Below are 144,179 nucleotides of genomic sequence, written 5' to 3' on the forward strand. Positions count from 1 at the left end.
TTCAAGAATAAACATAATAAACTAAAAAACATAATAAAATTCATATTGCTGGGTATCCACTCAAAAACTACCAGTCATACAAAGAAGCAGAAATAGCTGAACCATAGTGAGGAGAAAAAAAAAATCAATCAGAACTAATACAGAAATAGCACAGATGATAGACTTCTGATAGCACAGATGATAGACAAGGGTATTTAATAGTTATAATTATATTCCATATGTCCAAGAAGCTAGAAGAAAGACTGAACATATGAAATATATTTAAAAAGATGTACAACGTATGAAATGAAGAAAAATACACTGGATGAGATAACCAACAATTAGACATCAAAGAAGAATAAAATTGTGAACTTGAAGACAATACAAATAGCAACTATTAAAAATGAAACAGAATCATCTAAAAGATTGGGGACAAAAGTGAACATGAGTTTGGGGATAAATTCAAATGGTTTACATGTGATTAGATAAGGAAGGAACAATAAAGGTCTTGGAGGAAGCAAGAGTTCCAAATTTCCTAAATGTGGTGACAATTTGAAAACAACAGATCCAAGAATCTCAGGAAATTCCCAAGCAAAAGATCCTTGAAGAAGATTACACCAAAGTATGCCATAATCAAATTGCTCAAAACCAGTGATAAACATTCTAAAAAGAGGTCAGAGTAAAAAGACACACTGTGTACAGGGCAGCAAATTTAAGAAAGCGTATTCTTAATCAGGAACAGGGCAGACAGAAGATAGAAGAGAGCAGGTGTCAAAGTAGTGAAAGCAAAAGAAAAATCTGTCAAGCTAGCAAAATAGCTTTCAGAAGCAAAGATGAAATTAGAACTTTTTAGATGCAAAATACTAAAACATTTCATCAGTAGCATAACAAGAAATGTTAAAGAACATCTTACAGGCAGAAAGAAAGTGATACTAGAAGGAGGTCTGGATCTATGCAAAGGAACAAAGATGCTCAAAATTGGTAGCTATGTGGGCAAATATAACAGATTGTCTTTTTCTTATTATAGAAATGTTTTTTTAAAGAGAACTGTTTAAAAAAATAGAGGACTGTTTAAATGAAAAATAAAAATATATTGTGGGGTTTATAACATATGTGGAAGTGTAATGTATAATAACACTAGGATAAATGGAGACATGGAATTGTTTTGTTGTAAAGTTCTTATACTATTAGCAGAGCAGAAGGATGGGAAAAGGTATACCATGCTAGCACTAGTTGAACAAAAAAGGAGTGGCTATAGTAATATCAGACAAAGTAGATTTCAGGGCAAAAAAAAAAAAATATTATCAGAGCTAAAGGGCCATTTCATACTGACAAAACAGTTAATTCCCCCAAAGAACATTTCTAAATATGTACCTAACAGCAGAGTTTCCAAGCATATGAAGAACAAACCATTGGAGAACTGCTTCCATGGGCCACAGACAGAATTGACCCTGAAATGCACTCTGGCGTAACACACCTGTGCTAAGAAAAACAATTCCTTGAACCTCCCTGGCTGATTCCTGTAATGTTGAGAACTTTGTGCATTATCCAACATACTTTTGGAGGGGACCTGAGATAAACACCATTGTTCTTCTCATATGATAGATGGGGTATTTCTATTCTCCTCCTTGACATTGATTCTTCCGTGTTCTGATACTCGATCATTTCAAATGCATAATATTTCACTACCTGTATTTTGCAGACTATACTCATCCTTTGACCATTGTTTCTTATTTTCCCTTCATTGTTTTTATTAATTACACATTATTTTTATCTAACTATACTACATGCATCATCAGAAGCTTTCTTAAATTCTTTCAAAACACTGAGACAGTATATAAATCAATACATAATAAACAATGCTTTATTAGTCTGCTAAAAGAAGACATCAGCTGAGAGACGAATTTTTTCTTTTGCGGGTGATTTATATATTTACTAATGACTGGTGTTTGCAGTAACAGTTTGAAAGGTATATTTCTGACCTGACACCTATGCCCTTGATCAATACTGAGGGCATAAAGCTAAAGTGGGCTTTGGGAAAGTGTGTCTGTCCACTTGGAGGAGCCTGACATCTCATAGAAGGTCCAGCCAGCTGGGGCCCGAGGAGCAGGGCACATCCACTGGAGGACCACTCAGACTACCTGGATGGTAGCTTCATTCATAATCTGAGTAGTGCAGGTAGATCATTAAATCATCACTGCTGAGATGACTCAAGGTCAATGTGAGAGGATCCGGGGTTTAAGTAAGCTGCAGGGAGAGGGTGTGAGCCCTGAGATGTAGCAAGTGGTGGGATTCGGGGAAGCCAATGTCAGGCACAAGTCAGGAAAAATAACTTGAGGTGGGACAGGGGAATAAGAATATAGGCATGTATTATTGGCCAAGGCAAAGTGCTGGTAGCTTGATTTCCATGTTGGGTAGAGCTGCATGTTGGGAGGCAGTGTAAGGTTGGGAGTGGTGGTGGAATATGGGATGGTTTATGTCTTTAATGTGCACAGCTAGGCACAGAACAGGGCAACCTAGACACACAGCTTCCTGAGTCCCAAGGCTGCCTTGAATTACAGATGAGAGAGTCAGAAGAATGCGCACGAGCTCCAGGCAGGGTCTCCTCCTGGAGAGGTCTTTCCTCCTGTTGAAGGGGAATGAGGATGCCAGCTCTCTTTCCCTAATATCCCATTAGGAGAGACTAATTAGATAATTAGATAATGCTCAAATGAGAGAATGCTTCTGAAATACTCTAAATACCGAAGAGGCTTTGTTGGCAGCTAGCTTGTTTTGGGAGTGGGTAGGGGAAGATGTGGAATTCTCAGGTGGAGAGAGACTAGGTCAGTTTCAACAACTTTATTTCTGCTAAAATTTATTTATTTGCTAAAATCAGACATCCTAGATAGAGGCACCTGGAAAGCCACTGATTATGGATGAGAAAGCCATATGGCTTATGCAACACAGCTGTGGATGGAGGCGTCTCAGGAGCAAATCTTATGGGGGTTGGGGGGTGAGGCTCTCAGAGCCTCCTGGGGCCTGCCTGGTTGGCAATAGAAGAATGGAGAATGGGGAAGAAGAGGTGGAGAATGTGTGTTGATTACAGCTTCTGGTACTTCTTCCTGCAGAGCACTGTAGCTTGCTTCTCTTTTACATATTGAGTTCCATTTAAATATTTCACTTAAAAAAAAAATCTCTGAAAGCAGTACCAAGAGAGAAGGAGTGGTCCTAAGACATGACAAGGCGGAGAGCATGTCCTCTGTTCATTCAGCAGCCAATTGGGTACCCAGGTAAAAATTGTGGAAAAACCTGTAGATTTTGGATAAACTGTGAATGCCATTTGTATAGAGTACTAAGGGTATTGCTATGACAGTCAACCAAAGTGTAGGTACCAAGTGCTTTCTATATCATTTACCTTTCAGTTAATGTAAGATCAGTTAAGCAATATGAATGATATTCCATACTCAGTGTGGTTCTGGCCTCAGCTCCCAATCCCTCTTCCCTGAGGTCTGACCCAAGGCACATGTCCCTTTGTGTCACTGTCTGGATTCTATTGTCTCACAGTTTATTTTAATTTTATTTTTATTTTAGAGATTTTATTTATTTATTTATTCATGAGAGACAGAGAGAGAGAGAGAGAGACATAGGCAGGGGGAGAAGCAGACTTCCCTCAGTGAGCCTGATGTGGAACTCCATCCCGGGACCCTGGGATCATGACCTGAGCCAAAGGCAGATGCTCAATCATTGAGCCACTCAGGTGCCCCTTGCCTCACCATTTAGGCGTCCCACCACCTTCACTCCCTTTATCAGGCTGTAGATTACCATTTGCAGATTGTTCAACTTCTCAGTCATTAGTTTCTCAGGGTTTAGGTTCTACCTAGAGCATCCTCATTAACCACTTCCTCTACTTGTCTGTGCCCTTCCCTGTAGAGGATCCAGAAAGTGGCTGCTGCCTCCCACGCACTAAGAAAAAAATGTGGCTAGTGCTTGTTATTTATCACTGGGGATGGGCATTGGGTTCTCTCTGTCCAAGTGCTGTACTTTTAGCCCAGCCTCTTGCCCTCCAGCAGCTTGCCTCCGAAGCCCACCATGACACTGGTGAATCTTTGTTGTCCCTTGCAGTGTTGGCAGGAAGAGTAGCTTCAAGAATGTTTCAGAACTGAAAAGGAAGTGATATCCATTGCACTAGTTATTTATTCACCAATTCAACCTGTGTTTATTGAGTCTCTACTTGATACCAGACATTGTGTTGGGGATAAAGGGATGAACTGAACAGCAAGGTCACTCCTTTGGCAAAGAGAGGCTAATGGAAGGTTTGGCAGGGGAATCAGAAGCTTCTTGTGGATATCTCATGGTAATTTCTCCTGAGGAGTTCTCTATTTACTTATCCCCATTTCCCTATAAGTTACAAATAACTTTACAAAAATTCCACACCAGTAGGAAGTATTCTTTATTACATTAAAACTTAGAGCAGAGTGATGATCTACATGTTTAGGTGGCTAATACTGCCTGTGGATTAGATTTACTGGAGAACGTTTTGTTTGGCTGACAGGGTAATTATTTTCTCATTAGACTACTTTTACATTGGCCATAAGTTCTGTGTTTTGCCATAGGCCTCACTATTCCCTATTGTCTGTACCCCACCGTGTTTATTTATTTGCTTCCCCTAATTGCATCCTGTAGATATTTGCATTTGCAACTTCTGGACTATACCACCTGGAAGATGAGGCTAAGACAAGCAAAAGCTATTGAAAGGCTGTAAAAATCTAAATGAAGGACTTAATGTTTCAATAAAAATCTATTGATTATCTACCATGTATCAGGGTTGGGATTTAAGTATCATAGGGATTTAGAGAGAATAATTTAGTGTGGGAAGTGAAATAAGCTACAAAAGTGTCATAGAAGGGGACCATTAATTCCTCAATGAATACCTAGGGGATGTTTCATGGAGGGTGCTAATGAGTTTGGGACTTGTTTTGTAGATATGGCATGCTAGAATGTATATTCTACAGCTCATCACAGGATTTTAAGCAGAAAAATGTTATCAACAGGGTAAAATGGTAAGAGCGATGTCAATTGATGGGACCATTAGAAGAGGTCAAGATTAGAGACAAATTAATTCACTAGGAATCCTGTCCTTGAATGATGTAGGATGAAAATGAAAACAGGGCTTTCAGGGGTGTGTATGGGGGTAGACATGAGCAAAAGCCTCAGGATTATAATGAACAGAGCAAGTTCTCAGGGGTGTGGAAAGAGCAGCCTATGGAGTGGTTATGTCTAGAGAATTGGTAGATAACTTTAGGTGGGGCTTAGGGTCTTGGGAGCCACACAGAGAAGTTTGAGCCATTTTCTGTTTTTCTTTCCACTGTCTAATCTCCAATAGCTCTGGCTCTCTCTTACAGGCTTAAACTCCCAGGATCCCCTTTGATTCCTCTATATCATCGTCTCTTGTGTTCACCATATTCAAGCCAATTCAAAGCTGATTGACTTCGCTTTCAATATATATCCAGAATCTGGCTTCTCTTCCTCATTTCCACCCCTGTCACCATCATCAAGACCCATTGTCCATTATCCAAGACAAATTTTCTTAGGGGTGGATCTGTGTTCCTTAAACTCCCTGGGCTTTGCACACAGGATGTTGTATGTGCACAGTGTATGCTCATTCAAGGCTTGCATCTGATAGCTCGTGATGCACTAAAGACCTTGCAAATGCATGTTTAATAGAAAAAGTGATAACTACATTTAAGCTAGTTAGGTTCCCAGTCTAAGAGCTCTAAGACTTGAGAGGAAGTTAGCTGAGGTGTGAAAAAGCAAGGAAAACTAGCTGGAGTTAGAGAATTGCATAGGAGCATCATACAAACTCTAGAACTGTGTTTTCCTATTTTGTAGTCACTAGCTACATAGGACTGTTTAAATTAAATAAAATTAAATACAATTAGAAGTTCAATTCCTTAGTCATACCAGTAACAAATTTTAAAAGAGTTTTATTTATTTATACATGAGAGACACAGAGAGAAAGGCAGAGACATAGGCAGAGGGAGAAGCAGGCTTCCTTCAGGAAGCCAGATGCAGAACTTGATCACCTGAGTGGAAGGCAGACACTCAACCACTGAGCTACCCAGGTGCCCCACACCAGTCACAGTTTAAGTCCTCAATGTGGCTAGTGTCTACCATATTGGATAGCAGAGATATATAACATTTTCATCATAGAAAGATCTCTTGGACATCATGGATCTTGAAGCAAGAGATAAGGTTAAAACTGTTCCCTAGCAAGGGCTTGATCTGCGGCATGGAACATGCTGACATACGGGGATATCTAGGCAATGGTCACCCAGGTTACTGGGAATAAGGTGGAGGAGGGTATGAGCTGACTAACATGTCAATAGCTGGCAAATATCAGGATCAGGTCTGCCCTTAATAAGAGCATGTTACTGCTCTACTCACCCAGGCTGGGCCCTTGAAATGGGAGCCAGAAACCAGAGGAGCTAATTGGTTACCTGTGGGACCCCAGTTTCACTGAGGCTCCCAGGCAAACAGATACCAGCTTTAGCAGTAGGAGAAGTAGGGAAGGCAGCATTACTGGTTCAGACCCACTGGTGACCGGTCATCTTTATGGGACTGGAGCAGGTAGGCTCCAACACAGTATTTCCCAAGCTGTGAAGGTACTTCCTTCCTAATCTCTATGGAGCCTCTCCTTATTGGGTGCTAGATACTTGCTGTTACCTCAGATGTTATTTCCCCATAGATCCAACATTTTTCTGGAATTTTGCCAACACACACAGGAAGATGCCTCATGGTTCATTGGTACCCTGTTGAGTTCTTCTTCCAGCTTCTCCTCATGCATTAACAGTATCCTGGCTGCAGTGATGTTGTGTGGAAGGCATCTTCACTTCACAGGAGGCAATGGGAAATTCAGAGAGATGAGTAACTGACTTGAGTCCACAGAGCAGGTCCATGGTTGGAGCTGGAATTCACATTGTGATTGTGATTCCAAGTCTGGTCTTGGTCCCATTATGGAACCACCAAGATGGTGGTTTCCCTCTGCTATAGACTGAATGTTTGTATCATCCTTCCCTCACCCCCACCAAAATTCCTATGTTGAAACCTAATCCTCAATGCATTGGTATTTGGAGGTGGTGCCTTTTGGTGAGACTTTATACAAGAGACCCTTGAGAGCTCCATTCAGCCACATGAGGACACACAAAAGGACAGCTGTCTATGAACCAGGGAGTGGTCCCTCATCAGACACTGAATCTGTTGCTACTTTGATCTTAAACTTCCAGCCTCTAGAGCTGTAAAAAATAAATGTCTGTCATTTATGAGTCACTCAGTCTATGGTATTCTTTTTTTTTTTTAATTTATTTATGATAGTCACAGAGAGGGAGAGAGAGAGGCAGAGACATAGGCAGAGGGAGAAGCAGGCTTCACGCACCGGGAGCCCGACGTGGGATTCAATCCCGGGTCTCCAGGATCGCGCCCCGGGCCAAAGGCAGGCGCTAAACCACTGCGCCACCCAGGGATCCCTATGGTATTCTTTTTTAAAAAGTTTTCTTTATTTATTTTTAGAGAGAGTGTGTGTGCACATGAGTGGGTGGAGGGGCAGAAGGAGAGAGAGAGAATCTCAAGCAGGCTCTCAGCTGAGCGAGGAGTCCAATGAGGGGCTCGATCCCATGACCCTGAGAATATGATCTGAGCTGAAACCAAGAGTCGGACAGCTTAACCGAGCCACCCATGTGCCCCCGGCCTATGGTGTTCTATCAGAGCAGTCCAAACAGACTAAGAAACCGTCTGTGACAAGTGTGAGAATTTCAGAGCTGATCAAGGAGAAGACAGGCAGGGAAGGCAGTAACAGACAACACACTTTATTAGGTAGTGCTTGGACAGGGTTGTGTGAGAGGGGAATTTCTCCCAGGAGGAGAACTTCCAGTGTCTGGTATGAAGTCATCACTGGGAGGTGAATAGGACAAGGGGCCTCCCAGGGGATCAGGGGAGATAAGAGAGAAGCTTTATGTGTCTAGGTGAGGTTGCTAGGTGGGGAGTCTGTGTGTCAGAGAGCTTTGAAAGGCAGCAGTGGTTTGGGGTCTTACACAGCTGCAGAGCTTGTCTTATCTATAGTTATAAGGTGCAGTTTTGTGGGGTATGCAGAATAGGTAGGCTTTAAATGGCTAAAGTATGTTTATTTGGACTCTGTTTAAAGCAGTTGGATCTGCAGACTTTGAATTTGATGCCTGCAGGCTTAAGGCTAAGAGTTCCTGGCCTGGTTCAAAGAAGTAAAGAGCATGGGGACAATTTTAGGACAATACGCAGAGGCTATCTCTGGCCCATTTATATAACACCCTCCAAGATAGTAAGATAACTACCTGTGGTTCAAACTTCTGTATCTGCCATTTTTAAAACATGAGAGATTTCATTTTAGTCACTATTCTTTCTTTCTTTGAGTTATTGTCCTACTGGGATAGGCTTCCATTTACTTCTTTGATAACCTTCCAATACAATAAAGGTTAGGATTGCACTAAAATATCTTCCTGGAACCTTGTTGGCAACTCCTGTAGAACATTTCTCACCTTCTATTTTGAATTGGGGATAATTTTCCTACAGCTCTTATTTCTGCTTCTGGACTTAAGGACAGATAGCATGTCTTCATCATTTCTGAATTCCCGCAGGGGCGAGCATCACTGTTATTTGAAGAAGCATAAAGAGGGAAGCTGCTACCTGCCTGCTGGTATCCAAAGCCTCCCTTCCACACCTGTGTGGTGGGTGGTTAAGGCTGCCCCTAAAGCCCTCCTGTACTCACAGATTTAGATGAAAAAGAACAACCCACTTCATTCTTGTTCAGAGGGATTTGTCGGAGGGCTTTCTAAGTGGAACACTTCCGAGCATGTCTGTTGTTTCTGACTATCCCAGTGGTTGAAGACTAATTGTTAGATTCAGCCAAATGATGCAATGTGGTAATTGACGTGGTCTCAACAACCTGCCCATGAGCAAGTGGTAGGTGATGTATTTTGACGATCTCGCACTGGGTAAAGCGGTCCCACATTACTCATTTTAACTCTGAGAGGTACATTATTAGACCTAATTTTTAAAAAGGAGAAACTGAAGTCGGGAGCTAATGAATGCCAGAACATGGGCCCAGACCAAGGTTCTCGACTATTGTTGATTATATAATATTCTAATTTTGGCTATATAGTTTTTTGGGGGCAGGGAGGGTTAGCAACCTTTCTTTCTTTCTTTCTTTCTTTCTTTCTTTCTTTCTTTCTTTCTTTCTTTCTTTCCTTCTTTCTTTCTTTCTTTCCTTTTCTTTCTCTCTTTTTCTTATTTATTTGTATAATCGACACACAATCTTATGTTAGTTTCTGGCATACCACATAGTGACAAGATAGGTCTGTAAGTTCTGCTGTGTTGGTTATTTATCTTTTATTTTTATTTATTTATTTATTTTAGAGACAGAGAGAGCTTGTGTGCATGGGTGGGGGTGGAGGGGCAGAGAGAGAGGAAGAGAAAGAATCTTAGGTAGGCTCCATGCCCAGCATGGAGCCTGATGGGCTTGATCTCACAACTCTTGAGATCATGACCTGAGCTAAAGCCAAGAGTCAGAAGCTCAATCAACTGAGCCAGACGCCCTGGCACACACAGAAAGCACACCATGTACAAGGAATGAAGTCTGCTTGCATTTATCCCAGTAGAGGTTACAGTATTATTGCCTCTGTTCTGCAGGTGAGCATCCTGAGGCTGAGCCAGGAAGGCTCAGTGACAGTCCCAAGGGCAAGAACTTAAATGTAGCACATCCAGGATTAGAACATCATCCTTCTGACCAGAATTCCTATTTTTGCTCCACTTGCTCTAAGGGTAAATAAGCCCCTCTTTAAAAAAAAATACTTTTTTGAGAAAGAGATAGAGACTGCTAGAGTGCAGGGGAATGGCAGAGGAAGGGGGAGAAGAGTCCCAAGCCGACTCCACACTGAGTGGGGAGCCTGATGCCAGGGCTGGATCTCAAGACTCTGAGACCATGACCCAAGCTGAAACCGAGGATCGGCTGCTTAATCAACTGCACCACCCAGGTGCTCGAGGTGAATAAGCCCTTTGATAAAAGATGGACATTTAAAGAAAGCATTTGAAGAAATCAGGGCCTCTTGAAAGTGAAGACTGTTCACTGGTGACTTTTGGTTTTACCTGCTGCTCCTTAGTATATTCCTGTCCTGGCCTAAGCCTTTTGTGACTTCCTCAGAGATGCCTCATTTGTGCTTCATCAGTGGCCCCAGAGACACTGCTCTGGCTCTCAAATGTCACCCCTGGGGCTTTGGGACAGGGGCCCACAGGACATAGGCCAGTTGGTGCTCAGGGGTTCTCTTTCTGTTTCTGCCTCCAGTGAGCAAGAGACAAAGAACTTCTCTTATGTGGTTGCTGTGATTTTTCTCACCTGGAAATCCAGGGGCTTAGGCCAGATGATCTTTAAGGCTTTCTCCTGCTCGGAGATGATTTGTAGTAGGATTTCCCAGTGCCTTCCACCAGTATAGTATAACCACTCTCTGTGAATCAAATTGTCATTTTTCTTTGCTATCTGACTTGTTGTGATCTCAATATTGGCTGTTCCGTTAAGAGCAGCAGTAAAATCTCTGTGCATGGCAGTATTTTAATGAGCCCCAATGATAAGAGATTTATATTTTAAACCAATCGTCCATCCCATTAAAAAAAAGGTGTCGGGTATCCCCACATAAAATACTGATGAGTTGGATTAACTGTCCAAAAGTGCTTCACAAACTCACTTCCATGTAATCATGAAGCAGAGAGTGGAAATGCTGCAGCATTTACAAAGCAAGAGCTGACACCAGGCATATTTGAACACCATGAGATATGGTATCACTGGGGACAGAGAGTGAGTTTAGTTAATAATGAATGGCATATCCCATAAAATACCATTACACAGTGTTCAGGCCCCAAGAATGATGACATAATTATTAGGAGACTGGGAGATTAAGATATAATTTAAAAAAACATGACAGGGGAGGGTGTAATTGGGGAGACAAAATACACAGGAAGTTTGTAATTTACATGTCAAAATACCTTTTTCATGTTTTGATTGGATTAGACGCTGCCTTTCCACTCCATTTATCCTGGCTTCAATTAGAGGCAGCCGAAATGACATCTCACGTTCATATTCTTGACACACGCTGCTCATAGGCACTTTCTAATTCTAACCGACAGGAAGGGGGAAAGGGAAACTCGGTTTTGCCTTCGTCATGCACTTTTTACTTAACCCCTAATTTGTTTCTAAATGAGCTTGTCACTGTGGTTCACATGGCTTTGTGCATGGGCCCCTGCTGCCTGGTTCTGGTCAAAGCTCTTGTCATAACTTGATGTGCTCTGACCCCCGCGAGCTTGTGGGGAGACTCTAGCTGAGCAGGGGTGGAAGGAGAAGGAGAACTATGGATGCCTTTTTGAACAGGGCAGGGCGAAGATATGTTGCGGAGCCATATGATGTTAGCAAAATCATTTTTCTCATGATGTCAAGCACAGTCTCTCCAAACTAGAGGACATGGGGTGGCAAACGCTCCTCTTATTTTCCTTTATTCCCATCTTATGAGTTTGACCTGGAAGCATGCTCCATGTATTTGGTGGGGGAGAATCATAAGATTTTCATTTGCCTTGGATCGTTGGTACCTCCTCTTTTACACCGGACAGCCCAAGGCCCACCTGAAAACCATCAGTAAAATACTTAGTTAACTCTCACTTCTGAGAGTGGCACATCTAGCGATCTGATCTGAAGGCATTAGTTACCCTGGTGGCAATTGTAATTATCTACGAGATGAGAGCTTTTATTATTTCTCATCTATTTGATGGAAGATCCTATGCTTTGCTTGTATCATCTTGACATTCTCTCTACATTGGATGCAAGGATGCTACTCTATCTACATTTCAATACATATTAGCAAAAAGTAACCTATTAAGACCTTATACATCATGGGTGACTGGGAGACAAAGCCCTCTGGTACTACCCATCAAGTGTTTGGCTATAGCTTTGGAGAGTAAGCTTGGCTAATATAAACCCCTGGCTAAACAAATGCCATTTGGTACAAGTGGGTAGTTTTTCTCCACCAGCTGCTCCACTAAATTACCTTTTTTGCTTACTGATCCTTGATCAACAATTTTAGATTGGGGGGTGCCTGGCTGGCTCTGTCAGTAGAGTATATGACTCTTGATCTTGGAGTCATGGGTTTGAGCCTGATGTTGGGTAGAGAGATTACTTTAAAAAAAATAAATAACACACCTTGCCTAAACAATTTTAGGTTGGGTGTGATTCATTTGGGTCATTGAGTGGGTGATTTGAGAAAACTCATAAGGTGGTCAAAATAAATGGGCCTTTTATTAGGGAGGTTGTTAATATCCTGGGGAAGTATCAGACCATTGAGGTTCAGGCAGCCTGGCTTTGGAATCCTTTTCTGCCACTTGTGCAACCTTGGAGTAGGCACATCCACTTTCAGCCTCAGTTTTCTTATCTAAAATTGGGGATAACAGGAGTACCTACTTTACACTATTTAAGTGAGGATTAAATGATAGAAAGCATTTAAATGCTTGTCAGGGAATTTGGTATAGTGAAGTACTTGGCAGAGCTTAGCCATATCTTATTATTGGCTTTTCAGCTATGTTTTCTGACTGTTCCTATTCAGCCATTTGCACACTGAACCCCCTGTACTGGGCACTGGGTTCAATTCTGGTCTAATGGATAGCCTCTAACAGATGGTTTCTGTTTCTTTAAAAAGAACCTTCCTTACATCCATGGTTTCAGCCTTTTTATGGCTTCTGGTCTTTCTAGGAAAGCAAGTTAGTACCTATGTCACTGTGATAAAATAAGTAGATTCCAGGGTGGCTGGGTAGCTCAGTCAGTTAAGCATCCAACTCTTGGTTTCGGCTCAGGTCCTAATCTCATGGGGCATGAGATCGAGCCCTCATTGGGCTCCACACTCACTGGGAGTCTGCTTGGATGTTCTCTCTCTCTGCCCCTTCCTTTGCCTGAGTGCTCTCTCTCTCTCTCTCTCTCTCTCTCAAAAATAAATAAATAAATATTTAAAAAAATAAGCATATTCTAGGGAAAGTGGTATCAATGGAAGAACATAGTAATATTACATTAAACTGGGCTTTGGAAAGTTATAAAATATTTGTGCCTGGTTGAGGAGAAGCAGGGGTTTGCAATACTTGGTATGCATAGATACCCATGTGTTCACAGAGAGTTCATGCACTTCCAACGGCCAGTGGGAGTTTTCTCCCTAAAGAGTGGTAACCCTAAAACTTGGTTCTGGAAGCTAACCTTCTGCCTCTCAGACTATGAGTCAGTCCTAAGCCCCACTACCATCCAGGCACACCACCCTTGACCATATGGGAAAAGGCCCAGTCCTTCAGCTTGATGAGGTCACTGGGACTATATAATATTCTTTGTGATCTCCTGGGTACAAAGATGCAAGAGCCAGTCTGAATCACCAAGTAGGTCACAACCGGAAGGGAGCTTCCCTTTTTGGAAGTTTGCATGTGTGTGATTAATAAGGAGCAAGGAATCTCTTTCTGGAATTTTTGCTAAAACTAAACCACTAATCCTTCTGTACCAAGTCATCATATGAGGAAAGTGCAATATAAAGTACTTGAACACACTTATCCCACTTGATTATCACAACAGAACTTCCAGGAAGGTCACACAAAGACTGTTTTCCCATTTTAGAGATTGAGAAATGGACGTTCAGTGGAACGTAATTGCCTTTTTTGAAGCCATGTAACTACAGGGTGGAAGAGGCAGTCTAGAGTTGTTGACTCCAAATTCCATGGACTTTCTATTAAATCATATGCCTTCCCACCTAAGTCATCGGACCTCTTCCATTTCCCCAATGTGCCTGAAATTTCTTCACAACGGACCATCTAGCTCCAAATTTGGCCCAAAGTAAAATTCTATTGAAGCTCGAGCACATGTTTTGAATGGAATGTAATGTGATTCTCTTTGAAAGTGAAACCAGAGGTTTAAGATGGCATTGGCTATCTAATTATTGGGTGTGTGTGTGTGTGTGTATTTACTTTTTTCTTTAACCAAAATAGGTTATGAATCTGTTGTTTATTCTGATAGAGTTCAAAATCCTCAACCGAAAAAAATAAAAATAAAAAAATAAAGAAAAGATCCTCAACTGAGTTGGAAGGGCATATTTATTTTATGTAAAATATTTGAATATTGTGGGCACTGAGAGCCTTTTGGTTTCTTGTATCGGAAACTGACAGAAGAAACTCAGTCAAGGAAATCCAGTGCCAGCATTGAGAGGTCATGCTCTCATTCTCTTAGAGATGTTTCCTTAGTATAATTTCCTAAAATCTATTTACTTTACTAATACAGATAATACTAGAAACAAAGCTCTTGGATTCTTGGAAAAGAATTCTCATACTGATTTGACAACTACTTCAGGCTTAGAAGTGGCACACAGGTGCAACTCATCCTTACCCTCCTCTGGAGGCTTGGGATTTATGTCACTTGTTCACATGATTCTGAAGTTTACTATTAGTCATAATTCCTCAGAGAAACAGAACCAATAGGATATCTATCATCCATCAATCTATCAATCATCTGTCTATCTATCTATCTATCTATCTATCTATCTATCTATCTATCTATCTATCATCTATCTCTATTTCTCTATCCACCTATCTGGAATACTTGATGTTGCATTTTTGAATTTGAAGCTCACAGACTGGAAACTCAGGTGGGGTTTCCGTGTTGTAGCCTTGAGGCAGAATTGCTTCTTTGATTTTGGGAAACCAATCTTTGCTCCTAAGGCTTTCAGCTGATTGGACGAGCACCCTCCCCCCTATTATGGAGGGTAATCTGCTTTACTCAAAGTCTACTTAGTTAAATGTTAGTCACATAAAAAAAATACCTTCACAGCAACGTCTAGACTGATGTTTGCCCAAACATTTGGTCTATAGCCTAGCCAAGTGAATAGATGAAGTGAACTATTACAGGGCAATCCCAGGATTGGTCTAGGAAGAACTTCAGCAGTGCCTCTTGCACCCATCTAATTTTCTCCCCTTTTGGCAGAGGACAAAACAAAAAGGAAAGACAAGCTAAGCGGAAGGGGACATTAAACTGGATTAGAGTTGTCCACAGAAGGGCTAGAGCCCTTTCTTCTCTTCCTTCAGTTTCAAGCCCAATCACTAGAGAAATACATACATCATTAACTTCTGGCAGCTACCTACTCACACGCTGCCCAGATTTCAATTCATACTTTTCAAATGGTCTTTATTTTCACCAGAGAAATTAAATTAGAACAGATAATACACATGAGCAGTGTTCTTTTTTTTTTTTAATTTCTTTCTTAAAAAAAATAAAAATAAATTTCCTTCTTTATTTATGATAGTCACAGAGAGAGACACACAGAGAGAGAGAGAGAGAGAGGCAGAGACACAGGAAGAGGGAGAAGCAGGCTCCCTTCACCGGGAGCCCGATGTGGGATTCGATCCCGGGTCTCCAGGATCGCGCCCTGGGCCAAAGGCAGGCGCCAAACCGATGCGCCATCCAGGGATCCCCCGAGCAGCGTTCTTAATGGCCCTATCTCCCTGTCAATGATTTCTTGTATGTTCAATGTTAAGTTTGGCTTAAAATTTTGGAAGCAGAAAATATCACACAATTCAGTGACTTAGGGGCTCATCAGGCATGGTGGAGGTGCATATCAAAGCGTGGAGGAAAAGGGGAGACTCATTTTCTGGAATCCAGGAGGCTGACTGAGGGCTGCTACGCTGGTAGCACACACTTCAGAGATATTTGCTTAGATTCATTTGTTTCAAAATTATTAACAAATCATCTTTCAGAGAGAAAAGAATCAAATGAACATTGTCACTTCTATTACTTTAAATTCTCTTTTTGACTTTATTCAATTCTCTAAAGACTGGAGCAGGGATCCCTGGGTGGCGCAGCGGTTTGGCTCCTGCCTTTGGCCCAGGGCGTGATCCTGGAGACCCAAGATCGAATCCCACGTCAGGCTCCTGGTGCATGGAGCCTGCTTCTCCCTCTGTCTATGTCTCTGCCTCTCTCTCTCTCTCTCCCTGTGTGACTATCATAAATAAATATACATAAATAAATAAAGTGGAAAAGTGTGATTGCATTTAAAAAAAAAAAAAAAGACTGGAGCACCTACCTCTTGGTTCTTCAATTCTGTCTCCTTCTTTATCTACCTTCTCTTCCTACAGGATCTTATTTAATCCAATTGTTTAATTATCATCTCTGTGCTGGTGACTCCTACATTTAAATCTCCCAGTCTATCTTCTCCTGGGAGCTGCAAACTCTTATTAAACTGTCTACCTGATATCTCCATGGGGTCTACAATGATAGCCATCTGAGACAAAATGGCCAAGGCAGATTTTTTAAAATTAGGCTTTATTAAGGTATAATTGATAAATAAAATTATTTACAATGTGTACAATGTGTACAATGTGATGATTTAGTATGTGTATACACTGTGAAAGCATTCCTCGCATTTAGGTAATGAACACATCCATCCCTTCACATATTTACCCCACCCCCACACCCCTTCTTTTGGTGAGAACATTCTCTACCCCTTCTTTTGGTGAGAAGTTCTACTCTCTCAGCAAATTTTGGTTCTACTACACAGTATTATCAACTATCGACTATCCTCACCATATTATACATTAGATCCTCAGACCTTATTCATCTTACAACTGTGAGATTGTATCCTTTTATGGCTATGTATGTTTCCTCATTCTCCCACCCCCAGCCCTGGCAGCCATATTTTGTATTATGCTCCTTTGTGAGACTTTTTTGTTTTTTAAGATCCCACATATAAATGACACCAAGTGGTATTTCACTTACCATAATGCCCTTCAGATTCATCCACATGGTCGCAAATGTCAGAATTTACTCCTTTTTAAAAGCTGTGTAATATTCCATCGTGTGTGTATATCATCTTTTCTGGGTTCATTCCCCTGCTGATGGACACTGAGGTTGTTTCCATACCTTGGTTATCACACAGAACTCTTCTCCTCCCCTCCTCCTATTTCTCCTCAAGCATTCTAGCCCAGTAAATGGCTCTTCCGTCCATCTATATTCACTTAAAAACCCAAGTATTATCATTTTATTTCTCTAATTACCTCCCTCACTTGCTACACCAAAGCAGTCCTCCAGAAGGTTCTGTCTTCTTCACCTCCAAAGCGTGTGATTTGTCTTCCTTCTCTTCCTGCCACCATGCTGGTCCAACTGGTCTCCTCTCCCTGGGCTCTCTGCAGCTGCCTCTGAGGTGGGCTTTCTCATTCCAAGCTTGCTCATCTTCTCCTTCCATGGCTTCCACTCCATGCAGCACACTGGGGGAGCTCTGTGGTACAGAAACCCGATCGTGCCACCCTCTCCTTGAAATCCTTGAAAGGCTCCCACCAACTCATAATATCTAGATGCTTCCCTCTGACTTACTCATTAGGCCCCCATAAGTGTTCCTTGCCTTCATTCCTGCGTCATTTGTATTGTGCTGTAGCCACAAGGCCTGCTCTGTCTTCCATAGCTCCTTACCTCCACCCTAGATACTTCCAGCTCAGGACCTTTGCATTTGTAGTTCCCTCTATCTAGAATGTTCAACCTCCAAGTCTTTTGAAAGATTAGCTCCTTGTCAGTCAGATGTCAGCTCAAATGTCACCTCCTGAGAAAGGTTCTCCCTGAACACCTTATCTAAAAAGACCTTTTCTGGGCAGCCTAGGTGGCTCAGCAGTTTAGCGCCGCCTTTAGTCTGGGACCTGATCCTGGAGACCTGGGATCGAGTCCCACGTTGGGCTCCCTGCATGGAGCCTGCTTCTCCCTCTGCCTGTGTCTCTGCCTCTCTCTCTGTGTCTCTCATGAAAAAACAAACAAATAAATAAATAAAATCTATTTTTTTTTAAAAAGACCTTTTCCTAGTCACTTGTACTATACGACACTTGTTGTTTCTATGGCATTTAACACAATCTAAAGTCATTTTATTTATTTTGCTTTTTTTTTTAAATTGTATATCTCCCAAAGAGAAAGCTTCAAACATCTTAAGGCTGTTCAGTGACCTACATGTTGAGGAATTGTCCTGGCATGGCCAAGACCCTTTATGTTGGCTTGAAGGTTGTTTTTTTGATAATATTTTCACCTTCAGATACAGAACTAGAATCCTAGGCAGAATGCCAGTGTGCTGTGTCACTGTAGCCTTCAGTAATTTTGAAGAGCTTTCTCTTTTTAGGTTAAAGTTATTGGCCCAATTTTATCACATAATTATGTGGTTAATGAAGTAAGACTGTGTACAAATGGATACTTTGGTTTAAACTTATCTTCTTGGCTTTGTTCATAAATTTTATACACATACACACAATTATCTCAGAATACAAACTTTAGTGTGCAGCGTATCTACCCAATCTCTGAGAAGTCATGTGATTTTCCTTTACCTTTCTCCCAGAATTATGCTCACTCCTTGCATTTCTTTAAATATTAAGAAGTTCAAACTTTTTTATTTTCACTTGTTCATTGGCCATATGTATTTTTCCTTTTGTGAAGCATGTGCGTATTCTTTGTGTTTTTATATTAGGGTTGTTCTTTTTCTCATTTGTAGGTAAGGACTTTAAAAAAATGTATTTATTTATTTGAGAGAGACAGTGCGTGAGTGAGGGGTTGAGGGGCAGAGGGAGAAGGAGAAGCAAACTCCTTGTGGAGCAGGGATCCCGATGCAGGGCTCTATACCAGGACCTGGAGATGATGACCTGAGCCAAAGGCAGAGGTTTAACTTACTGAGCCACCAAGGAGCCCCAGGTAAGAATTATTTTTGTGTTAACATCAGAACCCCTTTGCTTATCATATACCACACATATAATTTCTCATTTTATTTGAGGTGAAATTATAACAATTTGTCTTATAAAAATATTTAAAAAATAGAGAAGTAAAGAGAATAACACTTGTAGATAGGTAGCCATTCTGCTCCATCTTGTAGCCATGTCCCACTTCCACCGCCCTGATTATTTTAAGGCACGTCCTGGACAGCAACTCATTCACCTGTAGTATTTGAGCAGATATTTCTAAAAGGTGATGTTTCTTTTTGTCTACATAAGTAGCACACCATGATCTTACCTACAACTGAACAATATTATTAAATATCTAGTCAGTGCTCAGATGTTCCAGATGGCCTCATAAATTTTTTACACTGTCTTTGTTTGAATTAGGGTTGAATTATAGCCTCATTGCAGTTGCCCCCACTCCCCACTTCCTTACAGTTATTTAATGAAGAAACTGTGTTGTTTGTCCTATATAATTTTTCAATCTGGATTTTTCTGATTATGTCTCTAACTACTCTTTATATGTTGTTCTGGCTGTATTTCCTGTAAACTCATAGTTTGATCTAAAGAACTGATAAGAGTAGGATTTTATTTATTTTTATTTTTTGCAAGATGAATTCATAGGTCATTACAGTGCTTCTGTCTGGAGACCCCTTGTGCCTGGCAGCTCTTCCTGTACTGTTGGCAGCCCTGGGGCCAATCACTGCTTAAATCTTTTATCACTTTTGGTCATAAAATGCTGATATTTTTATTTTGTCATTCTTCCTCATTTATTACCTAGGATACACCTGAAAGGAAAAATTTCCCCTTATTAGTCACTCATTTACCCAGTGGTACAATTTTGTGGGAAGGCAGGATAACTGTTTCTTTCTCTTTATTTGCCTGTTTTCAAAATAATGAGTTAGCTCTCTGCCATTCTCAAGAGGTGACAATGAGTGTTTTTTAAACTTGGTATCATTATAAACTCATGAATTTAAACATATTTGAATTCATTGTAATGATTATTCCTGCTGGTACACAAACATGATAATTCATCTGAGGGTAGGCATCCAGTCTGCAAACTGGGGCCATTTATAGCATTTATAACATGGGCCTACCATATGGTTTGTTGTTGTTGTTGTCGTTTTAAGATTTATTTATTTATTTGAGGGAGAGTGAGAGAGCCCATGAGCAGGTGGAGGGGCAGAGGCACAGGGCCCTAAGACAACTCCCCACTGAGCACGGAGCCCAAGGCAGGGCTCGATCCCATGACCCTGAGATCATGAGCTGAGCCTAAACCAAGAGTCAGCTGCTTAACTGATTGAGCCACCCAGGTGCACTACCATATTGGTTTTTGAAAAGTAACTAGAGTAACAGCATCTCCTGTTCTGTCATTTAAATCAAAATTCAAAAATAAGCAGGGAATTTTTAAAAAATACAATGAAAATGAATTCTATATGGCAGGCTATAAAAGCAGTGTTTTTTTTTTGTTTGTTTTGTTTTGTTTTAAAGATTTTATTTTTTAACTAATCTCTACGCCTAACGTGGAACTTGAATTCACAACCCTGATAGCAAGAGTCACATGCTCCACCCACTGAGCCAGCCAGGTACTCCAGTAGGGTGTTTTTTTTTTTTTTTTTTCCTAAAAGAAAGACTATTTTGATGCTGAGACATAAATTTAATTGCTGGTGTTTGTTTGGTTCCCAAACCAAGCCATATAGACTTTGACATTTAAAAAAATTTTCTGTGTTGACAAATCATGTTTTAAAAGTGCATCCCCACACCCTCCCCTGTTTCCCAGGATGTTTTTCAATGAGTCTTTTATCCTATTTTTCATTTTGTAATAATGCCATAAGGATTTAAAAAATATTATGAAATGTATATAGAGAAGTGCAGAAACTTATACATCTGGTTGAAAGAGTAATATATCAATGTAGATGGTTGGAAGAATAGTAATAAAGTCAACACCTATGGGTCCACCATGAAGATAAAGAACTTACAAGGGTCCAGGATATCTTCCTGTCTCCTTTCCCACACCAATTCCTCAACTTCCCCATCCCCAACTTTTGTGTCCATCATTCCTTTATATTTCTTTATATTTTAGCCATCCAGGTACTATCCGAAAGCAATCTACTATTTGGGTTTGAGCACCTATGTAGCCAGCACAAACCAAGTTATGTGAGGACAAGATAGTGTTGTCCTTATGAGAAGATGGAAAGTGATAGGTGAATAGTCTCTGGATTAGCTTGGATTCACCTTATTTTTTTTCACTTTTTTTAGATTGTATTTATTTATTCACAAAGGACACACAGAGAGAGGCAGAGATATAGGGATAGGGAGAAGCAGGTTCCCTGCAGGAAGCCTGATGCGGGCTCAATTCCAGGATGCCAGGATCATGACCCAAGCCAAAGGCAGACACTCAACCACTGAGCCACCCAGGTGTGCCCTGGATCCACCTTCTGTAGGAGAAATCAACAGACAGGGCCTTGAGAGCCCTGGGAACTAGAGATCTGGGTCTGGGCATCTGGCAGAGCAGGGGGCATCATATACTGGGTGTCCGGTGGGGTCACAGACCTTGGGGAGTGCACTGCTCTGGGCTCTTCTGGGCATGAAAATGTTCAGTAACTCCAAGCAGCAGGAAATGGAGTGCAGAGCAGGTACTTTGGACAAGTGGAAGACTTGAGAACCTGAGCCAGGCTCTCCTGGGTCTTTAGTCCCAGAATCACAAAGCACATTTAAGTGACAGCAGTGGTTTTACTAACAGCCCTCACCTTGTCTGTCTCTTGAGTCACAGAACTCTAAGACACTGCATCCTTCACCACCATCTGGGCCTTCTCATTGCTCTTCTTTTTGGGGATCTTTTTGTCCTGCATCCTGTGTGTTCTTCTTTCTTGGTTTACTCTGACTGGGTGGAAGATGTTGTCTAGTAGCACCTTGAGGGGATACATGTTTTGAGACTTTGCATTCCTAAAATTCTTTATTCTCTGCTCATTTTGGCAGTTTGACTGAATGGATTTTAGGTTGGAAATTATTTTCTTTCATCATTTTATCTTCTTTTTTCCAGAATCCCTTTTGAGAAGTCTTAAGACATTCTACTTCCTGATTCTTTAGATGGGTTCTTTTATGTCTCTCCCCTAACTCTTGTCTGAGCACACACATACTAGGGTCGACTTTCATCTACATGGTGAACACTGAGTAACCCCTTCAATCTGGAAGTTTATTCCCTTCCATTCTAGGAAACTTCTTGACTTATTTTTTAAAATTATTTTAATTAAATTCAATTAGTTAACAGTATATTATTAGTTTCAGATGCAGAATTCAGTTATTCATCAGTTGCATATAACACCCAGTGCTTATTATATCACATGCACTCCTTAATGCCCATCATCCAGTTACCCCATCCCCCCACTCATCTCTCCTCCAGCAACCCTCAGTTTGTTTCCTATAGTTAAGAGTCTCTTATGGTTTGTTTCCTTTTCTGATTTTGTCTTATTTTATTTTTCCCCCTTCCCCTATAATCTTCTGTTGTGTTTCTTAAATTCCACATATGAGTGAAACCATATGATAATTATCTTTCTCTGATTGACTTATTTTGCTTAGCATAATACCCTCCAGTTCCATCCACATCATTGTAAGTGGTAAGATTTCATCCTTTTTGATGGCTGAATAATATTCTGTGATATCTATCTATCTATCTATCATCTATATATCTATCTATCTATTTCACATCTTCTTTATCCACTTATCCAATGATGGACATCTGGGCTGTTTCCATAGTTTGGCTATTGTGGACATCGCTGCTATGAACATTGGGGTTCATGAGCCCCTTTAGATCATTACATTTGTATCTTTGGGATAAATACCGACTAGTGCAATTGCTGGGTTGTAGCTCTATTTTTAACTTCTTGAGGAACCTCCCTACTATTTTCCAGAGTGGCTGTACCAGCTTGCATTCTCACCAACAGTGTAAGAAGATTCCTCTTTCTCCATATCTTAGCCAACATTTCTTGTTGTTTCCTGACTTGTTAATTTTAGCCACTGACCAGTGTGAGGTGGTATTTCATTGTGGTTTTGATTTGTATTTCCCTGATACCAAGTGATGTTGAGCATTTTTTTGTGTGCCTGTTGACCATTTGTATGTCTTCTTTGGAGAAATGTCTATTTATGTCTTCAGCCCATTTCTTGACTGTATTATTTGTTTTTTTTTTTTTGGATGTTGAGTTTGATAAGTTTTTTATTGATCTTGGATACTAGCCTTTTATCTGATATGGCATTTACAAATATCTTCTCCCACTCTGCAGGTTGCTTTTTAGTTTTATCAACTGTTTCCTTTGCTGTAAAAAAAGACTTTGTTTTGATGATGTCCCAATAGTTCATTTTTGCTTTTGTTTCCCTTGTCTTTGGAGATGTGTCTAGCAAGATGTTGCTGCGGCCAAGGTTAAAGAGGTTGCTGCTTGTGTTCTACTCTAGGATTTGATGGCCTGAAAAGACTCTGAATAGATAGAGGAATGTTGAAAAAAAAAAAAAAAAACCCAAGCTAGTGGCATCACAATTCTGTACTTCAAGCTACATTACAAAGCTGTAATCATCAACACAGTATGGTACTGACACAAAAACAGACACATAGATCAATGGGACAGAATAGAAAACCCAGAAATGGACCCTCAACTCTATGGTCAGCTGATCTCACACAAAGCAGGAAAGAATATACAATAGAAAAAAGTCTCTTGGACAGATGGTGTTGGGAAAATGGGACAGCCACATGTAGAAGAATAAAACTGGACTATTTTCTTATATCATACACAAAGATAAACTCAAAATGGATGAAAGACCTAAACATGAATAGGAATCCCCCCAAAATCCTTGAATTATTTTAGTGATGGTTTCCTCCCCTCTACTTCTTTTTAAACTCCTCTTATTGGGATGATGGATCTCCTGGACTGTTCCTCTAGTATTCTTAATCTGGCGTCTTCTGTTTTCCCTCTCTGGGTCTTTTTACCCCTCAATTTTGTCTTTAAACTTTTTTTGTTGGGTTTCTTTTTTGCTATAATGCTTAAATTTGCCAGAATTTGTTTTAAATCCCTCTGTTCTCGCTAACCTGCTTTCTCCTGCATCTTTGTGTCTTCTACTTCTTCAAGATTTAAATAGAATTTTATTCTAGTCTCAGGCAATATCTTCTCTTATATGTCTGAGGATATTAATGACATTTCTTTCCTTGTATATAGTTTATCGACAGTGGTCCCCCACCCCTGCTTTCTGTTTGCTTTGGTCTCTATCTTCAGTCTAGGAGGCCATATTTAGTTATCTGTAATCTTTGGTCATGTCTTCAGGATTAGGGGGTGATGAGTAAAAAGCCACTCAGGAACTCTAATCATGAGGGTTATGGGGCTCATTGTCTTTGAGCTCAGATTTGGATGAGCTGATTGATGGGGAATCTTTGAACATCTCTAGATCTTCCTTTTAGAGATAGCTGTATTTTCCAGGGAAGACCATTCCAATTGTCTGCCTGGGAGTTAAGGGTCTGGCTGCCAATCCTCTAAAACTGTGGTGGAGGAGCACTGGAGAATATCTACATTTGTCATTCAGAAATGCATGCAGTCATTTAAGTCCAATTATACCTGGCCTCCCTGAGCCAGATCTTTTGTGTTACCCTCTAAGAAAACATATCCACAGTTCTTAGCTGGGGCAGGGGATGGGGGCTAAGGAATTAGCTGGTGTTCGAACATCTTTTATTCAATGTTACTTATTTTAGCCTTTGCCTCTCTTCATTTGCAATTGCAAAGGTGCATAGGGTACACATCCATGAGCATTTTTTTTCTGGAAGATTCTGCACCTTAAAAAAAACTATTTATTTATTTGAGAGAGACAGAGAGAGCACAAGGAGAGGGAGTGGGAAAGGGAGAAGCAGGCTCCCTGATGAGCAGGGAGCCAATGTGGGACTCAATCCCAGGACCCTGGGATCATAACCTGAGTCAAAGGCAGATGATTAATTGACTGAGCCAACCAGGGCCCCCAAGATTCTGCATTTTATACTGGCTCATAGTTGGGTTGACCTTCATTTCCCCAACTCGTGCCTTAGCATTTGGCTTTCTTAGGTTTCCCATGCTTATTTGTCACTCATCCACCAATTTTTTATCACAAGTTTTGATGGCTGCTGTTGTCGCCGGTTTAAGGGTTTTAAAAATATTTCAATAGAAATATTTTTAATATTTCAAGGGGAAAATTTAAGATTTAGATATTTAATCTGCTATCTTGCCCTCCTAATATTGTAGGTTTTTAACGTTCATTGAAATTTCTTCCCTGTAAATGCATTGTAAAAGGTCAAAATCTGCAACAGAGGAGGACCTGTGTAGTTAGTTCCTTTGACCATAATCCCCATTTAGTCAGAGCTGTCCGTGCAAAATAACAAGGCAGTCAATTCATTCAAACAGCTCAAAACATCCCTAGCAAAATGTATTTGCCATCTGATGGACTATAAAATGGAAAACAGCCAAATGATTGAGTTTTACACTTTCAACCTAACAATTTTTGAAGCCAGTGTCTTTTGAGTTGGTGTCTTTAGTTTTTGTTTTTGATTTTTTTTTTTTTTTCAAAAGACTGTTCTAAGAACTCACGGCCAGGCTGGCTTTGACAGGTTGGCAGCCTGATGTTTAGAGGAATGGCTAAGGTCTATGAATCTATGTCAACCAAAAATCCTCTGAATCATTCCTAAATGAGAGAAACATGAAATCATAACTCCAAGGGCTTCGGGATATATTTCAAGGAGCCACTCACTGGTAGTGAGAAACTGGCATACTTTACATTGCACTCCATAATCTGTGTTTGTTTAAATATAAAATCAGTTGTTGGCCACTGAGTGTAATGACTGCCCCAGAAAGATGAGTTGTATTTCTTTTGAAGATTTCCATAGTTTTTAGCATATTGCCACATGTCTTTTTCAGAAGTATATCACAAATGCCTTGTCTAAACTTGTCAATGGAAGAATTTTCATGACATTTTATGTCTGGAAATAGAAAATCTTGGGTCTCTCTTCATCAGCAAAAAAAAAAAAAAAAAAAAAAAAAAAAAGGTTAATGAAAATTTAACTCTACATCCTTTGACTTAACCTTTACTTGTAGAAAGATTTCCAACCCATGCTCTTTGACCTCTTTCATCTGTTGTTGCCAACAGCTAATGATGAGTGTCTTGTTGTCCATTATTTCTTTCCTAAGAATATATCTTAGCTATTTTTATAATGTACAAGCCACAAGCCTTCTCCCTTAGAGGCATGGCTGAATTCCTAAGAAACAATAAATAAAGAAATTTATTAATTTTATCATGATTTCTTTGCACAGGACACCCAAGGATATGGTGTGGGTTGGAGTTTTAAACCTTTGAATTTTGTATGGTATTTAAATGATAGAGAAATGGCCTCTTTGAAAGGGTGTTTGAAGCTATCTTAGGAGCTTCAGCGCCCTCACTGGAGTGGCCCATAGATCCTAGGGTGGAGTGCAGTTGGTTCCACCCTCCTGCTGCTTTCCAAATTGCTTGTTCCAAGACACTGCTTGTTAAGGATCACAATCCAGCAGAGAGTGGTTATTATACAGAAATATATTAAAATGAGATGGTTGTTAATCTGCCTTCTGCAGATCAGTTCCTGCTTAGAAAACAAAACAAAACAAAAACCCTTGAATTGAGTTCCTGTAGTGATTTGGGGGAATCTCTATAATTTATATGGCCTCCTAATCACATAGCTTTTCTAGAAGTTTTTGGAGGGTGGGGTGTGGGTAGAGCTGCATTTTAGAGGATATAGGCCTGAGGTCAGATTCTTATTGTGTCCCTTACTAACATGTGACTGAAAGGAAGTGACTTAATGTTCCCAAATCTCATTATTATGAAATCAGGGATTTTCCTCTGTTTTGTCACTGTCCCATACCTACTCATAGAACAGGGCCTGGCTCATGGTGAGGGATGGCAGAAGAGTGCTTGAGACATGATCCCATATGATTTCACTTCCATGTGGAATCTAAGAAACAAAACAAGTGGACAAAGAAACAAACAAACACCAGACTCTTAAATATAGATAACAGGGGCACCTGGGTGGCTCAGTGGTTTAGTGTCTGCCTTTGGCTCAGGGCATGATCTCGGGGTCCTGGGATCAAGTCCCACATTGGGCTCCTGGCAGGGAGCCTGCTTCTCCCTCTGCCTGTATCTCTGCCTCTCTCTCTGTGTCTTTCATGAAGAAATAAATAAAATCTTAAAAAAAAGATATGTAGATAACAAACTGGTAGTCACTAAAGGGGAGGCGGGGGATGGATGAAATAATTAAAGAGGATTTAGAGGTGCAAACTTCCTGTAACAAAATAAATAATTCTCTGAGATGAAAAATACAGCATAAGGAATACGATCAATAGGATTATAATAACATTATGTTGTGACAGACGGTGACTTTACTTATTGTAGTGAGCACTGAGTAATGTGTAGAAATGATCAATATGTTATACACCTGAAACTAATATAACATGTGTTAATTATACTTCAATAATAGATAAATGATAGATTAAATGGTGAAATAATTAATTAAATATAGCATTCCTAGCCCAATTCAGAGTATTTGATAGGTGCTGTATGAAAGCTACAGTCTTTCTACATCATTAATGAATGCTAGGGGTACCTAGGGAGCTCAGTTGGTTAGGCGGTCAGCTCTTGGTTTTGGCTCAGGGTCATGAGATTGAGCCCTGAGTCAGGCTCCACACTCAATGGGGAGTCTGCTTGAGGTTTCTCTCTCCCTTTTCCCCCTCTCCCTGCTCACTCTTTCTCTCTCTCAAGTAAATAAATAAATCTTTTTTTTAAAAGAATGAATGCTGCATATAGTAATATCAATGCCTATTACTATATCCAACACTTGACGTGTGTTAGGTGGTATTTTAAAAGCTTTACACGGACTAACTCACTCCTTATATACAACACTTCTGTGAAGTGTTATAATTCTGTTATGGTTGAGGGAATGAGGTACAGAGAAAATCAGTTAGTAGCCTGAGGCTAGACATGGCAGCTTGATTCTGGAGCCTGTATTCTTAATCACTAGGGTTGGCACATCTATCTTATTGACCATCTAGCATCTGGACCCTGTTTCTTTCTCTCTTTTCTTTTTTCTTTTCTTTTTTCTTTTCTTTTCTTTTCTTTTCTTTTCTTTTCTTTTCTTTCTTTTCTTTTCTTTTCTTTTCTTTTCTTTTCTTTTCTTTTCTTTTCTTTTCTTTCTTTTCTTTCTTTCTTTCTTTCTTTCTTTCTTTCTTTCTTTCTTTCTTTCTTCTTAAAACTATTTTATTTATTTATTCATGAAAGAGAGAGAGAGAGAGAGAGAGAGAGAAAGGCAAAGACAGAGGGAGAACCAGGCTCCCTGAGGGAATCTGATATGGGACTCCAACCCAGGACCCCAGGATCATGACCTGAACCAAAGGCAGATGCTTAACCACTGAGCCACCCAGGTGCCCCTGGACCCTGTTAGGAGAATTTCCCTCCATCTTGAGAGGCAGAGGCCACATTCCAGCCACTCACTTCCCCTACTTTTTTTTTTTTTTGCAGCTGGAGTGCAGGCCTGTGGCCTTGGCCCCACCAGTCAGGCACACTCATGTCAGACTTTGGCAGGAGCTAGTGATTAAGGAAGTAAAAACTTCCTAGAACTCTTACTGGGAGGGGTGTAGCGATATAAAGCTTCTAAGGTTGGTGCTGTGGTTCTAACAGCAGGACCCAGAGCCTAGTGCCTATATATCAGTAATTCCCAGCAGGAGCCCATCTTGGAGCAGATAAAGATACTCCAAAAGGGCCCAGTCACTGCCTGAGGCTGAACGAAGAGATAGGTCAGCTTCCTGGTATGGTACTGCTGGGACTGCCATCCTTCCCCCAAACCAGAGTTTTCACATGGAGTGGGAAGGAAAAAGACTTTATTCCTAGTTTACGGATGTCCCAGCACAAGAGGCTGACACCATCCAAGATAGAGGGCTGCTACATAATGGCACCTCTCAAAGAGAGCCCTGACATTTTCCAGGGAGGCAAAACTGTGGGTGGCATTTCAGTTTGTACTTGCCTGGAAGGAGAGAGATCTTGGGTTAAAGATCTTCATCATTGGCAGTGGCTAATGGTTTGGCTGGATGCTCAAGGTCTGAGAAGGACCATGACTGCAGTTGGTGATATGGAAACTTGAAGGAGGGGGATATGCGTGGTCCTCTTAGAATGATAAATATGATAAATACTTGGCCTCCCACATGAATTTGCTAAAAGGCCTTATTGCGGAGAAGCCCTTTGGTAATAGGGGAGACCCCTTTTATAGGTGCCCATCAGCCTCCCCCCAGCCATACAGTGTTTGCTCAATTATCTCTTGGAGTCAGTGAAGTTCAAGGAGATAGAGGTGAAGCCTGGGCTAACAGCATGGCCTTACCTTCCTGAAGGATACCTGGGTTACTGTCATCATTGCTGTGTGCCCAACTGGCAAGCAGCAAAAATTAACCTAAAATGGCGCCACATGTTAGACCAGTCAGCTAGATGGTGAGATGCTGACTGCATGAAATCCGCCTTATACCTAGGAATCAAGGCTTGGAAGTGGAAGTGGCATGTCTCACTAGGAAACCCACTCATACAAGTTTTACTCCTTGCTCTCCAGGCTCAGGACTCTGCTGGCTACTAGGCTTTGGAACCAAAGGGGGAAATTCTTCTACTAGAAAGTGCAATCATGGTTCCATTTAACTGGAAGCTATTTCAGGCTCCTATTGTCACTGGTGAAACAAGCCAGAGAGGGACATAGAGTGTTCACAGGGGCAACTGATACGTGGGTGCCTCTAATTGTTGCTCTGGTATGTTATTCTGACACTACTTCTGTTACCAGAAGTTTTTCTTCTGCAGTTTTTCTACACTATCCAATTCTCTGACCTCAACTGGGTGTCCCATAATTCAGTTGAATTCTGATACTACCTGGGGTGAATGCAGACCCCATGGGTTAAGGGCTTAGTCCCACAAGACTGCTCCCACTTTAGGCACCAGTTGCAAGTTCCAGAAACACCTGTACCTCTGACCAACCAGCTATAAAATCAGAGTTTCCCACAACTTTTCTCTCAGCTTCTATAATTTGCTAGAATGACTCACAGAACTCAGGAATACATTTTACCTATGTTTACTGTTTATTATGAGGGTTGTAATTCAGGAATAGCCAAATGAAAGAGATGCATAGGGCAAGGTTTTGGAGAGTTACACTGTGTTTAGCAAGAAGTATTTTTGACCTTGAAAATTTTAAGTTTGGTAAGAAGATATATATTGATGGAGGAGAGCCAAAAAATGGATTCCAGGGGACATTTGTTTACCCAATGTCTCATGGCCTTCCTGTGTCTGGGAGAGTCTCTATTTTATAAGACAAAATAGGAGGGAGCAACACACTCCAGCTATAAAAACTAAACACTAGACTTATTTCACAGCCCCTCTTTCTGGGGGTTGTGTGTTGATATGTGACCTTGGCTCTGCTGAGCACTCCCATGCCAGATATGGACTCAGGAAGCAGGGACTTCTTGGGATTTACTTTGGTGAGAATGGTGGCTGCTGCCATAACTAAGTCAATTTCTGGAAGGAGCAGCCATAGCTATGTCATCAGCAGGACTCCTGAAGTGTCTCTCTGTGCAGGTGATAAGGTCCCATTCTCAATGAGACATGATATGTGGATAGAATTTAAACATTTCTCCTGGACATGTAACCTCTTACAATGACTTCCTGGGCCACTCAAAGATCTTCTGATGTATTTATTATTGTTTTTTGTTTGAATTAGATGGAATTGGTTTGTCTGGCTTGCAACTTGCCAAAGGCCAGACTGCTGGAGAATGGATTCTCCTGTTGATTAATGGTCATGTGCTTTTTACCAAAGCACATGTGTTTTTGTGTTTACTTATTTCACCAAATAAGTGAGCAAACATTCTTAAGAAAAAGCACAGAACTTCTTTATTAGATTGGAAATTAGAAATCCAGCATCCCAGTGTCCATCTCACACTTAGCTGTTTGCTCTGTTTTTAGTGTCAATGGTTTCAAAATAAAAAGGGATCTTTGCAAGTGGAGCAGACATGAGTACTGTGCTCATGTGGTACCAGAACTAGCATCCATGTGGCCTCAGTGGGTAGCACTCAGATCACCAGTGTGGCAGTTATGTCTCAAGGCTAAGTCTTTGCCATGGTTTGCAGCAGGGCCATAGCACAGTTACATGGGCTGTATGACAGTGATTCCACACATGTGGAGGAGAAAGGAGCAGGCCACCTTGTCTGAATGCATTTGGAGTACCACGTTCTCAGACAGAAAGCAACTGGAATTTTAGAACAGCAGTTGGGTTTTTAAAGCTTTTGCAACCCCATTTCTGGAAATATTTGAGGTTCTGTGATGAGGGAAATTAGTCAAACTAGCAAAAAGGTGGAAAAGGAGCATTGACTGATAAGTGTCTTTGTTGCTCTGGAATGATCAGAGAGCCTGTTCAAGGCAAGCCTGTTGGGATACAATGTGGAGGATAACTCAGCCTGTGTGTGGCCAGCAGCCTGAGAAACTGGTGTGTGTGTGTGTGTGTGTGTGTGTGTGTGTGTGAGAGAGAGAGAGAGAGAGAGAGAGAGAGAGAGAGAGCACCCAGTGTGTGGGCTCTGACCTTTCACTCCCAGCTAAGAGTCTTTACAGAAAGTATGGTGGTGCACACCCTACCCCTTATTTCATCCTAATTGATTTTGGCCTTGTCCTTAGAGCTCTGCATTAGACCTTTGCAAATCTCTTACTGGAGTTTCCATGTGTCCTCTGCAGGAAGACAAATGTCATCTCCAGTTCTCTGAGTCCTAACATCTATTCTAATAAGAAAGTACTTGGCTGATTCATTATAGGATATTTAGCCTTCCTGGTTGGAAGAGAAATTAAAAAGCCATCTTGTACACCTACCATACTTTCCCCAAAGACCCTTAAGAGCAAGGAGGGAAAGGTCAGGATGTGCTAGTTGCTTACTTTTTTTTTTCTTTCTGTAGAAAGGTATGTGATATGACTTCCATGGGTGAGTAAGAGATGATCAGATTCTGCCTCCTACAAGATTTACCAAGCTGATACAAGATGATGACAGTGACTTCCAGGACATTCTTACTATATCCAGCCTACCATTCTTGAGAAAGTGCTGTTTCTTGTCTCATCTCTGTTCTGTGCTCAACTAATAAAGCAAGTAAACATGCAGGGTTCCTGAGATTTGGCACTGGCTTACTCTCTGGGTATTACCTCTCATTACTATCTCATTTGCAGACTATCCCCAAAGACACCACACAACTTGCTAATTCTCTAATAACACCTCTCTGATTCCACCCTCTCCTGCAGTTTTTGAAGAATCCTACTCTTGATCTTGGCCTTCAATAAAACCACATTTTCTTCCAGGCTTGTTTGACTTTCTCCATCTGCCACCATGCAAGCTCCACAGCCAGAAGCCCTGCCCCAAAGCAGCAACAAAGTTGTCACTCCGGTTCCGGCCTCAGATACCACAGCTGGCACTGCTCATGTATACACGCTGAACCATGGCTGCTGTTCCTTCCAGAAACTGAATGTAGCTACCACTATTGTGGCCACCTCTATAGCTCTGTTGGTGCAGGTCTCCCCTGCTGTGGCTCTCCCTTCCCAGGCAAAGGGTAGGGGGGAGGGTCATGTGACTCACAAGACCCAGGTCCTGGGCCTGTACCTTCCAGCAAGAGAAGCTGGGAAATTGAGTGTCAGCCACTCTGGGATCATATGGTGGGGCATGGACTCTGCCTGATGACAGAGAAGATGTGTCAAATGCAAGAAGTATGTTCGGAGTCTGGTTAGCTAAAGAGAATGCCAAAGTACTCAACACGAGTGCTTCACATAATAGCAGAGGCACTTAGGAGTGATTTGTACATGACATCATACTGAACTCAGATTACATGTTTTATCACTTCCTTTTCACATCAGCCCTGTATACCTGGCCTAAGTAATCTCTAATTTGTGTAAATAGGGATATCATATATAAGAAACTGAATGCTTTTGTTGAAGACTCAGTAGTATCTTTTTCTGTCTACATGATCATTGAAAACTTCTTAGGAGTTTCTGTTATGTAAAGCATTTGCCATTGTCTAAGGAATACTGAGCAAGAAATTTGAGTCCTGGATTCAAGTTTTGATTCTCTTACACAATTGGTGTGATATTGAAAAAGTTACTTCTGCTTTTTTCTATTTACTTTTCTTGCTTGCAAAATGGGGCAATAATAACTATGCATGATCATGAAATGAGACAAGAGAAGGAGAAGAATTTTATATGCCTTCAAGACACCTCACTCCCTTCTTGAACTACACTTTTTTTTTTCAGGCTCAAATGTCTCCTCATCTGGAAAAACTTTCCTAGCTTCCCTAGACTACATTAGTTGTTTCCTTTTCCTTTAAAAAAAAAACAGCAGGAGCAGAGGGAGGGGAAGAGGGCGAGGGAGAGAGAGAATCTCAAGCAGACTATACAGAGCCTGATTCAGGGCTTGATCTCACAACCCCAGGATCATGACCTGAGCTGAAAACCAAGAGTTGGACACTCAGTCGACTGAGCCACCCAGGCACACCACATTAGTTGTTTCTTAACTGCTACAACAGAGGCATATGCTGAAGGTCTGAGAACTTTAAGAAAAGATTGATTTGGTGTGGGGTTTGGGGGCTAAGAATGGGAATGGGAAGGACAGGATGGGAAAAATAAGAGAAGATTTCACTGGGGGGGCTCATATTTGAACTTCTATCTTCTCTACCATCCAACCTGGGCCCACCAGGTGTTGGCAGGAGGGATTCTGGAACACCTATGAAAGTGATCCAGAGATCATAACTCTAGTAGAAGAAGAAACACATGTAGAATGAATTTCCCTAGAGCTGAACATCCTGTCCATGATCTGACCTGGCAGGCTTTTACTGGAGTAGCCACTATCATTTTACCTCATCCTCTGAAATTCAGCTCAGGAACGCCTTCTCTAGAAAGCCTTCACTCACTGACACCTCACAACTCAGTTCCTTGGCTAGAGAAGGTGCCTGTATTGGTCAGTCTATGCTAGGTTGTGCTATGATAACATGCATTCCCAACATGTGAATGGTTTCAAAAAACAAGAGTTATTTTCTGCTGAAGCTTATGGGACACGTTTGTTGTTGGTGGGCTAGAAGTTCCACTTTGAGTTGTCCTCACTCAGCCTAGTTGGCAGGGATTCTGTCTCTGTGCCTTCAGGATCACTGAGGTAGACCCTGCTCTTATGGGGTCTGCTGCGATTGACATGGCATTTCTGCTCATGTTTCACTGCAAAGCAAGTCATAAGACCACCACAATCTGGAGAGACAAAGAAACAAAATACTGCCATATTCCTTGAAGGGGGATAATTAGAAATCTTTGCTGAGCTGTAAGATGACACACAGTGGCCCGTGTGTGTGTGTGTGTGTGTGTGTGTGTGTGTATGTGTGCAGGTGCTTTGAAAGTTCTATGTGTACAGTTAGCTTTTGCACATTGTCTTTATTTTTTTTTAAGATTTTATTTATTTATTCATGAGAGACCAGAGAGAGAGAGAGAGAGAGAGAGGCAGAGACATAGGCAGAGGGAGAAGCAGGCTCCTTGCAGGGAGCCTGATGTGGGACTCCATCCCAGACCCCAGAATCACGCCCTGAGCCGAAGGCAGACTCTCAATTGCTGAGCCACCCAGGTATCCCCGTACATTGTCTTTAATGATCTTTTATGTCCAGCTCCTCCATTAACCCATAAGTTTACTCAGGGCGAGAGTTGTGTTTGACTCTGTATTCCTAGTCCAGAGAGGGGGGAGAATTTGCCCAATTCTGTTTTTGTTTTTTTTTTGGTAACCATTTATCATCATGTGTGAGATCCTTTTCCTTGGTGCATCTCCAGACTTTTCCAGAGGCTTCCAAGTTACCTGGCTTCATTATCCCTGGGCCCTGGGTGAGAACAGTTGAATGATTTCAACTCTGCTGGTCAAGAGCACCTTATTCCCTGTTCCAAGTGAAGCTGTGTTTTCCTCTGGACCCCAGGAGCTTCCTCTCATTTTTTTCTTCAGAGGATAGGGGGAGAACTAAGAATCAAAATCCTTTGTGCAGAACAGGCTCTATGGATATCCATAAACCCATCACATCTGTGCCTCAGGATATTTGGTGTCTGCCTCCCACTCCCAAAGTCTGCCCCAGATCTGAAAACCCATAGCTGCCTAACTGCAAACAAAGCTTTATCCCTGTAGGGATGGAACTGTCCCAGATGTTGGCCTCACAAAGTCTCTACCCACCTTGCAAAGAGAACACCTGTAAGTTGGCCACCAGCTCAGCCCAGAGAACACCCCTGTGATGGGATGACTTGTCAGCTTTTCCAGTTAGGACCCCAGAGGTGATGGATGGATGGGGCCAGCTGGCTGCCTACACTGAGCTGGTGAACTTGGCACAGGAGTTCTCCAGCAGATGTTTGGCTTTGTGTGGAGATGCTTCCTGAGCACCTCTCTACTTGGCCTCTCCAGAACAGATGCCAGGAGAGTCTGGGTGCTAGGTGGTGTCCCAGGCCTCTGATCAGTGCCAGGAAGTGCTGACCTGGGTGCTGGATCCTGTCTGTCAACTAGAGCCTCTGAAGAAAAAACTCAAAAGGGGAAACATCAGGAAGAGACAAAATGAAATGGGCCAAAGAAATTTCATTAGGTAAAGCTTAGAGATTAAAGACAGGCCAGAGAAAATATTCCCAGAAATTAAAAGATTCAGCACTACATTTTTGGTACTATTGATAGCAATTTGATTTCTGTTTATTTTTGTCCTCACATTGCTGACAGCTCCTCTCATTCTCTTAAATACAGGTTGCCAGAGTCAATTAAATATGCAAGACGAACCGTATACACTTTGGAAGAAAGTAATGATTGTTACACCTTAGAGTAGCTTAATGAACACGTTAATAAATGATCCTTCGCCATGATTTTCTCCTAATAGCTATCAAAATCTTTGTAAACCTACAGCACAATACATAACATCTTGTTCCAAGATTTGCTTTAAAAAAAAAATCAATGCATACCTAAGTTATTTGTGTCAAAACTCATTTATTTTCACAATAACACGGACTGTCAAACCTGACATCCTGCTAATAGCATCCAGTGCATTTCCATATTATTCAAATATTTCCTTTTATGAAATGGGGACTTTTATTCACACCACCCTGCGCACCATGCAGTATGCATTTGCACATTAGCTCAGTTCACACAGCCAGAGAGGGGTTACCTGTGGCAACTAATTATGCCACCCTTTATGCATATTAATGAGTCCATGAGCAGCCATTCTCTGTTCTGCAGAGAGGAAAGACAATTCCAGCCTAAATGGGAAACCGATTAGAGGCAGAATACCAGAGCATCAGAAAGCGATTTTTGATAATTTTCCAGTTTTGATGTCCCTAGGTGTATTCATTTCCTGTTGTGGCTGTAACAAATTACCACAAACTTTGTGGCTTAAAACACAAATTTATTATCTTACAGTTCTGGAGGTCAGGAGCACCACACAGATCTCACTGGGCTAAAATGAAGGTGTCGGCAGAGCTATGTTCCTTTGTGGAGGCTCCAGGGGTGAATCTGTTTTCTTGCCTTTTCCAGCTCCTGGAGGCCTCTCTCTGGTTCTTGCACAGAAACTCCCATTTCAGAACCAGGAAGGGGGATGCTGAAGCCTTCTCATGCTGCCATCTCTCTCTGACCATAGTCTGGAGAAAGACTCTCCAGTTTTAAGGATTCGTGTGAGTAGGTAAGACCCACCAGGATAATTCCAGATACTCATAGTCCTTAACTGTAGTCATTTCCACAAAGTCCTTTTGCCATGTAAGGCACCATATTGACAAATTGATGGGCTCTGTGATTAGGACGCTGCCATCTTGAGCAGGAGTGGAGGGTGGGACAAGCATAAGGTGCTTATTTGCCCTCTCACCTCAGATCTTTTACATCCAGCCATGCTAGAAGAAGCCAAACAAAATGCTGAGCAGGACTGCAGATTTCCTGATGAGTTGGTGACTCATTTCTCATTTGCTACTTCCCCTCATTGATCTCACATGCCTTTTCATCTCTTTTCCTTCCAGATCCTTTCCTTTGCTTTCTATGCCCCCTCTATCCACTTCCTCTGTCTCTTTCTGCCACTCTGTTCTTTTTAATTTCTCCTGCCATCCAAAAGAGCCCACAACACTCCACTTGAGTCAGGTGCCTTGTGAGTGGCCCCTATCCTTGATCTTTGCTTCATGTGACTGTATCTTCTTCTTTGAAGTTAAATGTGGTGGCATCAATGGCCCTGTTTCATTTCAACCTAAACACACTGGCTGTGTCTATGCTCCAGGCTCCCCAAAGCCAGGGACACTACAAAGGCACAGGGAATGGAGCAGACACCTGGATGTCTTTTCCCTTGCAAGCCCTTGAAGTACCCCTGGCCATTGCAGGCTCTTTCTATATAGTCCTCTGGTGGCTTTCTGCATCTCTTTGCCTGGCAGCTTTTTCTGGGTTCAGTGGAGAACAGGGTGTAGTGCCAGGGACCTAGTGCCCAGGAGCCACATTTGGCAGATAAGGGGATGGGGTTGGTGAATAAGTACTCTGGCTTTATTAGCTCTCAAAGGGACAATGCAGGGGCCTGTCTACACCAGCTCGCAGTGGTCAAGAGTAGCTTGAGTCCTAGTTGTTTGCCATGGCAGTCCACTCTGCTCCCTTCTCTATCTTATTCCCCCATACCCTCACAATACTTCCTGGAATCATCTTCCACATCAACACATGCCCAAATTCTTGTCTCAGGGTCTGCTTTTGGGCAAACCAGCTCCAACAAGACCTGACTCCTATGCTGGAGAGGATCAGGGAAACACAAATAGAGAGGGTGGTATGAACAGTATTGAGGGCCCAGGAAAGTGAGGTCCTGTACAAGTGTGATCCCTCCTGTGTCCTTTCCCTTTTTCAGTAAATCTTCCCCAAAGAGGAAATAGTACCTTTCCTCTGGCTATTTAAAAATTTAGAGCTATGGGCATGGAATTGGCTGTCCCTTGTGGCAAAGGCAAGAAGCTCTGCTCCTGACCTCCAGGAAACAGAAAGTGAGAGAGGAAGGTGGGAGGTTTGGTCAGTGGCTGGCCCACTACTCACTTCAGGAAGAAAAGGCTGGATGGACAAAAGCAGAGCCCTTCTTTTGCTTGAAAAATGAGCGATAAGTACTCAAGGCAAAAATCCTATACTTTCTCACACTGACATTTCACCTCCCCTCTCCTGGGGCTGGTTCTAGTTGTCCTGCCCCAGGTGCAGATTCCAGCTGTGACATTGACTCCTTGACCTGGTAGAAGAGATCCATCCTGCCTGCTGTCCCCCAGGGGTGCATTCTTGAGTTCCTTGGCATGTACCCATAAGAAATGCCTACAGCAGGGAGCCTTTATTTTATGAAACCACAGCGGCCTTTGAAGTAATCATCACCATATCAAATCGGGAAGCTAATCTGATTTTAGAAGTATGGCCAAATCTCTGCTTAAAATTCCCTCATAATTGTCAGGGGCCTTGAATCTACAGCAATCATCTCAAAGATGATGTAGAAGAATTTATGAATTGGAAAATGACTTGACCAGAGCATAGAGGCAGCCATCTTGCTTGGGTGGAGACAAAGGTAGGACAGTTGAGAGGAGTCCATGCTTTCAGGAGGAGATATAAAATCAACCCATTTTGATGGTGGACATCAAATCTTTTTTGGCCACTGCCATCTGAATTCTCTTTCAGTCTTGTTAGGGTTAGAAAAAGGCCTAAGTGGGTGGTTTCTCAAAATGGCAACAAGATGGGAGGTCAGAGCAGGGGTTCTCCATGGTGGCAGTGGGGAGGAGGAGATGGTACATGCTTTCTCAAGAAGGGACACATCAAAACAGGGCAGGTAGGGATACATGAGCAGTTTGGAAAAATATATTCTGAATTATAAGCTATTCATAATACCAATGCAAATTTAAGCACTTTAGTATATTAAGTACATTTGAGAGTCTTGGGAGTGGGGGATTGAATTTTTATATTTGTATCAAGGGGCAAGGGCTTTTTTTTTGGTAATAAAAATATTTATTTATTTATTTGAAAGAGATAGAGATTGCTATGGTGAGGGGCAGAAGGAGAGGGAGAGAAAGTCCTAATTAGACTCTGTGCTGAGTGTGGAGCCCCACGTGGGGCTTGATCTCATGACACTGAGATCAGGACCTGAGCCAAAACTAAGAGTTGGATGCTCAACTAACTGTGTCACTCAAGATCCCCAAAGGGAAAGAGCTTTTAAAAGAAATTGTAAACAGCTTTGGGGGTGGGATATAAAGGAAGGTTAATAACTTTTATAATGATTTCCAAAGTTAGGAATAAGAAATGAATGGAAGAGAGGTACTTCAAGAATAGACAATAGAATGAGCCTGGGAGAAGCCAATAATGAAATTCTTCAAGACTTAGGAGAGAGAGCCTTCCTTTACTCCAAGTCCTCCTAAGGAACAAAGGGTGTTTGTGAGAGGGTGTCTATTATTTAGGTGGAGGTAGAGGTTCAGGTGGGGAGGCAATTTCTGTCCACAAATACTTTTTCGAATTCATTCATTCATTCATTCATTCAACAAAGATTATTGAGGACCTACCATGCCATAGACCTTATGCTTGGTGCTGGGAATATGATGATTAGCAAGGCAGTTACATGTCTGGGAGGAAAGACAGGTACTTATCAACCATGATGGTGTCAACCATTACATAATGACAGGAAGTGTAACAGCCTGGGGTAAACATAGTAAGAGAAGATCACAGGTAAACTGAAGCCTGGGTGATGGGAAGTTGCAGGCATAGTGATGGTGATGTTCAAGCAAGTGACGAACTCATATGAAGGCCCATAGAAGAGGGACAGTCAGAGAATGGAAATCAGTGTGGCTGTGGCACAGACAGAGAGAGGGAGTAGTGGCAGGAAGTGGGTTAGGAAGATAAGCAGGGCCTGGTTCACAAAGGGCCTCATAGGCCATGCCAAGCAGTTTAAACTTGATTCTTGGGGCAGCTGGAGCTTGCCATGTAGGGAAGTTATATATCATGCATAGATAACCTCTCCTGAGTGTTTGCAATTTGCCGAGATCTTTGCAGGACACTTACTATTGTTATCTTACTTGTCCTCAAATACTGTGTGATTGGAACAGTGACCCTGAAAAATTGTCTGGTTCCTCTCCATCAGGACAGTGATTATTTTCATCTTACAGGTGAACAAAACTGAGGCTTCAGGATGGTATGTGATTTGCCCAAGTTCATATGACTGCTAGATGGTAGAGAGAGGACTTGGTTGCAGGTCTGTGTGCCATGGACTCCTGGTAGTTAAAACACTTCTCTGTATGTTCCTCTGCATTGGAGTCTTCTTTAAGAAGATTACTCTGCAGAAGAGAAGGGCAGAGCTGGAAGCAGAGAGAGCAGCTGAGGGTTTGCCCAGCAATCCCTTGAGAGCTGGCGATGGTAGGCCAGAGTTGGGGGTGTGGAGAAAGTGGGTAGATGAAGACATACCTAGAAAGCAGAAAGAACAAGACGGTGAGATGTATTAGAAAGGGGGTATTCTTTTCTTCACAATATACTTCTAAGGGTAATTTATCATTTTTAACAATATTACATTGTATATCTCTTATTCTACTATCATTTAGATTATTTTGCTATTATGAGAAATGCCTGGGTGGCTCAGTTGGTTAGGCATCCAGCTCTTGATTTTGGCTCAGGTCATGATCTCAGGGTTGTGAGATCGAGCCCCATGTCAGGCTCTGTGCTGGGCCTGAAACCTGCTTGGGGTTCTCTCTCTCTCCGTCTCCCTCTGCCCCTCCTCATCCTTTTTACTAGAGAAAGAAAAAGAAAAAAAAGAAATGCTCTGACATGCTAGAAACAGATCCAAAATTGCACATTTTTCTTAAGTTCACGCCCTAGAGTTATGCACAGTTCCATATACTTTAATGTTTGCTTATGGATAATGGCAATTGAGTAGTAATCCTATGAATATATTATTGAGTTTTAAAATGTGTTTTCTTCTCTAAGTATTTTTTCTCATTAAATTTTTTTTATTATTATAATTGAGGTGGGTTTTTTTTTCCCAATTGGAATTTCCATTGGTAATGATAAAAATGAATGGGCCACAGAAACCATGGCCAAAAAACATTCATGCTTGCAAGATCCTGACTTGAGCCGAAACCAAGAGTTGGCTGTCAACTGACTGAGCCATCCAGGTGCCCCTGGTTGTCTCTTTTTTATGATATGATGAGCTAATTGTTCTAAGAAAAAGTGTGGGATGTGGAGTTGGGAAAACACAAGTTAAAGAAACACAGGCAAAACATGAAGAGTACATTCCTCATCTGCGGAATGGGTATAATAATCCTTTCACCAAGGATTAGTATAACCCTTACATGAGGTAATGCAGATGACAGTTTTTTTAAGATTACAAAGCACTGTGCAAATACTGTGTGTTTAATATTTATTGCTTCTGGAATTCAGAAGAGTTTAAGTTTTTCTTTCTTTCTTTTTCTTTTTTTTAAAGATTTTCTTTATTTGAGAGAGAGAGAGAACAAGTGGGGTGGAGTGGCAGAGGAGAGGGAGAAGGAGACTCCCCGCTGAGCAGGGAGCTGACATGGGGCTTGGTCCCAGCACCCCAGGATCATGACCTGAGCTGAAGGCAGGAGCTTAACTGACTTAGCCACCCAGGCACCCTGAATTTAAGTTTTTCTTTAAGTAGATGACTATACTATATGACAAGTTAATTCTAGAATACAAAAAATATTTTACTGCAAAGAAAACACTGACACAAATATATGGTTTAATGTGTTACTATTAAGGTGAACATCCTATAACTACTACCCCAGGGAAGACCTAGATCTTTGCTACCTAGAAAACCCTCTCCCCTCCATTTGTCCCATTTCTATCACAGACCCTTCTCTCCCCACTGTCCTTTTTCATCTAAAAATTATTTCCTTGTGTTTCCTTCTATTTTATTACCCAGATGTGCATCCCAACCATCCTAATACAGTTTGCCATTCTAATAGTACAACCATTCTAATAAGTTACAGTATTATATTTTAAGGCTCATTTAATCTACCCTTTTTTCTCCCTTGCATTCCATGGGATTAAGAACCAGGCTTACTTGCCCTATGGTTTCCCACAGTCAGGATTTTAGTGATAGCACATGCATGGTGCAATTCAACATGTTCCCATCTCATCTGAATTTCCAGGGTCCAGGAGCTTTCTCAGACTCAGGTTAGACCCTGTTGGCCAGACGAATGGGTGGTGCCATATGCTTTCACAGGAGGCCCATGACTTCTGGTTGTCTTCTCTCTCTTTTTAAAAAGTTATTTATTTATTTATTTATTTATTTATTTATTTATTTATTTATTTATTTATTGTGAGCTGGAGGGAGAAGGAGAGAGAGAATCTGAAGCAGACTCTGTGCTGAACACAGAGCCTGGCACAGGGCTTGATCCCATGCTCTCAAGATCATGACTTGAGCTGAAACCAAGAGTTGGCTGTCAACTGACTGAGCCATCCAGGTGCCCCTAGTTGTCTCTTTTTTATAATATGATGAACTAATGCCCTGCAGAGCTTAAGTCCATTACTTAACAGAGGACTGCAAAATAGTGGTATTCTAATTTTATGATTTTTTTTTTGCCATTTATTCATTGTATTCTTTTATAAAGAGATGCTTCTTCTCATTTACCATTTGGTTACTCAGTTGTCCAGATCATGCAGAAAAGCAGAATAAATATTTGACTCTTTCCCTTTATTTAATAGTTTTCAAGATAATGGATTGGTTTCCTTTCAGCCTCTGAAGGTGATTTATTTTTCTCTTCAAGTCATTAGGAGCTCATGGGCTTAAAGATACTTGATGGGTTAAATCTTATGAAATTAAACCAGTTCTTTCCAAACTTAACTCCCAGAGTCAGAAGTTCCTATTGTCAAGCCACTCCTCCACTTTCTCACAGTCTCTGTTTTATCACTTTTTTGTCTAGATGATGGCAGTTTCTTTCTGATTTTGGTCTTCCTTTTCCTCTAATTTTTAAAATATCTTTTATTTGGGATACCTGGGTGGCTCAGTGGTTGAGCGTCTGCTTTAGGCTCAAGGCGTGATCCCAGGATCCTGATATCAAGTCCCGCATCAGGCTCCCCATAGGGAGCCTGCTTCTCCCTCTGCCTATGTCTCTGCCTTTCTCTCTGTGTCTCTCATGAATAAATAAATCTTAAAAAATTATTTTATTTCAACATTTAACTTGTACAGAAAGGGCTCAAAGCATCATGCCTGACTCCGACAGTTACCACCACTCGGTTGTACAAATAGAATGTGCCAGCACTCTGGAAGCCCCTTTCTGCATATGCCCTCCCCGTCATGATGTTCTCCCTTCGTTCTCACTATTCTGAATTTTGACACTAGGGTTGGGTTTTGCCTTTCTGTTTCACATCCTATAAATGGAATTATATGGTATGTATTTTGTTTTTGGCTTCTTCTGCTCGAGGTCACGGCCATGAGGTTTATCCATGTTTCACATGCATAGTGATTTAGCATTCCATCGCACAAAAATACCACAATTTTATGTATCCACTTTTCCATGGGTGTTTGTGTAGGTTGTTTCTGGCTTATGGCCATTATGAATACTGCAGGTATAAACAGTTTTGTGCAGGTCTTCTGGTACACATGTGTGCATTTTTATGTAGAATCTATTTCTCAGAGAGGAGTTGATGATTTTTTGGAGGTGTGCATATCTTCAGCCTTAGTAGCTATTTCCAGTTTTCTAAACTTCTTTTTTAAAAAAATATTTTATTTATTTGAGAGAGAGAGAAAGAGAGCAAGCATATTGCACAGGAAGGGGTTGGGCAGAGGGAGAGGGAGAAGGGAGCCCAATGTGGGATTTGATCCCAGGACCCTGAGATCACAACCTGAGCCAAAGGCAGATGCTTAACCTATTGAGCCACCCAGATGCCCCCAGTTTTCTAAATCTCTTATTCCCGTAGCATTTAAAATCCTGCCCATAGCATAGGAGAGCTCCCATGACTTCATATCTTGCAGCACTTGGTATTGTCAGCCTTTTCAATTTTAGTCATTTTAGTTTTGTGTTCTTTTATTGTCATTTTAATTGACAGTTCTGATTATTAATGAGATTGAGCTCATTCATTTGTTGTCCATTTGGAAGCCCATTCCTTTGAAGTTCCTGTTATAGTTTTTTTTTTTTCCCCTTTTGGTTCTACTATCTTTTTGGGGAGATTTATTTGCATAAATTTTGTTTTTTAGATTTTATTTATTTATTCATGAGAGACACAGAGATAGAGGCAGAGACATAGGTAGCAGGAGAAAGAGGCTCTCTGTGGGGAGTCTGATGCAGGACTTGATCCCAGGACCCTGGGATCATGACCTGAGTCAAAGGCAGATGCTCAACCACTGAGCCACCCAGGTGCCCTGCATAAATTCTTTCCATAGTCTCAATACAAGCCCACCATCAGCTATTTAGGTTGCAGATATCTTTCCACTGTCTTCCTTTTTCACTCTCTTTAGGGTGTCTCTTGAATAAAATGTTCTTGATTTGGGGGCACCTGCCTGGTTCAGTCAGTTAAGTGTCCCACTCTTGATTTTGGCTCAGGTCATGAGGGCATTCTGGGATAGAGCCCTGAGTTGGGCTCCCTGCTCAGCTCAGAGTCTGCTTGTCTCTTTCCCTGTCTGCCCTTCCTCTCGTTCTCTGTCTCATAAATAAATAAATAAATAAATAAATAAATAAATAAATAATCTTAGAGAAGAAAAAAGTTCTTAATTTTAATGCAAATGTTAACCCAAACTCTCCTTAATGGCCAGTGCCTTTTTTCACTTTTATTTTTTTTTTTTTTTTTTTTAATTTTTTTCTTTTTTCACTTTTAAAGAAACATTCCTCTACCTTGAAGTCATTAAGATTAATCACTGTGTTGCTTTTCACATTTAAATCTATAATTTACTGGAGGTTTTTGTATATGCTCTGCTGTAAGGGCCAAGATTTTTTTTGTTTTTTTTTCTCACATGAATAGCCAGTTTTGGGCTTCATAACCTCATCTGAAATCAGTGTATATCTCCTTGTCCATGTTCCCTGCCCCTGCCCCAGGGGAAGATGCTCCTAAATGCTGACCCCATCTCTCTGAGTTTTTCTCTTGGCCCTGAATTCTTTACTTCCTTGATAGTTCTCTGATGTCCTCAAGAAGGAATTTTGTTGCTGTTGTTTTTATTTTATTTTATTTTATTTTGCCCAGTTTTTCCTGTTTATCCTCAGAGAGGGGTTACCCAGATGGTATACTCTGCCATTGTCTGACAGGGAAGTGCCTCCAATTCATTCTTTAAGATGGTCAATGATCATTCCTAAAATACGAATAATCATCTCACTCCTTCCATTAAAGCATTGCAGTCACTCTTGAATACCTTTGGGGAGCATTTTTCAATGTGTATTCTGGGCTCCTCTCTAAGGGTTACGGGGAAACTATAAGGTTCCCGTGGTCAGATGCCTTCTTCCTGGGAGGCTGAGGTAAGCTGATAGAAACAGCATTATGCTGGGTTCTTGAGCACAGGTCTCCTCAAGCCTCTGTGTATAATATGCATTGTGGGGAGACTGTTAGACAGGTGTTTCCCCACATCTATTTGACCACAGAGCCCTTTCCTTGCCAAGAATCTCAAAAATCCTACTCTTCCAGGGAACATACTGGAAAGTGTTGCTTTAGGTAAAAAAGGACTTCCACTGTAGGACTGGTGATGTGCCTTCTACATTTTCAGCCTCACTCCTGGCCTTTCCCTCTCCCACACTATGCTTCAGCCCTTTAGGGCCACTCACATTTTTCTGTGTTCTCTGTGATCCATTCTGTTCCTTTGCTACTACCTGGAATGTCTTCTGCTTCTTGGCCTACCTCATATGTACTCTCCCAAGTGGGAGCCTCATCTTTTCCTGGAAGCTTCCTTGATCTTCTGGGCCTGTGGACTCCCTTCTTTGTTCTTTCACAGATGCCACCCTAGGATTACTTCTCATAATACTGACAGGATAGCAGTAGAATTGCCTACTTTCTTCTCAGCATTCCTTCCTCACCTCAGGTACTCCAAGAGAACAGGACCAGATCTATCTATTTTTCTTTTTTCTTTTCTTTCTTTCTTTCTTTCTTTCTTTCTTTCTTTCTTTCTTTCTTTCTCTTTCTTTCTTTTCTTTCTTTCTTTCTTTCTTCTTTCTTTCTTTCTTTCTTTCTTTTTTCTTTCTTTCTTTCTTTCTTTCTTTCTTTCTTTCTTTCTTTCTTTCTTTCTTTCTTTCTTTCTTTCTTTCTTTTGAGACAGAGAGAGAGAGAGAGAGAGAGGCAGAGACACAGGCAGAGGGAGAAGCAGGCTCCATGCAGGGAGCCTGATGCGGGACTTGATCCCTGGTCTCCAGGATCAGGCCCTGGGCTGAAGGCAGCACTAAACTGCTGAGCCCCCCGGGCTGCCCCAGATCTGTCTTTCATGTCACTAGTGGTGCTTCAGTATATTGGGGCACTCAGTAATGGTTCCAGTCATTCATTTACTTTGTACTAACATTCACAGAGTGTCAATCATGGGCCTGCAGATTCTCTCCACTAGGAGCAGAGAAGAAAGGAAACAAGACAGTGAGGTTGGCTTGGATTTCATATTCTCACAGATATGAATGTTCCCTAGAAAAGTCTTAACAAGACACGGTTGGCTTATGCTAGTGCTATCCCAACCTTAAGGCAATGTAGGGTTGCCTCCAGATGCTGTCAGATAAATCATCTTCCTCCAGCAAGCCTGTGGCTCGTCTGTAGTCAAGGAAGGTCTGGCAACTGGAGTCTCCAGGTGCCTATAACATTGTGTGATCTGTAGATTCTTAATGAAAGCTAAGATCTACAAGAGTGTTCACTCACACATATGGTCCTATGATTGCAGGATTATGGCTTGCTTTTTGCTCATAAGAAATAATCTTGTATATTTTTGCATGAGAAGAGATGTTCCATCAAGGCTTAGCCCTCAGGCCACTATTTTGGTTGAGATCATCTTCTCTCTTATCTTAGTCTTCATGGGTAGAAAATGAGTTTTAATTAGGTTCTGGTACAAGTGGAAGCTTGAATACTTTGCATTACTCACTGTGGCTGATCATAAAATTGTAATAATAGTTATTATTAATATAAAAACAATAGCAATAACCAATGGTGACTATAATTTCTTGAAGGACCTCCATGTTCTAGTCAACAGCTAATAAATGCCCTATATGGAATGGAGTCCTGTGCTGATGGAGTTGTCTGGGATATGACACGGTACAGTGGAGAACATGTGCTTGGAGTGACACAGGCCTGGGTTCGACTTCTAGCATTGTCACTTACTAGCTGTGTGATTTAGGCAAGTTCCTCACTTTTTCTGAGCTTCAGGTTCCTTTCTTATAAAAGTGATAAAATCAGTCTCATAGAGCTGTTAAGGAGAATGAAACATGATCCTTACTACCTGCCAGGTTTGGTTCTAAGTGTCCTCAGTTCATTATCTAGAATCCTCATACATCCTCTGAGAGGCAAGGAGACTTGAAGGCTTTTAAAGATTAATAAGATGGTGTGTAAAGATGCTGACACCATCTCTGGTGCATCATTGACCCCCAAGTAGGTGGGGGCTGCTCTTGAGAAACTCAGGTTTAGAGAGGTTCAATAACCTACCCAAGGGCTGAACTTGACCCCATGTCTTGAACAACTCCCATGTCCATCCCTTTCATTATTTCACTAAGACTTTTCTACAACTAGAAAGGGCAGAGATATTCAAAGAGGACTTAAATATATAAATGTATATTGAATATTTTTGAATAAATGAGAAATAAATAATTATTGAATAAACACATGAATGAATGAATGATTAGATGCATGAATGAAATATAACTGCTCTTCTGTAGAAAACATGTATTATAGAGCCTTCTAGAAAGACTGGCTCTAAACTCCTTTCTCCATTTCTCACCAATCTCCCCTATTCCTGCCTCTGAACACTCTGTAGCTCAGTCATGAGGTAAATTGTGGGAGTGGGAGTAATTTAATACTGAGGCTCTTGTATCAACCAAGATTTTTAAATGGAAAAAAAAATTGTCTCATTTTCTTAGATGAAGCCAACATCTCCATATATTTATCTATTTGTATACACACTTATTCAATGTGTATTTAGAGATTAACCATATGTCAGGTACTCTTCCATGTGCTGGGAATAAAATAATAAATAAGACATGAGAAAGGCTCTGAATGAGTTCATGATCTAGTTATCAATCCAATACCATAGTTCTGCAGGAACAAAGAAAGGCTGAGTCTTAAAGGATCAATGAAGTTTGCCAGATAGAAAGAATAGCATGCACAAAGGTGCAGAGGCCTGGAAGGCCATTGTACTTGGTGGGAGCTTCAAGTTCAGTTATAGTTGAAGGGGCAATGCAGCAGACAGGTATGAGCATGGGTACTGTTTCTTGTTTATTATACTTACCACTTTGTGCTCTTGGGAGAATTATTTAATTCTCTATCTATCAGTTTCCTTGTAACTGGGATATTGGCAATGATGGTAATATTAATGATTAAAAAAGGCAAGCTATAGCCCTTATGTGCCTGGTTGGGTTATAAGTGTTTTGCATGTATTCATTTTATCTTCCAAATACTCTAATAAGGTTGGTAATTTTATTTTTCTTATTTCCCCCTATTTGATAGACAAAACTGAGGTAAGTACATCAGTGAATTACTGAGATGATTCAATGAAAAGTAATATGTGTGTCTGTGGGAAGGTGCACATGTGCCTGTAAAATCTGGCAGGATGCTTTGCTCAGAAACCGGGGTTCTTTGGATCCTGAGGTAACAAAAAGAAGGAAGAATTGACTGATTACAAAGTCTTAGAGTATTTTTGTTGACATTATGAAGTCTGCCACATTCTGGGAGCAAAGGATAAATCCTTCCTACCATGTTTTTAAAGAAATCATAGGGGAAGAAAACCCCTTACCCATTAAAGTATTTTACAAGTCTCTCTCAAGGTCAGATTTCTCCTACTAATGTGACCTCATTAGATATTATCAAGGGTGAGTCTTGACAGCCTGCTGCTCTGAACTTTGCCCCCTGCAGAGAAATGCTTATTTTGTGATGTCCTTTCTGATACTCTCCATGGGAACTCTGAGTCTCTTGCATCATTCAGCTGGACATTTTGGAGCTCAATCCTCCCCTAGGTTTAGCACCAGAAGATCAAACAAATGTTCAAAATTCCATAAAACCTGCAAGACAAGGAGGAGAAAGAGAAAGCTTTCTAAAACAGTGTAGGAGGACAGCACTTTTCCAGCTGGCTCTTAATGGATAAAGACCAGTGCGATCACAAAAAATTACCAATATAGGAAAAACAAAGCACTCTGACTCCCAAACTCTGGGTCTGGGAATATGATGGGCCAAATATGGGGAATATGGCCAAATCAAGGAGGGGCTTGTAGGTGAGGCTATGGAGTCTGAAAGCCTTCCTATAGTTAGTGGGAAAATTTAGAAGGTTAAACCAGTGAAATAACAAGACTTGAAGTTTACAGAGATGATGCTGCCACAGTGGAGGAGATGAATAGGAAGGGGATATAGAAAAGGAGAAGACAATGAGTTAAAGAGCTACAACTGTGTCATATGGGGAAAGGATGAGACTTTGAACTCAGTCTTAGTAGAGAAGGGCACATATTTGCCAGCTATTTAGGAAGAAAAATTTTAGGGCTGGGAATGATCTAAAGTCAATGAGAAATTCTTCTTAGCCCTAGTTGGGTTCCCCTACAAGAAAAGCTGGTGGTAAGGATTTGAATGTAAGTTGTTGGTTTAGGAAGCAATCTAAGGAAGCACAGGATCCTGGGGCAGGGTCTCTAAGTCTTCTGCTAACAGTTAGTAAGGCAGGGAAAGGAAGGAAGCCAGTACATGATGGCTTAATAAGCAAATTACCACTGTAGGCTGCAGGGGTTCATCCATGACTGTAGGCAAGTGTAGTCCTCTGGTAAACTGTATAACATGCCTCAGAATTGTCCCACCCGAGGGGTGAGAGTTGGGGTATTTATCCTCCAATTCCCATCCGTCATTATTGAATGCTGCTCACAGGGACAGATGTTAATTCCCTGGCATTTTCATTCTTCCCTAGAACTGGACACATTTCTTCCTACCAAAGCAGTCTCTGTTAGTGATAAGAAGATTGAGAGCAATCATATGGCAAAATCCTGTGAACAGGGAAAATCCAAGGCAGAAGACCAGAGGCGTTCACAGAAGAATCCCTGGATATTTGGTAGATGGTGAGTACTCATGGCATATGGATGGATACCAGTATTTCATGCTATGGTCTTTTTGTTTTTAATTCTTTTAAAAAAAGATTTTACTTATTCATTTATTTGAGAGGGGGGAAAGAGAGATGGAGAGGGACAAGTAGACTCTGCAAGGAGTGTGGAGCCATGTAGGGCTCAATCTCGACACTGAGATTATGACCTGAGCCAAAACCAAGAGTTGGATCCTTGACTAACTGAGCCTCCCAGATGCCTCTCCTTTGGTTTTTAATTCTAAGAGTAGATAATAGAGCATGTTTGGTAGTAAGCCTGCATCTCAGAACAGTAAATTCGCCTGGACAGCAGATGAGTATAGGCTCCATTTGGGGCCTTCTGTGATAGGTTGGGTGTGTCATCCTGGAGATGAGCCTGGCACCTGTCCTGCCCAGATTAGCCCTGGGCCTGGAACCCCAGCCTCATGGGTCTGCCAGTGCTCGCTGATGTTAAGAAATATGAAGGCCATGTCAGCAAAAGGTTTTTTATTGCTATTGGCAAAACTTTTGTGGAATGATAAAAATCAGTTAAGTATATTTTACCGAAAGTTACTAAACAGTGATGTATGCAGGCTGATGGGCTTAAATTAACCCATTAATAAACAAGAGGTGAGGAACACAGTCTTGTTGGCTGTGATGGCTGCTAATGAGGTGACCCGGATGATGGAACCCTGTCTTTCAGCACACTTATCCATTATGCAGCCATGCTTATGGCCTGACTCCTGTATCTCTAGGTTGAGAAATAGCTTAATAGAGATGTCTTACCAGGCAAGATGGTGATTAGTTTAGGAAAGCTGCAGAAGAGAGTTAGCTACATTATAATGTGGTTTAATTCACCAAAAGATAGGATTTTTTTTTTGGACTTTTTTTAAATGTAAGATTGAGCCTTTAGGGGTAACATATTTTGTTCAGGTTGATCTGTAGAAATAGCTAAATTTCTCAGGCTTTGGGCACATGGGCACAGACCATGACTATTTGTGCACCACAAATCAGGTCATGATTGATGTCTTCGCTTGGTGACTTCATTTTCTCTTCTACTTTCATTGATCCTAAATTCTGTGTAGCTCTGGAATCTGTCCCTTCTCTCCACACCCATCACCACTGCCCTGGTTCCAACCTCATCATCTCTTCCCTGGATGTCTCAATACCCTCCTTCTTCATTTGTTTCTTTCTACCTTTAACCCCACCCTATTCTGCCTCTTTCTTAGAAACCCCTGCCAGGGTGGTCTTCCTTAAATGCCAATGGGTCATATGATTCCATGGTTCAAAATTCCTCCAACACTTTTCATCACCTGAACTGGTGGCATGTAGATAGAATCTGACATGTTAGGTATATTTTATTTCAATAGGTCCTACTATTCAGTTGTAATCTGAACTTTGGAAATCTTTTTATTGGGCAGGAAGTCTAAGTTGGCTACAACACATGTAGCCTACACATGTTTTTGCTGCTTGCACAAGCCCTACTAGCATCTGAGACTACAATCCCTACCTGCCATGAAAGGGCTCACAGTGTCTGCCTTCTGAACACTTTTCCTGCATTGCTTTTGCCATTCCTGCATGTATATTAAACTACAGAAACTTCTAGAACATGTAATGCTTCCTTAGGCCTCCAAACCTTCCCATGTGCTGTTCTTGTTGCCCGAAGGGATGTTTCCACCTATTCTTCCAGACTTATTCAAACATCATGTACTTGGCAAAGGTTTCTCAGACCTCCCCGGATTGAATTGGCTACTTTGCCCTTGCATCCTCAGTATATTATTCATGTATTCATTTACTCACTTATTCATTCATCCATTCTACAATGTATGGCAAACTGACAAGGTATCAAGTGCTGAGAGAAGTATCATGAATATATAGATATCCAAGGCATACACTTTGCCCCAAAGGCTGTCAGAGTCAGGTAGGTACACTGCATTAGGTCAGTGGAGCCAGAAGGAAGGGTATGAATAGATTGGGGAGGAGATAACATTGGGAAAAGGCAGTAGGGACCAAATCACAGAGCTGTTTGTCAGCTAGGCCTACTATGGAATTTATCATGAACTTTGCATGGAGGATTTTAATAAGAGACAGAAATGGTCAGCCTTGTGTCTAAACATTTCTCTTCTGGGGAAGGGGAGGCTGGATTAGAGGGATGCAAACCAGTGCAGATTCTGTGGCCATGATCTTGGTGGCAGCTATCTTGGGCTGAACCAGAGCAGCTGCAGTGGGGAGGGATGGGGGAAAAGGCTGCAGGGGAAGAATGATCACCCACTGAATAGCTGATTGGCTATGGGGGGCCAGGGGAAATGTGATGAGACTGACAAATACCAGTTTTCTAGGCTGGGCCTGGTAGCCTGGGTCTACCAGGCTGGGTCTGAAATGAGAACTACAGGAGAGAAGCTGGAACAGATTTCAGACCAAGATCACAAGTTTAGTTTTGAACTTGTTGATTTGGTTAAATTTTTTTTCACTTAACAAATTCTACTTTATTCAGCTTAGCTTATGTCAAGCTTATCACTCCAGCCTGTTACATGACTTAGAAGAGTGAATTCACAAGCCCTTAATTGGCCTACAGGAGCTAGAACAGTTTCATATAGCAAAGCAAGGGTTTTCGGTTTTTTTTTTTTAAAGACTTTATTTACTTATTCTTGAGACACACACACACACACACAGAGAGAGAGAGAGAGAGAGAGAGAGAGGCAGAGACACAGGCAGAGGGAGAAGCAGGCTCCATGCATGGAGCCTGACGTGGGACTCCATCCTGGGACTCCAGGGTCAAGCCCTGGGCCGAAGGCAGGTTCTAAACCACTGAGCCACCCAGGGATGCCCGGGTTCTTGGATTTTTAAAAATTTTTTATTAAAATTCAATTTGCCAGCCTATAGTATAACATCTCATCATGTGCCCCCCTTAATGCCCATCACCCAGCTACCCCATCCCCGCACCCACCTCCCTTTCTACAACCCTTCGTTTCCTGGAGTTAGGAGTCTCTCATGGTTTATCTTCCTCTCTAGTTTTTCCCCACTCAGTTTCCCCCCTTCCCTTATGGTACCTTCCACTATTTCTTATATTCCACATATGAGTGAAAGAAACCATATGATGATTGTCTTTCTCCAACTGACTTATTTCACTCAGCATAATACCCTCCAGTTCCATTCATGTCAATGTAAATGGTTGGTATTCATCCTTTCTGATGGCTGAGTAATATTCCGTTGTATACATAGACCACATCTTCTTTATCCATTCATCTTTTGATGGACATCATGACTTTCCACAGTTTGGCTATTGTGTACATTTCTTCTATGAACATTCAGGTGCAGGTGTCTGGTCGTTTCACTACACCTGTATCTTTGGGGTAGATATCCAGTAGTTCAATTGCTGGGTTGTAGGGTAGCTCTATTTTTAACTTCTTAAGGAACCTCCACACTGTTTTCCAAAGTGGCTCCACCAGCTTGCATTCCCATCAACAGTGCAAGAGGGTTCCCCTTTCTCCACATTCTCGCCAACATTTGTTGTTTCCTGTCTTGTTAATTTTAGCCATTCTCTCCAGTGTAAAGTGGTATTCATTGTGGTTTTGATTTGTATTTCTTTGATGGCAAGTGATGTGGAGTATTCCTTCATGCTTATTCACCATGTGTATGTCTTCTTTGGAGAAATGTCTGTTCAGGGATCCCTGGGTGGCTCAGCAGTTTAGTGCCTGCCTTTGGCCCAGGGCGTGATCCTGGAGTCCCGGGATCGAGTCCCGTGTCGGGCTCCCGGCATGGAGCCTGCTTCTCCCTCCTCCTGTGTCTCTGCCTCTCTCTCTCTCTCTCTCTCTATGTCTATCATAAATAAATAAATCTTTAAAAAAAAAAAAAGAAATGTCTGTTCATGTCTTCTGCTCATTTCATGACTGCATTATTTGTTTTTGGGTGTTGAGTTTGACAAGTTATTTATAGATTTTGGATGCTAGCCCTCTATCTGATATGCAAAAAAATTTTTAATAAAAATTTTATATATTGAAGATATACAAGATGGGGTACCTGGGTGGCTCAGTTTGTTAAACATCTGACCCTTGCTTTTGGCTCAGGTCATGTTCTCAGGGTCGTGAGATCAAGCCCTGTATCAGGCTCCACACTCAGTGGGGAATCTGCTTGAGATGCTCTCTCTCTCTCTCTCTCCCTTTGCCCTTTTCCCTGTGCTCTCTCTCTCTCTCTAAAATAAATACATTTTAAAGAAATATAGACAACAGGATGATTTGACACCTGTATATGTAGTGAAATGACTGTTGTAGTCAAACTAATTCACATAGGTACACATTTCTGCACATAGTGGGCATTATTTTTTTCCTTTGGTGAGAGCACCTGAAATTTGCCTCAGCAACTTCCTAGGTTTCAGTACTTGTCAGTTGGTTGAGTTGTTGATTTTGATCTGTCCATGGTATATCCCAGTGCATTAGACAGGAACTCAGGTATGGGGGTGCCCAGCAGTGTGGGGACTTTCACCATCTAGGCAGTCACTAAAGCCAGGCTGCCTGAGCAAGGAGAGAGTAAGGAGAATCGAGCCAGGCACAGAACTTTGGAGAACAGCAACAGAGGCAAAGAAAAAAATATTCTCCCCTTACCATCAGGGGGGTAAGAGGAAACCCAGAAGGTAGCAGGATGCCACAGGACCCAGGTCACCAATGAGAATATACCTCTATCAGTAACCCCAAATTAATGATAATTTGTGGTGGCCACATTCCACCATTAAGTTCATTTTTGACTATTCCATAAATTATTGTTAGTAAGCCACCTGTCTCTCTTTTAGTACTTCTTTGATTATTTTCCTGGGGTGAAGTTTCTTATGTGCAGGATTTGTCTTTGCTAAATTTCATCTGAAGAGCTATCTTCCATTGTTGTAGCCTGTCAATGCCTGTGGGGGATCTGTCAGTGGTTATCCACAACCACCCGCCCCTTCAATTCTTCTAGCTTCATTCATCTAAATGTGTGAATAGCATATGTCACAAGCAAATAGTAATAATAATAATAATAATAATAATAATAATAATAATAAATGAAGTCAGATAAATAAGAGTAAAAAAAAAATATCCTGAAGCCCCACAGTGGTCTACCAGAAAATCTCCTTGAAATGGTATGAACTCTATCTTTGCTGGCTGGGAATAGTTGTTCACCTGGTCATTCATTAACCCACCTGTTTTCCCTTGCATCCAGCCCCTGTTTTCTCCGGTGTAAATTCTGAGAGGGTGGGGATGCTTGCTTCATCCCCTCCATATTTCGGTGCCTAGCCTCCTGCATGGCACTGAGTAGGTACTTCCAATCTTTGTAAAATGGATATAGTGAACTGAAGACCTTTCCCCCATCCCCCAACAAATCTTGTTCAATCTGTGTTGTAACGAGCTTATAATCCTATCAAAAAGAAATGATGATTATCCATCATTTTCTTACCAAATCATGAGAAAATGGCAAAGGTGGGCTCAAAGTTCAAGGATCTCTAAAAATTTCCTGCATTCTGTAGTTTGGTAATCAAGGTAATCATGAATTCATACCAACCACCCCTGATGAGGCAAACCTCACTTTGCAATTGGATGTCTAGGATTGATAATTGTATTAGCATCCTCCAGAGAAACAGAACTAATTGGACGTACATACATGTAATATATAAGATACGTTACATATGTCAGATCTATATGTATATCTAGATTGAGAGACAGAGAGAGGCAGATGGGCAGAGAGAGAAAAAAGGGGAGGGTGCAGAGAGAAAGATGGACAGGCAGAGGGAGAGAGAGATTTTAAGGAATTGGCTCACATGGTAACAGAGGGTGACAAGTTCAAAATCTGCAGGGTGGGCCAGCAGGTGGAGAGCTAGGGGAAGGCCAGTGTTGCAGCTTAGGTCTAAAAGTAATCTTCTGGCAGAGTTCCTTCCTTCTCAGGGGAAGTCAGTCTCTGTTGTTTTCAGGCCTTCCACTGATCAGATGAGGCCCACTCCCAGTAGGGAGGACAATCTAATTCACTCTAGCTCCACCTACATAAATATTAATCTCATCCAACAAACACCTTTACAGAAACATCCAGAATAATGTTTGACCAAACACCTGGGCACGGTGGCTCAGCCAAGTTGACACGTAAAACTAACCATCCCAATAACCAGTATTTTAGGGTTTGAAGGCAGAGATGATGCCACTTTCTACATGTTTTCATTCTTCAGTCCTCTTGTATCTCCAGGGTTTGTTGCCAGGGTTATAAACCACAAGGACTTGCTCTCATTTTCTAGTTCAGCATAGAAGGCTTTCTGTAAGCTGAGCCATCTTCCTGGGAAGCATACGCTGGGCTGGTTCTGCGGGCTTTGTTTGGCATCGTGAACAATTCTGTTGATTTCATTCAACTCAGGGATAAGAGGCATTATTAGCCATGATTTACAGCCTTCTAATTGGGAGCTTAACATGCGGCAGCCTAAAATATATTTCTATCTTTTAACAAGGGAACCTATATTAAACCATTGACTAACCTTTGGTAAGCATGAGGCTGGGCTTAGAGGACCATCACTTAATCCACGTGAGATAGGTCATACAGGTAAATCAGATGGTATCCTCAGCCCCATTTTACCCATAAGCAACAGAGGCTCAGAAAGGTTGAGGATTTGCCCAGTGTCTCTTGTTCTGGCATGACCTATTGCAGCAAAAGCTATGCTCCAAACTTAGCTGCGTAAAGCAACAGCCTGTTATGTTTGCTAGTCTGTGGGTTAGAAGTTTAGACTGAGCACTTTGGGGTAGCTCTCTCTGCTTTTCAGTGGTGAGTCTCCAGCTAGTTTGGCTCAGGTGACTGGAGGTGGCTAAGATGACTCATCTGGTGGCTTGGTTCTAGCTGCTGTTAGAGTCCCTTGTTCTTCTTCACATTGTGTTCGCTGCAGTGAGAAAAAACAATTCCTCTCCATGTTACTAGCTTGGGCCCCCTCACAGCATGGCAGCCTGTGGGTAGCCAGACTTCTTGCATGGCACCTGGCTTTCCCCAGGGCAGAGGTTACAAAGGCCTGCAAGACTTCTTAAGGTCTGGCCTTAGAAGTCCCAGATTGCTACATCTGGGGCCTATCCCATTAATCAGCAAATCACTGAAGCGGGCATAAATTTAAGGGAATGGGACTGGATTCCATCTCTCAATGGGAGGAGTAGCAAAGAATTTCAAGAAGCTTTCATCTACCACTCCTATTTAGTAAGAGGCAGACCTGGGACTTGGAGGCCAGATTTGCTCAACTTCAAAATCCTGGCTTTTTTCCTAATTTGCTTTGCCTCTGCCAGCATCCTGTGTGTGATGGCCACAGGGTTCCTAATAATGAGTGTGTGTGTGTGTGTGTGGGGGGCGGGTCATCATGTAAATGGATAGAGATCTGCAAGAGAGTTATAAGATGACACTCCACGATGTGTCAGGGCAGGACAATGAGAAGGGTCCGTGACAATGTCCTGCTGGGTAGAAGGGACACCAGTGTCATTGCTCATGCTGCAGGGGGCCTGGGGCTCTAGAGGAGAGCAGTGTTTCAAGACTGCCAGGGAAAATGCTAATGACTGATGCTAATAAGACAGAGCAAACAAGAGGGACAGAGGGAGTTCTTTAAAGGAAGGAAGCAGAGGGATAAAGAACACAGGAGGAGAGCCTTGGGGGTCAAGTCTTCACCGTGATCTCCTCCAGGAAGGATGAAGATGTTCTGTAAGTCCATGTTCAAACAGAGGACAGCAGAGACCTAGCTGTCTTGAGCCTTTTCTTTCCCAGCTAGGCGGGTGAAAGAGGCAGGAGAACACCTCACTTGTCTGTCTCTCCTGCCTCTCATTTTCACTCTGGGGACAATTCTTGCAATTTGTTGGAGAATTAGGGATTATTCTTGTTGCTGTTGTTGTTATTATTATTATTATTAGAACTGACCAAAGCACCCAATTCAAAGCCGTTCTGTGAGCAATTCCTTATAACTTGTTAAGGGTTCCTATCTGGATTGCCAAATGGAGCTGGTTTTCTAATCTTGGATGGTTGTATTTTCCTCCATTTAAAAACTCTGCTTTTAAAATATGATGTTTACTTTCCACACATAATTGCACTTTTGTAACATTTGCAACCCAGTAAGGAGAGGGTGTACTAAAATGTTCTCTGAGCCTGGTTGGCAGCTTCCTGGCAGCTAATCCATTCCTTATTCCTACTCATTTCTGTTTCCCTTTGTAGTAAATGTGCTCATGTCCCAGGCATGAATTATGATTAGTGTTAGCTGGTCAAGACAATGCCAGTCCCCTGGCCAGTGACTGGTGTAGAGGTAAGTGAGCATGTGACCTCACAGTCTTGGCTAATGAGATGTCATGGGATATCAGCTGGGGTTTTGAGGCAAAATCCTCCCCAAGAAAGAAAGAGAGCAGTGCAAAAGAGAAGGCACCCTTTGTTCCTGTCCTGTCAGTTTTGAGTGATATCCTGTGAGGATCTGAGAGTTTGAGTTCCAGCAGTCATTTTGTGACCATGAGGAGAAAGGCAAGAAAATATCAGATGTTGACCGAGTACCCTGACATCGCTAAGTCACAGAATTAGTTCTGGGGCAGCCTGCCTTCAGACTTCTAGTTTTCAAGGCAATCTTAATCAAATATTCTGCTACTTGAAACCAAAGGGTGCCTAACAGGTATGTTTGACCTCTGAGTTTAGCTGTTTAGCGTTTGAAGCCTGACCTGCCTTTCAAATGGAAGAAAAATGCGACTCAGAGCCTCCTGGATGTGCTGCTAGTTTCCCTGCGAGGGTAGCAGATTTCCTAATTCTAAGCATAGGCTTTTTTTCTGGGCCTCCTTCTCTCTCTCTCTCTCTCTCTCTCTCTCTGTGTGTGTGTAAGGGGGGAGAAGGAAGGAGAGCGAGAGAGGGAGGAGAGAGATTTTCCACCTGAGAGAAAAATGCTGGAGACCTATTTTAAACCACTGCCTGCTTTGAAAAGGTACTCACTTCCATCTTCTATTTTCCTAGTATAAAAGATTGGTGTTGTGGGGTTCCTATAATGGAAAATTCATCATTTTGGGGTTTGTTAGCTTTCATGGTGCTGTGGCATGGATTCTTCTCTTGTTTTCTTGACTGTGCCAATTATCAAATTATTTCTTCTCAGTTCCAAATTCAGTCTTCATTCCCTGGTTGACCGCAATGGGCATTTCTCCTTTACCTTGAGCACAATGGTAAACTTTATCAGTAGAGGCTGCTGTCCGAGGTCATTGCAGGAGGAAGGGGCTTCTCTTTCTGGGCCCAATCACTGCATTTTTGCTGTTTTTCTAGTTCCAGTGCATGTTACTCGGAAACATGGCTGTAGGAGGACATGTGGTGGTTCTTTGCCCCAGCTCTATCACACATACCCCTGGCAATTTGACTGCCTGGCATGACCCCGGCCGCCTTCCTGGAGCCCTCCCCATGCAGACACACACCCAGGCCTGGCACCACTTTGCCTGTGAATGGACCCCAGGCACCATGACCCCTCTGTGTCCGCCATCACTTTGCACTCAGGAAAGTGCTTCTTGTCTGTGGTAAGCCTGTCTGTCATCCCAGAGTCTACAACCATACCTTCTCTGCTGGAGTTGGAATCCTAGTCTTGGGGAGTTGTGTCCTTCCTTGGGTTCCCTTGGGATACCCTTAGAATTCTCATTATATATATATATAGATATATTTAAAGATTTTATTTAATATATATAATATATATTTTATATTAAATAAAATTATATTAATATATTTAATATAATATAATTATATATTTATATATATTTATAAATATATTTATAATATAAATAAATTATTAATTATATTAATATATTTAATATATATATATAATTGAGAGAGAAAGAGAGAAAACACATATGTGAGTAGGGAGAGGGGCAGAAGGAGAGAGAATCCCCAGTGGACTTCATGCCAAGCTTGGAGACCGACATGGGGCTTGATCTCACAACCCTGAGATCATGACCCAGGCCAAAATCAAGGGTCGGACAAGTGAGTCACCCAGGCACCCCTCATTACATATTTATAGCTACCCTCATCTCATAACTGGACAATCCTTTTTTTTTTTTTAAAAGGACAATTCTTTATATTAAAGGTCTCACCTTTGACTGGGGCTGGACATTCCTTTCCTATCCTGCCATCCCATCAACTTTCTGTCTCCTAATTGGACCAAGGTTGATGCCTTGTGTTTCAGAGGTAAGAGATACTTAGTATAAGTCTTTGAGATCAGAGCAGTTATCCACATGATGGGGAAGACCTGTCAGGGGTAAATGGAAGTTCCTCAAAGAGTCCTGCAGTTGCAGGACTCATCTGACAATGGGCGGGGCGGAGGAGGGCTAAGACACACTGAGGGGTGTGTCCCTCACATTTTCCCAAGAGTAAACAAGGCACTGCAAAGGGTGGGCAGTGTAGGAAGGGCATTTTGCTGAATGTGGCTTCCTGGCCACTTTCTGGGAACCAGCATTCCTTAGAGTATATCTAAGGAATCTTCATTTAAAAACCCTCCTAAGGGCACGGGAGAGGGGGGTGGGCTTCATTGGTTAAGCATCTACCTTCAGTTCAGGTCATGATCTCAGGGTCCTGGGATTGAGCCCCACATTGGGCTCCCTGCTCAGTGGGTCCCTTTCTCTCTGCACCCCCCACTCCCTGCCCTGGCTTGTGCTTTCTCTCTCGCCCCCTCTCTCTCAAATAAATATAAATAAATAAAATCTTAAAGAAGAAAAAAATAACCCTCCTAAGGGGATCTTTCAGCACAAAAAAAGCAGTGAACCCCTGCTTTGGGGAGTGTCTCCACCAAAGGCCCTTACAAAGGAGGAGGCCCTACCAGATAAGGTTCCAAGATATCAGGGTGGGAGAAGATGGGGAGGGGCTATGCATCCCCTCTGAGGTCCCCAGTTCCCATCCTGGCTGATCCCTGTGACCTCTCAAGCCAGGTCCACAGGCTTTGCTCTGCTTCCTGAAGCAGGCCTGGACCTGCCCACAGTGGGAGCTGTGTGCCAGAGGGCTACTGGGCCTTGGGTACCTCTCAACTAGCGTTCAAAAGTTTCTCATAGGGAGCACCTGGGTGGCTCAGTCAGGCCTCTGATTCCTGATTTCAGCTCAGGTCATGATCTTGGGGCTGTGGGATCAATCCCCATGTCGGCTCTCTCTTCTCTCTCTCTCTCTCTCTCTCAAATAAAATAAAATAAAATAAAATAAAATAAAATAAAATAAAATAATCTTAAAAAAAAGTTCCTGACAGATATTTATCTTTGGAATTTGGAGATGAGCAATCAGAATTCCTGGGAATTCCTAAAATCATAAATTATTCTGTATTATCATTGTATTTACAAAGGGAAAGTCATATTTGGTATTTTTGCCAGCATTTAAAAAGGTGTTTTAGTGGTATTTGCAAAGAATTGTAGCCTACAGCAAATATTCTGGAAAACACCAGTGAACATTAAGGGACAATAATAATGTAACATTCAGTCTCTTAGCAGGCTTAATAGCACCATGCAGACAGGATGGCCAATTTAAGGACGTATTTCATTGCTCCCTAAACTTGTTATTTCTTGGAACATCAAGAAATAGCACATAGGGTTTGTATAAAGTTAACTATGTATACAAACTTATTAATATTCGCTGTATTTGCAAGAATGACATTAGCAGCGGAGGAGACCAGGAACACGCCCCTGTCACAGGGCCAGCAAGACAAATTAGACTGGTGTTCCCCTGCTGCAGATTCTTGCCTGGTTCCTGGAAACGTGGTCCTTAACCTTCCTCTACCTGTCAGCCTTTCTTGCTTCTGCTTCGGATCTGACTTGGTGGGTTTGTCTGCACCAGTGATGCTTCCGTTTTGTGATTGTTAAAATTTGTAGTGCTTTTTCTCATTTTCCTGAAGCCTCACATGATTTCTCTCTCTCTCTCTCTCTCTCTCTCTCTCTCTTGCATTTTGCATTTTCAGTTTAGGCTGTATACATTTCCAGTAAGGTATTCCCACAAGGAAACATTACCTGTGATGAGGTGCATAAATAAGCAAGTGCCCTTTGCCCTCAGTTGGGGACATTCTTGGTTGTGCTGGGGATTTGCTATCTCTTGGAACTCCCAGTGGATGGAGTTCTAGTTGCCAAGAGCAGTAACTAACTTGACAGCACAGCCTTTAGTGGCTTCCCTGTTTAAATTCAGCGCTCCTTGTGATTGTTCTTTTTATTCTGGAGGGGGACGGTGTGGATTGAGGGGCTGTTATAGGCTGAATTATATCCTCTCCCTGAAATCGTATGTTGAAGTCCCAACCCTGGTTTGGAAATCAAGTCTTTAAAGAGATAATAAAGAGGGAAGGAAACAAAATTTTCTTCTCCCCTTCTGCTTGGCTAAGACCACCCTGTAATAAAAGAATAACAGGAGAAAAAAATTATTTATGTATGTACAGGAGCCCACAAAGGTGTGAGATGCAAAACGTGGCCAGATATTTAAGGCTTCTCTACCATCCTGAGCTCAGGGAAGGGACAAGGGTCTGGGGCATGAAAGAGTGGGGAGGCAATTTGTAGGAGGGAGAGAAAAGGAAATGTTGAGTGAACAAATTTACTCTGCCTTCTCCCTAAGTCTCTCAGGTGGAAAGTTTTCTAAATCTCTCCAGTGAAAAAGTTTTCTCTCTAACAGCTCTCTTCCTGGTACAGGTCCCTTTCTAATGTAAACTTCCTTTCTAAATGCAGATTTCCCTTACAATAGGGTAACTGGTCTGCTCTCAGAGCTACTTCTGTGTTGTCTGCAATTTCTCAAAATAATCAGCTCAAAATATAGGGAACTGTATTGTAATAGCCTCCTCTGGTGATGGATGGTAGCTACACTTGCGGTGAGCATAGCATAAGGTAGAGAGTTATTGAATCACTATGTTGTACACCTAAAACTGATGTAACATTGTATGTCAACTATACTTCAATTCAAAAAATAATAAGATAAAAAAAAAAAAACAGAAAAGAAAAGAAATAATCAGCTCAAATCAGTCCCTGATGCCAGAGACTTATCTTGGCTGGCATATTCTGCTACCCTTTGTAAGTTAAAATTAGGTCCTAAGTGTGGCCCCTTATACAATATGACTGTTGTCCTTAGAAGAAGAGGAGATTTGAAGACCAGGAAAAGGTGGCCATGTACAAGCCAAGGAGAGACACCTGAACTAGATCCTTCTCTCTGGGCTTTCAGAGGCAACCAATTCTGCTGACCCCTTAAGATTGGACTTCTGGTCTTCAGCACTGTGAGATCAGAGCTGCCCAGAGTGTGGGAATTTGTTACAGCATCCCCAGAAAACGAAGACAGCTTTTCTCTCCAAGTAAACTAGGTGCACTTGAATCTGTCTCATGGTCTGCTGAGGTTAAGACCCCAGCCACAGAGGCGGGCTGTTCTTCCTCCCTCACAACAAACCTGGAGGGCAGGCTTTCCTGTCCTTGTTAACAGGTTAGCCAAGGGAGGCCGAGAAAGATAAGCTGAGGGAGACTTTGCTTTCAGTTTGGCCTGGGGATTGCTTTGGTGTCCTTGATCTTGCCTCCTAGAGTCAGCAGAGTGGGAATGACAAGGCCCTGGTGTCTCTCTGGAATCCTGTTTATCTGGCGCCATTTTAAGGTTGGAAGGCAAATGAGAGGAGAATGTTTTAGATTTCACCATTTGTGCTTCCACTCATCGGAGAGGTCAGGGTCCTTCAAAAACAGGGGATAAAACACCAAACTCCGAATGCAGCAAGATATTGAGAGAATAAGTCTTGACCTCCCCAAATTGGAAAGGATTATAGGTGTGTTGATGATCCTAGGGAAGAGTCAATGGGGCTAATTGGGGCTAATTCTCCAAAGAAAAAGGAGACACGAATCCCAAAATATTAGGGGCTAGTGAGCTGGTTGGGACCACGTTGAGTGTCTTTGTGTGGGAAAGGAAGCTTGGAACTAGGCCATTAGAGGGAGAAGGCCCAGAAGCCCGGCACTCTAACGTTTCTGGGACATTCCAGAAGATTTATCCAGGATAAGTGGCTCGTACTACTTGGAGACAGATGTGGTCCTCCTTCAGTGGTGCAGCCAGTTCATCTGTTTTGGATTCTCATAAATATGTCTCTCTGAATGTCCACATGGGAGATTTGGAAATAAAACAAAAAAACATTTTCTATGGGCATAAAAGGCTTAATTTATTACCAGCCTTTCAACCAAATGAAAATGATTTATTTTTTAAAAGACTGTTTGCTGAACAAATGTTTTAAAAACGCAATAGATTATTGCAATTATTGTACCATTTTTTTAAAAAAAAATTACCAACAGAGAGACAGGTGTTTGGAGAATGTTTTCATACATTTTTCTCTGTGAAGGTAGAACTGGAAATTGCCTGGGAAGAGTTTCATGGACAGTTGGGCTCTTTAAAGAAAGATACAGACTTTCCTGCTGCTCTTCTGTCCTGTGCCTGGGAGACTGTAGGTGGGCTCTGAGAAGCTTCTGTGAAATGCACACTATCCATAGGGATAATACTGGTGTTCTTATCTGCTTCACAAGGCTGGCACTCCATCAGGACCCAAAGGAAAAAAACCTTTGAGATTTTTGCAAAACAAAACAAAACAATAAATTTAAAAAGCAGTCATGTTCTTGAGGGTATAGGTGTTTTTATCTTATGGATTCTGTGCATTTTGGAGATGGTCAGTTTTCCTCTTGTTACTGGTAGGGGTTGAGAACAAGGCTCCCCAAAATGTGCCCCATTAGGCATGTGAACTATTTTGAAGTGAAGACAGTCCAGATCCAGCAGATTCAAGAAAGACTTTTAACTCTCCCTTAATCACCTAAAAGAATTTAGATAGGAAGCCTGGCTCCAAGAGAGCTATTACCGGAGAGCACTGTTATCTGAATGAACTATCTGTACCGCAGGGCGAACATCTCATTATCAAACACCTGCTTTTCTTATTGTCCTATGAGTTATCCTTCTATCCTTGGAAGCCCTAGGCCCCTATCATATTCCTTAGTTTAGGATAGAATTTAAGCCTCAATTGCCCAACTTGTCTTTGGGTCTCAAGTTATTATGGAGTCCCCCCCTACATACATAATTAAATGTTTTTTTTTTTTTCCTGTTTATCTATCTGTGTTGGTTTGATTATTACACCAGCCAAGGAATCAAAAAGGGTAGAGAAAGAAATTTTTCCTCCTGAAGCTTCCAATCACTAGGAAGCTTACAATCCACTCTGGGGCTCATTTGTAATAGCTGAGTAGCACATTCGGCTAATTTTGCACACCCAAATTTTGGGTGCTAAATGCAATTTTATTTTATTCTTTTCTCATCTCTAATAGCTCTGTTCTCTTTACTTTTATTCATCTTGTGGTATGGTATTTTATAGGCTTTGTGGAATTCTAGACTAGGACACTATAGAGGATGCTGGGGCATTGTGCCCAAAACTCCCTGTAAGACTAGAGCCCTCGTTCCCCCGACAGCCAGGGGTGATCCCTGCTGACTACTCACAGCCATGCTCCTCTCCAAGAGTTGTCCTGTCTATGTCCCAGGGAGCTGGGCTCACATAAAGCTGTACTCCTTCCCTGGAGGCAGTTTATTCCCAGGGACTGGCCGATGGAGGAGGCCTGGCAACCTTGTCTCCAGTTGAGAACAGCTCAGCTTTAGAGCCATTAAAGTCTGATTCCTGGGAACCTGACCAACAATAGTTGGTATCAGCAGTGATCTGAGGTAGCAGGTTCAAAAATGGGATTTTAGAGCTGGGTAACTACTGGCTAGCTGGCAGTGAAATCCCCCACCCCCATGGTAGGTGAAGTACTGACTATCCCTGGCAGGGGAGTATTATACTGGCAGAAATTTTGAGGTGGGAGCTGGCCTAGGATGCCAGAGGAAGTGGGCCTGACGGGGATAATATCTAAGGCATTTGGTAAAACTTTAACAGTTAGAAATTATAAGGCTATTCATGGAGCTATGAATACACAATTGGAGAAAAACAATGGAAGGCCAAGGATGGTTAATCACCAATGTAAGGCTAAGTGTGAGAACAAGAAGGACTCCTTGACAGCTTTTAAAGACACTTATGTCTTCTAGCCAAAGGACAGGAAAAGCCCAGGATTTGACTTGGGACTTACTATAAGAAGAGGGGAACCTTCTAGAAGATGGAATTCACAACCCTGGCAGGTTCTGTGCGGATTAAGGGTGAGACCCTGTTATTTAGGATGGGGACATCTGGGTTGATGTACTGAAGAATCCTAAACTTCCAGATTCCCTTGAACCCTCTGGTCCTGCACGATGGGCCCATTCTTCTCTGTTAAAGTCTAGCCCTGCTTCCTTCCCTAATGATGATGCAGAGCCCTTTGCCTTAAAGATAAAATACCCCTTCCCCAGTCAGGACCACCTCTACCTTCTGTCCTGGCCTCCAGATCAGTGACTAGGGTTCCGCCACAATCTGAGCTGGCCAACTACAGACTGGGCTTGCAGGGGGAGGATGGAGACTGTGCCATGAAGGAGCTGTGGGATTTTGTCAACTATCAGAAGACTCAGGGGAGTACACATAGGACAAGTTCCTCAGCTGCTGGATTGAGGGGAGAACACAACATTGGGTAAGGAAAACTTTATTGACAGGGAGTTCTCTCCCATCATATGGGATTGGCATTCTCACTGGGAATCTGGGGAATGATGTTAACACACAGCTAGCATGGTTCTTGGAAGCTTGGAGAAAGCGAAGGTGTACACCAAGTGAAGTAGAAATCCTAGAACAGTTATTTCAGGTGAAGGCAGAAGGGATCAAAAGGCTCAGAGACATAGGCACATGACGGGGTATACTATGTATATAGAATACATACCAGAAAGCCTACCATCTGAGTTTGTGCCAAAGAAGAGCCTAGAGGACACTCCACCTACCAAAGGGCTAAGGAGTGTCCTGGGAAGAGGGTGGCAGCATTCTTGGGAAGGTGAATAGAAGCTGTCCTTTTTAGGCCATGGCCAATATGGTAGATGCTGTTCCAGAAATGGACTGACAGCAATGGGTCAGTAGGTGGTGCTTAACCATCAGGACAAGGTGTCCTCAACTGTTCTAGTGACCAGCAAGATCAGAGCAGCAGTCTGGAGTGGCTAAACATGCAGGGAGCTGAGGAGGTGGCTAATAGGATATGGAGTTGCATAAGTTGGGACAGAGGGACAGACTACAAACATCTTGCTCAATCTATATAATGAAAAGAAATGATAAATGGATTTTCAGAAGGCTGAGGGCAGCTGTCCCCCAAAAATCTCAGGATGCCTTGCCCATTTTCTGGACTCGAGCTAGTTACCTGAAGGGAACATTACTGACTGTAGGAAAGGCTGTCTCCCCAGCAGAGGACCCTGTAATAGCACAGCAGGAGCGGGATGTCCCTACTGGGTATCTACCATGTAGATGTAGCCCATGTAGCCTGGGATGCTAGCTGCTCTGAGAGCCCTGGACTTGCAATCAAAAGACTACAGCTGGGCCAGGGCTCTACCATTGATCATTGGCCATGGACCAAGTCATATCATGCTAGGCCCCCTGCCAAACAGGGTGGAGTTCAGGAGGTGGGGAATGTGGAATCTCTGTGATGTCTTAGAACCTTGAACACCTGACTATCCATATCTGATTCTCCTCAAGAGGATCCTAATCACTTGGGGTCAGGTGTCTTGGCTTCCCCATGCGTATCTACAAAATCACACATGCACTTGGTCTTTAGGAACTACTTGCTGGCTGATGATTATCAGTTTCTTTTTAGGTAACTGATAGGAAATGATCCTTTACATGGAAAAAATGGGCTATTTTTAGAACTACTTTCTCAGCTTCATCCTGGCTGTGTTGCTACAGGACTTGGCCCTGGAGCTGGCATTTCATTCTTTATTTGCTGACAGTCCAACCTTGGGTGAGAAACTAGTTTTAAAAACTCAGAGTCAGGAGGCAAAGACCCCTCAGATTAAATGAAGGACTCCTTGATCCAAGGGAGTTACGTGCTCCCCATCTGTACTTCTAGCATGGGGCCTCTGACTCCATCCGGACCCTCCTCACACCACATTGTTGAGCTCACTGGAACACTTGGAAGGCAGGTACCTTGGCATACACGTTCATAGTGGCCATGTCCACCTAAGACAGGTCACTGACCATAGTTGACCACAAAATTGTCTCTCTCTTTTTCTCTCTGAAATCTGTTCTCTAACCAATCTGGGAATTCTGTGTCTCTTTCACCCTCCATTTATTGAAAACCTTAGACTCAAGAAATCCCTATGTTCATTTCAATTGGTGAGACCCAACACCAGGAACCGACACATGGTGGGGATAACTTTCAGGAGGCAAATGTCTGTGCTTGATTTAGTCTCAGGCTGGGTTAGCACAACGCCAGCTGGATGAAAAAGAGAAAAAATAAAGCTTTAGAAGAGACTATTTTAAAATACCTAGATATTTGGTTCCATTGGCTGCAGCCTTGGTATGGAGTGAGTTTTCTGGGCTTTGGATGCTTCTGACCTTTTGTTCAGGCAAAGGCTGTGGTTAGAATCATCCATGGCCTTGTCTTCGCTAGTCTCTAATCCTCCGCTCACCTTTCCTAAGACCCATTTCCCTGCCCTTTCATGATTTTTATTGCTTTTCCCTGGACCATCTCCAGGTCTTGTCATCTCTCTTAAAATGCAAAGGCCACAAACTGGCTAAAGAATGCTAATGAGGAACAATATGGAGTCCATTAGGAGGATTAATTCCTAGCCTCTGCATATGCTGCTAATTCATCCCAGCTTTTAAAGTTCCATTCAGGAGGCACCCTTGCATTCAGACCATGGTCCTCCATGACCCGCAGTGCTTTCACTGTTGTGTTGCTCATGGGCACAAAGGTCCAGAACTCACACCTACTTGGTTTGGCTTGTGCTCTGGATCAGGCTACCTTGTGTTTTCATTTGTTTTGGGTAAAGCTCTTTTATTTTTAAGATTTGCCTGGAATTTAGTCTTGCTTAACAATCTGCAAACCCCTAGCTGCTTCATTAAGCTCAGCAAGAAAAATACTCAAAGATGCTCCATGCCTGGTATGGTGGCCTGAGGACACACAGCACAGAGGATGCTAGGAGTGTCTCACTCTGTCCAGGCTGCGCAGTCATTGGGTTGACCTGGAGTTACACCAGCAGCCTCACCTGGCACATCCGCAGGCACACTGCTGTAGGAATGGTATTTTACCAGTCCTGGCAACAAGACCCAGCAGTCTCCATGACTTTGGTGGCTGGGGTGGGATGGGTTGCTGTGGATTTGTAAAACACAAATGATGAAAGGCTGTACTTGGCACTTTCTCATTCTAGCATTAAATGAAAGCAGAAAGCAAAGCTTTATTTTTTTTAAAGATTTTATTTATGTATTTTAGAGAGAGAGAGTGAGAGCACAGGGTGGGGGGAGCAAAAGTAGAGGAAGAGGCAGAGGAAGAGGGAGATAATTTCTAGCAGTCTGACACAGGGCTCAAACCCACAACCCTGAGACCATGACCTGAGCTGAAACCAAGAATCAGACATTTAACTGAGCCATCCAGGTGCCCCAGAAAGCATAGCTTTAAACTGTGACTATGGGAAGCCTATGGGGTGGGGGTGGGGGTTGCTTTATCTAATATTGTACAGAGTTCTCTGCTAAGTAAACCAAAGACACTGCTTAGAGAATGCAGACACTGCTGCTGTGGGGCTTTCCTAAGTAGGTTGTCTCAGGTGCTAGGGAACAGTCAGGTCAATGATGAGCTTTGACTACTTGGGCATGTTGGATGCAGAAATTGAACTTGGGTTTGGGGCCAGAAGTCCTAGTTCTCATGAACACCTCTGGCTGCTTGCCAGCTGTGGGTCTCAGTCTTTTCATCTGTGTTTAGAAAAAAAAAAAAAGATTTTGCATGCATATCTCTCCAAGTTGCTTTGAGGATCAAACAAGACAGTGGGTGTTGTAGGGCTTTGTACATGCTAAAGACTTCTAAAGTAGGAGGCAGGGGTGCCTCGGTAGCTCTGTTGGTTATGAGTCTGCCTTTGGCTCAGGTCATGATCCCAGGGTCCTGGGGTGGAACCCCATGGCAGGCTCTCTGCTGAGCAGGGGAGTCTTCTTCTCCCTCTGCCTCTGACCCTCCTCCTACTCATGCTCTCTCTCTGAAATAAATAAATAAAATCTTAAAAAAAAAAAAGTAGGAGGCAAAACTTACATATCAGTTCAAATTAGGTTTGATGGCACATAGGAGAATAAAACTTCCAAATCAAATGGGTTTAAATACAATATAAATGCTTCTCCCTCTGCAAAAGGGCAGGAGTTTGCATTGCTGGACATATGTGGCAGGTCCATGAAGTCATCAGCCTCCTAGACTGTTTCCACCTTTGCTACATATGTCCTCATCTTTATGGCCCACAATGGCTCCTAGGGTTCCAGCCATCACACCCCAATATCAGACAGCAAAATAATGGAAGACTTCCTGGAGGTTGCACAGAAGACCTCCACTTTTATCTTTGACTGGAACTTAATCATCCACTGTACCCAGTGGCAGGAATGACTGGTAAACGGGGTATTTTGTCTGGGTAGCATTATGTCCAGCTAGACATTAAGGGGGATGGGGATGGGCATTGTGGGGGAAGCTGGCAGTGTCTTCCCCCGGATTATATCTTGTTAAAAAAAAAGTTAAAACTTAAATCATGTGCTTTGCACCTTATAGGACCATTTCACTTCCATGGAGCAAAGAAAGACCCAGGCTCACTCTGATTTTTCTTATCTCTGAAACAAGGGTTTTTACTTCACCAGTTTTCCACACCTCATTCATATGACACCTCCACGGTACAGGCATGTTCACAGTCTGCATATACCTCTGGTCAGTGCCAGAGTCTCCAGGCCACCCAGGTGATTTGCTTACCTTGTGTTCCTCCAGTTGACTCTCTGAACTTCTTTTTATTTGGAAAAGAAACTTTATGTCATTACCATAATTGGAAAACCACATTACTTGACATGAAGAGAAGATAAATATAGAAAATACCCAAGGAAAATAAAAAGACAATGTCACATTACTGTCACCTGAGGTCATCTTATTTTCCATACATACTGTACCCTTTAGGAGACATTCTATTCTATGATATATAAGTTTCTTTTTTTTGTACTAAGAGTTTTAAAAGACATGATGGTTTTCTCGGGGAATGTGCCCTATGTGAAGTAAGTCCAAATACTGCTATTTGGCCTCAGGCATTTTCCAAGGGAACTAGAACTTGGGGATTGTCCTAGGGTGCAGAGATTGAGGTGATACTTTGAGGTGGTTCTAATTAGACATTCCAAGGGCCTGAGCTCAGACCAGGGAGGCCTCCTTCCCAGGTGTGGGAAGTCCTTGCCAGTAGAACGACCCATTCCCATCAGATTTGCTGCCAAAATAAAGACCCGGAAAAAGGCCCAGGTCAAAAGTTGGGGGTCTTCTCCTGAAGGCTGCAGTCCCCACCCATTTGGCTATTGTCCTACAGATGCTACACTGCTGCCTTCCACACTCTGTGACCCCTCACAGAAGTGTTCTAACTTGGAAAAAAATATGAGTGAACATGGAGATGACAGGGAACCTGGCTTGGCTTTTCCCACAGCACATTTCAGAGAGCAGCCCTGGGATCTGGAGATCCTGTGGAGAGTTTATTTGGACATAGCTTTCTTAATTTTCATTTTCTGTGGCTGATTCTCCTAAATTATGTTAGGGGGAAATGGCTTCACCTTTTAAGATAGCTGTTGGGTCCCCATTAAATTCAATAGGAACCAGGGCACTTGGGTAAAGCCTTCCTCTGCTGGTTAAAACCTGAGCTACAAACAAACTCAGACGCCGATGCACAAGTACTTTGAATCTGGGAATGGTATAAACTGGCTTAGCTGGCCCAATGCTGACTGACAGGGCCTTAGGGGAAAAATCTTACTGGAGTTCCATCAGCACCTATGTGTGGGGGATGGGAGATAATGGTAGGGAGCTTTAGGGGTAGGGGCGTATCATATTAGGAGCATGAGGTGGGTACATGTTCATGTCAGAGGCATTGGAATACTGTGTTCATAGTGGTAGGACTGATGGGGCAAAAGGGAGGCAGGAGGATGGATGGGGTGAGAGGTGGTAAGGTAGAGCCATGGGGCTGAGGACACTGGTGTATGGTACACAAGAAATGATGTCCATGTGAGGGTGAGGTGGATTAGTTGTATTGTAGTGTGTGGGTTTGGGAGTATGTATGTGGTCTACAGAGAGGGGGAGGTATGTGAGAGGCCAAGATGGTGAGCGGAGACAAGAATGGGGCAGAGACCAGAGCAGCTCCTTGTATCTATCTTCTCAGAGGAGGAATCTATGCCAATTCTGTGAGGAGTGCAGTAGTGGGGCCAACATGGCACCTGCCCTGCATGACTTGTACCTCCTGGAGCCAGGGCCACATGCTTGGGAAAGCCTGATAGTTCAGGTTCTTTACTGAAGCTGTTTTCAGGCTTCCCCTACTCATGGATCTCCAAGGAATACAGTACATGGGCTCAACCTCAGTATCTGTGCTTCCTAATCCTCAAAGACAACCGGGGTAAGGCATTTGCTTACCTCTGGAAGGACCCCATTGCATCATTTGTTCATTCTTTCATTCATTCCGACATTTGCTGAGCACCAACTCTGTGTCAGTACTAGGGATACAATGAAAGAGAAAATATAGCCTTTAACCTCAAAAACTCCCAATATACCAGGGGAAATTGACTTTTAATCCCATGACTAAAGCCAGTAAGCATAACTAAAGAACCTCATAAAATTTCAAGGGCCATTCAGAGAAGGTAGCTCAGCTTTGTCTTGGCAAACTGGCCTGAGATTCACCAGATGATCTGCCAGGAGTGGGCATGGGGCTCTTTGGGAAGGAAAGAGGGACTTGTCCAGAAAAAAGCAGGGGTAGGGAGCTATGTGGTGCCTTCAGTGTAGCTAAAGCTAAGAGTGATGCAGGTGGATGGGAAATGATGCTGTGTAACCATGCAGTCAGTGTCTAGTGGGCATTGAGTGCCATGCAAAGGAAGGTGGGCATTATCCAATAGGTCAGCCATTCCAGTGTGCATCACACCAGCACCTCGGGGTGGACAAAAGGTGTTTGAGGGGAAAGAGCATCATGGGGTCAAATACAATTGAGAAAAGTGGGAGTAAAGAAGTCAGGTAGATTTATCTATTTTCATTTATTTTTTTAGTGGAGCTCTCTGAGAGCCTTAACCGTGTTGATGTGCAGTATGAGTCTCTGGGTTTTTTTTTATTTTTTTATTTATTCATAGAGACACACAGAGAGAGGCAGAGACACAGGCAGAGGGAGAAGCAGGCTCCACACAGGGAGCCCGACATGGGACTCCATCCCAGGTCCTCAGGATCACACCCAGGGCTGCAGGGAGCACTAAACCGCTGCACTACCGGGGCTGCCCTGGGGGGTTGTTTAATGCAGGGCTGGCCAAGAGTTCATTGTTGGTGGAATGCTTGGTGTTGTAACACATTGTGGGAAATGCTACTATGGGCTGAGGGGAGCCACAAAGGGCTTTCAGCAACAGAGTGGCCTGCGCAGATTTTAGAAAGATCAATTTGGTAGCTAACATGAAGGCTGTGCGAGAGGGAACTCAGACAGATGAGAAGGACACCATCACATATGTGTCACATCTGGGCTGATCCCAAGCTTTCTCCTGCAGTCAGCCTCCCCTCCCCTCTCTTCAGGAGAAACCTCTCCCACATGTGAACTTCTAGGGCAATGTAACAGAATATCTTCCATGGGGAGCTCCTATATTATCTCCCCTACTAAGGAATGAAATAATTGAGGACAGACCCTTCATCTTTTGTTTTTCCAGACTTTTCATCTTACTATGCTTCAGTGGATACAATGAAGTTCAATCTGCTGGGGTATTCTTTACACAGGATACTTCAATCCATTCCTTTAGGTAAATAGTGACCAACACAATGTGAGGTAAATCTACAGATGTGCTAAGAGCTTGGGGAGAACACATGTGTAGACTACTTGCCAAGGATGGCTTCACAGGACAAATTACACTTGAAATTGACCTGGAGGTAGATTTTAGATGGAATGAAGGGAGAGAGGCAAACATCCTGAACAACATGGTGCTGGGGGTGGAGGTGGTGGGTGGTGGCTGGAATGATCCACATTAGGGTCATGGAACCAACTGAACCAGAGCAGTATGATGTGGTGAGCATTTGGGAACAAGGATCAGTCTGAGTGAGTTGGGGATGGATCATGGAGGTTTTTGAAGGTAGACAGAAGACTTGGATTTCTTTTTATTTTTTTTATTTTTTTTTATTTATGATAGTTACAGAGAGAGAGAGAGAGAGAGAGAGAGAGAGGCAGAGACACAGGCAGAGGGAGAAGCAGGCTCCATGCACCAGGAGCCCGATGTGGGATTCGATCCCGGGTCTCCAGGATCGCGCCCTGGGCCAAAGGCAGGCGCCAAACCGCTGCGCCACCCAGGGATCCCAAGACTTGGATTTCTATGATGGCTTGTAATCTCCAAATGTGTTCCCACAGAATGGTCAGTGGCTCAGAGTCTGGTCCTAGAAAATTCTATGTGTGGTGAGATACCCGTCCTCCAACATCTCTTTTCTATGATACTAGTCACATGGCCAGACTATATTTCTGAGCCTCTTTCCAAAGCACACATGTCACTCGATAAAGTTCTCTCCAGTAGAATCCGAGCAAAAGCATTCTGTGCTACTCCAGGCTTTGGTCATGGCTGAGTTTTGACCATGCAAACAAAAGCAATGCCTTAATGCTTAGCAGAGATACAAAGGGAAGAATCTGCACTCACAAATGACCACGGAGGTCATCATGTCCAGCTTACACATAGGACAAGAATATGAAGATCATATCAGAAATAGTACAAGACAGAAGTTTGGAAGTTACAGATCACTACATACATGTACAAACTTCATTTGATTTAGAAATAGAGTTTTAAAATTGGCTTTTAGTATATTCACCAAGTTGCACAATAACTGTTTATTATTATTCCAGAACATTTTCATTATCCCAGAAAGAAACCTCATAACCATTAGCAGTTACTTTCCTGTTTGTTCTCCCCTCTATCCCCTGGCAACCACTAATCTATTTTCTGTCTGTATGGATTCGCCTGTTATAGAAACTTCATATAAATGGAGTAATACACTATATGATCTTATGTGTCTAACTTCTTCCACTTAGCATAATGTTTTCAAGGTTTATCCATGTCATATCATGTGTAGTACTTCTTTCTTTTTGTGGTTGAAAAATATTTCATTATGTGGATATACTATATTTTGTTTATCCATTTATCAGTTGATGGTTGTTTCCACCTTTTGAGTATTATGATTACTATTGCTACAAACATTCATGTACAAGTTTTTGTGTTATGTTTTTATAACATGATATATATATATGTTTCTGGAGTAGAATTCAGTGATTCATCACTTACATACAACACCCAGGGCTCATCACGACAGGTACCCTCCTTAATACCCATCTAGTCCATCTCCTACACACTTCCCTTCATCAACCCTCAGTTTGTTCTCTATCATTAAGAGTCTCTTATGGTTTTTTTCCGCTCTCTCCTTTTTCTCCCCCTTCCCACATGTTCATCTGTTTTGTTACTTAAATTCCACATAAGCAAAATAAGTCTGACTGACTTATTTTGCTTAGCATGATACATTATAGCTCCTTCTACATCATTGCAAATGGTAAGATTTCATTCTTTTTGATGGTTGAGTAATATTCCAATATTAATATATACCATATCTTCTTTATCTATTCATCAGTCAATGGATATTTGTGCTTTTTCCATATTTGGCAATTGTTGATAATACTGCTATAAACATTGAGGTGCATGTGCCCCTTTGAATCTGAATTTTTGTGTCCTTTGTGTAAATACCTAGTAGTGCAACTATTGGATTGCAGGGTAGTTCTATTTTTAACTTTGTGAGGAACCTCTGAACTGTTCTCCAGAGTGGCTATACCAGTTTGCATTCCCACCAACAGTGCAAGAGGGATCCCCTTTATCTGCATTCTCACCAACACTTGCACAAGTTATATTTTTTGGTTGTTTCTTGATACAATTTATGTTTTCATTCTCTTCAGTATATGGCAAGGAGTGGAATTCGGGGTTATATGGCAGCTCCATGTTGAACATTTTGAGGAATGTCAGAGTGTTTGCCAAAGTGGCTGTACCATTTTATATTCCTACAGAAATGCATGATTGTTCTAATTTCTCTCTAGCTTTACCAATGCTAGTTCTTGTCTATATATATATATATATATATATATATATATATATATATATATAACACAGATATTTTAGTAGGTGTGAAGTAGTATCTCTTTGTGGTTTTGATTTGTATTATCCTACTTATGAATGATATGAGTGTCTTTTCATGTATTTGTTAATCATTTGTATATCTTTGGAGAAATGTCTATTCAAATCCTTTGCCTATTCTAAATCGGTTTATCTGCTTTGTTATTGATTTGTTGCAAGAGCTTTAAAGACAGACAGGCAGATAGATAGATAGAGATAGATTCTGAATATGAGATAATTATCAGATATATAACTTATAACTGTTTTCTCCCACTTTGTGTGTTGTCTTTTCACTTTCTCAATAGTGTCCTTTGACTCCAAAAGTTTGACATTTTTGTGAAGTCCAGTTTACCTATTGCCTAATCCAAGGTTAAAAAGATTTATTCCTGTTCTCTTAAAGACTTTTTATAGTTTTAGCTGTTCCATTTAGACTTTTCATCCTTAATTTTGAGTTAATTCCTGTATATGGTGTGAGGTAGGGGGTCTCAACTTCATTCTTTTGTATTGGCTATCCACTTGTCCAAGGATTGTTTGTTGAAAAGACTGTTCCTTCCCTACTGAATGATTATGACAACCTTGTCAAAAATCACTTGAACACAGCTGGATGAATTTACTGATAGACATTCAATTCTGTTTCATTAATCTACATGTCTATTTTTTTTTAAGTAAGCTCCACACCCGATGTGGAGTCTGATGTAAACTCATAATCGTGAGACTGAGACCTGAGAGTCAGACACTTAACGGACTAAGCCACCCAGGTGCCCCAATCTATATATCTATCCTTATGCCAGTACCACATTATCTTGATTATTATAACTTTGCATTAGGTTTTGAAATTAGGGAATGTGAGTCCTCCAACTTTGTTTTTCTTTTTCAAGGTTTTTGATAAATCTGGGTCCTTGTGACTTCCAATGGATATTAAGATAATCTTGTTGATTGGTGCAAAAAAAGAAGTTGGAATTTTGATAGGGAATTATTTAATTTGTAGATTACTTTGGGGAGCACTAAATATCCTAACAAAAGGATATTGTCTTTCATTCATTGAATATGGGATATCTTTCCATTACTTAGGTCCTCTCTTTAATTCCTTTCAACAATGTTTTGTAGTTTTCAGTGTACAAGTCTTGCACTTCTTTTGTTAAATTTATTCCTCAGTAGTTTGTTCTCATTGATGCTATTGTACAATTGTTTTCTTAATTTCATTTAGAATTGTTCATTGCTAGTTATAGAACTACAATTGATTTTTTGTATTTTTATCTTGTGTCTTGCAGCCTTGCTGAATGTGTTTATTAGCTCTAATAGTTTTTTGTGTATTTCTTAGGATTTTCTATTTTCAAAATAATGTCATCTAGTTATATAGTTTTCCACCTTCCTTTCCAATTTTTCCCCCTAAACTGCTGTAGCTAAAATCCCAAGTACAATACTGAATAGAAGTGGTAAAAGCAGACATCCTTATCTTGTTCCTGATCTTAGGGGGAAAACTTTCAGTCTTTGCCACTAAGTAAGATATTATTAGTATAGGTTTTGCATTTATGCACTTTATCATATTGAGGAAGTTCTCTTCTGTTCCTGGTTTATTGAATATTTTTACTATGAAGAGATGTTGTATTTTGTCAAAAATTTTCCCTATGTCTCTTGAGATTGTCATGTACTTGTCCTTTGTCCTATTAATGTGATGTACTACATTAGTTGATTTTCATATATTGAACTACCCTTGCATTCCTGGGATAAATCACACTTGTTCATAGTGTATACTCCTTTTTATATGTTACTGGATTTAGTTTCCTAGTATTTTGTTGAGGATCCATATTCATAAGAGATGTTATTCATCATAGTTTTATTTTCTTGTAATGTCTTTGTCTGGTTTTGGTATCAGAGTAATACTGGCCTCATAGAATGAATTGGGAAAATGTTTCTTTCTCTTCTCTCTTTTAGAAGTTTGTTAAAGATTTGTATTAATTCTTCTTTAAATATTTGGTAGAGTTCACCAGTGAAGTCACCTGATGCTGGGTTTTAAAGTCTTTGTGGGAAGTTTTTTTGTTTAGTAATTCAATCTCTGTATTTGTGATAAATCTACTCAGGTTTTCTATTTCTTCATGAGGAAATTAAGGTGATTTTTTAAAATATTTCTAGTAACTTTTCCATTCATTTAAGTTGTCTGATTTGTTGACATACAGTTTTTTATAGTATTCCATATTACTGTTTTTATTTCTAGAAGTTGGTAATATCTTTTCTTTTTTGATTTTAGTAATTTAAATCTACTTTTTATTTTCCCTTGGAGTGTCAAATTTAAGTTTTGTCAACTTTGTGTATATTTTCAAATAAATAAGGGTTAGTGTTGTCAATTTTTCTTTATTTTTTCCATTCTCTATTTTTTCCTGCCCTAATCTATTTTTTAAAAAAGACTTTATTTATTTGAAAGAGTGAATGAGAGAGAGAGAGCATGAGCAGGGGGAGGGGCTGAGGGAAAGGGAGAAGCAGACTCCCCACTGAGCAGGGAGGTCGACACAGAGCTTAATCCTGGGACTCTGAGATCATGACCTGAGCCAAAGGCAAACACTTAATTGAGAGACACCCAGGCACCCCTTTTCTGCCCTAATTATTATTACTTCTTTCCTATACTTGCTCAGGTTTAGTTTGCTCTTTAGTTTGTTCTCTTGTTTCTCAAAACTAAGTTTGGGTTATTGAGTAAAATTATGTATTTTTAAAAATTCATTCTGCCAAGTTCTGCCTTTTAATTGGAGAATTTAGTTATTTTTGCCTTTTGTAGGATTTTGTAGTTTAATCATTTTTTGTAGGATTTATATCTGCTGTTTTACTATTTATGTTCTATCTATCCTATGTCTTTTTTGTTCCCATTACTGACTTTTTTTTAGGTTGGTTCCATGCCCAATATGGAACCCGTATGAGGCTTGACTCCAAGATCAAGACCTTAGATGAGATCAAGTGTTGGATACTTAACTGACTGAGCCACCCATGTGTCCCCCATTACTGACTTCTGTATGTTATAGAGCTATTTCTTAGTGTTTTAATTTCTTTGATGTTTCTTTTCCTATATATTTTACATTTATTTTCTTTGTGCTTGCTTTGGGGATTACAATTGACATCTTAACTTATTAGAATCTATTTTATATTAATTACAACTTAATTACAATAGTATATAACCACTTTGTTCATATATATATGTTTTATATATATGTATAAGTATATATATATATATATATATATATATATATATATATATATTTGCTCCAAACATCTATGCTTCCTATCTCCTTTGTGCTGTTATTACAATAGAAATGACATCTTTATACATTGTATTCCTATTGGCACAGATTTATAATTATGACTATGCAATTTACTTTTATTTTATTTTATTTTTTTTAAGATTTTATTTATTTATTCATAAGAAACAGAGGAAGAGAGAGAGAGAGAGGCAGAGACATAGGCAGAGGGAGAAGCAGACTCCCTGCAAGGAGCCTGATGTGGAACTCGATCCTGGATCCCAGGATCACGCTCTGAGCTGGAGGCATTACACTCAACCGCTGAGCCACTCAGGTGTCCCTATGCAATTTACTTTTAAATCATATAGGAGAAAAAATTATAAACAAAAATACATTTATACCATATTTCATATTTGGCTATGTAGTTACCCTTCCTGGTGCTCTTTATTTCTTCATTTGGATTTGAGTTATTTTCTGATGTCTTTTCAATTCACTTTGAAGGATTCCTTGTATGGCTGGTTAAGCAATAAATTCTTTCAGTTTTTATCTATCTGAGAGTGTTATAATTTCTTCCTCAGTTTTTTTTAATATTTTATTTATTTATTTGAGAGAGAGCAAGAGGGAGCACAAGTGGGGAGGGGAGGAGCAGAGGGAGAGAGAGAAGCAGACTCCACACTGAGCGGGGAGCCCAATGTGGGGATCGAGCTGGAGCCAAAGGCAAACGCTTAACTGACTGAGCCACTCAGGTGCCCCCTCTTCTTCAGTTTTGAAGGATAATTTTGCTGGATATAGAATTCTTTGTCAACAGGTTTTTTTCGTTTGCTTGCTTTCTCTCACCATTTTGAATATGTCATCCAATGTCTTCTGACCTCCATGGCTTCTAATGAGAAATCAGCTATTACTCTTATTGAAGCCTCCTGTACATGATGATTCTTCTCTCATGCTTTTAAGATTTGCTTTTAGCCTTTGTTTTTCAACAATGTGATTATGATATGTCTGTCTACATAACTCTCTGAGTTTATTCATCCTACTGGAACTTTGCTGAACTTCTTGGGACTTCTTCCCATCCAAATTTGGGAAGTTTTTAGGCATATTTCTTCAAATATTCTTTCTATGTCTTTCTCTCTTCTGTCTCCTGGGATATGTTGCATGTGTTGACTTGCTTCATGATGTTCCATGGGCCTCTGAGGCTGTGTTCATTTTCTTTATTCTACTTTCTGTTCTACAGACTTGATAATATTAATTGACCTATCTTCAAATTTGCAATACGCTTTCATGCTTGTTCAAATTATACTTTTTTCCTGTGGTGAATTTTCATTTTAGCCATTGTACTTTTAAACTGTTAGAGTTTCTGTTTTTTTAAATATACAATTTCTGTACCTTTATAGGTATTCTCTATTTGGTCAGACACTGTTTCCATACTTTCCTTCAGTTTTTTAGGCATGATTTCCTTTTGCTTTTGAAACTACTTAAAATGGCTGGCTTGAAGTTTTTTATTCTAGTAAGTTCATGTCTGTGGCTCTTCAGGGACAATTTCTATTGATCACTTGATTTAAAGAGCCACACTTTCTTATTTCTTTACATATATTGTAATTTTTTGTCAAAAATTGGCCACTTAAGGTAATATAATGTAGCATCTCTGGAAATCAGATTCTCTCCCTTCCTCAGAGTGTATTATTGTTGCTGCTTTTAGTTGTTTTTGTTTTTTTAGTAAATTTTCTGAACTAGTTTTATAACGTCTATATTCTTTATCATTTGTGGCTGGTGGAGTCTCTATTTGTTTTGCTAAGTGGTCAGTTAATGATGGGACAGAAATTTCTTCAGATGCATGGAATCATTAAATCTCTAAGTCAGGGGATGCCTCGGTGGCTCAGCATTTGAGTGTCTGCCTTCAGCTCAGGGTGTGATCCCCAGGTCTGGGGATCGACTCTCACATGGAGCTCCCTACAGGAGACCTGCTTCTCTCTGCCTATGTCTCTGCCTCTCTCTCTCTCTCTCTCTCTCTCTCTGTGTGTGTGTGTGTGTCTTTCATGAATAAATAAAATCTTTAAAAAAAAATCTCTAAGTCAGGTCAAATACAGACATCCTTGCAAGTGGAATCTTCTGGGAACCACCAGACAGGTGGGACCAGACAGGTCAGTTAATGACAGTACCTTCAAGAATGAGGTTTTGAAAGAGCTCTAGTTCCATTTTGCTCCCTCTGGTGGCTCCCAGGCTGCAGTGGGAATGTGGGTTGTTACCTCTTAAAGCTACTGCAGAGCCCGAGAGTGAGTGATGGGAACAAGATAAGTTAAAGACCACAAAGTTCATTGTTTTTAGCAAGATTCAGCTGTTTTTAAATACATGGTTTTCAGTTGCTGTAAGCCTTTGGTTAGTTTCTGAAGTTCTGAAAAAGTCAATCCTGGCAATTTATGTCGAGTTTCTTATTGCTTCTAGAGAGACGAGAATCTCTGGAAATCTTTATTCCAACATTTATGCTGATTGCACTCATCGATGTTTTAAAAAATTAATCATTAAAACAGTTGTCGCAATTAGTTGTCAAAGAACATTGTGCTCCGGAGTATGAGTTTTTGGATTCACGTCCTGGCTTTGTCATTTATTAACCTGTGGCCCTTGGCAAGTTACTTCAGTTCTTTGGATATCATACTCTCTTGTGAACTGGGCATATTAATAGTACTTACTTAGTAGCTGGGCTATGCCTAAAATGAGTTAATATGTGGAGAGTTCTCCTAAGAATGCTTAGCACAGAATAAGGATTTTGTCTTAGCTATTACTTCTGTTGCTTTGAATTCTTGCTATATTCCTGCACTGTTGATAGGCTAACTTCTAAAATGAAGTTGATAGAATTATTTACTGAAGTCACAGATGTAATGAGTGATTGATTTAACCAACTTTGCCAAATTGTTGCAAGGATTAGAGATAATATATATAAAATTTTCACCTTGTACTGAGTAGGTGCTCATTAAACAGGAACCACTCCTACAAATTATGGCTGTAGTACCTTATCCATGGTTGACTAATGGTAATAGCTCCTTGAATATTTAATTTTTTTATGAATATGTGTGTTTGGATTCACGTATGGCTTGTGGCCGGCATGAGAGTTTTGGTGAATCGTTTCTTCTGAGTTTTGGCAGAGCTAATGATGAAGAAGCAAGACTCTGCCAGGATGGGCCTCTAAGCATGATATAGCTACAAGGAACAGCAGGAATAGCTTGATATGGAGCCTTAGCACATCATGGAAATTATTATTGGTTCCAAAGGCCTTCGGAGGAGAAGGAGGTGAGTGTAAAGTCTTTCAAAGCACAGTGAATGGGCTGAAAGCAGAGAATCAGAAGTGGCTAAAAATGGAACAGGTGGCCTACATAAATACCAGCTGTACATTATGGCCAATTTTATTGCCAGTTTATAATGTTGTCCATGGTTATTTTACAGCAGTTTTCTTTATTTCTGACATTGCTGTAAATCTTGCCATAAAATGGCTCTAATGCAGCAGAAAGGCTATGAAATGAAATGGGAAACTTCAAGGATCAGTCGATTGTAGTGGAATGAAAAGGAGGCTGACGGTGCCTAAGAGAGAAAATAAAGGGAAGCCACGGGGTGGAAATGAGGGGACAGGATGTCTCCTTATGCATTATAATTTGTCCTTTCACATCCATTGGATTGTGAGCAAGAACAGATAGCATTTTTAGGATGCATCCACCAGGTGGCGGCATTGAAAACATTTCTTAAAAGGGGCCCTTCCAATATGGAGGAGAATTTAGCAAACTTGTTTTTAAAGGAGAAAAAAATATTTGCTCGTTGATGGATGGAGAGTTACATGTGTGCTTATTATATTATCATGCGTGTGTGTGTGTTGTAGTTTTAAACAGTAAAAGACCCCTTTCTCCAGAAATACAACTCAACTTGGCTAGATTTGGCAGGGCAAGTTTGAACTAAACATCTCAGATTGAGGAACCCATTTGTATACCTTCTGATTGATGTGAATATGCCTTACATTTTCTTCTCTTAGCCTAGGGCTATAAGCCTATATTTCCATTTTTCTTTTCTTATCCTCTTTATTAAGAGGTGAGGGAGACTATCAAGCGGCCCATCCTACCCCTCCCTGCAGCTGATGGCTGGCCCTGTCCCCACCTGCTTGCCAGGCTTGAAACCCCTAGGAGCTCTCGCAGGAGAGGTGCCTACAATTCTTAAACTTATGTACCAAGACACATCACAGAATTGGTATCTGGGAAAGTTTGGTCTCTAGCCTTATTCTGCCTCTTTCTGGCTCACTAATTTCAGGTGTTATCATAAGCTTAAAGATAATAATGCGTGCAAAATGCTTAGCACACAGTCTGGCACATATGAGGTGCTCGGGGTATATAAGAAAAGGGATTTTTTTTTAATTTACATGTATTTCACTTATGTGTTTTCAGCAGAAGCTGCAGAAGCCACAAAGCAACATCTTGTCTAGCTCTGCTTTTTTTTTTTCTTCCTTACTTATTTTTCTAAGACTCAAGAAAGATGAGATAGATGAACCAGGAACTGAGATTTACTGCTAATCTTTGGACATGGGGCCAGGGGTAGTCTTTGCCTATCTGCCTTAGACAGGCTGCTGCTTTTGACACGGAGTTGTTTTTGTTTGTTTGTTTGTTTGTTTGTTTACAGCGAGGCTAAAAGCCTGCGTGTGGAAGAAGTTAGCCAAGATTGGAGGCAGGCCCAATTCTGCTACTACCTGCAGATACAGGCCCTGTGAGGTTCTAAAGAGCCCCAGTGAGTCAAAGATGCCCAGGGCAGTTCTAATTTCTGCTGTCCATTTATCTATAATCACTTCCATAGGAGACACGGATGGGGTGTAAAGAGGAGAGATGAGGTTAATCAGAAGTGAGACCTTTGGGGACACCTGGTGGCTCAGCAGGTTAAGCATGTGCCTTCAGCTCAGGTCACAATCTCCGTGTCCTGGGATCCAGCCCCATGTGGTGCTCCCTGCTCAGCGGGGAGTCTACTTTTCCCTCTCCCTCTGCCCCTCCCCACGCGTGCTCTCTCTCTCTTTCATGCTTACTCTGCACTCTCTCTCTCAAATACATAAATAAAATCTTAAAAAAAAAAAGAACTGAGCCCTTGATGGTTGTTTTCCTGGAAAGCTGGAATGGGTGGACAGACTTCTCTGATTTGCTTCTCCCTGCTGTCAGGCACGATGTCCTGCAGGGAGCTGCTCACTGAGCCAAAGCTCCCCCCACCCCTGCCAGGCACTGCACTGACTCTGTGTGCTCTGATGTAGGTGTGAATCAGAACGGACTGATGGGTACTGTTAGGAAGCATTCAAGCAGCAAGCCCCTTGCCTAGCCTGCCCCTGGAGCAGCTTTCAGGGGGCCAGCAGGACAGAAGCGAATGGTCTGAGAGCCTGAGGGAGTGTGATGGAGGCTCAGCCATAAGGATGGGATAACACCATGTCCTTGATGCCTCAAGTGGTCCATTTGCAGTTGCAAATTCCATAAATACTCCAAGTGGTCAGGGCTCATGGCCCCCTGTGTACAATTACTCCGCAGGACTAAGGCTTGTTCAGGCAACCTGACAACCTTGTGCTTGTCAGGTAAACTCCTCTGTAGGGCCTCTGGCTTGATCACATCCTTCGTTTGGCCTCTGTAACCATTTACTGACAGCATGACACATTCACTGCTCTTATAATTCCTGTCTCACTTTCTCCTCCTAATTCCAGGGGGGGGGGGGGGAGATATTCTATTTCCTTTGAGTCTTTTCTCAAATTGGGGTTCCCAGACCATCCTTGGCTGTTCTTAAGGACTGTGAGTTCTGGACCCCTCTCAGGGCCAGGCTGCAAAGCTGCAGATGAGGAGAGGGCCATCTGTAGATTTCCCAAGGCCTTTGGGATGGACACTTTTGGCTTGCTGTGTGGGTGGTCTTCTGTCTGTGACTTGCCCCACATGAGGCAAGAAAACTGAGAGCCGGTGTCTCCTGGGCCCACTGTGTCTGCCCTCATGAAAGCAATAGAAACGGTCAGTTTAGGCCCACCCCACACATATTGGCATGATCATGCCTCCTAGGATTGACTGCATGGTGGCCACCCCTCTGCGGGTGGCCAGTCCCTTCCACCGCCCTGTGAGTGATGTCCACTCTGGGGCCCCTAGGCCATTCAGCAAACTGAAGCTTCTTGCCTTCAGGTAAGGTGGGGCAGATCTCTGTTTTCAGGGGTCTGAATCTTATGCAAATTGGGGAACCCTCTTTGGGAATAAGAATATAAAATACGAATTAATAAAATTCTGAATGAAAGAAGATATACAGAGCAGAAAATAAATCACAAGCTATAAAAGTTGGCAAATACCACAAACATCACAAAAATAACACAATTTGTAATTAGCTGCCTGGAATACTTAGTAATTTTTTCCCTACATCTTTTGGCAGCATCCTGTCTTTATGGAAATTTTGTGATATTTTTAATAGGATAACAAGATAATCCAGCCTTTACTCTGGAGTGGTTAACCTTTTTTTTTTTTTTTTTTGGTATAATTGACAGTTTGAGAAGTTTCTTTTAGCTTCCTAACCTACTACTTTGGGGAACATAGATAAAAATCACTGGTGATATCACATAAATGTTAAAGATTGCTGTCAAATTTGGGGATTTCTCTAGCAAGTTTCTTTCATGTATCACACATGAGCTGTGAGATTTGGAAGAGTATTCCACAGATTATCTTCTGGCTCTGTAAGTTTTTTTTCTCTACCACTGATCACATGTTTTGGGTGTTGGGCACAGTAGCAAATGGGACATATTAGGTCCTCTGGCCCTGCAGGTAGGCATCACACTGGGTGAGTCCAAATGCTGAGTGGTAGAAGTATCCCTGAAAGCCAGTCCTACACTCATCATTAAACAACTGCAAGGAAGAGACTCAAATCACTTGCATATATTCCACTAAAGCCTACTAATAGAGTGTATCCCTGACTCAACTTCTTGTAGTCGGTCCCTGAAAGTACTCATGGCCACTCTCCTGTCACCTAACACGATGAGAAACATGATAAAGGGAATGTCAGTAGAAACACCCCAGCTTTAGCTGGATTTGAAGCTAGGATGTCTACTTTTGAAACTCTGACCAAAACATATGACCATGTACAGACCCTGCGAGAGCCTTTGCCAGGGCCTTGAAGGGGCACATGCAAAGGAGATGCCCAGAAGCTTCAGATGCATCAGCCTCTGGTAGCTCCACCTCTGGGCTCAGGCAGGAGCAGATGCTGCTTTTCATTGAGTTTAGAGGGAAGAAAGACCATCAAATCCTTTAGGCTACTCTCTGTCTTAGTTTCTAGTAATTGTACAGTTCATATGAGGAAAAAGAAGTTAAATCATATTCTAGCATCCTCCTCTTGGCAGGCCCCGGAATTTCATTTAATCAATATTTGTTAATTGATTGGACTGGATGAACAATTTGAAAGCAAAAGGGAAGAGATCTGTTTAGATCTGGAGGGGCCCTTGGCCATCGTTGATCACTCAGTTCACAGATATAAAAACCAAGGTCCTGGGAAGCCCGGGTGGCTCAGCGGTTTGGTGGCACCTTCGATCCAGGGTGTGATTCTGGAGACCTTGGATCGAGTCCCATGTCGGGCTCCCTGCATGGAGCCTGCTTCTCCCTCTGCCTCTGTCTCTGCCTCTCTCTCTCTCTCTCACTCTGTCTCTCTCTCATGAGTAAATAAATAAAATCTTAACAAACAAACAAACAAACAAAAACAAAAAAACAAGGTCCAGAGTAGAGGAATGACCAGCTGAAGGTGACAGTGAATCTCAGCGAATCTTGGCCTACAGCCAAGACACTTCTATCTTGTATACTCTGCCTTTGCACAAAACCATGGCAATTAAAACCACATTACAAGTCACCATGAATTAAGGCACAGAACGAGGAGAGGTTCAGATGTCTAGAAGCACCAGGGACTTTGAGCTAACATATGTTGAAGGTTTATTGTAAAGTATTGTGAATGCTTTATAAACCCCTATCCCAATTAATTATCATTGCTGTACAATGCCCAGCTGAACCACAATACTGTACTGGAAGGGTGACTGTTGGCCATGTTATCACCTCCAGATGAGAAGCTAATGGTCTGTTCTGCTCAAGCTAGGCTGAGGGTAGTAGGGTGAGCCTGCATAAGGGCTCTGGATCAGAATCCTGGCCTGACAGACAGTACAGTCATAAGGCACCACAGCCAGGAGTGGGGAAGGGAGTCTGATTCTCTCTAGTGTTCTGAAGGGGGATCCAAGACCAGAATCTGGAGTGAGTCCACCCTGAAGGGAAAGGTTCAGGTCTGAATAGGAAGCTCAAGTTCATGTCCATAAAATCCTATCCAGGCAGAGGCCCTCCCCCCAGGCGGGATTGTTCAGAGTGGAGGCTAGTGGGAAGTGTTTCATGGACAGGATCATCCATGACATGGGAGAAAAGATAGCTGCCAGCAATGAGACTGGCATAATGATGGGAGAGGCCCGACAAAGGGTCAATAGTGGAGGTGGCGCCAAGAGGGAGGACGTAGGCTCAGAGGCTGACCTTGGCCTCTCCAAGCCTCTACTTCCTTGGATATCAAATGAAAAAAAGTAATGGGGAGACAGAGCTTATAGGATGGTCCTGGGGATTAAATGAAATATTTTCCATAAACCAGATGGCATATAAAAATGACAATAGAAGGTAATTCTAATCAGAGCCAGGGGCTGCTTTAACTGATTGGGAAGCTTTGTATTATGTATTTCCTACTATTTGTGTCATTATATTATGAAATTGGTGTTTATGATTGTGGGCTAGGGTGGGATAGCCTGGGACTGTTAGTCCTGCCTGCCTATTAACATCCTCCACATCCTAACATCCTCCACATCCAGGGGCCCAGGCCCTGTAGGTGTGTACAGCCCATTCTGCCAGGAGACTTGTGGATCTTGTAGCCAAGGGGCTGGGCCAGTGGGTTCAGGAGATTCCTATAGCCCTGTACTTCTAGAGATGACAGCCAGGGAAAAGAGGAAGGCAGCCTGCATTGACTGAGTGCTTGCTGTGTGCCAGGCACTGACTCTGTTGGGGCTTCAGATGTTATCTTGTTTAGCAGAGCTATGCAGTGGCTCTTGCCTTCCCCTATCTGTGGTTTCACTTTCTACAGTTTCTGTTATCTGTGGTCAGCCTCAGGCAGAAAACAGATGATCCTCCTTCTGATGTATCATCAGTAGGTCGGTAGTAGCCTAATGCTACATCACATGCCTCCATCATTCCCCTCATTTCATCTCATTAGGTAGGCATTTTAGCATCTCACATCATCACAAGAAGAGTGAGTAAAGTACAGTAAGATACTTTGAGAGAGAGAGAGACATTCTCATATATTTTATTATAATATATTGTTATAACCATTCTATTTTATTTTTTTAAGGATTTTATTTATTTATTCATGACAGACAGAGGGAGAGAGGCAGAGACAGGCAGAGGGAGAAGCAGGCTCCATGCAGGGAGCCTGACGTGGGACTCGATCGCAGGTCTCCAGGATCACACCCGGGGCTGAAGGTGGTGCTAAACTGCTAGGCCACCGGGGCTGCCCTCATTCTATTTTATTATTAGTTACTGTTGTTAATCTCTTACTGTGCCTAATTTAGAAATTAAACTTTATCATACATATGCACATATAGGGAAAAACATGGTATATGTAGGGTTGGGTACAATCCACTGGGGTCTTAGAGCGTATCACCTGTGGATAAAGGGAAGCTATTGTAATTAGGTATTCTTATCTCCAATAGAATACTCACTAGGTATTGAATCCCCAGTACAAACAAGAAAATGGACAGTAAGAGAAATAATTTGCTCAAGTGCATGGCTGGTGAGCAAAGAGCCAGGATTCAAACTTGCATCCGTGTAAATCCCCAGCCTATACCTTCCATATAGCAGGTATAGAAAAAGCTGTGGATTCCATTTCATGCTCAGTTTTCCCAAAAGAATCATTGACTCCACTAGGAAAGTAAATTACAAGGTAACCTACCTTGTCGAGTTCCCCAAAAAGCCAATTGGGATTTTGCCTGGAAGTGAGATGAATCTATAGACTTCTTTGAATAGAACTGACATTTTTATGATATTGAAACTTCTTATTCTTGAATATGGATTATTCAGTAATTCTGGTGTTCATTGGATGACAGTAATTTAAGAAGGAAGAAAAGATAAATTCAGACTCATAGGATGTCAGTATAACATACACCCTGAGAAAGCATTAGTGTTTAGCATACATAAAATACTACTATAAATCCATAAAAACAATCCAAAAGAAAAAAATGCATATAAACAGCTATCTTAAATAGGCGAAGACATGAATAATCAACAAATCTATAAGGATAAGTTTAATCTTATGGGTGGTCAAGAAAATGAAAATTAAGGCCACCATGGGATAATTCTTTATGCCCACTCATTTATAAAAACTAAGAAATTCGATAAGATCAAATATTTCAAATATGAAGGACAGGAACACATATACTTGGCATGAGTGTAAATTTATATACATACCAGAGAAATATTAACTTATAAACTTGAGATTAGTAAGTTAATACTGTGACCCATCAAATTGTCTGTATACCTTGTTAAACTTCTGTCTTGGAGTACTAAAAAATCATATACAAGAATGTTTTTAGTAGTTTTTGTGGTAGCCAAAACAAGAGCAAACTGAATGTCCATCCACAGAAAAATACATAAATAAAAGTATCATCACTCTGTGGAACATTATATAGCTCTGAAAATGAACTACCTAATGCTGTCCACCAACGTGTAATGATTAATGAAAATGAATTCCTCAGAACTTCGGTCAGTAACATAAGATGACACCACTTTTATCAAGCTAAGAACCAAGCAAAGCTAATGAGCATACTATTTAGCAATACTACACACCTGGTAAAATTATTATTATTATTTTTTAAAAAGCAAGAGCAGAATAAACACAAACTTAGGGAATAGTGGCTCCCCCTGGGGCAGAGGCAGGGCAGTGGGGTTGGAGGACATGCGAGGATTCCACCTGAAACTGGAATAAGGGGTATTGGTTTCACGAATCTGTTTCATCTACTTTGAAACTGATACACATTGTATCTGTGAATATGCCATCAATTACTCCATACTCTCAACAGCCATGTCCTCCACGTACCTTGCTCCTGACACACAATGGCACTTTTGATAAATAATCATCAAATCAGAAAAAAAAAAGTTAAATACGGAGAACAGCTTTTGGAGGAGGGAATCCTGTGTGTCGGCCTCTTTCCCTCATCTGACTGCACACATGCAATGGTGTTATTACAGGTGGCCAACAGCAGCTTGCAAGAGTGAGAAGGGGGTCTTTCCCTCCCCCCACTCAGATGTGGATTTGCCCTGATCCTACTTCTAGTCCTCATCTTTACACAGCTGTGACTGTTCCCCTGAGCCCAGGGCGTCTTTGCTTTTCCAGAATGATCTCTAAGGCCTTGCTGGGGTTGGAGGGTGGTAGTCACTGGATAGGTTGGGTGGTATCCTGGGATCCACAGCCTTCCATTCCAGGCTCAGAGAGGAGAACCAAGGTGCTTCTGCCTCCCCATCCCCTAATGTGGATGCCTGCCCTTGTGTCCAAGGTCCCTGGCCTTTGCTGGACCAGCTTGCCCTGCTCCATCCAACCTTCCAGCTCCCAAGAAAGGACAATAGCCTTCTCCACTGCTGCTCCCTCTTCTCTTTGTCTGTGTCATTTTACCTCCCTAAAAATGCCTTCTCTGCCATTTCAGTGACATTTGAGGAAGTCAGTCTTCTGGGTTCATTTCACCAATCCCACAAACTTAGAGTAACTTTGTTTTTATTGGAATTTGATTTCTGTTTTATAGGTGGAATAAAGGAAAGGAATTCTGGCTACCTAAATCATCTGAGAGCTTGAGTTCTGTTCTGTTAGGGAGGCTTAGTAGAGTACCAACCAAAGGCCCTTTGGTGCCTTACTGTTTCACTGGGGCAGGCCCAGCTCCTCCCTGTGCCATTCCTGGAAGATGGCTGGATTCTGGGGAAGCATTCCTGAAATGCCCATGACATCATTTTTTTTTTTTAAGCATTAGCAAGAGCTTCTTCTTCCCCTTCTCCTTCTCCTCCTTCTTTTAAAGCTTTAAACTCTAAGATGTTAGTAATCAGTGTTACATTCACTTTTCAGTTTCACAGACATGAGGCAGATATAACATGCTTATCAAAGGGATTCCTTTTTGTACTTTATGTACCAATTTTTCTCTTTCAGGGTAGAATGGATTCATTGAGTCTGTCTTAAAAGATTAAATTATTTTATTCCTTTACATTACAAGGGGTGACACCTGGCTCCTCATGACAATGGCACCCAGCCAAGCAGAACCTTCGGCTTGTGACTGCCACGTCCTCAGGTGCCATGCATGCGACTGAACCTTTTAGGGCTCTAAATAAATGCAGAGCTTGAGTTAATTTAGAAAATATCATGCATAACCTGCCCATTATTTTCCTAACCCCAAACAGGCAAGAAGGATGCAAGCCATGAGCATGTTATTTCAACTGTCAGAGTAATGAAACCAGTAACCAAGAGGTACTAGTAATTCACAGTTCCTGAAAACAAAGCAACTTAGCAGGCCTCTGAATAGGTGTAGGTTTTTTTTTTTTTTTTTTTTGAGCTCATATTTTAAAACTGAGCATCATTTAAATGAATTGTTTCAAGTGATTGTTTTTGTAATACATTATGAATGTACTGGAAAGTTAGAATCAAAATGCCCATTGAGAGCGTAATTGTCAACACAATGGACAAGATTATAAAAAGTGTACCTGTCATATCCTTTTTTAAAGTTCTGCATCTACACTAATGCTATTTTCCCAGTGACTGACTTTAATCAAATTCCCCCATCTCCTTCTGACCTCAGTGTAACTGTCTTCATAACCCAGTTGAAAAGAGGAACATCTAATTAAGATCACATTCATACTTGAGATCTCTCTGCCTGGTGGGGAAAGATAATATTGTCACTCAGTGTTTGGGATGGGTAATATTAAATGCTTTTCCCCAAAGGCAATGCAGTTGAATCAGGAGCCCTTATGGATTTATAGAGACTTTAGCATCTTTGGAAAGGAGGCAGCCAGGCATGTTACCAGGGAGTCAGTGTCAGGGTTATCTGAGTTTTTCATGACCAGCTCTGCTCTGTTCAGAAAGCAGAGTTTATTTAGATAGTCAGCCTTGCTACCCACAGTGAACTTGAGATATTATGTTTATCCAGGAGAAATTTACATAGATTCAAATTCAATCTGTTTTGGTGTTCAGTTCTGTGTATTTTGACAAAAGTATATAATTGTGTAACAATCACCACCTCAGGCTCTGAAGTCCCTCTTTCCCCCTAGTAGTCAATCCTTCTCTGTTCTCCCCAGCTCCTGGTAACCACTGACTTTTTTCTGTCTCTATGGTTTTGACTTCTCCAGAAAGCCATATAAATGGTGTCATGTAGTATGTAGCCTTTTGTATCTGCTTTTACTTAGCATGATGCCATTGAGATTCATCCATGTTGTTTGAGAGCAATTTCTCTTTCTTTCTTTCTTTCTTTCTTTCTTTCTTTCTTTCTTTCTTTCTTTCTTTCTTTCTCTTTCTTTCTTTCTTTCTTTCTTTCTTTCTTTCTTCTTTCTTTCTTTCTTTCTTTCTCTTTCTTTCTTTCTTTCTTTCTTTCTTTCTTTTTTCTTTCTTTCTTTCTTTCTTTTTTTCTTCTTTCTTTCTTTCTTTCTTTCTTTCTTTCTTTCTTTCTTTCTTTCTTTTTCTTTTTCCTTCCTTCCTTCCTTCCTTCCTTCCTTCCTTCCTTCTTTCTTTCTTTCTTTCTTTCTTTCTTTCTTTCTTTCTTTCTTTCTTTCTTCATTATTTCTTTTTTGGTAATATTTTATTGTATGAATATACCACAATTGGTTTATCCATTCACCATTTGAGGGACATTTGGGTCATCTCTAGTTTTGTCAATTCTGAATCAAGCTTCTGTGAACATTAGCACACAGGTCTTTGTATGGATGTCTGTTTTTATTTCTCTAGAGTAAGTTCTCGGGAGTGAGCTTGATAAAAGATACATGGTAGGTGTATGTTCACTTTTATAAGAAAACATGGAAACACGTTTTCCAAAGTAGCTGAACTGTTTTCATCCCTGTCAACATCAGGAGAGTTCCAGTTGCTCCATATACTCACCAGCTCTAGGTATTGTCATGAAAAAGTAATAGCTATTCTAGTATGTGTGTAGTGTTAGGTCACTGTGTTTTTTATCTGTACTTTCTTAATGGTTGTACAGATAAAATGGTGAGCATCCTTTTATGTGCTTATTTGCCAAATATATCTCTTCTTTGAAATGTCAGTTTTCATAGTATTTTTTATCATTTTAAAATTGTACTTTTATTTTCCTATTATTGAGTTTTAAGAGGTCCTTAGATATTTTAGATGAGTCCTTTATCAAATATGTGTTTTTTCAGGTATTTCTCCTAGTCTGTGACTTGTCTTATCTATCTTAGGTTATTTTAATTTTATTGTTTACAACTAGTAATATGTGTGCATAGTTCAAAAGATTTGAGGGAATATGGAGTGAAAAATAAGTCCCCTTCCCATGAATCCTAGTGATCCAGGTCCTCTTTTGCGAAAAAATCACTATTATCAGGTTTTCTTGGAGAGAGAAAAGGGAAGAGAGTATTTTCTAGAAAATATTGTCTGAAATTACAAAAATGTGTACATAGAGTTTTCTTTTCCTCAGTACACAATAGTATGGGATCCACACTGTCCTGCGTCTTGTTCTTTCCTATAACAGTTTATCTTAGTGATCATACCATATCATCTCATGCAGAGATGTCTCATTCTTTTTAATGGTGAAAGGTTTTTCCAGTGCCTGGATATGCCATCATTTATGTAATTTGCTGCCTATAGGTTTCTAATCTTTTGCCATTATAAACAATGCAGCAATGAACACTTTAGTACAGTAATTGCTGTCATAGGAATTACTGAATTATGGGGCATCTGTATTTTTAATTTTGGAAGTTATTGTTTAATTTCCATCAGACATTTGAACCAATGTAAACTCCTACCAGCAGTCCATGAGAATGCCTGTTTCTGCACATCCTATCCAACCTGTTTATTTATTTATTTTTACTTCTGCCAACTTTATTGTAAAAGTATGTTCTGGTTTTTAATTATATTTCTCTTATAGTTAAAACCAGCGATATCCATTGTGGTTCCTTGTATGTGAGCTATTTGCTGTTCTTATCCATCTTAGATTGGGTGTTTATTGATTTTCTTATTGATTTAGAGTTCTTTGCAGATTAAGGAAATTAGCACTTTGCTTTATGAGTTGAAAAAACTTATTACAAGTTGTTTTTTTTCTGGTGACTTCATTTATAGTGTTTTTTGTACTCTGCAGAAAATGTTCATTTTTAAAATTTCAGCTTAAGCATGTGAAAATGATGAATTAAAATAATCTCTCCAGATCACTGAGAGAAGTAGGGTGATCTCAGTGTGCTGTTCTGTCTCTGTGTACTGAGCCCATGTTGCAAGTAATGTGTTAACAATATAGTAGAGTGGGTAAACCCCTGTTCGTTGTGGGTGAATGTATAGTTTTCAGCACTTGAGGAGATTAAAGATCCTATCTAGAACAATCTGCTCTGAGCCCTGTGTTTCTCTGAATGGGAGAAAATTGGGTTGAGAGCACAAAGTAATCTGGCTGGTCCAAAAGGCTTGCAGTTCCATATGCGTTTGGAGTGTTTGGTGCATGGAAGCATCATCCATTGCATGTGCTTTTGTTGAAAAAGTATGATAGCTTTGGCCTTGGTCTGAGTGAAGCAATAGGTGCGCAGTAAGTCACTCTAGGAGAGGCACAAGCCGGCAAGGCCTGCCCTCACAGAGCTGTTGAAGGTGGGGAGTGTGGACTGTAGCCCAAGCCAGAGTTACAGGCACCAGCAGGGAAAGATGTCCTTGACCAGCAGGTATGAGAAGAGGCCTCCTGTTGGGAGCACAGTGGGCTCTGGCACCATGGAGAGGATTTGGTGAGGCAAAAGAGGCAAGTGGGCCTCTTTCAAAGAATGGAGAACTTTAGTAAATAGATGTGGCCATCCTTCTTAGAGTCAGTTTATGGAAGATAAGCCTCACTTTCTTGGGGTTTGCTGAAGGCTTTTCTCATCAAATCCCATTACCCCGATTTTTTGTGTTCTTAGAGATTTTGTTCTAAATGGGATACAGACTCTGAAGAAGTTTTCCAAATGCTCTGAGCCCAATCAGCATGGCTTGTAATCAGCGTGTGCCTTGGCAGCTGATGGGGTGGGTCATGTACCCCTGACCCATGCAAAGAGTCAGTCACATTGTCCTGGGTGCTGTTTCCATGATAGCTTTAACTTAGCACTGAATACAGTAAAGGCATGGCTCCTCAAGCTTTGTGAAACAGAAGGTCAGATTTTCTAGAATGGGTCTATGGCCCATAGAGAGGCTTTACCCAAGTTCCTTGGAATTAAATTACAATGTATACCCAAATGTAAGGAGAAGGTGTCCCCTCTCCCCCCTCAAACCATCCCACAGAAAGGAGGGAGTTATCCTCTATTCAAATCCTTTCAAATTATCTTCTATTACCAGGCAGCCTCTTTTTTTTTTTTTAAAGATTTTATTTATTTATTCATGACACACACACAGAGAGAGAGAGAGAGAGAGATTGAGAGAGAGAGAGGCAGAGACATAGGCAGAGGGAGAAGCAGGCTCCATGCAGGGAGCCTGATATGGGACTCGATCCTGGGTCTCCAGGATCATGCCCTGGGCGGAAGGTGACACTAAACTGCTGAGCCACCTGCGCTGGGCTGCCCACCAGGCAGCCTCTTAATGACTTTGAACACTAAGTATTGGGTAGGAAAGACACATTAGCTTTCATTGATCTCCATCAGCTCTAGTTGGGATACTTGTAGAGCTCACCAGAAAGAACTAGTGAGAGGGGGCAGGAAGCAGAGAGAATATAAATACAGGAATAGTAATTATCCTTAAGGAAAAGGTTTCACTTTTTCAAGTGCCATTAATTGTAAACTAGCTTTTGAAAGATCCTTTAAAAAGAAACATTTTGTCAGATCACTCCAGGATTGCTAGGGGAAATCAGTGCCCTATGTCGTGTCATTGGGTACTTGTACCTTGGGATAAAAATCAGAGTGATTGTATTGTTTATGGATTAGAAGAGGTCATATCTTTGACAACTTGGATCAAAGGGAGATTGACATCTCTGGAAAATGGCACGGAGATGACTCAACAACAGGTTCCAGGGATGTAGAGAAATGGATGATGAAGCAAGTGGGGAGTTGGGATAAAATTGCATTATGACATATTTAGAGAGCAAAAAATAGCAATCTTTGAAAAATAATGTTACTTTGTGATATGTAAGATTTAAATTAGCTATGTACAACTAAATTGTAATCCAAAATATTACAAATTTATTTGCATGAGTTAATAATGTTATTATATTAAAATCTTCACATTAGGAAAATCAGTGTGGTCTCCTTATATTCAGAAATTTACAGTAAAATTTACAGTAAAAAGGAGATGAAGCACTTTTTTCTCTTCTAGCACCTACAGGGTCTATAGAGGGTAGTAGAATCAGATAAAAACCCAATTGTATTCATTATCTACAATCAGTGAAATGGAGCAAGGGTGCCTAATTCGGGGAGAGAAGATTTGATGTCACTGCCCAGAACATTGGATGCTCAGTATACGCTAGATATAGAAAATCATTACCCTCTGTCCCTCATGTTGACTTAGCTAAAGTTATATTCAGTATATCTTTTTATGATTATGGAAGCAACTCTGTTGATTCTCATTGTTTGCGAATTCACCTACTTGCTGAAATTTATTCGTAACCCCACATAAATATGCTCAGCATAGTCATGGGCACTAGAAACATTTCAGAAGCCAGATTGCACACATTCCCAGCTGAGGTTGAACCCAGTGAAGTCCTGCCTTCTCATTTCAGTGCTCATACGATAAACAAGTTCCTTTTGAAGTCTATTTGGTCACATTTTTTCCCGCATTTTTGTCCTTTTTTTATTTTGCTTTTTGAAATGGCGCCCAATGTAGTGCTCAAGGGCTGTCTCGTGTTCCTACGGGCAAGAAGTCTGTGATGTGCCTTACGGAGAAAATGTGTGTGTCAGATAAGCCTCATTTGGGCATGACCTACAGTTAGTGGCAGTTGCGTTTAATGTTTGTGAATCACCTTATATTAAATAAAGTGTCCCTGTATGGAAACACACACATACAACAAGGCTATGTATTGATTGGTTGATGGAAATCTCCGTAGCATCTTGTAGGTATCAAACCTTTATTTTCCCTGGAACAGGGTTCAGCAGCTGCTAACTCAGAGTCCATGGCTGCTTTATAGAACATAACCACTGTGGATCATGAGACTTGACTGGATAGGTGGAACATTCTGTTCAGTGGCTTGCATCTTACTTATCAATATATCATAAACCTTTTCTTGGGACATTTCATAATCTTAAGATTATCCTCTAACACTCAGTTCACAGGCAATTTGCCATCGTAAAACTGGGGCAAGTGATTTAAAAATGTTACTCCAGGCCAAAGCGGTGAGGAAACTAATGAGAGAAACTTGCAGGTGCCTGTGCATGAGGTCAGGTATCTAGGTCTCTCAAAATGTGAAATGAAGGGAGCCAAATGAAGTGTTTGCCTTTCATCCAGACATTTGACAGGATGAAGATATTAACCGTCTATGAGGCCATGTTTATTTGATCGCTCAAACAGCACCTTTCAATAACTTCTTCATAATAAGAAGGAAGGGAAGGAAAACACTTTGGGAAAGACAAAATCTACCTGTGCAAGCCTTTCCTAATGGGGTATTCTGCAGAAAACAAGTGCCACAAAGCATTGGTGGGTGTTATTTGTGGGGTGAGGTGTAAATGTGCAATCACCATGAGGCTCAAGGTAGGAAGCATCTTGTTTACTCTATTTTTCCAGATGTCATTAGATGTGACTCTGGAACCCCTTGTATCTGTGAGGTAAGAAGTTTAAACACCCTTATGTTAGGAGCATTCTTCTTTTATTTTGAAAAAAAATTATTTATTTATTCATAAGAGACACAGAGAGAAAGAGGCAGAGGCATAGGCATGCGGGACTCAATCCCAGGACACCGGGATCATGACCTGTGCCAAAGCTAGACGCTCAACCACTGAGCCACCCAGGCACTCAGGGACATTCTCCTTCTTCTTAGCCTCCATGTGAAGGCTGCAGGGAACTCATACCTATTGAAGTAGTTGGCGAGGGCTCTCTGTGGTTGCTGCATGCTAAATCCCACTGCTGCGGGGTTTCCAAGTCATCATGCGAGGAATGGAGGAATGGCGGGGTGGAGGGGGCAACAGATTCCTGATGCCATTTGACTCTTGCCTGAGGTTTAGCTGCTAAAGCACATCCCTGGGTGTCCGCCAGTGTCGCCTTACTGAGTGATCACCCTTCCTGAAGACAGAAACTCTAAACCACAGCCCCCTTCCTGCTCAGAAAGTCTCTTTTTCCCAGGGCTGGCTGCTTCAGCCCTCTCTGCTCCAGACCCCAGGACCCCCTTCCACTTCTTGGACCAAGTACTTTTTTTTTATTATGAAAATGTTTGAACTTGACCTCAGTCATGTAGCATCATCCTCTGCAAAATAGGTAAAAGGATGTTCAAGTCAAAAGAAATTTGTCAAAACTGTGGACTTACTTATTTTGTAACTTTCTGGGGTCTTTAGTATGCTGGGTGCATTGTGAGTCAACAGGGGGAGGATGGGGATGGGAAATGTTTAAAAATGGAGGCTTTTTGGATGTGTAACACTTCCTGGAGTTTGTGCTTGTTTGAGGGCACTGGGAAACACAAGGGTGGTAAATAGCTTCTGAAGCTCTTGAAGTTGGCTGGTGATGAGTTTCCTCTCCTTGAGCCCATGTCCTTAGCTGGAGATGGAACCACTTAGTCCAGATCCTTCTTCATAAGTTGGGGTCGAAAATGGTGTCCTTTGGAGTGTACTGTTGATCTCCATTCAGGAAGTGTGAAACATCCATTGTGGGCTCCATGTAAAGCTTACAAAGGTGTGAGACTTCTAGGGACAGGCCTAGGGCTCAGGGCTGTGGGACAGGGAGGATCTTCTACCTTTGTGATATTGGCCTCAAGCCCCAGGGCATCTAGAACCTAACAGCCTGCCCTATAGGACTGCGGGGAATTTAGAGACTCCCCCTATAAAATGGGCAGGTAGCACTGTCTTCACGCAGAGCCCTTTCTTGACTAGAGTAGTGTTGCTCTTTGGAGCGAAAGCATGAGGTAGCCCTCAAAGACAACTTCAGGCTTCTGTCTAAGAAATGGAGGCATTGCGTGGATTGAGGAAATCCACACCTTCACATCTGCTACATCCAAAGCAGGTGGTGCATCTTCCAAAAAGACCTCTCGTTTACGTTACTCAGTGATCCTCAGCTGCAGGCTGAGCAGAGAAGTCTGCTGCCCCAGGGACACATCACTGGCCTCTGAAGGATGAGTTGCATTCCACCGCAGGTGCAGGCTCTGTTGGCCAGAACAGAAGTCTGAACTGTCTCTCATTCCAATCGCTGAGTTGTGAGTGTGCTACATTATCCTGGAGGGTCTCTGGGTCTCCTCCTGGAACAGGGGCACTGGAGCTAATGCACAGATGTCCCTTGGTCAAGTGGGCTAGTGTCTTTAAGATGCGCAGTGTAATGATTTTCTGTTTCCCTCCTGTGAGCCTCCCACCATGCAGCTTCACATTCCACAGCTTCTCCATTTTGTCCCTTGACATCCATATAATTTTGATCATTTGAAGCCTGCAAATAATACTTGCTCCTTACTATGTGCTGTATTGGCCTCAATCACCCACTTCGTTATTTCCAATTATGCTGAATGAAATGGTGATATTAGAGCTGCTATCCTGCACTTGTGCTCTGCAGGTTATAAGTTGGCAGCCTCATGATCTACCAGCAGGTTATTTTGGAGGCTCAAAATCAACCTCAGAAGGCCTCATCTGTAAAATAGAGCGTATTATATGTTGGACAGAAAGATCTAAGAAAACATTCAGCTTGGTGGGAAGTCTACTATTCCACCTCTGCAGATTTCTTTATATCTGCATTTTTCCACAAATAGTCCAATCCTGACACTCCTTGCCATCCTGGCCCCAAACACATTCACTGGGCAGAATGTCCAGCAGCCTCCTTTGAACCACACCACTTAACAGATTGTATCACATTCTCCATTTTGGGGTCTGACAAGCCTCTAAAGGATAAGTCTATGTCAGTGCCCATCAGAAGTTCCCCAAGGAGGCTTGGGGGAGAGGTTTTGGCCTTTGGCCAGTGGTGGACACAACTGTGAACTTGATGCCAGAAGTCTGGAGCCTGGGACCTAATCTCACCACTACCTAGTTTGATAACCCTGCACACATCACATAACATTTCCAGGCCTCCCTATTTTTCCTCTTGAGTGTGGACATCACTGGTCAACATGAGGATTAGAAAATTAGCCATGGACATGGCATAAGGCCCATCCCTGAGTGAATGGAAGTGCGTCCCTATTTATATATTCTGTATGGACCTCAGGTTTCTCAGGAATTCATTGGGAATCATCATTTTTGCTCAACAAACTTTTCAGAGATGATGTCAGAATCAAACAAAACCCTGACTGGAAGTGCCCGGTGGGAGACTACAATATCACTTGCATTCCTCATGGTTCCCAATTCCCAGAATCCCACATGGCTCAGGGGCCTTTGGCCTGAAGGGTGTGCAGTAGCTGCTGTTTGGTGTTAGTTGAAGAGAGTGCCTCTGGTTTGTGAAAACTGATTTTTTCCCAATTCCTCTTGGTGGCTGAAAGCCTTTCAGCTGTATGGTCTGGATGCTGAGAGCCTGGCCCAAGATGAGAACCTATATGGGCTGTGACTCCCAGCTTCTCCTTTTTGAGTCAAAGAAGGTGTTAATGAAAAGTGGTGACTCTGCACACAGTGTGATGAGTAGACCGCTCTTTGTCTAGCCTTGGTGCCGTCTGCATGTCTAGACATGTTTGGTCTCCTTTTCTGGGTACCTGTGATTTTTTGGAGGCAGAAAGACCTATGAGGTGAGTCCTTCAGTGCCCACAGGGCCTGCCTTGGGAGGCAGGTGTGAAGTGAATGCATGTACACATCTTGCTTCCCCGGGTCACATCATCCGGGGAGAATTTGCCAAGGTGTCTTCATACCTTACAGGCTGTGAATCTTGAGAAAATCACTTTGATCCTGGGCTTCCCCTGTTTCAGATTTGGACAGCCCTATCTACCCAGTGTGCTAGTTAGAATTAGATCTGAAAATGTGTGCAGATGAAGTTGAAAGCCATTTTTTTTTTAAGATTTTAATTATTTATTCATGAGAGACACAGAGAGACAGAGAGAGAAAGAGAGAGAGAGAGGCAGAGACACAGGCAGAGGGCGAAGCAGTCTCCATGCAGGGAGCCTGACATGGGACTTCATCCTGGGACTCCAGGATCACGCCCTGGGCTGAAGGTGGCGCTAAACCACTGAGCCACCCGGGCTTCCTGAAAGCCATTTTTTTCTATCAACTTGAAAGTAAGGGCCTGGTTATCATGCTGCATCATTGTCCTCATCAAGGTCATGGGCAGGAGGTAGGAGGGAATGAGGCCTCCCTTTCTGTCTGCCTGGGTGAAATCCAGATCTGCTGACTGGCCAAGAGAGCCAAGTTCTGAGAAGAAGTGCTTGGAAAAGAAACTGCTGGTGGTTGGTGGGGGGGGGGGGGGGGGGGGAGGGGATTTTGCAATGTTGTTTAGGCAAAGGATGCCCTGGCTGGGTCTTGCTACTGGGGATACAGAGGGATGAGACCTCCAAGGAGCCGGTGGGGTCCAGAGGAGCTTCTCTGGAAGAAATGTTCAGGGACTCTGAAGAAGGAGTCCCCTGCATCCGGGTAAATGGGTAAATCAACAAACTATTGTGTTGTTAACTTGGGCAAAGTTATTCTGGTGCCTCGTGCCTAGATACTTACTCCAACCTATAGAGAAAAGAATGGATCCCAGTGCCTGAAAAAAGTGTTCTGTAACCTATGAAATCAAACCTATGAAATCAAATCAAATCAAATGAAATATTCTGTAACCTATGATATCAGAAAGTGACGTGAAACAGGAATTATGAGAAATTAAGTCACAGGGTAGGGGTTTTGTCAGACTAAATTAGAGGTAAGCAATACCTGCTTCGCTCTGAGGGCCCTCACTCAAAATAAAACGGATGCTTGCTGGCATGTGTGGTTTCTTGTCGGCACACTCTGATGTGTGAGGTACGGCGGGCCACAGGGTGAGCAGCAGAATGGGAATCATAATTATTTTTCATAGCAATGTCTTCTCGAGCTTCAGAGAGAGAGAGGGCCCTCTCTCCTTGCACATGCAAACATCAATTTGGGAGCTGAGGAAGATAATTTTCACATGCAAATGCATATGAGTTGAAATGAGCAGAGGCAATGGATAGAATGCTAAAGAGACACATGCCTCCTCCTCTTCCAGTACAAAGGAGCAAGGGGCTGGAGAGAAGCGGAGACTTCTTGGAGGAGGGGTGGTACACACCTAGTGAGTGTCTGTGCTCACCTTCCTTGAACACATCCCTACATCCGTGGAACTTTCGAGAAGTGTTTTATTAAAGCTTCACCTAGGCAGAGAGTCAGGGTAATCCACTGGGAAGTGAAATGTGTGGGTGTGGGGTCCCATTTGGCTCCAGAGCCTCCTTTTTTGCCCCCTGGCCATGTGACCTCATCACTGGATGCTGTTGAGGTCAACAGGAGTACACTGTGGGCCCCCCGCCAAGACCCCCTGTGGAACATAGGCCACAAACCCAGGGGAGAAGGAACAGATGCCGCTGCATTTTCTAATACAGCAGTTTCTATGCTCATCCCTCATTCCAGCATCTCCTGTGGGGCTCTCCCTCCCCAAGTGACACCAAGACTGTGGAATCCGGGGGTCATATGGAACTGTCTGCCACCAGGGCAGAGTGTCTCCTGGCCCAGAACCCCTGCCATTCCAAGCCATCCTTGGAACACTGCAACTTTTCCAAGATGCCTGGGCCTGTGGGCCCAGATGAACCTTCAGTCACCATTTTTCTTGCTTGTGCTGTTTACAGAACAAAAGTAGCTCTGCTGCCCCATGCCCATCCTACACATGTACTGTTCTCCCTCACCCCCACCAGCTTCTTTGAGGAAATCCTCCTTTTACACTTTTATGTCTCTGGTCAAAACACTGAGATTTCCAAATCTCTCCCCAGGATCCACTAGAGAACAAGCCTGGAGGCTTCTCAGGAAGACCCTGCCTTGGACTTGTCCAGTTCCTCCCTGGGAGCTGGGAGCATAGGTTGGTTATCTGCCAAATCAGCAGAGGGATGGGAAAGGTGAAAAGAAATTAATACCTATTGCAATTACCTCTTCTCCATGAACCTCATCTATGTTCATGTAAGTGTGGAGGTCATTACATACATGACAAAGGTAAGTGCTCTTGCCCCTTTCTCATCCCCCAGACAGGTGGTTAAAAGAACTCTGCGCTGACCCTTTCAATTCTGTGATTCTCTGTGTCTGTAAGGAAGGTACAGCTTAACCCATACTTTGGCCCTCTGACACCTCTCGTTTGGGGGATGGCAGCTTTGCATCTTCAGAAGTTTTGACACTGCCATTTTGTATAGATTAATGCTGAAAGGATTTTAAACATGCATTCCAGCAAAATGTCACAGTCATTTTAGGGAAGGGCTATTGAGAAATACATCCCTGCAACATTTCCCACATCTTCTTGTGGTAAGCCTAAAAATAGCCAGGAGGATTTCACTAGAATACTGAAAACTCTGACCACAGCAGAAGTAACAAATTGAATGAGAAGATCTTTAATCTCTGAGAAGGGCCAGAAGGGGCTCTCTAATTTTCTGCTTTGCCACCAATGACCACTAAAGTCATTGCCAACTGCCAGACCCTTAGCATTGGTGAGGAGACGTATGACAATTTGAAGCTAATTTTCATTTGTTGTAGAGAAAGAAACAGTTGTTTCCTTCCCCCCCCCCCAGAGTTATTCCAACAAAGACCCTTCTAGTTAACTCCCAAGACTCAGTGGCCATCAGCTTGGCTTGGCTGCTTGGACCTTTCTCAGGGAGATCAGCCTGCCTTGGTCTGACTTCATAGGAATTTCTAATTAATTAATTAATTAATTAATTAATTAATTTGAAAGAGAGAGAAAGCATAAATGGCTGAGGAGGGGCAGAGGGAGAGGAGAGAGAGAGAATCCCAAGCAGACTTCTTACTGAGCACAGAGCCCAATGTAGGGCTCAATCTCATGACCCTGAGATCATGACCTGAGCTGAAATCAAGAGTTAGACATTTAACTAAGCCATGCAGAAGCCCCATAGGAATTTCTGAGGTCAGCACAGAGATTCTGGTAATCTACAGACATGTCTAGTGATGAAGAGACTCTTTAAGGTATCATTTAAAGGTGATAGAAGTCTGGCTGGACATCGGGTCACCTGGCTTCTAGCTGTGACTCTAGCGCTGACCAGCTGTACAACTGGGAGAAGCCTTCAACCTCTCCAGCTCATTCTTCATATGTGATACAAAGTGAGTTTATATAGTTGCCAAAAACGTCTTGGGTTTCATTGTCAATTATCTTTCAGACAAAAGAACATGATACAGGGGAAGATAGAGTAAATGTACTTTTCCTATTTCTCCATGAAGTACACTAAATCCTCTGGACACTGCATATTAAACAAGCATAAGATGACCTTGAACAGTAGAGAAAAAGGCAGATCAGCTAAGGACTTTGAGACCCAAGGAATGGCTTGGTGGTGAGCTCCCTGGGTTTTCTTTTTGCTTCAAGTATCCCATAGTTGGAACTGAAGAAGCCAGTGACCCGGAAATGCCAAAGGGAATAGACAAAAAGATCTTCAAGAAAAGCCCAAGGAGGGGATCCCTGGGTGGCTCAGCGATTTAGTGCCTGCCTTCTGCCCAGGGCCTGATCCTGGAGTTCCAGGATCGAGTTCCACATCGGGCTCCCTGCATGGAGCCTGCTTCTCCCTCTGTTTGTGTCTCTGCCTCTCTCTCTCTCTCTCTCTCTCTCTCTGTGTCTCGTGAATAAATAAACAAAAAAAAAATTTTTTTAAAGGGTGATCCCTGGGTGGCTCAGTGGTTTGGCGCCTGCCTTCTGCCCAGGGCATGATCCTGGAGTCCCAGGTTTGAGTCCCACATCGGGCTCCTTGCATGGAGCTGTTTCTACCTCTGCCTCTGTCTCTGCCTCTCTCTCTCTCTCTCTCTCTCTCTCTCTTTCTTTCTCTCTCTGTGTCTCTCATGAATAAATGAATAAAATCTTAAAAAAAAAAAAAAGAAAAACAAAGCACAAGGACTAGGGAAAAGCAGTATCACAAGACAGAAAACCTTCAGACAATAATCACTCTTCCACCCAAACATCATTGCAAAAGCTACAGCTCCTCTCTTAGCTACACCAGCAAAGACTGTATGGGGAGTTGACTTTCACCCTAAAGGTTGGAATGAGGTACCCCAGCAGCCCCTCTGTGGTGGTGTCAGAAAAGGCCAATTAGAGACCCAGGACTTCCATTCCTTGTGGTAATGATGCCCGCCCCACCACAGTATCACTGGAGAACGCATGGGGAGCTGGAGCTCCCAGTTCCTACTTAACAGTTGTGATGGGCCCTTCCTACCTTGTATGCCAATGCAGGCCAAGTGAAGAACTTGCACTTCTAGCCTTACCTGGTGGTAACAAGGTGATACCAATTTTCCTCTTGCCAGGCTGGTATTGGAGAAAACTAGCTAAGGTGGAAGGTTTAAATAAAATCCAGAGTCTAAGATCATAATACAAAATGCTCAGGTCTCAATAGAAAAGTCACTTGTCATACCAAGAACCAGAACCAGGAATAGCTCAAGTTGAATGGAAAAAAAAGCAATCCATAGATGCTAAAGCAAGATGACAGATATTGGAGTTAGGTGTCAAAATCTTTTAAGGGGTCATAACTTTAATGAGTAATTATGAACACACGTGAAATTAAAAAAATACAAAGTCTCAGCAAAGAAAGAGAAAGTCTCAGGTGAGAAATAGGAGATGTAAGAAAGAACCAAATGGAAATTATAAGGCTAAAAAAAACAATAATTGAAACAACAGTCTCACTGGATGGATTGAGCAGCAGAACAGGAGAGGGGACAGAGGCATAAGTGAACTGCAAGATGGAAAAATAGAAATTATGCAATCTGAACAACAGATAAAAAAATAAACCTTAAAAATTGAAAAAGAACAGAGCCTCTGGGATCTGTGGGATTATAACAAAAGATTAAGCAATTGTATTATGGAAACTCAGAGAAGAGAAGAGAAAGAAAATGGAGCTGAAAATGTACTGTAAGAAATATTGCCTGAAAACTCTCCAGATTTGAAAAGAGACACAAACTTACAAATCCAAGAAGCTGAAAAAAAAAAAAAAAAAAAGCCAAACCCAGAATAGGAAAACCCCAAATAAACACACACTAAGACACATAAACATGTGAAAACTAAAGGCAAAGTAACATCTTGAAAGCAGCCAAAGAAAAATAACATGTTGTCTATAAGAGGAAAATAATTGGAATGACAGTGGATTTCTCACTAGAAACCATGGAGGCCAGAAAGAAGTGGCACAACATAGGGCTGAAAGAAAAGAGTTGTCAACTCATAAACTGGCTGAAATGTCCTTCAGGAATGAAGAGAAAACCAGAAGGAAACTTAAATAATTTGTTGGCAGCAGATCTACTCTAAACTAAAGATAGAAATTCTTTAGACAGAATGGAGACAATAAAAGAAGGAAACTTGAAATATTAAGAATGAATAAAGAACACAATAAAAAATATGGTAAATACCATAAAGTTTTCTTCTTCATTTGAGTATTCTAAATTAAATAGTTGAAACAAAAATTATATGCTGTTTGAAATTGTTCTAAATTTTTGTAGAAAAAATATTTAATGTGATTATATTATAAATGGAGATATAAAAAACATAAAGGGATGTAAGTTTTCTATGCTTCCCTGAAACTGATAAAATGACTGTGATAAGCCATATGTATATAATACCTAGAGCAACCATTTAAAAGCTATACAAGGAAACATAGTGAAAAACACTAGAGATACATTAAAGTCGAATTCTAAAAAAAATGTCAGTTCAAGTAAATGACATCAATTCAGAGAACAGAAATCATGAAAACCTGAGCGAACAAGCAGAAAACAAAAATACACTGGCACATTTATTACATATAGTTACATATAATATAGTTACATTACATATAGTATAGTTAATTACATTAACTATAAATGATGTAAATATATCAACCAAAAGACAAAGATTAGCAGAATGAGTTAGAAAAGCTGGCATAACTGTATGCTGTTTATAAGAAATCCACTTCAAATATGATGACATAGGTAGGTTGAAAGTAAAAGGATGAGATAAGATAAATCATGCAAATATTAATCCAAAAAAAAGAATGGACTATATTAATATCAGATAAAGTCAACTTCAAAGAAAAGAAAATTACCAGGAGTAGAGGACATTGTAGAATGATACTCAGGTCAGTCCACTAAGAAGATGTAGCAGTCTTAAATGTGTTTGCATATGCACCAGGCAACAGAGCTGCAAAGTATGTAAACAAAAGCTGATGAAGAACTCAACACATTATATTCAGGAGCCCTCAACTTGTTCCAAATTTGACCATATACTGGGCCATAAAACAAACCTTAACAAATTTAAAAAAATTGAAATCATACAAAATGTGTTCTCTGACCACAATGGAATCAAAGTAGAACTCAATGATAAAAATGAAACAGGAAAATATCAAACAATTGGACACTAAAGAATGCACTTTTCAATAAACCATAGGGCAAAGAGGAAATCTCCAGGGATGTTAAAAAAAAAACCAAACATTGAATAGAAGGAAAGTGAAAATACAACATAACAAAATTTGTGGGGTATGGAAAAAGCACTGCTGAAAGGAAAATTTGTAGTACTTAGTGCATACACTAGAAAAAAGGAAAAGTTTCAAATCAATAAACTCCCACTTGAGGAATTTAGAAGAAGTAATAAAAAGGAGCAAACTATCGATACACAAAATAGCATGAGTGAATCTCCAAAGACTTATGCTGAGCGGTGAAAGTGAATCCCCCAGATTTGTGTGCTCTGTGATTCCATTTATATAATATTTTTACATCAAAAAATTATAGAGATGGAGAATAAGGTGAGGTAAGGAGGAGTTGGCAGCTGGAGAGAAGTGTGGTTATAAAAGGGTAGTGGGAGGGATCTTTGGTCTAATGGAACTGTTCTGTGTTCTGACTGTATGAATGTTAATACACTGGCTGTGACATTGGAGTACAGTTTTAGTTTTATAAGAGGTGACCACCGGGGGAAATTGGGTAAATGGTACAAGGGATTTCTTTGTGTTATTTTTTACAAGCATTTGCAAATCTACAATTATCTCAAGATTTTAAAAAAAGCCTAATTAAAAAATTTTAAGTTTTTATTTATTTATTCATTATAGACAGAGGGAGAAGCAGGCTTCCTGCAGGGAGCCTGATGTGGGACTCAATCCCAGGACTTCCAGATCACGCCCTGAGCCAAAGGCTCAACCACTGAGCCACCCAGGGGTCTCGAGCTTAATTAAAAATTTAAGAAGAATATGAGGCACAATAATCAGTGTTTACAGAACTAGTGAGTTCTGAAGTTGTGTTTGACTTGACATAAAGATCCCTGAAGGTCCCGCCAAAGATGACTTCACCTCTGCAGCCTCATCTGGCACTCATTCTCCCTGTCTCCTGCCGTTCTGTCTACTATATTGGCACTGGGTTCTTTCTATCCCTGATACACACCTTGCTTTCTTTTGCTAAGGGCCTTTGTACATACATGCTGTTCCGGTTGCCTTCCCTCCCCTCTTCACACTTGTTCAACTCCTACTCATCCTTTAGATTACTTTCTTAGGGATGACCTCTCTGATTAGGTAAAATCATCCTCTATGCCATCCTGTGTCTTGCTTACATAGGACCAGTCATGTTTGTCACATTTAATTTCTGGTTTGATTTGCTTAAGATCTTCCTTCCTCAAAGGTCTATAAATAGACAATGTGGGGACGGGGTCTGCTTTGACTCTCCAGTGTACCTCCAGCATCTAGCGCTACGTGTGGCATATAGTAGGTAGTCACCCATATTTGTAGAGTGTCTAAAAGGGTACATGTGGAGGATTATTCACCTTTTTTCTCTCAAACTAGCAAGGTCTTTGACATTGTTCAAAACCCAGGCTAGATCACTTCCTTGCTCTGGGTGACCCCCCATACCAGAAGAAAAGTCAATGTTGTTTCCTTTGAATTTTTCATATGTTCAGTTAATCCTGACCAGGCAGGAGGAACACAGGCAAGTAACTGTCCTGATGTGATCATAGTGGATTTGCAGAAAGAGGTAAGGTTCAGGGAGATGTGCTCAGGGAAGAGCTGTCTGACATATGGGTAAGCTAGCCTTCTCTAGGGAGGGGTCCTCCCCAAAATAAGCTCCTCCCTTCAATGACTCTACAGTGTAGATTGATTCATTAGAGCTGTGCACTTCTGTGCTGATTACCTGTGTCTTGGAGGAAAGATGTATCCTCCCTCAAAGACTGTAATTAAGACTGAATAAAATATATAGTACATCTGCCCTGTTCAGTGCCACTCTGCTGCCTCTCAGCCCAGCTAGCCTTTTCTCTGTTCCAGCTCTATACCATCTGAGCAGAATCACGACTTTTGGAAAGCAGTAGACTGATTCAGGGCTGTCCTAAAGTGGAGGACATGAGGCATCTCCCTGTGTCATCACAGATACCAGAGTACCCCACACCACAGCCCTTATGATACTGTCTTCACACCTGCTGTCCCCAGTAGAGTGTAAGTGCTCCGAAGAAAGGAGAGAGCTTATTTTATTCCCCACTGTATCCTCTGCATCAAAGTCTGTACCTATAATGTAGCAGATGCTCAGTAAATGTTAATTATGTGAATGCATAAAACTAACTTGTACTGTTTCATCATTGGACTTTCTTTTCAGGTTTTTGTGCTTTGCTTGAATCTCCATTGCCCAGCTCACTCACTCCCTCTACCATTCCCATGCACACCTGATGTTCCATGTCTGTATTACATTCTGCGTCCAGGCTGAAAGCAGTTTAACTAGTATCACCTGGTGGGTAAAAATGTCCAGTTAGTTTACACATTGAATCTTAGTCCTCTCAATAGGCAAGCTTTCCAGTAAGTGTTGAAGGAAGAGTTAAGTAAATGAAAAATTATTGTACCCTTGTTGTGCGTTGGACACTATATTTTGTGTATGTTGTCTTGTCCGTTCTAATGTTTTCCATTTTTCACAGAGAAGGAAACTTAGATTTCACAAAGATAAGCTCTTTCCCTGAAGCCTTACAGGCAAGGAGCAGGCACCAAGCATTCAAATTCAGATCTGCTTCATACCAGGAAGATAATCCAAGAATATCTTTTAGAAATTTTTCTGACAATAATTTTAGCTTTAGGAGAAATACTAGACAGTGTTTTGTGACCTTTCCAATTATCTGACAAGCCCAGTGCTAATCAGCCAAGTCAGAATGATGACCTCAGGACTGCTTGTGCCCCAAACCATCTTCTGGTGAAATGATAAAATGAGACTGCCAAGCTAATTAACAAGTCTGAAAACATTATGTGAGTTCCAACGATGCCTTTGCTTCTGGCCCCTCCCACACCTTACCCAAATAAGAAAGCAACTAATTTGCAAAACTCTTGCTTCTGTGAAGCAGCTGTGAAAGTCACTGACATGTATGATTAGCATGGAATTAATTCCTGTTGGGGAAGCATTATTACCATCCCTAATGAGGTTTAGGAAGTGACTCATACTGTATATGAAGGAAGGTGGATACTATTCTTTTAACTCCAGATGAAATGTGTGGGGGATGCCGTTTTCAACACAAAGATTTATGCTTGGGGATCAGGTGTTTATGGCAACTTGTGCAAGGTAGGTTTTTCTTAGTGAATTGCGACTTGGAACAATTTATGAGTATAAATGGGTCTCTTTGGTATATTTCCATGTTTTCCTTTCCTGGGAAATTCTGTGTGTGGAAGACAGTTATAATAATTTTAACCCCTTAAATTAAATATTCTCTAACAGAGCTATAATTTTTATTGTTTGTTTTATTTATAAACTTTAGTGAAAAAACGAAAAGAAGAATTAAGGCTAATGTAGTCATATATGGAAATCATTTATTTTAATTACAGAGAAATAGCTACCCATAACCCTTTTACTCATAACCCTTTTACTTACCCTTTTACTCATAGATAAAGAGAGTTAATTGAGTTATGTGTTTCCTTTCAGGCTTTTACTATGCACATAGCTTTGTTATTCAACTAAAATCATACAACATCTGAAATTTGCATTGTGGTTTCCTCACATTTCATAACTCTTCTCTTCTCACAAAGTCCTTCATAGACATTTTAAGGTTTCACAATATTCTATTATATATATTTGCCATAATTTAGTAAATAATGACGCAATTTATATCATTACCCAACTTGCTTTATTTTCACTTTAACTTACTTCCATTCATTTCCTAAAAGGGCAATTAAATGGTCAAAACAAGCTTTAGTTAAATTTTAAGTCCCAAATAAATATTGCTGAATAGATTTTCTGGATATAATCACTGGATTGGTTCCCATCCAGAGTTTTTTTTTTTTTTTTAATGAAGGAAAAATAAAAATACCTTTAGAAAAATAAAAACTAGACCATTTTTTAAAAAATCTTCAGGCACACACGAAAAGGAGTACTAAGGCATTTCCTAAGAGAGAAGAGTTAGTCAGATGGGAATATGGAAATATAAGAAGATATGAGGAGAAATGGAAACTATGTAGTTAATGGATATTGACTATACAGAATGATAATGATTTAAAATTCATGAGAACAAATACATAAACAACACACAAAAGATGGGAGTGAGGTAATTGAGTTGAAATTGGTAAAGTTCTGACATTACCTGGGAAGTGATCCAAGTACCTATCTCTATGAGACTCTAATAAATCAGACATGTTTGCTGTAATCACTGTTTCTATTAAAGGAAAATAGAAGATATTATAGCTACCAATATTGTAATTTCCAGAGAGAACTGGAAAATAATCTTAAAATGCTTTATTAGTTCAAAAAATTTCAAGAAAGGCATATGAAAGATGTAGAACTGGTATGATAAGATAATAAAAGCCCAAAATATACCAGGAATTATATTAAGTATAAATGAACTAAATACTTCAATTATAAAACAAAACCTCTCAAACAGAACAAATGAACACCTTACATATGAGAACACAACTGAAAGTCTAAGCACTAATAAAAAGTAACATGGCATAATTACATAAGATAAAATAAACTTTAAGGCAAAAGGCATTCTTAGAGATAAAGAGGGACATTTCATAATGATAAAGATCAATCAGGCAAAAAGATTGAATACTTCTCAATTTGTATGCACCCAATAATATAGCATCAAAATAGCTAATGCAAAGATTGCAGATTTAAAGGAAGAAATTCTCAACCATATTGGCTGATTTTAACATGTTCTCCATAACAAGCAAACAAAAACAAATCATTAAAGGTAATATAAAATTTACCACCTGTACAACCAACTTCAGAATTCACATTATTTTTAGGAGTATGTGGAATATTTATCAAAATTGACCATATGCTGAGCCATAAATCAAACTTTAACAGAATTCCATGTATTAAAATTATACAGTGAAATGAAGCAGAGATCAATGATAAAGTTATTAGAAAGCCACCAAATGTTTGGGAATTAAACAATATACATCTAAGTAACCCATGGGCAAAATTAAAACATAATGGAAATTTAAAATTATTTTATTAAGTGAAATGAAAATATGACACACTAGAATATGCAGGAGGTAATGAAAACCTTGCTTAAAAGATTATGTTCATATGTCAGAAAACAAGATAAACTGAAAATTAGTCATCTATTGATTTTCTTGATAGAACCTATAATAGTAAGGTAACAAGTATTATGTTAGAAAGAAAGGAGGTAATAATTATGATAGTAGAAATTAGTCAAATATGGAACAAATGTACAACAGAAAAAAATTACAAACCTGAAGGTTAGTTCTTTGAAAAACTAAACTCTTACTAAGTATGATTAAGAAAAAAGAGAAGACACATATTGCCATTACCTGAAACACTAAAGAGGAATTAGCACATATTCTACATACAACTACAAAAAATAATGATATTGTGAACAACTTCGTTTCAGTAAATTTCAAAACTTAGGTAAACTGAGGAATTTTCTAGAAAAATATAACTTGCCAAAATGGAAATGGAGAAAATTTCTAGAATCTAAATAGTTCTCTATAGATTAAATGCATTGAATTTGTAATTACAAATGTTCCCCAAAGAAATCTCCAGGCATGCTGGTAATTTCTTCTAGACATTTAAAGAATAAATAACACCAAATTTATACAAACTTTTCTAGAAAATAACAAGATAAAACAAAACAGAGAACATATGTCATCTTGTTTAATGAGACCTATATTACCTTGAAACGAAATTATGACATAAATATTTATAAGAAAGGAAAATTATAGGCCAGTTCCAAGGATAGAAAAAAAATTATAAGTAAATCTTAGCAAAATGAATCCAACAATAGCTAAAAAGATAGTATATAAATTTTAATTTGGGTTAATTCCAGGAATATAATATTTAATCTTAAAAATTAATTTATGTAAGGAAAAAAAAGATGTGATGCTTTCATTAGGTACAGAATGAACAGTGATAAAATCCATAACCTGTTCCTACCAAGGCTCAGCAAACAAGAAATAGAAACAAAACAAAACAAAAGAAAATCTCTCTAAGCTGATAATAGGCAAAAAAATCCATAGCAAAAATTATACTTGATGGTATTATTGATATAGAAGGTATTGCCCCAGATTTTAGAAATAGTACAAAATTTGTTATCATTTCTATTCATTGTTGTACTGGTTGTCCTAGCCACTGCAATAAGGTAAGAAAAATAAATGAGAAGTACAAAGACTGAAAAAGGAACAAATGAAATAACAATTTCCAGATCACATTGATTGTGAAGTAGAAAAATCAAAAGAATTTACAAATAAACTATTGGACCAATAAAATTTAACAAGGTCACTGGATAAAAGGTTAGTGTATAAAAATCAATGATACTTCAATGTATCAACAACAAATAAATAATGGCATTAAAAAAAGATACCAATTGTAAGTCCCAAAAATGTCAACTATCTCAGAATAAATCTAACAAAAGATAGACATGACCTCAACATTAAACACATAAACACCATTGAGAGAAAGAAGGCATGAATAAATAGATATTTCATTGTCAGGCTGAAATTGTGTTCCCTTCTAAAATGTATATGTTGAAGTCCTAACCCCCACCACCTCAGAAGGTGACCCTATTTAGAGATAGAGATTTTAAAGAGGTGTTGAAGTTAAAATGAAGTCATTAGGGTGGGCCCTAATCTAATATGACTACTGTCCTTTTAAGATAGTAAATTTGTGGGGCACATGGGTGGCTCCATCAGTTGAGTGTCTGCCTTTGGCTCTGGTCATGATCCCAGAGTCCTGGGATCAAGCCCCGAGTTGGGCTCCCTGCTCAGGGGGCAACCTGCCTCTCTGTCTCCCTCTGCCTGGTGCTATCCCTGCTTGTGTTCTTTCTTTCTATGTCAAATAAATAAATTGAAAATGTCTTTAAAAAAAGAGTAAATATGAACGGAAGTGGGCACAGCTGAAAGGTGATGTGAGGACATGGGGAGAACACTATCATCTACAACGCAAGAAAGATGCCTGAATCCTTGACCTTGAGCTTTTAGCCTCTGGACTGTAAGAAAATTAATTTCTGTTGTTTAAGCCTTCTACTCCATGCCACTTTGGTACTACTATCATAGTAGCCTTTACAAACCAACATATCCATATTTGTAGATTGGAACATTCAGTATTGTAAAGATCTCAGTTATCTCTCATTTAATTTGTAGATTCGATGAATCTGATGTGTCAGTCGAAATATATTTCTCTGCTATTCTCTCCAAGCCATCCTGTTATTTCTCTTTGTGATACTCAGCAAAATATCTTTGTTTTGAGGTAGTAGGGGATGCCACGCTGACTCAAACACCAAACACTTATTTCTCACAGTTCTGGAGCCTCCAAAATCCATTTGGTTCCTAGTGAGAGCTCTTTTCCTGGCTTGTGGATGCCTGCCTACCTGCTGTGTTGTCACTCAGCAGAGAGAGAGCGCGTGCTCTCTGGTCTCCTCTTATGAGGGCACTAATCCTATTGGATTAGGACTCCACCCACATGACCTCATTTAACCTCAATTACTTATTTATTCCAAATATGGTCACACTGAGGGTTAGGCTTCAATACATGAATTTTGGAGGGACACAGTTCAGTCCATAGCAGTACCTTTTCTCCAATCCAGCTCGTGCCTTTGCCCCACATCTTTGTGAAAGGGTCAAGCCCTCTGCTAAGTCCATGCTGGTAGCTCTCCCTATAAAAGAGCTGAGTAAGCCAATGCAAGTGCCATCAAATCATCTAATGATCTCATGATTTTGCTTACATTAGTCTAAGTTACAAGTAATGTGAGTATGTTTACCTAGGGACTCGACAGTTCCAGGGGATGAATGGATGGCCCCTCAAGAGTTCAATTATATGATGAGCCAGGGAACTTCTGGGAAGGAACCCATAATATGAGGAGCAAAAGTGCAGATTCATAAGGCTGGCTGACTCAAGGACCCAGTTTAGAGTGGATGGGCAGGGAAAAGGGGTTTCTGGCTAGGCAGCAGCCCTCAGCATTTGGGATTGGGTCAGTACAGAGAGAAGGAAACCTAAAGAAAGGGATTTACCCAGTTTCTAAAACACCGGGAGCAAAGGGGAATTTGGCTTGTGGCACACGTCTCAGAGAGGACAGACCCTGTATGGGGTCAGTTCCTAGCCTATACTCAGTGTTCTCCCCAGGGACACTGGGCCACAAGACAAAACAGGGAGGTCTGCTGCCAGGGGGACACCTTCATGTCTGGCCTGGTTTACCCTCAGCAGGGGCCAGCACAGGGTCTGCCCCAGTAAGCAGCCAGAAGAGGTTCAAGGGCCCAGTTCATATTCACTGATTGGGGAGGAATGAACAGGCACTGCTCTGTGTTAGCAGTTGGGGCAGAGACTAGAAAGCTCTCTCATCTGCCTGTGACCTCATTTGTGTCCCCAGGCTGCATGGGGGTCCAGGGTGGGGCTGGGGCACAAGCACACCACAGCCATTCTCTTTTCTGTGCTATTTTGGCCTGCATAGATAGCCCCTGTGTAACAGTGTTGCCAGGTGATTACATAAGGAATAGCTCTTTCTGGTACATTTTTCACAGAAGGGCATCAATTAGTGAAAAGTAAAGGTGGGATTCTGGAGTTCCTCTGCGATGGTGGCAGTGGCTGAGAGCAGCACCCTGAGAGTGACTGGCATAACCAAGTATATGTGAGCAAATGGTTTCTCCCCCTTTCCTGGGGACTGCTAGGCAGGGAAGCTTCCCAGGGAATCCAGGATGGTGATGGACCATTTTTGTCATCTTTTTTTTTTTAATTTTTTTTTATTTATTTATGATAGTCACAGAGAGAGAGAGGCAGAGACACAGGCAGAGGGAGAAGCAGGCTCCATGCACCAGGAGCCCGATGTGGGATTCGATCCCGGGTCTCCAGGATCACGCCCTGAGCCAAAGGCAGGCGCCAAACCGCTGCGCCACCCAGGGATCCCCCATTTTTGTCATCTTAAGAGAGTATGTTGGATAGATTCAGAGACACTATTGGCTCTTGGAGGTGTCTTTGCTGCTGAACTTTAGGGGAGGGGGCTGTTTCAAAATAAAATCAGAAAGTCCTAGTTTCACAAGTGAATTGAGTGGAGGGTTACAATGGGAATCAGTAGGCTCAAGGAGAACCTGGGAGGGAATTGTGCCCCAGTTCTAGCACTCAGGCTTTGCCTGCCTAGAAGGTACGGCCCAGCAGCTGCTGTAGGCCTATTAGCCTGTACCTGTAGTACCCACCTGCCTCCATCACTGGATGTCGAGTTTGGCCAGTAGGGATTTGGTGTCCACTATTGCTCACCATTGTGTTCTTGGGGTCTAGTATGGTGCCTGGCATGTAGGAGACATCTATTAAATATTGTATAATAAATAAATAACAAAAATACTGCTTTATTCTCAGAGCCTACCATGGTCCCCAAATTGGATACATAAATGGCTACATAAATAAATTAATTCCTTCATTCTCCCTTCACTCATTCATTTAATCACTTAAAGAATATTTATTTAGGAGATAGATAATATATGTACCCAGCACAGTGCCTTGCAGATACAAGACACTCAATAAATACTTATTAAATTATATTGTGCTAGAAAAATGCAAATATAGCCTAAAATACAATACCCTTTCACTGTGTGTGTGCATGTGTGTATTTCCCCCTTCCCATCTTTCTGTGCATACACACACACACACACACACATGCACATATACACATATTTTGGAATCCATTCTTTGAAATGGGGTAATGTCCCAGAAAAATCTCTTTGTAAAGAAATAAATTCAAATTTAGAAATACAGTTTGAGGGATGCCTGGGTGGCTCAGTTGTTGAGTATCTGCCTTTGGCTCAGGTCATGATCCTTGTGTCCTAGGATCAAGTCCTGGGTCAGGCTCCCTGCATGGAGCCTGCTTCTCCCTCTGCCTATGTCTCTGCCTCTCTCTCTGTGTGTCTTCATGAATAAATAAATAATATTTTAAAAAAAAGAAATACAGTTTGATTAAAGACCTAAGACCAGTCAACTTTGTATTAAGAATGGGGTATAGCTATGAAAGGTGTTGGTGGACGTCTTGTCCAAGTGTGGGCTAAAAACAGCTATGTTTGATTGTGGGGATGGGGTGCAGTAATGGTCCAGAGAAGGAAGCCAGTATCTGATAAATATAGAGGAGGGACCCCTTTAATCACCTGCCTTGTTGGGGATGGTGCAGAAATCCTGAACAGCCAGGATTGATGGTAGAGGGTAAAGACACCACAAAACCAATGAGTGAGGACAGCTGAAGAGAAGCTCCATATGCATTGTAACTTCTTGTGAAATCCACATTCTGGATCATGGCAGAGGACTTGTTACCTCTTAGACTCGGTGCTGGCTCCAGAGGTGGTCCAGTTGGGTCATGGAGAGGAAATGACCAATGGGGGTGAGCTAGCAGGCCAATGGACTGTTATTCTTAGGGAGTCAGGGGACATGGGGAGTCAAAAGTAGAAGATAGTTCTGAATTTCAGGGCTCCATGCTCAGAGGACAGTGGGTACCTTTACAGAGGTGTGGAGGTCTGGAGAATGGACAAATGCGGGCCAAGGAGGAGATGCCAGTTGCGTTGTGAACACACACATTTGCAGTGGCCACAGGAAGGCATGACAGGGGTACATAGCAGGCACGTGAAGGAGGATCGGGACTAGGTTTGGACTGGAGACCTCCTCATGGAAGTGGGGGCTGAGGCAGGTGAGTAAATCAAAGGAGAGATCATTGAGGAAAAAGGGTCAGAGCAGAGGAGTTCAGAGTATAAGGCTAAGAATGCATTTGGGAGCCAGGCAGGTCTGGGCGTGACTGTGGTTCTGCCATTGGCTCAGTGTCCTGGAGTCAAGTCCTTAAGCACCCAGAGCCTCTGTTTCCATGACTGCACAATCAAATAATGCAGGAGAATCACTTAGTATAGTGCATGGTGCATGGAAATACAACAGTGTTAGCTGTCATTATTAGGGGGCCAAGGAAGGAAGAGGAAAAAATATGGAGATGGATCTGGAAAGCTTAGTGTCAATTACATGGACACATTGACTTTTGTGACTTAAAAAAAGAAAAGAAAAAAAGCTATAACCTTCAAAGTTTCACAAGAATGAGATTTTACCTCCAGCTTTGTCCTGGAAAGTGGTATAAACTTGACGAGACCTCTCTCAAACTCTGTTTCCCTTTTAGTAATAATGGAAGTGTTTGGTTGTTATTTTGACATTGTAATTGGCAGAGGAGGGAATAATCCAGAATTTCCAACCAACACATTTCTATTGGGTACCTGGAGACTGACAATCTCTGAGCTGTACAGTGGGAAGCACTTTGGAGCTTCAGATGATCCCACCACCTCTTCGGTCCCCACTGATCTGCAAGGGTGGCCAGGGAGAGGCGGTTCCCACCAGATGGCTCAGCGGTTAGTGCCAGCAAGAGTGTCTGGATGTCATACCAATGGTTGGGCACAGCCAGTAATTTAAGAATGCTGTGTATCCTCATTCCAATTTAAATACATTATTAAAATTAAGAAGGGGGAAAAAGCCCTCATCTCTTCATAGCAGCCTTATACGCATTGGGTATTAGTTTTATGATTTGCTCAGATGTTGGGTTCAAATCTCCCAAATGTTTTGGCTCTTGTCCCAAGGTCTACTTCAGGGCAACAGTGCCCTGTTCTATCAAATTTGAGCCGAAGTTTCCACTGGGGAATGGACTGAACAGCTTCTGGGACTCTTTCAATCCATGTTATGGACAGTTTTCAGAGCTGGAGGCTGGGGGAAAAAAAACCCTAAAAGCACAGGAAGAATGAAATCAGATTTTAATTGAATTGCTGCAATGTACTAGTAAGGCTAGTTAAGCATATAATTAATTGTTGTAACTATAGCAACAGGATTAGCTGGAACTATTAGGGCAGCACCAGGGGTTCAATGAGAGACTCTTAAAAAAGACAAGTGGTAGAGATTGCAGAAAATAATTCATTCTCCTCCAGTGGTTCTCCAGAGGGCCTCACACTCTTTAGCAACCCAAAATAAATCTATTTAATAATATTTTCTTAGATTCATGCAGCTTTTCTTATCCCAAAGGGCCCTGAGGTGCTCCATAAGCCATGAACATAAATATAGATTTGGAATAATGTATTGGGCCAGATTTTCTGAGCACTTAAACAACTCTCTGGTGGTTTGTTCTGCACCTTTGGAAGCCCCATTACCTTCAGGATACATGGAAGCAGTAATTTACTAAGTGGCATCCCCATAGGCCTGGGGCCTGAAACAGCAGAGTGTAAACTCAGGTAGGGGAAGGGGGGATGCTGCAGAGATAGTACTTTTATTTATTCATACCCTACCTCATTCCAAAAAGGCTTCAAGGAGGCTTACAAAATACACAAAGTACATCAGGGTAAAATAAACACATAAAGAATCCAAGGCAGGAGCAAATAATAGAAACAACTGGATCTTTAGAAATGTTTGCACAGGAAATGTATACAGCCATCTTCTATGGAAGTGGGCAGTTTGCTACTATTTCTCCTACTGGCCAAAACCAAGAAGAAAACAAAATCCAGGGCTAGAAATAGATGCTTGGTGCTGAGGCTTCACAGAGATCTTCCCCTTATCATTTAGACTCTACTCTTTATTTTTTTAATTTTTTAAAAAAGATTTTATTGATTTATTTGACAAAGAGAGAGGGAGCACAAGCAGGGGAAGGGGCAAAGGGAGAGGGAGAAGCGGGATCCCCGCTGAGCAGGGAGTCCGATGTGGGGCTTGATCCCAGGACCCTGAGACCATGACCCAAGCCAAAGGCAGACACTTAACGGACTGAGCCACCCAGATGATCCATAGACTCTGCTCTTGAGTAGAGAATCTCCAGCCCCTCTGTGCTAGAAGGAAGTAAAAGGGGGGCCCTGTAAAGATGCACTTCTATCAAAGGAACCACTTATTCCCCCACTTAGCTGACAACTCTTGACTGACCATCTATCTTTGTTCCAGGCATCTGCCCTTATAGGGAAGAATAATTCAGCTTTTGATGCTTTCTGGAATTCTGGCTTGATCTTTAGTTAAAATTTAGGCTTCGAAGTAGAGGTGGCAGGTTAATGGTCAACAGGACAGATCTAACCCACAGACATGTTTTGTCTTGCTCATTGAGGAGCTAAGCTTTTCAAATCTGGACTTTGAGCTTTTCCTGAGAAATTGGAAGACCTGCACCATGGGGCCACCATTGCACTGCTGCTGACCTGCTTGCAGGGGACAGTATTCTTCACTGCCAACCGGTCCCTTCCATGCACAATGACATATGACTTCCATCATAAGCTTATGTCATAGAAGCATCTCTATTGTATGTTCCCTGCCTAGTTTCTATAGGCCATTATTAAGTGTTAAATCCTCCATCTAGAGTCTTGTCCCTTGAATGCTCATACTGTTTATCATTGTGGAATCTGGAATAAGAATGAGAGAGTACAGGGGTTTAGTCTTGGCTGTTTCCTGCTGCTGCTCTTCAAGGGTCTTCCTATGGGACATTTCCATCAGAGCTCTTGCTTTACCTGTGCCTTTCAGGTAGATTGGATAACCCCCCAAGTCTACTGTGTTTATCTAAACCTCACCACCCTTCAGACTTAGATCAAAACTCCTCCCTCAAGCTTTCTCCACGTCTGCTTGTTCATTGATTCTCTCATGTGGACTTTCCATGGGGGTGGGAATTGTTTCTAAAGCATCCAGCTTCTGAGTGTACTCTCTTTAAAGATCTGTCTGTGAATATGTCTTGCTGCTTCTCCTCCCTTGCCCTCCATAGTCACCTGCTCCCACTTAACAAGAGAAAGGCCACCCTTCACCCATCTCAAATCCTACAACGCTGTGTTGGACTCAGGATGTATATGGAGGTGCTCGGAGGCGCTGAATGAACTTTGAGCACTGACGCTCAGAAAGCAGATGTCTAGGAAACACATCCTTGCTCTCAGCCATATCCAATATCTCACTGGGGAGAGAGCTAGTAGATCATGATGAAAACAGCTTTTGAGGATGGATTATGAGGAAATCTTTGGCATCTATCTCTGATGGCATTTTTAAAAATAAGCTACACTGCTATTATGGTATTCCTTTTGTTCCTGTCCATTTATGTAAATGATATTTACTCAGTCTATACATTTATCAAAGTAAAAGATAGAAATATGACTGATGTCAAATCCTATCTTATTCTAGGAATATGTAATGATCACCCACAAATACATGAACAGAGTAAAAAAACCTCATGTAGCTCATTAAATATACATCTCCAATAAAATTTTATAAGGAATATTTTTCTGTCAATTATGTTCTCTCAATAACTGTAATGATAAGGCAATCCAAAAGAAATAAAATGCTGTCAGGTTAGGGAATACAGATATGAGTTAAGGAGGAAAAGGAATATAGAACTTCTGTCTGTTAAAGAGGAACTTGTTTGTATTTTCGTTGTTTTTTTTTTTTAACTTGTTTGTATTTTGAAGATGAATATTAGAAATATCCAGTCACCATGGTACCTAGATTCCATTGGATGTACTAAAAATGAAGATACAGGGTTTTTTTTTTTTTGTAAAGTCGATGTTTACAACATAATGAAATATGTATTCTTTGTAACTCTTTAGGCTTATAATGACACATTTTAGAAGTCAAATCATAAATATGCAGTTTTTCAGAGTCCTTTGTAGAGAGTTTCCGAACAAAAAGATATAAAGACAAGGGACGCCTGGGTGGCTCAGCAGTTGAGTGTCTGCCTTTGGCTCAGGGCGTGATCCCGGAGTCCCGGGATCAAGTCCCACACTGGGCTGCCTGCATGGAGCCTGCTTCTTCCTCTGCCTGTGTCTCTGCCTCTCTCTCTGCGTCTGTCATGAATAAATAAATAAGTAAGTAAATAAATAAATAAATATTTAAAGATGATTGTTTTAGTAATTATTGTTTCTTCTGGTAATTGGATTTTTCATCATAGTGTTATGCACCTTGTGTCTTTGATTTATTATTTTATGACTTTATCTCCGGCCTCCATAGTTATTAAGAGCCAGAATTCTGGGAATCACCAGTTAACTATTGTTTATCAAGCATCTGTTCTATATTTAAAACAGTAGAATGTACAAAAATATAGCACATAATCGTTCCCACTGAAGAACAACATTTCACTTGAAAGTAAAGACAAGAGCAGTGTCAGTAAAAACTATATTTAAAAGATAGGTCAATATCTCATGTTTGGAGGTCATTTCTCCAATACTTGAACTAGTCAGAGCATAACCAAAAACATAAACAAACAAAAAACCTTAGTAAATGAAAAAGAAAATAATATTCGGACCAGATGAGGCTGAAAATATTGTATAGATGAAAACCCATAGGAGTAAACCAACAACAAAAATAAAGTTTTTGCTCAGAGCTTATTTGCTCATACTTTTAAAATAATATCAATAAGTTGATCCTTGTGGTCAGAATCCAGACAATATCAGAAATGGAAAATTGTAAAGGTGACAAGAAATTAACACCTTCTCTCTGTAAGGAGTGTGAAGTGTCTTTACGGTGGGGAGGAGATGAAGAGAGAAAGGAATTGAAAGGCAAAGCATTTTGGGCTGCATGATGTAAGGCTATCTGCCTCATTAGCATCCCTTAGAGCAGAGCAAAATAATTAAAATTAGCATTCATCAAAATATATTCACAAGATTTGTTTACTCTGCTGACTAAGGCATAAAAGTATGAGATGATTCTAGAAAGACTTCCCTCACAATGTTTCATAAGTTGAAATTAAAATTGAGATTAAAGATACAAATTCCAACTAGAAAATTCTAGTAAAGGAACTTCTCATTCTCACATGATCAGAAGGCTCATTTCTCCTGTAATTACAAGGTAAACAATGTGGTTTGGGGAAACGGTTCTCAGGACCTACATGGCTCAGGTCAACCAGAACATTCAGCTCTCAGGTGAGCTGACATGAATTGCTTCCATACTGTCTTGCAAGGGACTGGAAGGTGTGCTGTGAGAGCACCTCACGGTTACACACAATGGCTAAATAAAGAAAGCAGGCTTGCTCTTGGCTGAAGTTGTAGGCTGCATGGACTGTGTCCTCATGGAGTCGCCCACATGCAAGTTTCCAAACTCAGAGCACGTTGGCAGGAAGACTGTGGCTTAATTTTTGTGAGAGATAATGAGTTCACTGTTCTTAAGCAATCGCCCACAGGCAGACAGGTCATTTAGTGCAAGTTTGTCAAGGCAGAAGGGATTTTCCAGAGAGGCTAGCCAGTAGGGAGATAAGCATCTCTGCAATTAAAAGGAAAGTGACCTGCACTATGAAAATGCAAGTACAAATAAAATTAGTAAAAATCATACGTAATGATAAACACTTGGATGTTTCAATGTGTGGCCTTTACCAGTAGGTTTTTTCTTCTTCTTCATCTGTATGTAGTTATCTATGTAGTTATTTTGTGAGTGCATGTGGGGGTGGGGGTATTTATTTAGCAATGCACTGTGGACATTCTTTCTTGCCATTAAATATTCTTCTGTATCATGGTTTTGAATGGCTGTATAGCATCCCAGTGTAATTATGTATCAGGGCCTGTTTGACCAATCCCCTTTTATTAAACACTTGTTTTTTTGTGTGTTTTTCTTTTAGAGAGAAAGAGAGAGAGCATCCAGATGAGCAGGGGGAGGAGCAGAGGGAGAGAGAGAATATTTATTTATTTTTAAAGATTTTATTTATGGGGCTCCTGGGTGGCTCAGTGGTTGAGTGTCTGTCTTTGGCTCAGATCATGATCCCGAGGTTCTGGGATCAAGTCCTACATCGGGCTCCCTGCAGGGAGTTTGCTTCTCCCTCTGCCTATGTCTCTGCCTCTCTTTCTGTGTCTTTCTCTCTCTGTCTCTCTTTTTTTTAAAAGATTTTTTTTTTTTTGAGAGAGAGATAGAGCAGGGGGAGGGGCAGAAGGAAAGAGAGAATCCTAAGCATACTCCCCACTTAGCACAGAGCCTGAACACAGGCTGGCTCCCACAACCCCAAGATGATGACCTGAGTCGAAATCAAGGGTCCACTGTTTCATGAACTGAGACACCCAGGCCCTTTGGTTGTTTTCTTTTTAATTGTTTTAATTTTATTGCTGTGACAAACAGCTCCGTGATAAAGGATCTGTGCTAATGAATAAAAGAGAGTTTTATTCTTGCTGCTGCTCATGTGTTTCCAGACGTTTGCAGTGGGTGAGCTGCCTAGAATCATTTGTGGGTTGGGGTTTTTTATTCCATTGACGCCCAAAGGATGGCCAGTCCCATCTCTTCTCTTCTGTTAGGGTCAGAGGTAAAGAGAACTTGAGGGAATTGAGAAATGAGGCTGGGGAAACCCCCCAGTTCTTTCTTTAAAAAAAAAAATTAAAAAAAAAGATTTTATTTATTCATGAAAGACACAGAAAGAGAGAGAGAGAGTGAGAGAGAGAGGCAGAGACACAGGCAGAGGGAGAAGCAGGCTCCGCGCAGGGAGCCTGACGTGGGACTAGATCCCGGGACTCCAGGATCAGGCCCTGAGCTGAAGGCGGTGCTTAACCGCTGGGCCACCTAGGCTGCCCCCACCTCACCCTTACCCCCACCGCCAGTTCTTTGTAAGGAACTGATTTGTGTAAGTTCCAAAGTCATGTCATCCAGGAGGTCAAGACCTTTAACAGAGTGGTTTGGTAATCCTAGAGGTAAACACTGAAATAAGAAAGAAATTATGAAACTGGAAACGAGAGATGAAGAAACTGGATGCTAGACTTGGGGGAGGAGTGTCTATTACCCCTTGGCTCCGTGCTGCATTAGAATACCCAAGAGGTTTCCCATATAAATGCCAAAGGATGACTTCACGTTCTTGAGCTGGAACATTCCAGGAGAAATGGTGAGTGTTGGCGGAGGAGGCTGGAGTAGAAAAAGAGGAGGAAACTTTGCTATGTTTGTGATATTGGTCACAGGCAGGCTACTTTGATTTCTCATCACTGTAGACAGTCCTCCAGGTGTTAAGTACACACTGTCCTCAGAAGCAGGGCAGAAGAGGGCTCTGTAATTTGCTAGTCCTGAATTTTCAGTGGTATCATCAAATCTTTGCAGCAGATACTCACACATTTTGCTACTGAGCCTGGGAAGAGATGGTTGGTTTCCAACCCCATTTACATGCTGCTGCAAGAACATGCCCAGCTCTCTGGAAGGGGAACTGTAGCCCATCTGTGAGTGAAGGGTCACAATTTTCTGGGAAAATCTGTGCCCCACATTAGACCATGCAGTAACATGCTGGTAAATGTTTAACACTGGCCTCCAAGCAAAAAATACTGATTTGAAGCATTTGGTCACTTCCTGGTGTAAAGAATCACCCCATGGCCAATTTCAAGCAACCAACGAGATGTCATGGCTATGGAGTTGGGAAGATTTGCACACAATTGGACTTCAGTAGTTGGTGTGAGTTCTCTCTAGTTCCCACTGATATGGAGTGGGTGAGGAGAAAGATGTCAACATTCCTTGGCTTGGATGCCAGTGACTGACGAAGTTTTCTTGCTGCCATTTCAGCACCTGCCAGCCACACCTGACCATTCTTGCTACAAACCCTTGCCAGGGGTGCCCACTGTTGTCTCATTTCTCAAGCTCAACATGGCCAGAGAACCCTCACTTCAGTTCCACATTGCTCCCAGCCCACAAGGGATTTTCCTAGCCACTGGGAACCTGGCCAACACAGAACATGATGTCTAACACCCTCTGGCTACTCCTCATCCCCTCTCATTGTCTCACAGGGAAACTAACTTTATTTCCCTTAAAACTTGCATCTCATTTCTGCAACACTATCTGCAGCTGAACCCAACTGCTTCTATTCCTAAGTTATTTTAAGGTTATGCACCCCTAGCTTCTGCTCTTTAGATTTGTTTATCCTGTCTCCATGATAGATTATGCACCTGATTATCTTCCAGGGGCCAGAAGTCTTTTGGATCTCTCCTCTATCTCTTCCAGGATAAAATTAAAACTCCACTTTCCCTGTACTCTCATAGCATCATGGAGCTGCCTTGATCCTTAAAGGTGGAACATGGGATTTTGATTATTTGCTCATAATCCAGTTTTAAGTCCCAAGCTGTGAGTTCCTCGAAGGCAGAGCTCAATCACCCCATCTTTAGCTCTTAATTAGTGTCTGGCATGTGATCAGCCTTCCACACCTATTTGTCAAAGGATTAAGTGAATCAGTGACTGAAGCAAATTCTAGTGTCATACACCAGGATATTTATAAGAACAGTTTTGGCCACAGGTTACTGAAGATATTCAAAATGGTTTAAATAGGGATACCTGGGTGGCTCAGTCAGTGAAGCATCTGCCTTCGGCTCAGGTTGTGATCCAGGGGTCCTGGGATCATGCGCCACACGGTGCTCCCTGCTCATTGGGGAGCCAGCTTCTCCCTCTGCTTATGCACTCTCTCTCTCCATCAAATAAATAAATAAAATCATTAAAAACCCTATCAAAATGGTTTCAATAATAATGGAACCTATTATTGACAGAACACAAAACAAAACAGATCAGAAGTGGAGCTGTTCTAGGGGTGGGTTCCTTCAGCATCTCAGCAATATTCTCAAGGGGCCAGCTTTGTTCTATCTACCTTCTCTGTCATCCTCCACCTGTTGATTTTTGTGAAAAGGTATCAAGAGAGCTATGTATGGAAGCACAAAGTTTGCAGCAAGTCCAGGTACCACATCCATATATATCCATGTCCAAAGGTTGGAAAAGAGATTCTCTTTCTTGTATTTCAAAGGAAATTTCTCTAGAAACCTTTCCCTCTTCCCCTTCAGCAGATTTCCCTTCCTGAGGTGAGGGAATGGAAATATAATGGTTGACTTGGGCTAATTATGAAGCTCTCCTGAAGTTCATGGCTCTCCAGCAGACAGTACCAGGGTTCTAGATGTTAATAGGGATGGCCATCTGATACATAACCAACAGTCGTCACACAATCAACAGAGGTAGGTAGTGAATTACTGTCCACATGAGCAAACTGTGTACATCCCACTCTACGAGAATGGTGGAACAGTAGAAAATCCCTTGATGGGGCAACCTGGGTGGCTCAGCAGTTTAGCACTGCCTTCTGCCCAGGGCATGATCCTGGAGACCTGGGATCAAGTCCCACGTTGGGCTCCCTGCATGGAGCCTGCTTCTCCCTCTGCCTGTGTCTCTGTATCTCTCTCTCTCTCTCTGTTTCTCTGTCTCTCATGAATAAATAAATAAAATCTTAAAAAAAAATCTCGATGTAAGTCATGACACTAAGTAATCATAAGAGAAAAGAAAAATAACTATCTTAACTGATTCAGAAAAAGTATCTGATAAAATTTAACACTTACTAATAATTTTTAAAAGGATTTAGTAAATTTAATAAAAAGAATGTGCAAGGGACACCTGGGTAGCTCAGTGGTTGAGCATCTGCCTTAGGCTCAGGGCGTGATCCTGGGGTTCTGGGATCGAGGCCTGCATTGGCCTCCCCACATGGAGTCTGTTTCTCCCTCTGCCTATGTCTCTGCCTCTCTCTCTGCATCTCTCATGAATAAATAAGTAAAATCTTAAAAAAAAAGAGTGTGCAAAAACCTAGAGGAAGTATGTTTAATGATGAAACCTATAGATACCAGAAAAATGTGCCCAGAATCATTGTTTCTATGCAAAATTGTTCTATAGATCATAGCTGAGTAGAAATAAATAAATAAATACATTGTATTTGAGTTTGAAAGAAAAAACCTCAAAGACATTATTACATATAATAATATTATTATTATCAAAACATCAGGTTATATGAAAATTGGCAAGCTGGTTCTAAAATATAGAAGAGAAAAAAGCCAACACATAATAGCTCTTTTTGAAAGCAATTTTGAAGAGAACTAGGGCAGAAAGGTCATGTTTGACCAGAAATGAAGATTTATGTTGAAACTACAGTAATTTGGCCAGTGTGATGTTGGCACAGGGCCAGATACACAGACCCAGTGAAACAATGCAATTACCCCAGAAACAGTGAGCACTCATGCAGAAATGTGATGTACAAGAGGGTTGAACTGCAGATCACTTAGAAGAATGGTCTACTTTACAAGTGGTTTTGATAATTCATTAAGGAAAAATTTAAATTTATCTTTATCTCACACCATTTACAAAAATGAACCTGAAGGAAAATAAAGACGTAAGATATGAAAATAAAAAATGTTATTCTTTTATGAAAGCATGTATGAAAATATCTTTCTTTGTGATCTGGGACAGGTCTAGAATTTGTTTTTTGCAAAGATATAAAGAGAGGGGCACCTGGGTGGCTCAGTCAGTTAACCGTCTGCCTTTGGCTCAGTTCATGATCCCAGGGTCCTGGGATTGAGCCCAGAGTCGGGCTCCCTACTCAGCATGAAGCCTGCTTCTTCCTCTCCCTCTGTCCTGCCCCCTTGCTCATTCTCTCTCTCTCTCTCTCTCTCAAAATAAATAAGATCTTTAAAAAAAGAGAACAGATAGATGATTGATACTTTCAACTTTTAATTGAAATTTTTAAAAAGTCTATATTTCAAATACAGTGGGGAGGGAGAAAACCATAGGGATAAGACATAAAGACATTTGCAATACGTATACACAGGTTATATAAAGAACATTTAAAATTGATGATAAGGAGACAAGTAATTCCAGGACACTTGAGTGGCTTCATCAGTTAAACATCACACTCACAGTTTGGGATCATGTCATGATCTCGGTCGTGTGATTGAGCCGACCCTGTTGGGCTTCGTGCTCAGTGGGGAGTCTGCTTAAGATTCTCTTTCCCTCTCCTGCTGCCCCTCCTGCTTGTGCTCTCTCTTTAAAATAAATAAATAAACTTTTAAGAAAATAAGAAGACAAATAATTCCATTAAGGAAATAGATGAATGATATAAACAGGGCATTTATAGAAGAAAATACCCAACTAGCCCACAAAGACATAAAAAACACTCAGTCCTATTGATGTAATCAGGAAATGCAAAATTAAAAGACAGGGAGATACGTGTGTTGCATTCTTCAGGTTGGCAAAAATTGAAAACTTTGAAAACACTGTGTTGGTGAGGATATGGAGAAACGGGGTTTTACTTTTCAGGTAGAAAGGAAAAAATGACTACTTTGGATAGCCATTCAGTCAAGGTTAGTAAGGATGAAGATGAGCATACTCTGAGACCCAGCAATTCCATTTCTAGGGACATATGCTACAGAAAATCTCACATATGTGCCCAAGGAGACACATAGAATGTGCAAGAATGCATTTGGTCAGAGAATGACAGAAGAATGCTCTGCAAGAATGTACCTATCAACTTCGTTTGTAATAGTTAAAAAAAAAAAAAAGAAACAACTTAAATATTAACAAGAGGATTGTGAATTAAACTGAAGTATATTTGTGTAGTGGAATACTGTATACAACAGTGTCAATAAATGAACGGGAATACTCTGCATAAACATGGATAATTCTTGTAAGCTGTTGATGGAAAAGAGTTTCAGGAGACTAGAGTGTGAACAAGGTCATTGATATACTTTTTTATGTAATGTTAAATAGTGCAACTATGATACTCAGTACTGCTAGGTAGACACACAAACACGTTAAAAGTGTAAGGACATGAGTACATGTGGTAGACGTGATGGACATGCCCAAGAGGCACGGGATGGGGAAAACAGACTGCTTCAAGCGTGTTTGTGCAGTTCAACTTCTAGAACTAGGACACGGATACCCTTGCATTTATTATATTATTTTCCCCATAGTTTTGTATATCAGAAATGTTTCACAGTAGATTTTTCCAGAATCAGAAGAGACAGCTCTCTCGTGACCTTAAGGAGCACTGGCCAGTTGATGGCCACCCTTTCTGTCATGTGTACCATCTAGCAGTTTACAGAATGTGTCTTCCCATTAGACATGTAATGGTACATTAGTACCATTCTAATGTTCTGTACTGTATGGAGTATCTCCCACAGATCCAAAGGAAGGTTGATCTCATCGTTCAAAAATTAATTTGAGCCATGTACTTTAGAGCACATTTAAAAAAGAAATTATAAGTTAATCAAATGCTTCTGGAAATATCTGAAATGCCCTTTGGAGGAGGACTCTCTCTCTGTGTAACAAGTCACTACATTCTGCCCCTATATGTTAGGAAGTGCAGGCCAAAGCCTGCTCACAGATCATTCCCAATTGTTACTCAGTAAGTGTGGTTCCTCTCTTTCTTAAGTTTTCAGAAATAAATATCATTTCATGGTATTTGACTGTGAAACATGAGTTTGCTTGTTTTAATCTTACCTGATCTTTGCAATCCACAGCTCAAATTAGTGGTCTTGGGAGATTAGAGGCTTTTAGCTGCGGAGAACCAAGGGCTGCCCTTGGGAGGCTAGACCCCAACAAATCCCCTAACCTCTCAATGCTGTTTGTGGTTGATTGTGAAAGGGTGGCTTTGGGATTGGCCCGGGGCTGTGGGCAGTGAGCACTAGATCCATCCCTTCTATGAAGAGCTGCTCAGCCAGCCCTTGGGGGAAGGCAGCCCCCAGATATATGGACTTAAATGTTGACTTCCATTTATTATTGGTGAGATCTGGGCTGAGTCATTTAATCTCCCCAAGCCTCTGATTCCTTATCTGAAAAATAATGTGCTTGAAGTCTAAATATTATCTGATATATCCAGTGCACAGGAGACTTTGCTCACTGGGATCAACAGCCAGATGAAGCCTCTATGAGGCCTGTTGAAACCAAATCTCCTCTGGGAATGCAAAAAATGATCTTTTTTAATTTGGAGGGGCAAAGGGAGAAAATCTCAAGCAGATTCATCACTGAGCATGGAGACCCACTCAGAGATTGATCTGATGACCCTGAGATCATGACCAGAGCTGCAATCAGGTCACTTGACTGAGACATGTGCTACATGACTGAGCCACCCAGGCACCCCACGTGGTGTAGTCTTATATGTTGAATTTTATGACAGCATTCGCATCATATACATCTTTACAGTAGCCTTCCAATGCGGAATGTATGTGAAGCAGGCTACTGTTCTGGGTGCTCTTTTCTCTAATCAATACTGCTTTTTGTGGGTGGATTGCCACACCAGAGATACGGGAGTTTTGCATCAGTACACAGAGGATCGATGCTATTGGGTTGTGGAAGGAAGGAGAGGAATGCAGGCAAGAATGTACTTGTTCCTGCCAATTCCCCAAGACTTGAGAAGAATAAAACTGGTCAACTTCTCATGAAAAAGTGAATGTGGTGAAGTATAGATTGCACCACATGCATGAGGATGTAATAGCTTGGACCAGCCAGTAGGATTATCTGTCCTTGGCTCTTGTAGGGGAATCAGTGAGGTGTCTAAGGTCCATTGCTGTGTCCTCACATGCCTACCTATATTTCTCAAACAGCCTCAGTCCTCTGCATTGTGTTTCCCTGTACCATGACTTATTAGTAAGGTTATTGTTTGCTTCACATCATCAACAGACTCACAGCCTCCTGATGGATGATATAATCACTGTGAACTACTCATTTTCAGCACAAAATGCTCCTGCTCCCTTTTATCTCCTGGATTCGACGAAAGATGACTCACTCAGAAAGAAATTTCACTTTGTACATCATTAAGCTGTGCTTCTGGGCTTTCCCCAACAGGAGAGAACAATGAGTTCTTAGCTTCTCAACACTGGCATTTAATCTGCATCATTCCCAAGAAAAGGAGGGTGGGCTCTGAAATGGGTGGCCTTATGTCATAATACCTGTAGGTCCAGCTTCTCCACCACAAGTCTATGTAGTGCCTGGTAGTCAGAGGAAGGGAACTTGATTTCAATAACCAATCCATCAAACTTTTATTCTAATTATTTTTCTCTGGTGGTAAATTCTGAGATCTAGAAACCCACCGTGTATGTATTTTCTTCTTTGTGGAAGGTAAGAGCTTACTTACATTTATGTAAAAAAATGAATGATGTCTTTATTCCCCACTTACATTTATATTTCAAAGTTTATCTTCTGATATACAGAATTATATTTGGGGAATGAAGGGCAAGATTCTTCATTATATTGTAGCAAAGGAATCTAAGATGATGGAACTTTTTCTGTAGTCCTTCCTGATGGAGGATCACCAATCTTTTCCAAGGGAGGGTCTACTTTTTAGAGATGTCAATGGAGTAGGGAGCTAGCTCAATAGGGAACGAGAAAATAGGAAGGAGAAGGGATGTATTAGTGATGTCTGGGTACTGGGCAGACCCAACTGCTGCAGCCTGCTGACCTATGGAAGGGTCCAAACCCAAAATTTTAAGCTCTCTGTACAACTGTGGCCCAGATGCTTAAGAATGAGGATCAAAATTTGGTATATGATAAATCCTCTTCTCCAAAGACTGTGTGATTTTCATTTGGTCTCTAATAGATTTGCTGAAAGAAAATCCCTTTAAAATCTTAACTGAAACAATGTTTATCGTAATGGCAATTCTCCCTAGGTCAGCCAAGTTTGGGGTCTGATTGGAGGCTTCAGCAAGCTCCCAGGGACTCCCCAACCCACTCCTCTCTGCTTCATCTCGGCTACCTCTGTCTGACCCCAGATGTTGAGTGTACCCTGTACAGAGAACTCAGCTCTAGAGGTGAGGACACGTGCCAATCCAGAGCCCTTAACCCTAGTAATCTCTGCTCTGGGTGGGTTTCTGAGTTTCTGTAGAGCTAGAAAGCTACCACTCAGAATTACTCTGGAGACATCATCAGTCTCCCATTCATTATATGTTATGAAGCAATGAAGAGCATTAGGGTCAGCTCTTGGCCAAACCTGAGGTCTCAGAAAAAGTCAATGCATGGCCTCTATCATCAAAAGCTTGGATTTGATATCACATGCTTGGGAGAGAAAGAGTCAGTGGAACAGAGCAACCTAACTATTTTATCTTTTTTTTTTTCTAATCTTTTGATGAGGACTCTGTAGCATGTATGATATTGGGTATGTTGAATGGCAGGTGGCAGCCTCTGAGTGTGCGTGTGTGTGTGTGTTTTAAATGTTGATCTGATTTCCTGTGCTTTTGATTTATGAATAATTTCCTGCTAAACATTTATGATGGGGGAAAAAAGTTCCTCCAAAAGTTAAATACAGAATTGCCATGTGACTCAGAACCTCTTCTCTTTGGTAACACCCAGAAAAATTGAAATCAAGGTCTCAAAGAGATATTTGTATCCCCATGTTCATAGTATCATTATTCATAATAGCCAATTGTAGAAACAACCCCAATGCCTCTCAGTGGATGAATGGATAAACAAAATGTGGCATATACGTATAATGGAGTATTATTTGGCCATTACATGAAATGAAGTACTGATATGTATGATTGGATGAAATTGAAAGCATGCTAAGTGAAGGATATCAGACATAAAAGGTCATATATAGCATGATTCCATTTATACGAATTATCCAGAATAGGCAATCTCTAAAGATAGAAAGTATATTAATGGCTGCCAGGGGCTAGATAGAGGAGGAAATGGGGAATGGCTGCTTAATGGGTATACATAGAGTTTCCTTCGGAGGTGATGAAAATGTTCTGGAACTAAATAGAGGTGATTGTTGCACAACACTATGAGTATCCTAAATGCTACTGGATTATATATATACATATTTTAAAGATTTTATTTATTTATTTGAGAGAGAGAGAGAGAAAGAGAGCACAAGCAGGGAGGAAGGGCAGAGGGAGAGGGAGAAGCAGACTACTCACTGAGCAGGGAGCGTGACATGGGGCTCGATCCCAGGACCCTTGATCATGACCTGAGCCAAAGGCAGATGCTTAACTGACTGAGCCACCCAGGTACCCTGAATTTTATATTTTAAAATAGTTAATTTTATACTATGTGAATTTGACCTCAATAAAAAACTATCTACGGGGGTTTTCAAGAGTCCAAGAATAGTCCAAGAGCAAAACGTTAAGAACAGGTCAGTCGAATACATTTCTTAACTACTATAAATACACATGTTATAATCATATATGGATATAGACATAGAAGTCCCAGGATGGGGACTTTTAACATATATTGGCCAGGTAGGGTGGTAAATTTTACGTGTCAAACTTGACATGGACCATAGCATGTCCACATACTTGGCTAAACATTACTCTGGGTATTCCTTTGAGAGTGTTTTGGATGAGACTAAAATTTAAATCAGTATTTGAGTAAGGCATATTTCCTTCCTAATGTGGGTGGGCTTCATCCAATTAGTTGAAAGTCTGAATATAACAAAAGGGCTGATTGTCCCCAGAGTTAGAGAAAATTCCTTCTGGCTGGTTAGTGACCTTGGCTTGCCTTTGGATTCAAACTACTCCAGCTACTCTCCTGCATCTCCATCTTGCTGCGTCACTACACATCTTGGGACTTTTAAACCTCTATAATTGCATAAACCAGTTCCTTATAATAAATCTCTTTATATCTGTATCTATTATCTCTCTGTCATCTATCTATCTATCTATCTATCTATCTATCTATCTATCTATCATCTATCTATTATCATCCATCTATCTATTATCATCTATTTATCATCTATCTATCTATCATCTGTCATCATCTATCTATCATCTGTCTATTTGTCCTATTGGTTCTCTTTCTCCGGAAAACCTTAATACACCAGTTTACCAGGTTTCTGATATAATTATTTCTTTTCATATTTTCTTTCTGAGCTCCTTTCTGTTTCCCTTTTTGTCCTTTTTACATAATGCCCTGTCACCTACATGAGTTAACAGTGAATAGCCTCATACTTAATGGCAAACAAAATCACCTATCCAACCTGAAACAAAATTTTTATCAGAAAAATAAAGGTAATAATTCTGTTGTTTTTGTGACTGCAAGTTAATTTTACCAAGTGTGAACATTTACCAAAGTATGTGTTTCATTGTCTTTTTTTCTTCATAAGAAGAAAGGTTTTATGTAGTTCTGCCTTTTCCAACTTGCCAGTTTTATAATGAGGTGTCCAGGTTCACCTATGATAATACTGCCCATTGGTGTGTTATGAAACAGTTTATGACTCTCATTAACTTTGATGGTTATAATTAAATGAAGCTATGAAATACATCCAGGGCCAGCCCTCTGGAGGGTTCCTGATTTCAATTTCCATAGACACTCAGAAGATGATGAATGTAGCTAAGCCAGGGTCCAGGATATTGTAACTTAAATATCTATCATCTGAAAATAAGTCTCTTTCCCTAAAAAAATAAATAAATAAACAAAAGGCCAGAAGCCAATAAAAGTCAATATGAGGAGACCACTGGGGATTAGCACAGCGACTTCTGTGGCCAAAGCTTCAGAGAAAAGGTGGTGCTTCATCTAAGTGTGGGCCTAATGTAGTAGGGAAGGAAGATTAAGAGGCATCTATTCAGCTCCAACAATGAGCCTTCATTGCTTCTTACAAAAATCCTGTAAAGAATATAGCATTACTCCATTGAAGAGATGAGTAAAGTGATGCTTTTGTCCTTGTAAACTCTGTGGCATAAAGCAGATGTCTCATCTATGAGGACTGAAGCTATATGTTTGCCAGAGTCCTAGATATTTGTGCATGATGCAGAGAATAAGCCTACTGGTGGCTGTCTCTTAGACAGTGAGCAAGAGTTGCAGGAGTGTCTCATTGAATTTATCCTTCCCAAAGTTTTGTATCAGCATTCTATCATCTTATGTCCGATTCTAAGAAAGACAGTTCTATTAAAAGAAGTGAGAAACAAAACCAGAAAGAGCTAAGTCACTGAGCCCTCCAGAAGACTTTTGGTGAGTAAGGAAACATTCTCAGAAAGGGCAACCACATGGCATCTAGGGGTGGGGCTGGGGGATGGAGAAGTGGGTGCATTATGTTGGCTTCATAGAAGCACCACTAGGCATTCCCTAGGGATGCTCAAGCAGGAGTGGAAAGTGGCAAATGTCTCTATTAGCCAAAGAAGTTTCTCTGGAGCACAAGGGAGGTGCTTTCCAGAGATGCTGAGGATTCTGGGCAGAGAGGTCAGGGAAAGGGCAAGTTCAGGGCCTACCTTAGTGGGTGGTGTCTGTGTCAGATACCTGGTGCTACTACCATCATGACCCTGACTTTACCTGGAACAGCCTGAAAAACACACAATAGGAACATTATACCTAATAATAATAGGTATAATGTTCTTTGTGTGATGTTCTCACCTCCATGGAAAAGAAGCACATTTGGATTCTAATAGGTATATCCATTAAGAACAAATAGATCGATCATGTAGAACACAATCCAGAAAGGAATGAGTGAGTATTTGCAACTTTAGTATATGGTAAAAGTGGCCTTTCAAATGAGAGTGTACTGAAAGATTACATGATGAGTAGTGTTGAAATAATTTGTTATCCAAACCAAGTTAATCAAATTAATTTGGGAAAAAGTAGTTAGTTCACTGTTTCACACAGAAAACAAAATCAAATGTCTAAACAATTGAAATATCATGGAAACATTAGAAGAAAAGTAGAATAGATTTCTAACCTTGAGAAGCAGGAGATTATATAAGAAACAAAATGCAAAAGAAAAACAGAAACAGATGGCTACACATAATCTTGTTGGAGGTACACATCAAACCCTCAAAATTGTCCCATTAAAGCCTTATCCTTTGTTTGAGGGGAGCAAAGATGTCACCTTTCCCTACTCTTATGGACATGGGAGCCAACAGCTTTCATCCAAAACCTTCTTTCACCATCTACTCTCAAAATCGTTTTATGCCCAAGATGTGGTTCATGAACAACAACCATAATGTCCTCCAGAATAATCTTGTATCTCATTTTGGAATAGAGTATCTACTATCTTGGGGCCTCAGCTGAAGCTAAGATTTAATAGCTTCACATTTTAATATCATCGTGTGTGTGTGCACGTGCATGGGCATGCACATATGTGTATGTCTGATGACACGCTTCTAACTGATAGTAGCAGTAACTCCCGGAGAGGGGAAATGAATATAATGGTGAGTGGTCAAGAGGGACTTCAATTTTGTCTGTGTGGTTTCAATTTTTATAGTGACAATATATTCATATATTTCTTGTAATTAAAAATAAATGAAATTAAATACACTCTAGCTTGGGCTTTTTGAGTTTCTGTAACTTACTTTCCATCTGCCAATGATATAAATCTAAAACCTTTCATTTGGGTTAAGAGCTTAACTTAATGTGTTGCTCTGTTGGAAAGAAGCCAAATTGGGAGACACTTTTCAGGCTCTATGCTGCGGATTGCTCTTATGGTCTCAGCATCTGTCTCTTGGTTTTTGTCCTTTCCAGATATGTACTCAATGTGTTTTATACATTTGCCCTGGTACTTTGGCTTCCTGGCCCCTGCCCAACCTAAAGGCATAAATGGCAAAGCCAGAAATTTCCTCTCTTGTAAACATGAGAGAATACATAGCTACCTGGTCCATTTCCAGCTTGAATCAAAGCCCAGTAGGTAGGGTGTTTTCTTCCAACAGTGAAATTGAAATAGGTCTTTATTTGGCTTCCCCAAAATAAGCTGAATAACCACTCTTCTTGTATTCAGACAGCATCCTGGCAATATTTTGGTAGAGTGGTAGTCTTAAAATGAACAAAGTGATCAGTCTTAATGTGTAATGTGACTTTGGCTGGAAGCACACAAGGCAAAGCGTGGCAGTAAAGGCACAAGCCCCAACTTTTTCCAGCCTCCAAAGGAGGCTGTTCCTTCCTAGAAGCTGGTCAGAGATCAGAAGATGTTGAGAAGAGATCAGGCGAAGTGAGAGAGTGAGTCATGTGGATACTGGGGAGAGTATTCCAGGGCACGAGAATGCAAGTGCAAAGGCACTGTAGTGGGGACATGTTTGACATATTCAAGGAACACAGAGAAGCCAGTGTGGTTGAAATGGAGAGCAAGAAGAGAAAGGTAGGAGATGAAATCAGAGAAGTGGGTGATCAGGTCTCATAGAGCCTTAGAGACAAAAGCAAGAACTTTGGCTCCTGCTCTGAGTAGGAATGGGAGCGATTGGAAGAAGCCATTCCTAGATAAATGGCATGATGTGACCTGCCTTTTCAAAGGACCACCCTCTGAGTGCAGGGAAAGGGCAGAGGCAAGGAGACAAGTTTGGATGCTATTGCAGTAATGAAGGTGAAAGAGGCTAGTGCCTGGGGCTGGGGTGGCCGCTGTGGAGTGGTGAGAAGTGGTCAGGTTCTGGAGATATTTTGAGGGGAGAGACAACAGGTTTGCTGGTTGATTGGCTATGAGATAGGAGACAAAGACACAAACCAAGGGTAGCTCCCAGACTTTCTCCTGAACAACCGCAACAGTGAGGTTGGCATTTCTTTAGGTGAAGAAGAATGAAGGGAACAGGTTTGGTAGCTAGCAGGAGACATTGGTTTTTGGATACATGAATTCAAGATGCTTGTTAAACAGCAACGCAGAGATGTTGAATAGATGATTATATGTGCCAGTGGCGTTGAGTATTGAGGTCTGGGATGGAGACAGACCTTGACAGCATTTAAATGCTGTTTAAGACCATGAGACTAGCCCAGGTCACCAAGGGATTGAGTGGGAACAGAAGAGGAAAGATGTCTGAGGACTCATCCTGAGAAAGTAGGTAATTAATTCACTTGGTTGATGAGGAGAATCTGGGAGAGGAGATGGAGAAGGGATAGCAGGTGAGAGAAAGGGATCTAAAAGGGAAATGTGCCCTGGAATCGAGTAAAGGTGCACATCTATAAAAGAGAGATTTGTGCTACTGATTGAGAGATGAAGAAACCTAGAGACCAAGACCTGCCCATTGGAGACTATTAGCTGGTGGAAGTGACTGGTAACATGGATGGAGTGGTGGGGGAGAGAGTAGGGAGAAGGGAGGAATTGAAGACAGGGTGTGCAGCCATGTCAGGTTGTACAGGTGAAGTACTTGGGTGGGTTGAGAAAGGGGAGAGTTTGTTGAATTGACTCTTCTTTTTTTAAGATTTATTTATTTGAGAAAGAAAGAGTAGGGGGAGGGGCAGAGGGAGAGAAACTCAAGCCGACTCTGTGGAGCATTGAGTTTGAAGGGCTCAATCCCATGACACTGAGATTATGACCTGAGCCAAAATCAAGATTTGGATGCTTAACCAGCAAGGCACCCCCTGAAGTAGCTTCTTTTTAATGGGAAGTATGACTATGTGTGCAATGCTGTAGGCTCCATCCTGGAGGGAAGTACACATTGATAATGTAGGAGAGACACCCTAGACCAGGCACACATTGAGCTAACTAGCAGGCTCCACATTTAATGAGAAAAGAGCATGGGTGCTGGTCTAAATGGAGAAAACCTCATCTCCAGGGTGAGGTATAGGGGCTAGAATAGCTTATAGGTTTATGAAATAAATGTATTGATTTTTAATCCCTCTGAGGATTAAAAAAAATGTTGGATTTGGAGTCCCTGGGTGGCTTGGCTGTTAAGTGCCCAACTCTTAGTTTTGGCTCAGGCCACCATCTCAAGGTCATGAGATGGATCCCAACAGGCTCTGTGCTTAGTGTGGAGTTTGCTTGAGATTTGTTCTCTCTCCCTCTGTCTCTCCCCTTCTCTCTCTAGCTTTCAAATAAATTAATTAAAGAAACTAGGATTCATGCTTTGTAATTTATAGTAGAATAAATTCCAGATGTATAAAAATTAAGTGCTAAAGAGTGAAATTCTAACAGTATTTTTTTTTTAAAGATTTTATTTATTTATTCATGAGAGACACACACAGAGAGAGAGAGGCAGAGACACAGGCAGAGGGAGAAGCAGACTCCATGCAGGGAGCCCGATGTGGGACTCAATCCCAGGTCTGCAGGATCACGCCCTGGGCTGAAGGTGGGGCTAAACCGCTGAGCCACCCAGGCTGCCCAAATTCTAACAGTATTAAAAGAAAGAAATTTTCAATGTAACTGGACTGAAAAGCTTTTTGGAATTCGACATAAAAATGACAATCACAAAATTAAAATGTTGGTTATTTCAACCTCACACAAAAAGAAAAATTCCTTATAGCTAAAAGTGATCAAAAACTTCAAAAATACAGAGGGAAATGTATATAATTCGAAGACTGATAAATAGCTAATTTCCAAAACATATGGAGATTTATAAACAATAAGACAAAGATGAATAACCCAAAGGGAAAAATACCCAAAGGTATTATAAATTGGCATGACTTGGATGGAAGACAGCTTGGGAGTATCTTTCAAAATTAAAAAAAATTCATATACCCTTTGTCCTGGAAATTCCATTAGAGATTTTTTTTTAACAGTTAAGCCCTATACATGTAAAATGATGTTTATCTGGTATATTTGTGGGAGGATTCCTTTTAATAACAAAATTTAGAGGAACCTCAAAGATGGGCTATCAGTAGGAAACAGGTGTTACGAATTTATGCAACAGCTATGCAAGAGAATACTATGTAGTTATTAAAAAAGAATAAGGAAGCTTTTAGGTACTTAAATCTCTAAAATACATCGTTAGATTAAAAAAAACAAAAACAAAAAACCAAAGAAAAACAAGATATGGTAGCTCCTGGGTGGCTCAGTAGGCTAAGCTGCTGACTCTTGCTTTCAGCTCAGGTCATGATCCCAGGGTCCTGGGATGGAGCCCCCTAGTGGCTCTCTACTCGACGCGGATCCTGCTTGAGATTCTCTCTCTCTTTCTCCCTCTTCCTCTGCCCCTTCCCCACCCCTAGCTCCACACAACGTGCTCTTTCTCTCTAAAAAACAAAACAAAACAAGATTTGAAACAGTTATACTATATCCCATTCTTTGTTGTGGGAGCAGCATAGGAGCAAAAATAAACAACCAGCCTGATGGGAAATGTGTCAACAGTGAGGAATCTCTGAAGCCATAAAGCACAAAGGGCAGGATTAGCTACAATTTTTTTTTAAGTTTATTTATTTATGATAGGCACACAGTGAGAGAGAGAGAGGCAGAGACACTGGCAGAGGGAGAAGCAGGCTCCATGCACCGGGAGCCCGACGTGGGACTCGATCCCGGGTCTCCAGGATCGCGCCCTGGGCCAAAGGCAGGCGCCAAACCGCTGCGCCACCCAGGGATCCCGGATTAGCTACAATTTACAGAAAAACTGAGGACACACAAGTCCTAGCAAGTGGAAGAGAAGCCATCCTGCAGAACCTCAGACTAATTCCAATCTTAGAATTCAAGAGATAGTGAGAATTAAGTACTACATAGATAATAGGTACTTAATTGAACAGTTATGGAAGAGCTGTTCCAACCTCCCATTTTTAGAGAGGCCAACATAGGTGTCTGTTTAACAATAAGCCAGGGTTAAGACTCTTTTATCTTGGAGTGCTGATAGGAATTGAATAGAACTTTTTTAACTGGATGAAGGTTATTAATCAGCAAGCTACAGCAAATATCCTATGCACTGATAAGATAGTAGAAGTTTTCTTATTAACATGAGAAATGTCACAAGTCCCAATATCTGCTCTACTCTGGGACATGGTACTAAGCCCTGGCTGATATAATAAGTCAAATTTTAAAGAGACAGCTATTAGATGCCGAAAACAGATAAGACTATCATTAATTACAGATTGGTTATAACTTCTTGAAAAACACTTTTTGTGCGGGATGAGCACTGGGTGTTATGCTATATGTTGGCGAATTTAACTCCAATAAAAAAAATTAAAAAAAAAAACACTTTTTGTATTTAGCTGTTAAGGTACTCTCTTGTTAGAGAGAGTCCGAACATGTTTTCAGTTTTAAGTTCTGTGCTGTTTCTAAGGAAAGTATTTACGCATGGTGTTGGAACAAATGAGAAAATACAATTAGACATCTATTATACAATGCACATCTCTTTCTCCTCTCTTTCATGCATATACACAAACACAAACATAAACATATTGATGGATTAAATGTCTGATTATGAAATAATCAGTATTTGGAAGTATACTTCTACAATCATCATTTATCTCATTTTTTTCAGACAGGGAAAAAGTGGGAGACTGACTATAAAAATACTGAAAAGTTCTGTACTCTCAAAAATCTATTGAATAAAATAAATGACAGCAGTGGTCTGGGGAGAGTTAGGGCTATTGGTTGGTTGCAACTGATTAATGTCCATGCTAGATAAGTAATGTTTACAAATCAATAAAATGTTGGACAATCTAGTAGATAAGTGGACAAAGGGTATGAGTGGGAGACACAGAAAAAAGACAAATGTTAAACTATGATATTTTGCTCAGCCTCAGTGGTAATCCAGAAAATGTACATTACTGCAATAAGGCTTTAAGAATATTTTATTTTATTTATTTATTTTTAAAGATTTTATTTATTTATTCATGAGAGACACAGATAGAGAGAGAGGCAGAGACACCGGCAGAAGGAGAAGCAGGCTCCATGCAGGGAGCCTGATGTGGGACTCGATCACGGGACTCCAGGATCAAGCCCTGAGCCGAAGGCAGGCACCAAACTGCTGAGCCACTCAGGGGTCCCCTTAAGAATATTTTAAACACATTTTGCAGATTAAATACATCCATCATCAGTAATGATGTGGGTAATTGGCTCTTTGATAAATCACTGGTAGCAGTATGAAATAATAGGAGTATCTTTGGGAAGAAATTTGAGATATTTAAGTATGTTCAAGTACATATGCTATTTGACCAAGTGATTCTATTTCTAGAGAGCTAACCTATATAAACATTCATACATGTTCTGCAAAATATATACAATATCTCTTTTTATTATTTGATTAATTAATTTACAAAAATGTAAACAACTTAAATGCTCATTAATAGAGAATGATTATAAAAATTATATTTTGTGTATACCATGGGCAAATCCAAAGTTAATGCTCTTTTTTTAAAAACATTTATTTATTTCTTTGAAGGAGAGAGTTCACACACAAGTGGGGGAGGGGCAGAGGAAGAGAATCCTAAGCAGACTCCCACTGAGCATGGAGCTAGACCTGGGGTTGATCTCATGACTCTGAGATCATGACCTGAACTGAAACTGAGAGTTGGACACTTAACTGACTGAGCCACCCAAGCACCCTGCAAAGTTCATGCTCTTAAACATCATATATACTGCCTCTCATTCTACACTGTTTTTGTACATCCCCAATAA

The 144,179-nt window shown here is 41.2% G+C and overlaps 1 long non-coding RNA gene across 2 annotated transcripts; it reads left to right on the forward strand.

The window, feature by feature from the left end:
• Nucleotides 1–36,370: 36,370 nt before the first annotated feature.
• On the forward strand, nucleotides 36,371–105,478 carry LOC144290559 (uncharacterized). Of its 2 annotated transcripts, XR_013358151.1 has the most exons (5): nucleotides 36,371–36,509; nucleotides 49,854–50,001; nucleotides 60,061–60,161; nucleotides 103,654–104,980; nucleotides 105,240–105,478. It is a non-coding gene; the product is annotated as an uncharacterized LOC144290559 (long non-coding RNA). The 2 variants fall into 2 exon arrangements; XR_013358150.1 differs by having other exon boundaries at nucleotides 103,654–105,478.
• Nucleotides 105,479–144,179: the final 38,701 nt, after the last annotated feature.

This window comes from Canis aureus, chromosome 2 (assembly GCF_053574225.1).
Source record: "Canis aureus isolate CA01 chromosome 2, VMU_Caureus_v.1.0, whole genome shotgun sequence".
In the NCBI taxonomy this organism is placed as follows: domain Eukaryota; kingdom Metazoa; phylum Chordata; class Mammalia; order Carnivora; family Canidae; genus Canis; species Canis aureus.